Raw genomic sequence first — 144,179 nt, forward strand, 5'->3', positions numbered from 1 at the left:
CCTTATTGGCTCTGCCCTCTCCCCATGCTGTGCCACCAGGGGCAGGGGCTTTTGCTCAGTGGTTCAACCCTTAACCTCCAACAGAACCTTAAAAGTTCCAGTGAGAATGGATAATTATGTAAGGGAAATGTGATTGTCTCAAGAGCCAGCTAATGGATTTTCTTGTCTGTGTATGACTGATGTACTATTTATTTACTCTTAATTCGTCATACAGTTATCCTTAAGGCCTTATCCCCTTCCACCCAGAAAGAAAATAGTTTGGATTTTGGTTTTATTCAACCTGCTGTCTTCAGTAGAGTACAGAAGGGGCCTGGATCCTTGGCAGTGCCACTGCCAGATGCCTCCTCTCTAACTCTTCAAAAACAGCGTTTTGACAAAGAGGACTCAGAACAGGGCATGCCTATCAGGAATGCTTCTGCCCACACAGGACCAAATGGGATGATGTGTTATTTGAACAGTACTGAAGTGCATTCCTCAATGTAGGTTTGCCAGGCTGAGGAGAGGCCCAAGTTGAGAATACAGTAAAGCAAACTCATGAACTGTTTCTAGTCAAAGTCTTATCTCTGGAGAGCAATCTCAGGCAAATCTGAGCTAAGTGTAGACTGTATATGAGTTCTGGTGCCATTTTTGCTCTAGAAGATGCCCCATATTGGAATGTCTTGCTTCAGCATTCAAAATGATAGGAAAATCAGTTTATTCAGATGGTATCCATGTGGAATAACAAAGGTAAGAGCATCTGACGGCTGCAGTCCATGGGGTCGCTAAGAGTCGGACATGACTGAGTGACTTCATTTTGACTTTTCACTTTCATGCACTGGAGAAGGAAATGGCAACCCACTCCAGTGTTCTTGCCTAGAGAATCCTAGGGACGGGGGAGCCTGGTGGGCTGCCATCTATGGGGTCGCACAGAGTTGGACACGACTGAGGTGACTTAGCAGCAGCAGCAAGAGCATCTGATGTAGGTAAGTATAGCCTCTTCAGGATAGTCTCATACAAGTAAAGGACTGGGCTGACGGCAGAGAGAGCAGATATGCTCTGGGCCAAAAAGCAGAGTCAGGATTACTGAGGGACTTGGGCAGGTTCTTAGCCCGATGACTTGAGCCATCCAGTAGTTTTCCCAACAAAGGAAGGGACAGCCTTCGGAGGGAATGAGCGCCCTGTCACTAGATGTGCAAGCACAAACTGAGTGATCTGCTGGGGAGATGGCAAGAGACTTCCTGCCTTGAAGCTGGGCGAGCATGTTCTCAGGAGCCTTTCAGGCCTGTGAGCTTATGGTTTGATAGGTGTTTCTGGCTGAAGGGAGCATCCCAGATCTCCTGAATTCGAACCTAGTGAGGTTTACAGCGTGAGTGTTGGGGTGGATTCTCTTTCCCAACGTTAGCAGAAGGGTGGTTTTGGGCCTAGGTGATCCAACGTGGCAATTCAGCAACAGGCCTCAGCACAGGAGTGCCGTGGAGGGTAGCAGTGTAGGCGTTACCTGAATCGGTCCCGGTGCCTGTGTGAGTGAGATGGAACTGACTTTGGAACTTGGTATGTCTATGGGAATGTGTGTGATCGTGCATGAGACTGTCTGAACTTGAATGTGTATGTCTGGTATGATACAGCTTGGTGTAAATATGTATCTGGCCCTGTTTGTGGCTGTGGTTGAGTGTGATGACATGCGAACACTTGTGTCCTAACAGTCTCACACTCAAGATACAGCAGACACTGCACCACAGACCTGTGGCGACCAGACTACTTCTGTAATCGCCTTAATTACACCTTAGGTTGTGAGACTTTGTGCCCTGCCGTGGATCCTTCATTTCTATGCCACTGCTTCCTGGACCCTGGGAACTATAGGCCTGCCCCAAGTCTAACTTGTAGGCACCTCTAGGAGAGCAGTCTAAGGAGCAATCATTGGCCAGGTGACTAGGTCACACCCAGTGTCCGTCCCGAAGTGCACTCTCCAGAATTCAGCCCCAGTGGCCTTCTCCTCTGCAGCAGGTGCGGAAGACTGCATGCACAAGAATGGAGCAACCCTTTAGGCTGCCTTGACCAGAACTAGCTTGCTTACCCTGTGTCCAGGCTGACCCTGCACCGTCCACAATCCAGTTTTAGAGTCACGTCCCACTGTACTTGCACATGGGACTTTGGTTTACATCCTGGATTAGAAGACCTTGGGAAACTCCATGTAAGCCCTTCCCTCAACTTGTCCCAACTTTGTGGTGATGTCCATCTAAACAAGGAAATCCCCAATCCTCTTCTCCCTTCCATTTGCCATCACAGTGGAAAAGGCTACCCAACAGAGAGAGCCTCAAGGATTCCAAGGTCCTAGAGGCCTCAGCTTTGCACCTGAGCCCTGCTCCCAACACACACACTATTGGACCTGTCCCCCGCCTCCCACACACACACACTTGGCTGGCACACGCACACACGGCTGTGGGCAAGTTAACCTCTCTGAGCCTTAGATTCTGTGCTGCTTCTCTGTTGCATCGACCATTTTGTGTCTTAGTGCTTACCCCAGCTCTGTGGGATTACCGTGTTATCACCTGTGTGACTCAGGCAGGTTTCCCATGGGACTCTTAAGGCTGTGTATCAGCTGGGTTTTTTTTCCCCACAATGGAACGACCTGGCCCAGGCTCCAAAAAGGACTGAGGGCTACCTTGCTCTATGCACTCACTCTTTATTGCTGTTGGACAAAGTGCTGATTCCTGCCTGGCCCAGGAAGGGGAGGTCCTGACCAGCTCCCACTCTCTGTGGCCAGCAAGCAAGGCTGAGCAGAGCTTGGAGACCCAAACCTGTCCCAAGGAGCGGTCAAGGGTGTGGCACCCTTGCGAAGGGTGCAGGGCACAGGCTAGTTGGCACCCATGGCCCCATGCATAGCCCTAGCCTTTCAAGTCACTGGCTGTGGGCTCCTAGTAGAATTCATCCATGAATTCGAGGAAGCGGCCCAACTTAGGCTGGCTCCCACTCAGTGCTGGGCGGGCCTGGGGTGGCGCTGTGGTCCCAAACACTGACCGCAGCGAGCAGCGCACCAGCTGCCGGTAGCGCGCACGGAACTCCTTCAGCAGCTTTTTGGCCTCCAGGAACTGCTTCTGGTTCACCAGCCGCTGTTCTGTCCGCTGGCGCAGGACTGCTCCTGTAGGGAGAAAAGCCAGGAGGGACACTCGGGTCACCTGGGGTCCCACCTATCCCAGAGCAGTAGGGACTGGGTCCAGAGTTCCCCCATAAAGTGGGATGGAGTGGGAAGAGGATGGTAAGGGCCTGAAAATGGTCTTTCCAGCTCAGGCACTAGAAGGCCAGAGGGATCGCCTTCAGAGTCTGTCTCAAGCCGTTGGAAACATGCTGTGTGACTTCAGGCAGCTCTCTGCTGCACTCAGCTCACTTCCTCCATCTGCACACAGGAAGGTCGGGCAGATGCTCTAAAGGGCTCTTCCTGCTCCGACACAAGCCCTCTGCCTTATCCCAGCGGGGGAGCAAACGTCTAGACCTCAGAGCCTGGCTGATGAGGACGGGGGGCCTGAGCCATACCTAGTGGTGCCTCTGTAATGTTCTGGGTGTCCCGCATGCGAATGAGGATGTCATCCAGCAGCTGGGCTCGAGTCTTCCGTCGGGGTGGAACAGGGATCCTCCGGGTCTGACAGGAGGTGAGAGAGCAGAGTGTTAGCACAGGCTCAGACTTTCGTGGCCTCACCTCCTCATTCAGTCACAACGACAGGCAGGGGAGAACTAGGGGCACTAGGGAAAAGCATGGCTCTTGGAGGTCCCAAGTGACAGCCATTTCTGTTCCTTAGGGTCCCCAGGGGCAGTTCACATGCACAGTGAGGTGGAGGCTTACCCGCTTCTCCTTGGGAACATAGTGCTTCTGCAGAGTATCCAGCCTGGGCTTGCTGGAGCGGTACACGAGCGGGTGTTTCAACATGTGCTGCAAGGCCTGTGCATTCTTCTGGATTCCTAGGTCAAAAGGACAAGGTCGAGTCAAGGCACATCCCCCTCCTCCTGGATGCCTCCCCTGACTTCTATGACATTCCCCATGTCATAGCAGCCCTGGGTGAAAGGATGGGGGGGCGCCAAGAAGACCCTTTCTAGCCAAGAAGACACTGTTCCCATATCCTGGTCTGATCGTTGTGGTGCCAGAGGTGCCATCATTCAGTGAATACTTGTATCACTGAACAGGCCCTAATGGAAAAACAGCACGAGAGTGGGGAAAGGCAACCCATTAACCTCGGAGGGTTACACTGCAGAGACTGACACCCACAAGAGCACAGCTGGGCACCAGTGCAAAACACATCAGTCCAAAATAAGGGGTGGGAGAAGACGCTGCCTCCCTTGTCTCAAACCAAACAGGGAGGATTCTGGATGTTCAGTTTAGGGATTACCTGGGCTGGGGGAGGACCTGGGGAATCTGACTAGTCTGGGTGATTATTCATTAAACCCTTCCTGGAGAGACTTCCAACCAAAGCAGTTAGGTCCAGAATGGCTGGAATCTCTGAACAGCTGTGATTCCCTCAAAACCAATGAAGGTCCAGGCCAGGGCTCCTGACAAGTAGGGCTCTAAACCAGGACACTCCCAGGGGCATATGGAAAACAGCACCCTGGCCTGGAAAAGAGTGTTGGCACCAGCCTTGGCTTTGCCCTGATTTGCTCTGGGTCATGGAGAGGGCTCCCTGCCCTAGAGACATTCTCCTCACATACCTTTTGGCTCAACGAAGGTGGGGTCAGGCTTGGCTGTCAGCAGCTCCTCATAGCCATGGTACTTCCTGGGGAAAGAGGCAGATGGGGGCTTCTTCTTTGTCCTCTTTGCCTCTCTGGGTGCTGTGGATGGCAGTCTTTGTTCTTTCTCCTTTATCTCTGAATCATCCCTCCGGAAGATGGAGGAAGATAACCCACTGACCTGTGCCCAAGAAGGAAAAGAAAATGCATTCCGTTAACACCTCTGAGCTCTGTGTGGGCCTCCATGCTGGATCCTGTTTAGGGCAAGAAGCAAGCCTGGGGTGAGAGGAGGCAGACATGAAAACAGACACTGACGATACACTGAGATAAATGCTGTAACAGAGGGGAGCACAAGGGTGCTGGGTGAGCCCACAGAAAGCTCTAAAACAGCCCAGGAGGCCAGGAAGTGTCCTGGAGGGATTGTTACCTTAGCCTGAGCTAAGTCTTGAAGAACCAGGAGAGCCATTCCCAGGCTGGGGTTGGGGAATGGTCTGCAAGTGATGAGAAAGGAGGACTGTGATTTGTCCCCATGGGTGTCCCTACCAGTAACCTTGGATCAGTGGGGGACTGCGAACTCCCAGAACAGGCTTGCAGGCCCTGCCAAGGGTGCTGCTGTCTGGTTTCCAGATCTTCCCTGTGCTTAGTTCTAGCTGCCTTATAGCAGTTCAGCCATCTAAGGGCTGGACAGGAACCCATGGGAGCTGGGAACAGTGGGCGGGAGCAGGTGGGGTGCAGGCACCTGGGTCAAGAAGATGGACTCTGTGCTCTTGGTGTCCTCATCTGACAGGTGGTCTGGGCTGAGGCGGCCAGCAGCATCGCTCCGGTGGGATGTCTCCTCACTATGCACAGTGGAGTCGGAACAAATGGGAGGCAGTGGCACGAAGGTCCGGTGGGGCATGGGAGGGCCCCCCAGGCCCTCGATGGGCATCTCTCGCTCCACAGAAATGGTTTTGGTGGGAGACGGCTCCTTAGTCAGCTCTGCCTCTGACTCCAGCATCTCCTTTGAGGGAGATTTGATCATCATGGATGGGTGAGGGAGAATCATAGGCTGCTTTGGCACCTTGGGAACTTGAGTTTTCACCTGTCATGGGAGAAGGGCTGAATTGGTCTGCTTCCTAGTCAGAATCTCTCCTCCTGGACATAAGCAGCCTAAGGCCAACCAGTATAGCAGTCAAAGCACTGGGGTAGGTCTCATGGGGAGGGGAGGGACAAAAATCACACTTAGTGGGCATCTACGATGTGCCTCGTACATGACATGTTACGTTTTATTTACATCTCAAACTACCCAGTGAATAAATGTCCTCATTTTATAAACAAGAAAACGGGGGCTCAGAGAGGTAAAATGACTTGTCCAAGGTCACAGAGTTATTCAGTGGCAGAGGCTCCGGGCCTCATTCTGGATCCCTGACGCTATCACTCTGCCCTTCAGTAGCCTCATTCCTCTGGTCGAGGTGTCCTGCAGTGCCCATGACTTTCCTCAGGGACCCCTAGGAGGGCCTGGGGGAGAGGGCCCCACATTTTCTGGAAGGTGGCAGCACCAGCCCCTATCAGGGTGCCAGTCCCTGCGCCTTGTACAAAGGCCTATAAGGCAAATCTCTCTCGGGGTTTAGACTCAAGGAGATAATACTTTCCCACTGCACTGCTCAGCTTTCTGAGTTAGCAAAAGCCTGTCACCTCCCCTCCATGCCTCTGCTCATCTGCCAGGAGAGAGCCATGCGCCCAGCTTCCCTCAGCCGGGCTTAGTCCTGCTTCCCCTCCCTAGTTACCCGGTGGATTGCTTATTCTCTGTCAGAAGTCTCTAGTCTACTTACATCTGTAGTGTGACAGGCCATGCAGTGCGGTGGAAAGGTCTCAAGCACACTCTACCTTCTGAGCTCACAAAGCGGGAAACAGTCCCTGCCTGCCTATCTTGCAGAGTTTTCCCAAGTGAGATCTCAATGGTGTGCTCAAATGTGCCTGGTGAGCTAGGGAGTGGGAAGGATGACTATTTTATACAATAAGGTTCTTTTTAAGTATTTCCTTTTTGAAATACGTAAAATCTCAGTGTTTAGATTTGAAGCCTGAGGGACCCAGTGTTTTTTCAGAACCCATGCCTCACAGTGGCCAAAACAAGTGCCATTATTTGCCAGCTGGTGGGGAAGGGGCCACATTGATTCCTCCCTCTCACAGGTTTGTGCTGGAGGAGTGCTGGGGATGCTCTCCCTCTATCCCACCACCACTCTCCTGAGCAAAGACTGGGTAATCTGACTGGCCAGAGGTTGAGAGTCACTGGGTCCTGTATGCTGGACTGCTGAGCAGGCCATGTTATCTTCCATCTGTGTTCTCACACAGAAGCCTCACACCGCTTTCTGGTTCCACGTTGGGTGGGTCCAGGCCTGCTCTGGCAGGTTCTCCATTTTCTCCCTGTCCTGTCCAAGTCTCGTAGGAAGGAGTGCCAGCAGCCTTGGTCTACGTAACTGAGTAAAAGGCTGTACATCCAACCCATCTCTGGGAGCACCTTGGGGACATGCAGGCATCTCCAGCCTGCCTGCAGCCCACACCATACTCTCCGCGTAGCCCGTGCTGGAGGTCAGACAGCATTTACAGAGCACTGATTCGTTTCTCATTTGGCCACTGGTATGTGTGTTTATCCTCCATTAGTTGGAACGATGGTGGTGCCCCTGGACCCCAACACTCCCTTTTAACAAGTAAGTTATTTCACCTCTCTGAGCCTGCTTCCTTGTCTGTGGTGAGGATTATGGGGGAGTGCGTGTGCAAGTTCTCAGCATGGGTGCTCTGTACACAGGAGACAGGATTACGTACTGAGCATCTGGCTCACCCTGATTCCGCCCCTCCCCAGCTGCCTGACGGGAAGGGAGGTAGTAGGACCCTTAGAGGAGGCAGCAGACGGGGGCAAAGATTATGGAAACCCTCTGGATTTCTATTGCTGGTTTTAAATGCTGCTCTGGTCCCCTGAGGGCTCAAGACAAGAGCTTGGCTGTACACAGGCAGACTCTAAAGGGAGGGGCCTAGGGAATATCTTTAACTTCTGGGGTCAGCAATGCCCAGTCCAGCTTTTGGCTGCAGGAAGACAAAGTTCAGGAGGGAGAAGCATTTCACAGAAATTTCTGAAATCCTTTGGATGAAAGAGGGATCTTACTTTATGGCATCCCAGAAGTTAAGTCTGGACCACTAGCTGAGGGGAGGCACCGAGGGGGCGGACCGCTCTCCGCACCAGGAAATGCTTCCCAAGAGTCAGGCAGGAGATGCGTATTCTAGGGCTGGCACAGCCATTCGTGATACCAGGGGTGACGTAACTTGCACTGGTAGGGGGTTTGGGAAGTTAATAATGTATCAATTTCATCTAGTCCTCTCAGCAACTCAGAGGTTTTAGAGCTGAGAAGCTGATGCTCAGAGAGTGGAAATTTTGCCCAAGTTTAGGCAGCTATGAGAAATGATGGCACCAGACTGACATGTGGGTCTTCTGACTGATTTCCCCCCACTTCTCCACAGTGTCTTTTTTGGACCTCAGTTCCTCTGGAAAATTAGGGGATCAGACTCAACGCCCTCCCGTACTCCTCCCTACTCTGATTTTTGGGTCTCTGCCTGTCTTACCTCTCCTGGGTAAATCTGTATGTCATACAGTGAGGGAAGGAGAAGACAACACTGCTGCTACAAACCTAACAGAAGTCTCCCAGGCATTGTGGGTGGGAGTGGCTCTGCTGCCAGGCTGATCTGCAGCATTAAAATAGGCTCCACTCCCTCTGGGCATGGGGGTCCTGCCTCTGAAGCCTTACCTTCCGAGAGTCCTTCCGAGGCATCAAAATATGATGCTTAGCCTTTACTATCTTCCTTCGAATTAAGTGGATTCCCAGCCGCTCCTGGAGGAAGCTTTTTAGCAGTGGTGGGACCCCTGGAGCCATGATGGGAAAATAAGATTATTTTGTTAGCTAGCATTTACTGGGGGCTTCTATGTGCCAGACACCGTTCATGTACATGTATAACCTTACTTAATTCTCACACCAGCCCTAGGAGGTAGAAACCTATATCATGCCTATTTGACAGATGAAGAAACTGAGGCACAGAGAGGTTAAGGAATTTGCCCGAGGCAATGAAGACAGTGTAGAGCAGAGATGAGAATACCCTACTGTCACTCCAGAGACCCAGGATTCTAAACGCCTCCAGCTGCTGCATCTTGGACAGTGGGCTGCTCTAGTGACGCGGCAGCGGCTGCGTTCTGTGTGTTCTGGGAGGGGGAGGGCTCTGCAGTTCGGCTTCACGCTCCTCCCCAGCTGGGAAGTGGGGAGTGAGGTCGCAGCAGACTTATCCCACAGAGCAGAGTGTCATTATGGAGCTCACACAGGATCTAGATAATTCTGTGTTGCATTCCCAGTGCTGCCTTTTTTTTTTTTTTTTGCTGTGTGACTTTGGGTAGCCTGTGATTCTCTCTGATCATCAGTTCCGTCTTCTGTGCATAAGGACAATAATGCCTACTTCTCAGGGCTGCTGTGGGGATGAGTGAGTGTGAGCATGTGCTCAGCAGCGTCTGCTGTTTCTACAGCCGCAGTGCACCATGAAGCTTGTCCACCCATGACACAGCAGAGCAGGGCTTGGCACTGAGGTAGGGATGAGGTTCTCCACATTGCTTCTTGGGGACTGGGTTCAGGGGGCAGGTTTGCGGGTACCATACCTCGTGTATGGGTCACCAGAGGGTTGTTGTGAAAGATGAGCTCACAGAGAGATGGGAAGAGAGCTACTGGCAGGATGGCATCTTCCTTTGCAATCTGTAAGGAATGCAGGAGAGCATCAGATCGACACCACCCCGCAGCTCTGCCCAACTGCTTCCAGGCCCTACAATGCAGGGCTGCATGCCTGCAAGGTCTGGGGTGGGAGTGGGGCTGGGGGAGTGAGGCTGCTGGGGACAGGACTTACTGCTGGGACTGTCTTATCTCTGCAATTTCACCTAGTCTGACCTATTCACAGAGCTAAGAGAGGGCATCCCTGAGATCCGAAGGATGGCAGGAGGCGATGAGTGAATGCAGTGGGGGATGCAGTACGTGTCAAAGAAATCTCTGTATTAATCGAAACATTCCCTCTAGTTTCTGGGCATACAGCTAGACTGTTTCTTCTTGCCTCCTAAGCAGCTAGACGTGGGCCTATGACTCAGTTCTAGCCAATGCCACCTGCGTGGAAGTGATAAATGGGCTACGCCATTTCCAGGTGCAGCCTGGAAATTCAAAACCTCCTGCAGGATCCTCTCCTCACTCATCTATCTTTCCACCAGTTGTGTGCATGCATGCTCAGTCGCTAAGCCGTGTCTGACTCTTTGCGACCCCATGGACTGTAGCCCCCCAGGCTCCTCTGTCCATGGGATTTTCCAGGTGAGAGTACTGGAGTGGGGTGCCATTTCCTGCTCCAGGGGATCTTCCTGACCCAGGGATTGAACCTACGTCTCCTGCATCAGCAGGTGGATTCTTTACCACTGAGCCACCTGACCAGTTGCATAGGATTCAGTAAGTTCTCTTAAGGTCCTATGGGATGACAGAGCTATGGCCAGAAGAGATCTAGGTCTCTGAATAATCACATGAAAGGCCACCTACCAGCCAGGAATATCCACAATGGGTTTTGTAAAAGCAAGAAATACACTTTTGCGTTCACTGACATTTTTAGTTTGTCACAGCAGGTAGTATTACTTCCTCTAATGCAGAGAGGAAACATTCCATACAAAGTAGAATGTGTGAAAGATACCACAGCAAAGAGGAGAAACCCTGTTGGAAGGATTTAAAGAAGGCTGCTGCTGCTAAGTCACTTCAGTGTGACACTTCAGTGTCCGACTCTGTGTGACCCCATAGACTAGTGTGACTAAAAGCAGAGAGAAAGGGTGGTTGGTGCAAAATGAGACTGGAGATGCAAGTATGGGCCGGACCAAAGTTTATTAAAGATGTTGGTCCATAGAGAACCTATTAGATGAATTTTTAGAAATATGAAGACCTAGGCTATTGCTTCAGGAGGGGGATCCAGATGACAGAGTAAAGACATGGAGCTCACCCCCACTCCAAACACATCAAAACTATATCTACACATGGAACAATTTTCATGGAAAACGTTATGGCATCTGGCAGAAGAGCTCCTAAACCACCAAGGCTACAAGAGAGACTCCCACATAATCAGGCAGGATGAGAAGAAAGGCACTTGGTCAGGACCTGTGTCCCTGGGAGGGGACTAAGAGGAAGAGGGAGACAGCGTGGTGGATACTATCCCAGGGAGTGAGTGGGTCAGGACACAGACAGGGTGTCCGGTCCTGGGGTCCTACACAGAAAGGGCAAACCCCGTGGCTGTTTGGAGAAATGCTGGGACAGGCTGGAGAAAGGCTGAAGCCTAGACTGCACTGGTGAGGAGGGTGTGGGTGCTGGCTCACCCCCAGACAGGGCAGGGGGTGGTCTACCCTCGCAGCTGCGGCCATGCCACACTCTCAATCTGAGCTGAGTGAACACCCCAGGCCAGCAGTGGACCTAGGGCAGTCAGGTTCTAGGAAAAGAGTCCATTTAGGGATGCAGAGGTGGTGCGGGGGGCCTGGTGGGCAATGGTGGCCACTGCTGGCACTTACACAGAAGCAGCCCAACTTCCTACAGCTTGAGCAGCGCTTCAGTTCCCACAAGCACAACGCCGAGATTCCCAGTCCCAGCCTAGTGAAGGCTCCAGCCCTGCCCACTCTGTGCTACAATTGTGCACTAGATCTGGGCCGACCATAACGGGGGGAAGATGCAACTTGGACTGCAGCTGAGTAGAACTCAGATGCCTGCACAGGCACAGCGCTGGACCTCTGTAAAGCACAGGAGCCCCTCTTACTTGTGTGCTCCCCTCCTTCAGGGCAAAGGCCCCAGTGTGGGAGAAGGAAAACCACACACACTTAAAGGGAACAGACTCAGCCCGAGTCAGACCCTCAAGGTTTCCACCCCCGCAGCTAGGCAGCAGACCCTGCCCCTTGACAGAGTAGCCTCTGTCTGCTGGGAGCCTCACTCTCTGCTGGAGTGCCAGCTGACCCCACACCAGCCCCACCCTCTATCATAGAGGACAGCACCCCTGAGGAAAGACCGGGCTGGTGTCCACCTCAGACCCAGCCCTCACCTCAAAGACACTGGGGACACCCAGCCAACATATGGTACTCCCACATAAAAAACATCCGTTCCAGACCAGGGATTGGCCAAGATGGTGGAGTAGAAAGACCCTGAGCTCACCTCTTCTCACAGGCACATCAAAATCACAACTATTTACAGAATGACCATTGATGACAAGGACCAGAACCTACCAGAAAAGATACAGAACCAGCCTGCCAAATCCATTAAAACAGAAACAGCAATTTAGGCAAAATGAGGTGAAATAGGAACATGTTCCAGATGAAAGAACAAGGTAAAACTCAGAAGAAAAACTAAGTGGATATAGGCAATCTACCTGAGAAAGAGTTCAGGGTAATGATCATAAGGATGACCAAAGAACTCAGACAAAGAATGCATCCACAGAGGAAAAGCTGGAAGTTTTTAAGCAAAGAATTAGAAAATATAAAGAACAACCAAAGATGAAGAATGCAGTAACTGAAATGAAAAATACACTAGAAGGAACCATTTACTACCATTAACCCCGCAATTCTACTCCTGGATAAATATCTGGGAAAAAAAACACAGTAATTTGAAAAGGTACATTCATCCCAATGTTCACAGCAGTATTATTTACCACAGCCAAGATAGGGAAGCAACCTAAGTGGCTATCAACAGATGAATGGATAAAGAAGACATGATACATAGATATATAGAATTCACTAATACTCAGCCATAAAAAGAAAATCTTGCCATTTGCAGCAACACAGATGGATTTGGAGAGTATTATTCTAAGTGAAATAAGTGCGATGCAGAAAGAAAATACTGTATGATATATCTTATATGTGCAATCTAAAAAATACAGGAAATGAGTGAATAAGAAAGAAGCACACTTATAGATACAGAGAACAAACTAGCAGCGACCAGTAGGGAGAGGGAAGGGAGAAATATAGGTGTAGAGAAGAAAGATGTATAAACCCTTAAGTATGAAATAAGTTATAAGGATATACTGTACAACACAGGGAATATAGGCATTATTTTATAGTAATTCAAATTAAGTACAACCTTTAAAAACTATAAATCACTATATTGCATACCTGTAACATATACTGGGCTGGAAAAAGCACAAGCTGGAATCAAGATTGCTGGGAGAAATATCAATAACCTCAGATATACAGATGATACCACCTTTATGGCAGAAAGTGAAGAGGAACTAAAGAGTCTCTTGATGAAAGTGAAAATGGAGAGTGAAAAAGTTGGCTTAAAGCTCAACATTCAGAAAACGAAGATCATGGCATCTGGTCCCATCACTTCATGGGAAATAGATGGGGAAACAGTGGCTGACTTTATTTTTTGGGGCTCCAAAATCACTGCAGATGGTGACTGCAGCCATGAAATTAAAAGATGCTTACTCCTTGGAAGGAAAGTTATGACCAAGCTAGAGTGCATATTCAAAAGCAGAGACATTACTTTGCCAACAAAGGTCCGTCTAGTCAAGGCTATGGTTTTTCCTGTGGTCATGTATGGATGTGAGAGTTGGACTATGAAGAAGGCTGAGCGCCGAAGAATTGATGCTTTTGAACTGTGGTGTTAGAGAAGACTCTTGAGAGTCCCTTGGACTGCAAGATCCAACCAGTCCATTCTGAAGGAGATCAGCCCTGGGATTTCTTTGGAAGGAATGATGCTGAAGCTGAAACTCCAGTACTTTGGCCACCTCATGCGAAGAGTTGACTCATTGGAAAAGACTCTGATGCTGGGAGGGATTGGGGGCAGGAGGAGAAGGGGACGACAGAGGATGAGATGGCTGGATGGCATCGTTGACTCGATGGATGTGAGTCTGAGTGAACTCCGGGAGTTGGTGATGGACAGGGAGGCCTGGCGTGCTGCGATTCATGGGGTCGCAAAGAGTTGGACACGACTGAGGGACTGATCTGATCTGATTGTAAATTTCCATTTTACTCTCTCCATACATCTCACCCTCTCCCTCCTCTCCCCCGGCCATGTCCATAGGTCTGTTCTCTGTGTCTGTTTCTCCATTGCTGCCCTGAAAATAAATTCATCAGTACCATCTTTCTAGACTTCATATATATGCATCCGTATATGATATTTATATTTCTCTTTCTGACTTACTTCACTCTGTATAACAGGCTCTAGGTTCATCCACCTCATTAGAACTGACTCACACATGTTCCTTTTTATGGCTGAGTAGTATTCCACTGAACATATGTACCACAGTTTCTTTATCCACTCAGCTGTTGAAGGACATCTAGGTTGCTTCCATGTTCTAGCTGTTGTAAATAGTACTTGGGCAGAAGATTTTAATAGACATTTTCCCAAAGATATACAAAAGGCCAAAGGTCACATGAAATATGCTCAACATCACTAAATATTAGAGCAATGCAAATCAAAACCACAATGAAATATCACCTCACATTGTCAGAATGGCTATCATCAAAAAGTCTACTAATAACAAATGTTGGAGAAGATGTGGAGAAAGGGAAACCTTGTACACTGTTGGAGGGAATGTAAATTGGTGGTATTGGCCATAAAGAAAATGAAATAATGCCATTTGCAACTACATGGATGGACCTAGGAAATACGTTTAGTGAAGTAAGTCAGAGGAAGACAAATACTATATAATATCATTTATATTGGAATCTAAAAAATAATAATAACAAAAGTGAATGTATATGCAAAACAGAAAGTCTCACAGATACAGAAAACAAACAAAATTAGGGTTATGGGACTAAGAGATATAAACTATTATATACAAAATAGATAAGCAACAAGGATATACTACATAGCACAGGGAATTATACTCATTATCTTGTAATAACCTATAATGGAATATGATCTGCAAAAATACTGAATCACTATGCTGTACATCTAAAATTAACACAATATTGTAAGTCAACTATACTTCCATAAAAAAATATGAAGACCTAAATTTGACAAGAGTGGGAAATGGATTATTTGTGTGTGGGGAGGAGGGATGTACAGGAGAGAGAAGTATCAAAGATGACAACCAGGGTTTGGCTCAAGTAGCTGAATGGAGTCAACAGCTCAAGTAACTCAGCTATTGACTAAGATACAGAACAGTGGAAGAACATTCAAATTTGAACTGATAAGATCATTAATTCACTTTGGATATGTCTACTTTGGAGATGCCTTTTAGACTTCCAAGTAGAAATTCACGTAGGTCTGGGGTACAATAAGGAGTTAAAAGCCTATGAGGCACTGGTCATAGGCAATGGATATGTGAAGCCAGTCTCAGGAGAAAATACAGAGGAAGAGGAGAAAGAGATTCAGAGTAGGCCTTGAAGGACTCTGACATCTGATCATCTAGACCAGAGGTCAGCAAACTTTTTCTGTCAAAGGCCAGATAATAAATGTTTTAGGCTCTGCAGGCCATTCAACCTCCATTGCAACTACTCAACTTCACTATTGTAGCAACCACAATAACTTTTTATAGAACACTATCCCCTCAAAATTCAGAATATACATTTTTTTTTTCCTAAGTGCACACAGAACATTCACCAACCTAGAATACAGGGTGGACCATAAAATAAGTTTAAATATATTTCAGAAGGATGAAATCTTACAGATTATGTTATCTGACTACAACAGAATTAAATTAGAACTCAGTAAGTATAAGTTATCTAGAAGAGCCCCCATATATTTGGAAGTTAAACCACTCACTTCTAAACAAACCATAGGTCAAAGAAGAAATCACAAAAAATTAAAAATGTTTTAATTGAATGAAAATCAAAACACAAAATTTATTGAATGCAGCTCCAACAGTGCTTAAAGAAGATATTTATAGTTGCTTATATTAAAAAGAAGAAAGGTCTACATCAACGATCTAAAATTATACTACTTAGGAATCTAGGAAAAAGAAGAGTCAATTAAACTCATTGTGAGTAGGAGAGAAATAAAATTATGAGCAAAAATCAATGAAATAGTAAACAGACAATAGAGAGATCCAAAGAAAGCAGTAGCTAGTTATTTTTCTAAGCCAATAAGAGGGTAATTTCTATTTTGGATCAATAAATAGAAAAGACGAAAATTACCAGTTTCAAGAACAATAGGATAATCCATAATATTGATACATCTACGGTCCACTGATTTTTGACAAGGGTGAGCAGACCATTCAGTGGCAGAAGAACAGTCTTTTCAATAAAAGGTGTTGAGAAAACTGCATATCTACATACAAAAGAATGAAGCTGGACCCCTACCTCACACCATATATAAAGATTAGCTCAAAATGGATTAAAGACCTAAATGTTATTACTAAAATTATAACTCTTAGAGGAAAACCACCTGGGGAGTTTGGCTGTACTAACTGCTTGCCTCAGGAGCAATGTAAGCCAGGTTTCTTAAAAGTTGCTGGCATTTCACACCTGAGTAGGGCTCAATTAGTGGGGCTTATAGGAAGTTTTATAAGACATGGAAAAACATGTTAACATAAAACTTGTTAATGAAACACATATTAAATCTATTCCATGGACTTTACATCTGCGGTTCTCTTTGGTTTAAACATGTCTCAAGTCACTCAACCCTCAATCTTCATCTCACTAAGCTCCCTGATTTCCATCTCAGCTTAAACACCACTCTCAAGAGTACCTTCCTTGGTCCCAAATATGAGGTGAGACCTAACCTTCACATACTTCATAGCACTGTGAATGTCTTTGCAACACTGGGCGTGTTTATACTGTGATTATTTGTTCGATCTCAGTCTTCCCTGTAGGTGACAAGCTCTGTAAGGGCAGAGGTCAAATCTCTTCATGCAATTGTATCCCCAGTGCCCAGCACAGAGCCTGGAACATGGTGAGTGGTAAATCAATACCTGTGACTGAATCGAATGACTCCTTTCTCTGCCTGCTTGCCTTCTGTTTCCCCAACCCTGAGAACCCCCACCCTGAGAATTCCTGAACCTGCATTCTGCTGATGCAGGGAATGGGAGGGTTGGCTTTCAGGCCAGAGCAATTCACACCCCACCCTCCCATCTGCTCCTGGGGAAAGAGGTAGAGAAGCCAAGAGTCACCTTGTTGTAGGCCAGGCTAAGGTATCTCAGCTCTGGGAAGGGTGGGGCCAGCGTCTGGTTCCTTGCCTTCAGTGACTTCACAGGAAGAATCTCGAATATGGGCGGAAGTGCACATACCTTATTCGTCTTAGAAGAAAAAGAGTCAAAGTCAAAGCGCCGTGGTGATAAAGAAGTGGACCAACAGACCCTTCCTAGGAAGGGTGGTGGAAAGAATGACCATTCCAGAAGGGCTGGCCCAAAGGAGGCTTCTGGGGTCATAAGGGGGGGATGTCACCAAGGGCCTAGAGTTCTGGCTCCAAGTTCTCTGATGTGACATAGTTAGTTCGTTCTCTTATACCCGAAGTTCCAGTCTCAAGTTCTCTGAAGCCAAAGGATGGCACAGCAGCAGGGCAGACAGCAGAAGCTCCCTGCTCACCTCCCACTTTCTGCCCTATAGTGTTTTATCCTGAACTTGCCCTTCTATACAGTTGGGTTAAGATTTCTCCAGAAAGCAAAAGGGTCGGTGCATGCTCGCATCATTAAGGGGACTCTTCCTGGTGAGGAGACAGAGCAGGAGTGAGCTGAGCCTTGAACTACTGCTCTGATGCACTCATCCAATCCTACAGTGGAGGGTTCTTCATTCCAGGATGAAACAGCAGCTAAGTCCTAGATGACGATCAAGTTGAAAATGGAAGTTGCTGGATTAACTATGCCAAACTCAGTTTACTCACTGATTCCTTGAGTTAGATGGAGCCAAAGGAAGTCACAGGCTCAGATGACTGGCTTCAGATGAACTTGATTCATCTAGGTGCCATTAACTGCTGTGTAATCTTGAGCAAGTCACTTATTTTCACCTGCTCATTCAATGACCGTTTGTGGAGCACCTACTCTGGGCCAAGTATTTTGTTTCTTCCTGGGCTCCACCTTGTACAGCCACAAATGGATGAGTCATGGGTGAGAGTAAAACAAAAACCAGTGATGGTGCTTGGGAACTCTCCTCTCAGGGAAATCGGAATGCAATCTCCCAGAGGCTGGAGGGGAAGGTGGTGGCAGTCTGTTAAGGCATCTCCTCAATTGTGCCATTCCCGATCTGGAGGGAGGCCATGTGAGCCAAAGAAGGTAAGTCAGACTGAAGCACAGAGAAGAAAAAACCAGACAGGCTTGGGAGTTATCTAGCCCTATCCAGGGCCAGGAAGGTCCTGACCTGAGGGCATGACTGGCTCTGCTGGGGTCACAGAGGGCCCTGTCTTAGAGGGGGATGTATTTGATGTTGATAGAGGGGCCACTAAAAGTTCCATCCATTCAAATCACTCTACATTCTCAGATGGCACACAATTGGGACCTGAGCACTAAGCAACCTGCCAATAATCTCTGGCTTCTATGGCCACAAACCCTTCTATCCGTTAGGCACAACTTTATGCAGAGTGACCTGGCTGCTCCTCCCATTCAGACCTGGAGTCTGTATCTCTAATCCTTTGAAACCAGACTGGCTGCTGCACAATAAAGAATTTGTCTGGTCTTTGTCCTGGGTTTTTGGCACTGAGCTTCTAAAACCCTTGGAATCTCTAGAGTGATAGGAATGTCTTTGTTATTCATAACCCCTTGGATCATACCTGAGTTCACACTAATGAGATGACTTAGGATGGGGGCTGGCCATATTATAAAGACAACCATGTGATCAGAGGACTGGGGTTTGAGCCAGCCTGACCTCTGGGGAGGCGAGAGGGGCTAGAGATCAAGTTCAATCATGTAGCTAACGGTTCGATCAATCATGGCTATGCAATGAAACTCCAATGCAAGTCCTGGCCACTGAGGCTCTGGTGAGCTACCTGGCTGGTGAACCCATCAGCTGTGCTGGGAGCGTGTCACACATTCATTCCACAGTGAGAGGGCAAAGAGGTATAGTCAATTTGTAATCAGAAGTATAATGGTCTCCTAAGTTCTGAGTCATTCTAGCAAAGTACTGAACCTGAGGGGATCGTGGCGGCTGTAGAATTTACTGCCATTAAAACAGCCTGGGAACCCCCCACTTGCAAGTAGTGCCTAAAGTGAGGGCAGTCTTGCTGGGGACTCTGCTCTTGTGGGCTCAGGCTAATGCCAGGTGGCTCGCATCAGAGCTGCACTGCAGTATTATACTGGCCTATGACTTGCTTTGACCAACAGAAAATGCCATTGCCTGAATTTCAGAACCTTGCTCTTGGAAGTCTAATGCCACCTTGCTGCAAAGAAGTCCAGGATGGAAAGATAACATAAAGATGACAAGTCCTGCCAGCTGTCTATGAGTCCAGCTCCCAGATAACCTGCTGGCTGCAGGAATGTGCCCTAGCTAAACACCAGTAGAACCACCTAACCAACCCAAATAATTGTGAGAAATAATAAATTGCCATTGTTTGAAGTCAACAACTGTGTTGGCTTGTTAAGTGGCAATAATATAGCAATTGATATAATTTCTCACCCAGTTGTATCTGTGGGGAGGGGATATACTGAGTTGTGACCCAAGGATGCAGGTTGCCTAACTGCATAATGGTACTTCTTACTATAAATGAGTAAGTGAATAAATAGATAAATATTAGTGTGTCAGTCTTCTTGAACTTGTTTAGTGAGCATCTACCCTGAGAAAAAAAGACAGTTTTCTGTGCTGACAAAAATCAAGTGTCTAAGCCTGTGACACCAGGATCAGATCCCAGATGGCAGTGTGTTTGGCCAGGATCACCCTAGCTTTGGGGTGGGGGCTCTTGTTAAGGAACCACTGGGCTTCATCCTAGAGGCGGCCTCAGTTCAATGCCAGCTCGATCACTTGAGGCAGGAATCAGCCCTACTGAGGAACAAGGAAACTGGTCTGTGGGTTGTGTGAGGCCTGGGACCTGTTGACTGAGTCCCCTGCTACATCTTCATAGGCCAGCATAGCGCCTGGCACGTGGTCGGGACTCAGGAAATCCACGTTCAGTGAATGGGCTTCCTCAGTGTTATATACGCAAATGCCTCTCATGGCTCCATCAATTTATTTTTGTTTACTAAAACTAACGTTCTAATGCAAGGACACAAATATAAAGTAGGCATTTCCTACCTCTGAGGTTGAAAATCCAGGATAAGATGAGAACACGACCTCTGAAATATAAGAGAAAAGAATGGAGATTGGTGAGGGTACTAACAGACCCCCAGGACGCCAGGGTCTGCATCTGCCACCCACTGTGTGCAGCAGACTATCTCCCGGAGGGGGTGCTCCTTGGTCCTAAGCTTCAGTGCTAACTAGGAAGAGGAACTAGCTGTGACATACATTGGGTGATACGCCCTTTGTGCTTGGAACAAAATTCAAACTCCTTGGCCAGGCTTTGGAGGTCCTGCCTGATCTCGCCTCTGCCTACTTCTCCAGTCTTATCTCATGCTACCCTGGCCCTCGCTCACTATATATCAGCCACACTGATCTTCTTCCTGACTTTGTACTATGCAAGCTCTTGTAAGCCTCAGAACTACAGGGCAGTCAGTATTGGTCAGAAGGCAAACCAACTATTTTAGAAGAGAAAAATGTATATAAAAGATATTCTGTTGGAGGATTTGAAAATACTATTTGTTATATTAGTAGAAATAGAATGCGTTAAGACAGTGAATTCAGGAGAGACAAGTGAGGAGGAGGCTGCAGAGTGATTTCATTCTCGAAATCATCAAAGAGGAGCCAATAAAGAGCTGAGTTCAACCTAATAAAGCAAAGCATCTGCTGGGTCTGGATCCTATGCAGGGACCACTCACCTTTGCCCTGACTAATGGGACCCCTTCCACATGTTAATGATATTATATTGAGAAGGTTACATTAAAATGAAATAAGCAATAATATGGGTGGAACACCATGTGGCAAGAACAACTCTGATGACAAGGGTCTGAAAGGAATCTGTGCAAGGTTTGTGCAAGGAAAAAAGTAGGAATTAGCTAAAGGATGAGCCATGGTCATAAGTGTGGGTGCTAAGCAGTGATCTTCTGGGGAGAGACAGAGAGCCCCCACATCTAGGAAGATGAACTGAGGTACACTCTATCTGAACTCAGGCCTTGGCCCTTCCCACAGTTATAAGAAAGAACTCCAGAAACCAGAACCTGGGTTCTAAGGTTCAGACTGGGAACCATTCAAGAGATGTACAGTCAGGCACTTCCTAATATTTGAGAAAAATTAGCACCATGAAAGAAAGTTATGAAATATAAAAGAAGAACCAGCATCTGAAAAAAAGAGAGGTCATTTAACCAAAAGAATAAAAACTTTAAATAGAATAATTAATGCCTTCTAAGGAATTCATGGCATCTGGTCCCATCACTTCATGGGAAATAGATGGGGAAACAGTGGAAACAGTGTCAGACTTTATTTTTCTGGGCTCCAAAATCACTGCAGATGGTGACTGCAGCCATGAAATTAAAAGACACTTACTCCTTGGAAGAAAAGTTATGACCAACCTAGATAGCATATTCAAAAGCAGAGACACTACTTTGCCAACAAAGGTCCGTCTACTCAAGGCTATGGTTTTTCCAGTGGTCATGTATGGATGTGAGAGTTGGACTGTGAAGATAGCTGAGTGCTGAAGAATTGATGCTTTTGACTCTTGAGAGTCCTTTGGACTGCAAGGAGATCCAACCAGTCCATTCTGAAGGAGATCAGCCCTGGGTGTTCTTTGGAAGGAATGATGCTGAGGCTGAAACTCCAGTACTTGGGCTATCTTGTGTGAAGAGTTGACTCATTGGAAAAGACTCTGATGCTGGGAGGGATTGGGGGCAAGAGGAGAAGGGGACGACAGAGGATGAGATGGCTGGATGGCATCACTGACTCGATGGACCTGAGTCTGGGTGAACTCTGGGAGTTGGTGATGGCCAGGGAGGCCTGGCGTGCTGCGATTCATGGGGTCGCAAAGAGTCGGACACGACTGAGCGACTGAACTGAACTGAAGGAATTCAAAAGACTATTTCATTTTAAGACAAAATTAGGTCATTATGGAAGAGAAACTGTTACTAATTTTGTGATTTTAAAGTATGATAATCAAATAAAAGTTTCAATAAATGTCTTGTACAGAAGAAAAGGTCCATCTGAGGAGCTAATTCATAAAAGAATGGAATGAAGGATAATAAAAATTTTCCAAGATTAAGGAAACTATCTTGGAAAGAACCAAGTACCTAACAAAATAACAAAAAAGAACCACATACCCAGAAGCACCTTACTCAAATTTCCAAAGGAAAAAAGGGAAATCTTATTCCAGGAAGTAAAAATAGGTTTCCTATAAAGGGATGGGAATCAGATTGGTATCAGACTTCTCATGGCAACAATGGATTTAGAAGGCAATCAAGTAATATCTTCAAAGTTCTCAGGAAAAATTATTTGAAGCCTACAGTTCTCTATTCAGTGAGCTAGCAGTCAAGTATAATGATAAAACAAAGGTAATTTGGGATATTTTATGGGCTGAGAAAAATCTATTATATGCAAACCCTCTTTGAAAGAATCAACTCAAACAGCAAAATGAAAAGCAATACAGCATAGGAAACTATCTTTGTGACCATGAGAAAGGGAGATACTTAAACAAGAACCCAAAGGCATAAGCCATATGATAAAATTGTACCCGTTTGGTGTGATGGACTGAATTGTGTCGTCCCCCATCACCTCCCTAATTCATATGCTGAACTCCTAACTCCCTAGTACCTCAGAATGAGACTGTATTTGGAAACAGCATCTTTAAAAAAGTAACTGAGGTTAATAAGCTCATTAGGATAGACCCTAATTCAATATGAACGTTCTCCTTGTACGAAGAGAAGATTAGGACATAGACAATTCAGACAGAGAGATGACTAAATGAGGATACAGCAAGAAGGCAGCCTTCTATAAGCAAAGAGAGGCTGAAAAAGAAACTAAATCTGCCAACACCTTGATCTTGGACTTCTAGCCTCCAGAACCATGAGAAAATAAATATCTGTGGTTTAAGCCAAACAGTGTGTGGTATTCTGGCAGTCTTAGCAAACTAATATACTTGGGTAAATCAAACTTAAGAATTTCTCTTCAAAATGTCATCTCTACCATCGCAGATGAAATAAACAGTCAAGTGATTACAAAATGAAAGAATAAATTGAAAATATTAAAACTATCAAGGGATACGAAATAGCAATTCATAAAAGTTGAAAACTAAGTAAATGAAGAAATACTTAACATCACCAATATTTATAAAATAGAAATTAAAATAATGAAATATCACTTTATACCCACCAAAATAACAAAACTTAGAACAATTAAAAAGCTTGGAAATATCAAGTGCAGGCAAGGTTGTAAGGAAACAGGAGCTCTGATGTTCTTTAAGTATGAGTGTATATACCAGAGCCAGCATTTTGAAGAACGATCAGGTGGCACTTATTTAAACTATGTATGCATATATTCTGTGATCCAACAAACTCACTCCTAGGTAAATATTCCAGAAAAATTCTGGCCAGGGGTATATGCGAGAAACATACACAAGGTTAGGTGGTGTAGGTGTCCATTAGCAAAGGAATAGATGAATAAAGTGTGGTTAGAGCACAGTGTGGAATATTATGCATTAGATAAAAGGAAGAACTGGATGGGCATATAGCAATAAGAAAAACCTTAAAAAGAGGGCTGAGTGGAAAAAAAAAATTAAGTAACAGAATGGGCTCAACAGCATATTACCATTATGTAAACTAAAAACACATTACACACAAACTAATATATTTTACGAAGATATATCCATATATCCAGGAAAATATATTCAGCACAAAAACAGATACTTACATGAAAATGGGAAATGGTAGGAGGGATTAAGAATGAAGGAGAAAAAATAGGGCAAGGGAAACTTTATAAAGACTAATGATTAAAGTGCTGGGCTTCTCTGGTGGTCCAGTGGTTAAGAATGCACCTTGCAACACAGGGGACACGAGTTCAATCCCTGGTCTGGGAGGATCCCACATGCCTGGAGCAACTAAGCCTGAGTGCCACAACTATTGAGCCCATACTCTGCAGCATGAGAAGCTACCACAATAAGAAGCCCACATGCCACAACTAGAGAAGAGCCCATATGTAGCCATGAAGACCCAGCAATCCCACTACTGGGCATGTACCCTGAGAAAACCATAATTGAAAAAGACACATATATCCCAATGTTCAGGTTTTCCAGTTGGCTCAGTGGTAAAGAATCCATCTGCAAGTGATTAAAGAATTGAACCAAAGGAGATGCAGGTTTGATCCCTGGGTTGGAAGATCCCCAGAAGAAGGAAGTGTCAACCCACTCCTGTATGCTTTGCCTGGGAAATTCTATGGACAAAGAAGCCTGACAAGCTACAGTCCATGGGGTCGCAGTCAGATAAGACTTAGAGACTAAAACAAACACACACACTGCACTATTTACAATAGCCAGGACATAGAAGCAACCTACAGGTCCATCAACAGATGAATGGATAAAACAGTTGTAGTACATATATACAATAGAATATTACTCAGCCATAAAAAGGAACAAGTTTGAGTCAGTTCTAGTGAGAGGTGGATGAACACAGAGCCTGTTACACAGAATAAAGTAAGTCAGAAAGAGAAAAACAAATATCACATATTAACACAGACACATATATATATAATATAGAAAAATATTACTGATGAATCTATTTGCAGGGCAGGAATAGAATGCAGACATACAGAATAGATGTGTTGACTCAAATCAATGTGATACATGAAGAAATGACAATAACCACAAGATCACCTCAATAGATGCAGAAAAAGCATTTGATAAAATTCAACATTCATTCATGATAAAAAAAATAACTCTTGCCAAAGTGGGTACAGAGAGAACATATCTCAACATAATTAAAGCTATTTATGACAAACTACAGCCAACATAATACTCAACTTTGAAAAGCTGAAATCTTTTCAGCTAAAATCTAGAACAAGACAAGGACTCCCACTCTTACCACTTCTATTCAACAGGGTATTGGAAGTCCTAGCCACAGCAATCAGACAAGAAAAAGAAATACAAGGTATCTAAACTGAAAGGGAAGAGGTAAAATTGTCATATATGCAGATAACATTATACTATATATATATAAAACCCTAAAGACTCCACACAAAACTACTAGAGTTGATAAATGAGTTCAGCAGGGTAGTAGGACACAAGATTAACATATAGCAGACTTCCCTGGTGGCTCAGTGGTAAAAATTCCACCTGCCAATGCAGGAGACACAGGTTTGATCTTGATCTGGGAAGCTCCCATATGCCACAGAGCAACTAAGCCCATTCACCACAGCTATTGAGCCTGTGCTCTAGAGTCTGGGAGCCTCAACTATTGAGCCCAGGTGCCGCAACTACTGAAGCCTGAGCACCCTAGAGCCCATGTTCTGCAACAAGAGAAGTCACTGCAATGAGAGCCTGTGCACCACAACTAGAGAATGGCCCCTGCTTGCCAAAACTAGAGAAAAGCTCACGCAGCAATGAAGACCTAGCACAGCCATAAATAAATAAATAAAATTAAAAAAACAATTAACATACAGAAACCACTTGTAGTTCTTTACACTAACAAAGAAATAGAGAAAGTAAAAAAAATTCCTTTTAAAATTGACATCAAAAAGAATAAAATACTTAGGAATAAACCTGACCAAGGAGGTGAAGGACTTATATTGAGAACTGTAAAACATTGATAAAGGAAATGAAGATGATTTAAAGAAATAGTAAGATATACCATAGATTGATCAGAAGAATTAATATTATTAAAATGGCTACACTATCCAAAGTAATCTACAGTTTAATGCAATCAATTTACCCGTGACATTTTTTACAGAACTAGAACATTCCTTTATTTCTCCAAAGAAGACATACAAATGGCCAACAGGCACATGAAAAGATGCTCAACATTGCTAATCATTGGACAAATGCAAATCAAAACTACAATGAAGTATCATCTCACACAGATCAGAAGGACCATCAACGAAAAGTCTACAAATAATAAACGTAGGAGCAGGTGTGGAGAAAAGGGAACCCTTGTGCACTGCTAGTGGCATGTAAATTGGTGAGGCTGCTATGGAAAACAGTATGGAGGTTGTTTAAAAAACTAAAAATAGAGTTACCATATGATTCAGCAACCCCATTCTGGGCATATACCCAGAAAAGATGAAAACACTAATTTCAAAGAAAACATGTAACTCCACCACGTTCAGAGCAGCACTATATATGACAGCCACTACACGGAAGCAACCTAAGTGTCAATCAGTAGATGAATGGATAAAGCAGATGTGATACACACACAATGGAATATTACTCAGCCATAAAAGAGTGAAATAATACCATTTGCAGCAACATGCAAGAGATTATCACACTAAGTGAAGTCATACAGAGAAAGACAGATAGCATATGATATCATTTATATGTAGAACTTAAAAAATAGTACAAATGAACTTATTTATGAAACAGAAAAACTCACACAGAAAACAAACTTATGGTTACCAAAGGGGAAGAAAGAGGAAGCATAATTAGGAGTATGGAATCAACAGATGCATACCACTATATATAAAATAGATAAACAACAAGGATTTACTGTATAGTACAGGGAACTATTTTCAAAATCTTGTAATAAATGACAGTAGAAAAGAATCGAAAAAATATAAACATATACATATAAATGTATAACTGAATCACTCAGCTGTATACCTCAAACTAAAAAGCTTCTGCACAGCAAAGGGAACCATAAACAAAATGAAAGTACAACCTAATGAGGGGGAGAAAATATTTTTAATTACTGTATCTGGACAAGGGATTCCTATACAAAAAGTAATTTTTTAAAAACTCAAAACTCAATAGCAAAAAAATTATCAAAGAGGATATGAATAGATATCCTTCCAAAGAAGACATGCAAATAGACAAGCAAGGAAGGACAAGCAAGCAGGCCCAGGATGGAGAAGAGAGGATGGAAGGAGCCTGAGTCCCTTGAGAATGCCAATGCACCCCAGAATTAACCATCACTGGAAAGCCTTACTTCTAGCCTCTTACTATTTGAGATAAAAAATTAAAAAAAATACACTTATAGCTGGGTTGTAAAAACATCTTGACTGACAGAACAAGTAGGAAGTTACTGAAATATTTCATGTGAGACCACAATCTCCCCAGACCCAGCAGTTGAGAAGCAGGAGCTCCCCAGGGAGCCATAGACTTTGAGAATCAATTCTTAGAAGCTTATTCACACCATGGGTCAAGAGTCTCTTTAAGAAGGGGTATCACTAACCTGTCCGGTCAACATCCTTTTTCATGGGCAGTATAGTATAATCCGGCTGGTCATCTGAGGCCTCATATATCCATGACTTGGACTGCAGCATGGACTGGGGCTGTTTCCGGGAACTCCCCCTGCCTCCAACCCAATCTCCAGACCCATCTCGGAGCTGAACCTGCTGTAGGTACGGGATCCGGAAAATCCTGTTTTGGTCCAGGCTTAACTTCTTCAGTCTTCAATTAAGGAAAGTGAATACAGAATCACAGCAGTAATGATACCTCAGGGGCATTTACCAAGCAACTTTAGGGAACGAACATGGAATCAGTCTTGGACACTTATTCCTCCTCTGTGACCTTGAGCCAATGACTTACCCTCTCTGGGTCTCAATATCCCTACCTCTAAAATGGGGGTAGCATTTATTAACCTTTTGAGGTTCTTGTAAGGATTGACAAAATAAGTAAATAATGTAGTGAACTTTGTGTACTACTTTGTGTACTGAACACAAAATAGTGTTCAGTAAATGGCATTTGAACCCCAAGTAAAATTTCCAGAGATCTAAAACTTAATCATTTAAAGGCCAGCATTTCATTGCTTTAACCAAATATAGTCAGGCCTCCACAATTATGAGTTCTATGTTGGTTGAATCTCTGGATGTATAGAGGGCCATCTATAGATGGAGCTCAGAGTTTAACTTATCTGATTCTCACTCTTTTTTCTTTTATTCCATCTCCTCTCTTAGGGTTAGGATCCCTTTTCTGATAACATCTCATCCTAATCTCCTCTTTGCTGCTTCTAAACCAATCATGCGATCAGAAATATCTTTACCAATGCCCTGCTTTTTTGGCTCAAGCTAAAGCTCAGAGGGGAGATGACTTACCCATGGCCACACAGCTGAGATAAGTGGAGGAACTGGGATTTAAAGCCAGGCCTTTTGGCTTCCAGAGCAGTACTCAAGGTGTGAGCAAGGATAGGGGTTACAGAGGGCCCTGCAGAGAGAGGCTTTTAGCTTTACCTCTTGAGCCCGGCCAGGCTGACAAAACAGTTGGGGTTGGAGAGTTTGTTGTCATCCAGCATTAGTGTCTCCAGCGCTGGGAACCTCAGGATGTACCTCTTGGTGGTCAGCGATGTGACAGATGCCTCCCTGTGTGCACAAAGACCTGCAGTCATGATCAAGCACACGGGACAAGCTCCATCATTCCCAGGAAGAAACAGAGGATAGGGAATCAATCAAGAGACCTAATCAGGGGATTTCTCTCATGGTCTAGTGGTTAAGACTCCAGCCTTCTGAAGCAAGGAGACATGGGTTCAATCCCTGGTCTGAAACCAAGATTTGAAACTTGGTTTCAAGATTTGAAACCAAGTCTGAAACTGTGTGGCGTAGCCCCCTCCCACCAAAAAAAAAGAAGCCTAACCACCTTGGAAATTTCTCTAGTGCCCAAGAATGGTTTCTGCAGACAGAGGTACCAGGAAGTGTAATCCCATCTCCAACTGACCCCTTCCCCAAACCCCACTCACATATCCAATCTTTCGTTTGGAGAAAGGTTGCACATATCCACTGATGGACTCAGCGAGACCAAGTTGGGGCAGGATGGAGAGGCATTAGTAATGTTCATGGAAGATACCAGGGTGGCAAAATTAGGGGAAACATTCTACAGGAAGAACACTGCACAATCTGGGGCCAGGGAAGACTCCCAAGTATGTTGTGTCATCCCAAGAACTGGTAACCACAGAAGCACTTGGAAATAGTGACCCTGGCAGAGGCCAAGTCAGGTAAGATAAGACAGATGAAGGGCACCACTCCTGGCCGCACTGAGGCTCTCCTCTAAATGCCTTTGTAGAGTGCACACATCAGTATGGAACTGAGAAGCCTTTTCTTAAATTCAAATTCTGAGGATTTTCAGAAACACTTGAGAGTGGGATTTAACAGGCTGAGGTCCTAAATCACACACGTGGGGTGGGAAGTGGTGGTATTTGGGTACCACCATCAATGTGACCTCATTTGTGTCACCATGTGGATGAGGCTTAGGTAATTATTTCCAAGCACATGAGAGAGAGATGACTCACGCTGTGTTTTCATGCCTCCCTCCAACCCCATCCTCTCTATACACAAAAACAAACACATAGGGATACCTGGTCACACGCACACATACACATACGTGAATCACAGGCCTACAATAAGAGGACTGGAAAGTAGCCTTTCTCCTGACCCTACTGCATTCCTGACACTGTGTTGTTTTATATCTGTCATCTCAGAGGAGCACTGGGAAGGACAGGTGTGATCTATCTCTTTTTCAGATGAAGAAATTCGAACTTAAGAGTCACTTGCCCAGAATCTCATAGTCAGAAAGTGGTAGAGCTCCAATTCGATTCCAAACCCCAGGCCCTTTCCACTACAGCGCCCACCTCGCACATCACATCTTCAAGCCCTATGTGAATTAAAGGGTGGGGGAGTGGAAGGTAGCTAGCTGCTGGCTGGGTGAGAGAGAGGCTGACAAAGGTAGACAGTGAGTTCAAAAGCCCAAAAGGACTGTTAACAGTTCACCTAAAGGCAGGAATATTTCAAAGGTGAATTTAAAGACAGCATACAGCCAGTTGTGCACTCATTCATTCATTCACACTCAAGAATTTTTTTACACATATTTGTGGAGCCAGGCACAGGGAATACAAGGAGAAAAAGAGCACATTCCCCTCTCAAAGCTCTTATAGTCTCGTGGAGGAGACAGATGCTCAGCACACAGTGAGACCAATACTAGAGCAGAGGCAGGCTCAAAACTTGATGGGAGTCACCCAACTCAGGTTGGGGGAGCCCAGGGAAGGCAATGCTTAAGCTAGACCATGAAGACAGAAAAGGAGAGAGCTCCCTGCTGGTCCAGTGGTTAGGACTGCTGGCTTTCACTGCTGAGGGCCTGGGTTCAATCCCTAGTTGGGGAACTAAAATCCCACAAGCCATGAGGCATGGCCAAAGGAAAAAAAGGAGAGAGAATTTGCTATTTTCTTAAGAACTGTGAGCTAAGGAGAGGAACAGGAAGACAAATCATTGTTTTGTGGCTGCAGCTGTAGTATTTTTAGGAGCTCTGGCTGGTCATGTGCCTCAACATGGGGCTCAGAGAAACACAGGCACGCACCTGTGGACAAACGGGGTGAGTCACTGAGAGGAGCAGGCCTGAGAGCTGACAGATAGAACTTCCGGGGTGCTCCACAATGCTCAGGACTGATACTCAGCATGGCCCCAGGCCTGAGTGTTAGATGCTTCGTTGTTTTTACAGTAAATTCTTCCTTTTTTGTTACTCTAATAGTGATGGATTTCTGTAGATTATAATCATGATAATTCTGACTAAAAGGAGGAAGGGGTCAGATACTGTTTCCAAAAGAGCCCTGGCAAGGTGAGGGGCAAGAGGCTTGAAATCCAAAGACCAGAGACACTCAACAAAGCATGAAGGAAGCCTTTAGCTCCTGGTATTCTTCAGGGTCACAGATCACTCTCTTCCTGATTCACACAGTGAATTTTTAATCTACCTGAAAGCAATTATAGGATGGTGCACAGAAGCTCTGTTGATCTATAGTTAATTGGCCAATCTTTATTTTACTCCAGTGAAATATGAAACAGCTAAGAAGTAAGACTTCAAAAAATTCCTCTTAAGCTCCATAATAAAAAAGCTAGCTCTGACCTGTCTCTTGTGAAAAGTCACACTACTTTGCCTTTTCAAAGTTCAGCTCCAATTATAACATAGAGGAGTTTCATTTTGTCTCTAAAACACATGCCTTGAAATAGGGGGGCCATCAATATGCAGGTGAGGAAGACAAGATGCAAAGCTTCATAGGAAAGCATCAGACTCTCCCGCTGAGCCCTTCCCACAGCAGTTTTGGGAGAAGAGTTCTTTGAAGTGGCAGGAGTCTGTCGTAATGAAGAAACCGAGATTTCCAGCTGTAGTGCTATTTTTATTATAGCTTCTCTTGGCAAAGGGAAGTGATACCATTTAAAATCTGGTAGCTTTAATGGAATTGTTTAGAAGGTAAGAGTCTGCCCCGGTGGTTGGGTTCCCATTCAGGAATGGGAATTCGAGTACCATATTGGAAAAAGCATGGGAGTGGGGATCAGGAGCCCTGGGCTCTGGTTCTGCTGTCACTGCTGCTTTGCTTGTTGTGTCGTTTCTAGATTCAAGCATCTCTGGGCCTAGTTGGTTGTGAGAGGTGAGGAAGAAAAGAATTCAGGCTGATGACCATGTTTCTAGCCTGGACAACTGCACAGCAGATGAAGAGCAGTGCCCATCAATGAGGCCAGAGAAGGAGGAGATGCTGGCATGGGCATGTGTCTGATGAGTTTGATACGATAAGTAGGATACATGGGTGTATAGTTCAGATGACAAAAGTGAAGTAGAGAAATAACGTAAGACTTGGGAAGGGATGAGAACACTAAGAAAGACTAAAGATCAAGAAAAACAGTGGGTTGAGAGTGGACGATGGGGGACCAAGATTTAAGAGATGAGCAGAAAAGGGGAATCGACAAAGCATACTGAGTGTGGACATACGTGTGGGAAGAAAATGACAATTATACTTGTCTGAAGCTGCATTGCTTTCAAAGCATAAATATTTCAGTTGATACTCTGATGTAAACAGGAGTATATTTATTCTCTCTTTCTTATATGTAAAGAAATAGGAAGTACAGGGTGGTGAAGACTTGTCTTACTTCATGTAATAAGACTTTCCACTGGAAACAACTAGAACGATGAATAAAGTATATATATATATATTTTAAAAGACCTATCATTTAGACCTACGGCATGATCCAGCAATCCCACTCCTGGGCATATATCTAGCGAGGACCATACTTTGAAAAGATACACACACCCCTGTTCACTGCAGCACTATTTACAATAGCCAGGACATGGAAGCAACCTAAATGCCCATCAAAGAGGAATGGAAAAAGAAGATGGGGTACATATATACACACAATAGAGTACTGCTGCTGCTGCTGCTGGTGCTAAGTCGCATCAGTCATGTCTGACTCTGTGCGACCCCATAGACAGCAGCCCACCAGGCTCCCCTGTCCCTGGGATTCTCCAGGCAAGAACACTGGAGTGGGTTGCCATTTCCTTCTCCAATGCATGAAAGTGAAAAGTGAAAGTGAAGTCACTCAGTCATGTCTGACTCTTCACGACCCCGTAGACTGTAGCCTACCAGGCTCCTCCGTCCATGGGATTTTCCAGGCAAGAGTACTGGAGTGGGTTGCCATTGCCTTCTCCACAATAGAGTATTACTCAGCCATAAAAAACAATGAAATAGTGCCATTTGCAGCAACATAGATGGACCTAAAGATTGTCATAATGAGTGAAGTAAGTCAGAGAAAGATAAACATTATGTGATATTGCTTATACGTGGAATCTACAAAATGGTACAAATGAACTTATTTATGAAACAGAAATAAGAGTCACAGATGGAGAAAACAAACTTACGGTTACCAGGGAGGAAAGGAGGAGGGAGGGATAAATTGGGAGATTGGGACTGACATACACACTATTATATATAAAACAGATTAACTAATAAGGACCTACAGTATAGCACAGGGGACTCTCTACTCAATACTCTGTAATGACCTATATGGGAAAAGAATCTAAGAAAGAGTAGATATATGTATATGTATAAGTGATTAACTTTTCTGTACACCTGAAATGAACACAACATAAATCAACTATATTCCAATAAAATTTTTTTTAAAAAAACAAATAAAAAGATGTAAGAGATGCAAAGACAGTAAAGTACTGTGCCAAAATCTAAAACTCCAGAGACAGGAATTTCCCTGGAGGTCCAGTGTTAAGATTTCACCTTGCAATGCAGGGGGTGCGGGTTTCATCTCTGGTTAGGGAGCTAAGATCTCATAGGCCTTGCAGCCAGAAAACCAAAACAACAGAAGTAATACTGTAACAAGTTCAATAAAGATTTTTTAAATGGTCCACGTTAAAAAAAAATCTTAAAAAAAATAAAAATAAAACTCCAGAGATAGAAACCAGGCATAAAAAGCTACTTTTGCCATAAGGATATTTGCTGATGTTATTGAAAGAGAAGGTGGGGCATATAATTGGAGGTCCTCACTTGAATCTGGGATCCTAAAAAAAGGTACCCTCAGAACCAGAACTAAGCCCATTCCTCTCATCCCCAAACCACAGGAAAACTCTTGGAGTGAACAGAGAAGGGGAAGGTGGAGGGCAAGCTGGTCTTCCTGAAAAACTCCAGCTGATATTTGTATCACTGGAGTGGTTCATAAAATAGCCAGCTAGTTTATTTAGTTTAAAATGGTTCCATACCAGGCACCTAGGCACCTGGCCAAAATAAATGGAAAGGCTTATGGTCCTGCAGACTAAATACCATGAGCCAACTCTCTCCCAAGTATAAACTATAAAATCCAGACTATATATACATATATATATATATATATATAAAAGACAATCTTCTTTAGGGCATCTGGGAACTAATAAGCTGTGAAAAGTTAGGGCACCAAGATTTGGAAGAAGGAGAAAACTTGAAGGGATTCATGTAACATTTGGGGCCACTTTTCGCCTAGGGCTCTCTGCTGACTCCAGAAGTGGCTGAGAAGCTAAGCAGAGATTCTGACAACCTTGCTAGTCCAGGAGGCCAAAAACTGGAGTCCAGAGTATGTCGCAGAAAGGGAGCCCCAATCAACTGCCCCTGTTTTAAGTTAGGGCAGTGCAGGACTAAATCCAAAGAGGAAGTGTGAACTAGAAAACTGTGATCCTTGCAGGGACTGAAGACTAGCTTCAAACAACTTCAATTTCTGTAAATAAATTAAGCTGATTTGGAGTTATTGGTGACCTATGTAGCCAAAAGAACTCTAGATGTGGTGAGGAAAAAAAGTGATTTGAGTTGCCCACAGCGGGAGTCATGGTTTCTCATTCAGTTCCTGACTATCTACATTTAAATTAAAACTGCTGCTGCTGCTGCTAAGTCGCTTCAGTCGTGTCTGACTCTGTGCGACCCCATAGACGGCAGCCCATCAGGCCCCGCTGTCCCTGGGATTCTCCAGGCAAGAACACTGGAGTGGGTTGCCATTTCCTCCTCCAATGCATGAAAGTGAAAAGTGAAAGTGAAGTTGCTCAGTCATGTCCGACTCTTAGCGACCCCATGGACTGTAGCCTACCAGGCTCCTCCGTCCATGGGAATCAAACTTTAATAAAATGAAATATTCAGCTCCTCAGTCACACTAACCACATTTCAAGTGCTCAATATGACTAGTGGCTACCATATTGGACAATGTGGATATAGAACATTTCCAACAATATAGAGAATGCTAATGAATGCTTTCAAACATAACTAGAAAATATCTGCAAATTGGTGCTAAGTCTGGGGTACGAAAGGCACAATGGTCCATACCAGAAAGTGGGTGAGTGTGACGATTCAAAGGAAGAATGGAAATTTAGCCTGTGAAGGGACCTGGTAAACTCACAAACCTACTTTGTGGTTATCTCCCCAGTTCTTACATCATTAGAAAAGATGCACTAAGCCACTGACAAAATAACCACACTTTTTTTACTGACCAATAACATGAGGGACATTATAATAGGAAGGGCCAAACTGAAGCCCTAGGAATTTTGCTTCCAAAACAGTAAATCAAAGATAATTCCACATCTCTGAGGTAACTGCAGAGATTACTGCAAACACTAAAGACTGGAAAGGTAGAAGGATGATGAGTCCTATAACATCCCTGTTTATTTGACTTGTGCAGAAGACAGGTCTCAAAGAATGACTGTAAATTACTCAATCACATGGTGATTCCAATTTCAGCCACTGTTCCCTATGTGAACTCTTCTTACTGTAGCACATCAACATAGCCCCTAGCACTTGTGATACAGCTACGGATCTTCCAGATGTTACTTTCTCTTTATTAATGAACAAGAACTACCAGAGGCAGTCTGCTTTCACCTGACAGGGACAGCAGTATACCTTTGTTCTCTTCCCTGGGGGCTACATTAACTCTTTAGCTCTATCATAACCTAATCCATGGAAATCCTGATTATTTTGGTATTCCACAGAACACTATGTTGATTAGAGCTAATGGGCAGGAAATTCAAATACTTTAGATGCATCAGTATGGATTGTGCCACAGGATGGAGGTAGATCTTACAAAAATTCAAGAAACTGACACCGTGATGAATGTTCTTGTTGTCCAGGTATCTGGAGCATGTTGGAATATACCTCCAATGTGAAAGACATCTTTCACTGCCTTCTACTAAGAAAAAGTTACAAAGCTTTGTTGGCTTTTTTTTATTTGGGCAGCCACACATAAAACATTTGTGCTGTTCTGATCCATTTACTGAGGCTGCTAGTTTTGTGTGGGAAGAGCAAGGCAAGGCTCTGCAACAGGTCCAATTGCCATGCAAGTTGCTCTCTGGGCATTATGTCATTTACCAAGGGTATCGGGTGTTATGACTCAGCAGGTCCAACTGTGTTCTGTCTAAGGCTGTATAGACAGGGTTACCATATATCCTGGTTTTCAAGGACAGTTTGAATTTTCACCTGTTATCGCCAAATAATTAATAGTGATGCTTTTCCCTCTCAATGATGTTCCTGATTTGCATGATAAATAGAGTGAATGGTCACTCACTCTATGAATAGAGTCTTTTTGAGGCATCAATTACAGAATCATATTTTGAGCAAAGTTATGCTCTGTTCTTCATGTAACTATTTTCCTTTTGAAAGACAGCTTCTAGCTTACTCCTGCATATTGGTAGAGACTGAACACCTGACCATAGGACACTAAGGTGACCACATTTCCTGAGCTGTCCATCATGACCTGAATGTTCAGAACTCCCTCAGCACATGAAAATAACATTGGAGATCAGCTCAAGCAAATCTGGAAAGTTGAATGAATTAACATTGCTTAGATTTCTATGATGCCTACTCCTGCTGAACTGTTTCTTCTCCGTCAACCCATAACTAATGTCCTATGACCACTGGGTGTAGGAGAACAATATGCAACTGGATTTACAAATGATTTTGCATGATATGCTGATAGTAACCAAAACCAGACTGTTGCAGGGTTATAACTCCATACAAAGGTGGCTCTGAAAAGACAAGGGAGGAGAAATCCTCCCAAGAGATAAAACCCAGAACAATAGATCTGACTGTTCATTTTCCTTGGTTGGTGAGATAGCCAAAAGTGCAGGTCTATGCTGATTCATGGGCAGTGGTTTAGCTGATGAGTCAAAGCTTGGAAACCATAATGTAAAACTGCTGATAGGGAGGACTGAGAGAGAATTATGTGAATGGACCTCTCAGAATGAATAGGATGAGAATTATTTGTATCTCGTGTGAATTCTCGCAAAGACTATCCACTTCAGATAAGACTCTCAATGATCACGTGAACAAGATGACCCATTCCATGAATATCAGTTAGATACCCTGCTACTTGCAAAATGGCCTTGGCAGCAGGGAAGAAGGCTATATACTTCCCCTCCACAAAGTTCATTTGGCTACCAGTCCTGTTGAACACCCAACCTGCCAATAACAGAGGCTGATGCTGAGTTGCTAACAGGCACCATTTCTAGGAGGATTAGCCAACCATCCAGTAGAAGGATGACTAGTGTGGACATTTACTTTCATAAAAGGAGCAGTGATTTTTTTTTCTTACTGAAATATGTATGTATTTGAGACATGGATTTTCCCTGCCTAACCACAGTGTTCTGCCAAGCATCACAATCTGTGGATTTGCAGAATGTCTTATTCATTATTTAAATAGAACACATAACATTGCTTTTAACCATGGAACACATTTCATTGCAAAGAAGTACAATAATGGACTCAAGGACATGGAGTTTAATTTTTTGCCATGTACTCCATCACACAGAAGTAGCTGACCTAATAGAATTGTAAAACAGTCTTCTGACAACTTATTTATTCCACTAGCTAGGAGACTACCCACTGTGAGGTTGGATGCTGCCTTACAGGATGGAGTGTCACATAAACTAGCAACTAAAACTAATTCTGTTTTTCTCACATCGGATCATAAGGGCCTAGGAATGAATGAATGAAAATGAAAGCAGCTCCTCTTACAATTTGTTTCTAATTCCTGCAGCTCTGAGTTCTTAAGTTAGAGCTCTGAGTTTCCTTGGGAGGAATACTTTCACAGGGGACACAAAAATAGTTCGACTTAACTGGAAGTTAAGTTTACTACTGGCCTCTTGGGTTCTTTATTCCACTGAACCAACAGGCAGGGAAAGAGGGGTTTATTATATTGGCTAGGTGATTGATACCAATTATCAGAAGTATGATTGCTGCTCTACCTTGAGGGCAAAAAGGAATATCTTTGGAATCCAAAGAATTATCTGGTATTCCTCTTAAAAGTGTCATGTCCATTAGTCAAAGTTGATGGAATTTCTGCAAGACGAACCGAGTTCTGGAGTGGGATGATTGTGACAGTTGCCCAGCAGTGTGAATGTGCTTAATGTTGCTGAACGGTGCACTTAAAATGGTTAAGATAGAAAGGCTTCTGATAGGGAAAGCGGACAGTCTGAGGTAGCCCTTGGAATATGTACAGAAGCAACATAGAAGAGAAAGTAATGGTCATAAACCTGCTCTCTGGAGTCCGATGGATTTGGTTCAAATTCTGCCTCTGCGACTTGGCTTTGTAACTCTGGTTGAGTTATTTAATTTACCTGTGCCTCAATTTCCTCATCTATAAAATGAGGGTGATGATAATAGGACACTTACCTCATAGGGTTGTGAGGATTAAACGAGTTAGTATATATTAAGAGTGTCAGAATAGTATCTGACACATAGTAAGCATTACACATGTATTACTATTATTAAGAAAGAAAGGGCCAGTACATTCTGGCCAGAAGGCACAGCCTCAGCAAATGTGCAGAATGGAAATATGCAAAGCTTATTTAGAGGGTTCATGAAGAGGAATAGTCTGGCAAGAGCAATAGCCACAACTTACGAATGAGCAATCAGAGGAAAGGACAGTGACATGCAGACACCCGTGTCACTCCCTACTGGGGAGGGGTGTGGACTCCCTAGCTGAGGCCTCCCCAACTCTTGGGGCTTTGCTTCTACCGGTACCTTTACTGGGAGCTTTAGTAGGTGGCATTCTCCCGACTTTGAACACTCACAGTCTTTCCTTACAGCCCTTTAGAACTGCTTTGGACTATTTGTTTGGATACTTGTATTCAGGGACTTACTGCTCTGCAACAGCCAAACTGGGTGGCAGAGAGGTGAGGCCGTTGCCTGTGAGGAGCAGGACACGGAGGTGTGGCAGAATCCCCAGGTCACAGATGGCCTCCGCCGTCAGGCTGTTGAAGGAAAGGTCCAGGAACTATGGTGCAAAGTTAGAAGACAGAGAAACAGAAGCACTCCTCGTGACAATCATGCCCATACATGAGGTGGGAGGTGGCTACTTTTTTTTTTTAACTTTCCAGGGGGCCCATCAACCAGACTAAAACCCTCCTGACTCTCTGAATTAACATTCAAGGTCTACAAGAGTTACTTCCCAACCAGTTCCAGCCTTTGCTCCCATATTGCAAGCTTTTGCTTATCTTGTGGTGCTAGCCAAAGTGACTCCTCCCTATTCCTTGCCCCATCCCATCCAGAGATCTTTGCTTGAGCTTTTCACTCAGAAATGCCCTCTATGTATCAAAATCCAAGCCCTAAAAGGCCAGCTCAAAAGCTCCCTCCTTCTGAAAGCTTTTTTCATTCCCAGCCAGATGGACTCTCTCCCTCCTCTGACTTTGAGTGCTTTATCTAGACTGCTTCCAGGGTATTTCTCATAGTCAGCCAGGTAACTGTGATAACGGGATATAAGGCTGAGGACTAGAGATTTTGGTGCATGGATGTGCCAAGCAAGCAGGTCCTGGTGCACAGCGGTAGGCTAAGCTATAAACTCTCTGAGGTGAAGCGCCTTGCCACTGTAATCTAGCACAGGCCCTGGCACAGTAGGTGCACATAAAATAAGCAGCTGAAATGAACTGGCTTATGAGGACAATGACCCAAACTGTCACCTCATCATAAAGCACATTCTAACTAGCCACCGACATTCATGATACAGTTGACTTGGGTTAGGGGGCCAGCCAGGAAACTGAGTTTCTCTCTGCAAACACAAAGGCAATTATGATAAATGGTATCACTCCAGTCTTTGTTTTCTTTCCAGAAGAGCCTCTCCAGATACCTACTTAAGCTCTTTGCTCCCTTCCCTCCCTCTCTGTAATAGGAATGAACCTTTTTTATTTTATTACCTGGTAATCACTAAAGGGATGTTGCCTATAAAATTAAATTATACATAATGGCCCATCTCTGGGAATCCTGCCTCCCAGGTAATGAGCCGTAAGCTGAAATTCTCTGTTTCGCTCACAGGAAAACTCCTGAACAGGCCCACCTCTGAATGACTGCAGGAAGGAAGAAATTAACACTTCCCCTCAGGAGGCTGACTAAACCAGGAAATGTTTGACTTTATTCCTTCCTCTTTTAGTAGAAAAGAAGCCTGAATTCTAACTCAGGCAAGATGGCTCTTTGGGACATTAGTTCACCATCTTCTCGGTTTGCTGGCTTTCTGAATAAATTCACTATTTGGTGCCCCAACAAGTTGTCTCTTGATTTACTGGCCTGTTGTGTGGCGAGCAGTACTTGGTAACACATCCACCAACATACACCCACTGACCCCTACTGAATGGGGCCAGTTTCAGCATCTTACACAGCTGGTGCAGGGGCAAGGCTTCTAGTCTACCGCTTCAGTGAAACACAGTCAATCACATATAAACACAACTGACTCTAGGTCACTGTTGGAGGAGGGCTGGGTTTGGTTTGATTCCACTGCAGCAATTAACTGACACCCCCCGGAGATCTGGCTTTAAGTCCTGACTAACTGTGATATTGGACAAATTACTTAAGCTGAGCTTCCTTACCTATAAAGTAGAAATAATAATGGATTTTTATGAGAAATTGTGTAGGTAAAGCCTTTAGCATAGAGCCTGGAACACAGTAAATGCTTAATGATGCCTGTCATGGTCATCACCATCCCTTCATTCAAGGCCTATATACTGAAGGCTTACTGTGAACCAATCCATGCCCTGCGTGAGCTCACAGCCTAGTCAGGCAGCTAGATACATAATGTGTGTCTGTTAAGTAGCAATGTTACTAGCATAGATGTTTGACCTCTACCAGGGGCTTCAGATGGGCTTCACACAGCAGGTAACACTTAAGCTGTCCTCAGAGACTAGCTGGTATTCACCAAATTGTTGAATCATCAAAAAAGCAAGAGAGTTAAAGAAAAACATCTACTTCTGCTTTATTGACTACCTCAAAGCCTTTGACTGTGTGGATCACAATAAACTGTGGAAAATTCTGAAAGAGATGGGAATACCAGACCACCTGACCTGCCTCCTGAAAAATCTGTATGCAGGTCAAGAAGCAACAGTTAGAACTGGACATGGAACAATGGACTGGTTCCAAATCAGGAAAGGAGTACATCAAAGCTGTATATTGTCACTCTGCTTATTTAACTTATATGCAGAGTACATCATGCAAGTTGCCAGGCTGGATGAAGCACAAGCTGGAATCAAGATTGCCGGGAGAAATATCGATAACCTCAGATACACAGATGACACCACCCTTATGGCAGAAAGCGAAGAAGAATTCAAGAGCCCCTTGATGAAAGTGAAAGAGGAAAGTGAAAAAAGTTGGCTTAAAGCTCAACATTCAAAAAACTAAGGTCATGGCATCCAGCACCATCACTAATAGCAAATAGATGGGAACACAATGGAAACAGTGACAGACTTTGTTTTTTGGGGCTCCAAAATCACTGCAGATGGTGACCGTAGCCATGAAATTAAAAGACGCTTGCTCCTTGGAAGAAAAGTTATGACCAACCTAGACAGCGTATTAAAAAGCAGAGACATTACTTTGCCAACAAAGGTCTGTCTAGTCAAAGCTATGGTTCTTCCAGTAGTCATGTATCGATATGAGACTTGGACTAAAAAGAAAGTTGAGTGCCAAAGAACTGATGCTTTTGAACTGTGGTGTTGGAGAAGACTCTTGAGAATCCCTTGAACTGCAAGGAGATCAAACCAGTCAATCCTAAGGGAAATCAGTCCTGAATATTCATTGGAAGGACTGATGTTGAAGCTGAAATTCCAATACTTTGTGAAGTATTGACTGTATTAACCTGATGCAAAGAACTGACTCACTGGAAAAGACCCTGATGCTGGGAAAGATTGAAGGTAGGAGGAGAAGGGGACAACAGAGGATGAGATGGTGGCAGGGCATCACCAACTCGATGGACATGAGTTTGAGCAAGCTCCAGGAGTTGATGATGGACAGGTAGGCCTGGGATGCTGCAGTCCATGGGGTTGCAAAGAGTCAGACACAACTGAGCAACTGAACTGAATCCTCTTCTTCCAAGGCTCTCTACAGTCTCTTCTGTTTCCTCCTGGGCTCATCTATCACCATATTCTTCTGTGTCTCACTGCATTCCAACCATACTGAGCTGTTCTATCAGTGTTCTAGCTCAGAAATTGGCAAACGAAGACCTGTAAGCCATATCCAGCCTGCTGTCTGTTTCATATGGCCTGTGAGCTAAGAATGCTTTGTATGTTTTTAAATGGATGGGGGAAAAAAACACAATGATATAACATTGTATGAGAATTAAATAAAATTCAAATTTCAGTATCAGGAAGTTTTATGAGAACATAGCCCTGCCCATTTGCTTACATATTGTCTACAGCTGCTTTCCTTCTACAACAGCAGAGTGGACTAGTTATGACAGTTATGACTAGTTACAAGCCTAGGAGCTGCAGAGCCTAAAACAGTCACTGTCTGGCCTCTTACAGAAAAAGTTTGCTGACCCTTGCTCTGGCTGTTTTGGCTATTTAATGTTGGGTCCAAATCTGCTTTCTACAGAAGTAAGGACAGTTCAAAGAAATGAACAGTCTTAGAACCTGCACGGCAAAGAAGTTCACAGCTGGCCCAGAATTTACAGAGAGGGAGACATAAGTTCCACCGAGAGGGTAAGTTATTTGGCCAAGGAGGTTAGGGGAAAGGAGGGGTGGACCAAGATTACAAACAAGGTGTCCTGACTTTTAAGGCAGTTCTCCAGCTGACTCTTTTTCAGACTTGTGAACAGAGAATCAAATCATGACAAAGCTGTTTTTCTAAACTGATTCCTGAAGAGTTCTACTCTGGGTGACAGCCTTTCTGGCAAACAAGGAGAGAAGATTCCTAACTTGGATGTTGCATCTGCTGAGTCACATCAAGTTTCATTACACATTATTCACTGCTATTGGCTGCAAATTCAGGATATCTGACAAGTTTATCCTTTTTCTTAGAGAGCCCTCGCAAACCATAGAGAGAGGGGGAGTAAATGACTGACCAGGAGATTTCCTCTTCTCATTTACATTCTGAATCTTGACTTTGTTCTCTTATGTAAACAAATTCCCTTGGATAGGATTGGTCTGCTGGATAAATAATATTCATCAGTTGCAATCACACTATGAGGCAGGGCCTCCAAAAAGTCAATTAATTATCAACCAGTAAGTCAGCTGTAGGGTCAGTGCCTGTAGTCACGTCCCCTCCTTGTGGGCCCACAGGCACTTGAAGTAGGAGGTTGAAATGGTTGGGGTAAGGAAGGTAGGAGTCTCTGAACAATGTACAACATACAGGAGCTCAATAACTACTTTTTAAAAAGCAAAATAATAAATTAATGGAAACCTGTAAGAAGCTCCCAGGCCTGTAGGTAAAGAAGTGGCTCCCTATATCTCTAGAGCTTCTGGAACCTGTTTCTCTCTGTCTATAATAAACTCTGGTATAACATGTTTTTTAACCTAGCACAAAGCTGCATGAGTTGTTGTAAATTTTCTCTCTCTCTCTCCTTGTTTTATTGGACTTTCAAGAACTTCACTTCCTGGATAAGTATGAGAACCACTCCTGTCAGAAATCATAGTAAAGCACTGTGAGCCTCAATATGACTGGAAACCGTGGAGAAAAGGTACCATTACATTCAGTATAGCATGCTTTAAAAATACAAGGACGTATAATCCACTTCAGGAAGATCACCATCCCAAGCGGTTAAAACACCTTAAAACTTTGGCATGTAACTCTTAAAAGTGCACTCTTGTGGAAGGTTTCTCTCTGGTCAGACCGGGTTAAATGAGGTTTTTATGAAGAATGGCTGTCTCTTGATGTTTGTACATTAAATAATTTAAGTTACCAGTTCTTTGAGGTAAACCCCAAGGATCATGACATGCAGACATTTTGGTGAGGTGTGACTCTGAAGCTTTTCTAGAAGGCCAACATGTAAGGAAGAGCCTGTTACTCAGTGAGTGAGCCTGGCCAGATGCCTGCCCCATGCCTCAATCCAGCTCTGCTGTTCTCTACTCTCTGTGCACGCAGATTCTCAGGTGGTGACAAAAGCTTTGCTTTTTTGTGAAACAAAATAACCCTAAAGTTTTCATAGATGCTGATAGGTGATTAACTTGAAGTATGAGAACATGTATAGAAGATGCATGACTATGGGAAATCTAGGAGAAAGATTTCCAAGAAGAGTGCAATTTTTAAAAATATTTTCAAATACAAAACAGCTGTGGATATACAGATGTCAAGAGTCTGCTATAGAACTTAGAGAGGCCCTGTTTTATTTCACACTCATCCCTGAGTCTATGGCCCATAACCTTACCCAAGCTCATTGGAACCAATCTGGTTGATTCATACCAGGGTGGGTCTCAGGAATAAGTTCACAACACCTCTCATTCAGCTGGGTCAGTCTGCTGTGCCTAGCACTTAACCCCCATGCCTCAACCCTCACTGGATCCAGATCTCCCCTCAAATTCTCTGTCCTAAAATACTCTATTTAAATTCACTCTCCTGTATGGCAAAACCAATAAAATATTGTAAAGTAATTAGCCTCCAATTAAAATAAATAAATTTATATTAAAAAAAATAAACTCACTCTCCTGCACAGACTACTTTGGCATTTGTTTTCCAAGACCATGCATCATGGCCATAGGTATAATGTATTCTCATCCAACTGCCATCACCTCCACCAACCCACTCCCTTATCATCACCACCAACTCCACCACCCTCCCCAGAGGACCACTTGAAGCAAGGTAGCTATAAAGGCCCAGAGAGCTCCTTCCCAAAAATTATGATCAGTAGACTCCTTACACCCATTCCTTACAGGGAAACAAGTGGGCACCAAAATCTCCCTACCTCCAACTTACTTCCAAGGACTTAAAGTCTCCGTATTTCACGTAGACTGTTTTGATGCCGTTAAATGCGAGCTCCAGTTCCTTTAAGACTGGAAACGTGTGAAACGCCTCTAAGGAGGGAAGAGAAAGAGGGAACTGTAACTTGTAAAAGACATAAGAGAAAGATAAAATAGTGGTCATTTACTGGGTTCCCACTGGGTTAGGCCCAGCATTGCGTAAAGTGCTTTACTTACAGGACTCTTAATCTCTAATAACTCTGAAAAAGAGTGATTACTACTTCCATTCCACTGCTGAAGAACCCAAGGCTCAACCAGGTTAAGTGATTTGCTAGAAATAGAATTGCTAAATTGAAAGATCAAGAACTGAATCTAACTCCAAAGCCCATTTTAAAAAATGATCCTTATTATTCCTGATTATAAAAGTAAAAATTTCCACCAAATTTTTTTAAAAAATAGAAAAATAAAAGTTCCTTTTAATCTCAATACCTAGAGATAACTATTCAAAGTTTCACGTATAATACTATAGACTTTTTATGTGTATACTGAAACACATACACACACACTTCTTTCTACAAAAAGGGACTCATACTATACACATTGTACTGTGACTTGCTTTTTTTCCCCCTTAACAATATGATTTAAAGATGTTCTAAGTCAAAATATACAGATCTGCATAATGTTTGAATTATGTTCTACAGTATAGACATACCGTATTTAACCATACCCCTAGGGACAGTGGCTAGATTATCTGAATAAAAGGTTAAGAACACTTCCCCTTCTGCTTGAGAACTGGACCTTGAGTTAACTTTCTAGCCCTCTTCCATTGGCAACCTGAAAAAAATGGTACAGTCACTGTGTTATTAAGCAAAACTGCTGTGGTAAAAATGACCCCAAGTTGCTAAGTCATATCTGGACTAGGAGAAACTAAAAATGAACTATATCTATCTGAAGGGGGCGCCATAACTTTGGGCTTCACTGTGTGTGGGCACTCCTATGATTGGACATCTCCTTTTCAGGAACTCTGGGGGCCTTGTCCATGGAGTGTAACAACAGTTATTTGCTCCTGTGGTGAATAAGGCTTCTAAGCCAGAGTGCTGGCATCAACCCATTGAGAGTGGCCGAAGAGTGGCTCACGGATGGCTACCTCAACAGCTACATGAACTGCTCAGGAACTGCCAGGAGGATTCCACTGAACGTGAAGTGCTGAGGCTGTGCTGCGCTTCATGGGGAATACGTGGGGAATTACCCAGAGCCTTCTAAGTGAACCTGGTGTCAAGTGTAGCCTATGTTGGTTTTGTGAGTTGAAATGTTCTAGAGAGTAAAATAGAAACATGTGCTTTCAGGGTATTTCCAATGAACATCCTTGTTCAAGTGTGTTTCTGTAGAATGAATTTTGGGGAGTGGAACTACTGGACTATGTTAAGAGACATTGCCAAACTACCTTCCAAAGATGTTGCACCAATTTATTTCACTTGAATACGAGAGTACCCATTTCCCTACCAATGCTGGCAAGTCATCAGTCCTTCTCACTTCTGTCCATATTTGATAGGCATAAAATAGTTCTTGTGAGGTTGAGCATCTTTCCATATGCCTGCTGGCCGTTGTTTTCAAACTCAGGCTCCTGAGAGACCACACGGTTTCCTCAAGGACAGGGACTTTGTCACACACTTCTTTAAAAACACCCTTCAAACTCCCTTCACTCAAAACTGAATTCATCCTATTTCTCCCTAAACCTGCCTTTCTTATACTGCTGTCTGTCTCAGTAAATCCCCTTGGTTCTTCTCTTTCTTTACATGCCCCTTAGTTACCACGTCCCTTAGTTACCACGTCTGGTTTGTTTCTACCTCCTCTCTCACTCTTTCTCTCAATCCCCTCTACCCTTGTGGCCACAGCCCCAGTTGAGGCCTCACCTCCCCTCTCCTGGAAAAATGCAACCATCTCCCAGGTTTCCTGGCTCCCATATTACAATCCATGCTCCTCACAGCCACTACTGAGTCTCTATTTCAAAGCCTTCCAAGGTTCTCTTTTGCCTGCAGATTTAAGCCCATGTCACTCAGTGCCCCTGATAATATGGGGCCCCTTGCCCACCTTCCTAGTCTCCATTCTCCTCTGCCTATATCTCTTGCACACACAAAGCTTCTTCAGGGTCCCTGGTCAGGCACTGCTGCCCTCCATCTGTTGTTCTGTTTTCCTGAAATGCCTTCTCACCTTCTAATTTCTGATTCACTCCTATTTGTGTTTTAGATCTCAGCTTACATACTCCTTTTCTCACAAGTATTGCCTTCTGACACTCGAGGCCCAGTTGATTTTCTGATTCCCTCTATTGTTGCACTTAACCGTATCCTGCTATAATTGAGCTCAGAAGAACAGAAAACTGGACACACTGATTTCTAAAAGCCAAACAGTCATACTGTCCTGATACCCAGCAGGGGTCGCTGTGGATTTGCTGAATAAACAAAAAGGCTTTACACTCTTATAGGAGTTCTCAGGGACTTAAAACTTTTTACATACAGTCCCTTGGTATGGGTAGGAGATTGGTTCCAGGACCACCCACCCCTACATACACACCCCCTACCCCAATCCCCAACCTCCACCTCCATCTTGCATCACCACCAAGGACACTGAAATCTGTGGAAGTTCAAGAGCCTTGTATAAAATGATGTAGTATTTGCATATAACCTGCACACAGCCTCCTGTACACATTAAATCATCGCTAGATTACTGATACCGAACATAATATAAATGCTCTGTGCTGTGCTGCGTTGCTCAGTCATGTCCGACTCTGTGATTCCATATGGACCACAGCCCGCCAGGCTCCTCTGTCCATGGGGGTTCTCCAGGCAAGAATACTGGAGTGGGTTGCCATGCCCTCCTCCAGGGCATCTTCTCAATCCACGGATCGAACCCAGGTCTCCTGCATTGCAGGCAGATTCTTTACCAATTGAGCCTCCAAGGAAACATGTTCTGTAAGTGGTTGTAAATATAATATAAATGCTACGTAAATATTTGCCAGTGCATGGCAAACTCAAATTTTACTTTTTGTAACTTCCTGGAATTTTTTTCTAAATTTTTTATATCCCTGTTTGGTTGAATCCATGGATGTGGAAAATATAGACATGGAGGGCTGACTGTACTGATCCTGTCTGAGTCTACAAAGTATCCTGCCTTAGGAAGAAAGGAAGGGGATCATCTCCATTTACAGAGAGAAGCGGTGTTCTGCGTAGGTAGTGCTGGCTCTGGGCTGGAATCCAGGTCTGTGTGTTCTCCCACACTCAGCTCATTGCACTCCAAAAATAGATGTATGGCGTTACAGGTGAACAGACAGGCAACTTCTAACATGAAAGACTGGCAGCCAGGAAGCAGGAGGTGGTTTTCAGGAAGAAAACTTACCTAGAGGAAGCAGGTTTTCTGAGGCATTGATGTAAATCACTGAATTAAAATGCTTGAAATCCTTTTCCTTAGCCTATGAAAGGGCATTTCAAAGAACATAAGATTAGTTCCCTGCCTGGAGGCCTTGCTGAAGCTCCAGGGCTGCTGTCAGAAGGAGCAAAGACTTCAAGGGTTAAGCACAAGAGCATTTACTTGCTGAAGGCAGGAAGGGCTTTTCTGCTTCTTTTATTTTCCTATTATGAAATAATTCAAATAGTCAGCAAAATATGGTAAGTGTTACTCTGAAGGCCCGTGTAACCACTATCCAGCTTTAATAAATCTGAATATTATGCTGTTTCTGCTTCAAATTTCTTTAAAGAAATAAAACACTACAGAGAGTTGATATCCCCGCAACATATCCCTACCCTCCCTCTCATAAAAAACAGCTATCCTGAATTGGTGATTATCCCACATCTCTTTAATACTTGCATTACATGAATGTGTATCCACAAGCCATATATAGTTATTATGTACATGTTTTAAAATTTTATATTAAGTGCCATCATACTGTAGATACCATTCTGCAACCTGCCTTCTTCACTCAACACCACATGTTTGAGATTCACTTGTGTTGAGATACACAGATCTTTTGAGATTTACTTACATTGATACATTTTAATTTCTGTGTGGCATTCTACACGCAATCTCTCTTTATATGCCATGGAAGGCCTACAAATCAAAAATATGTGCTATAATACATATACTGGGGATGGCAGGCCACAAATCTAGCTCCAAGCTACCCATTAGCCAGTGCAAAGAAAGAAACATGACTCATTATATAAGCCACAGAGTCTGTAAGTTAAGAACAAACCAAGACTGCCCTGGAGGTTGAATGATTAAAACTCCACCCTCCCAATGCATGGGGCATGGGTTCGATAGCTGCTCAGGAAAGATCCAGAATGCCATGGTCAAAAAAAAAAAAAAACAGTTATCAGCATCTTGGGAGAACCAATACCATTCCTGGCACTGAAACCTGAGAGAAATTTCTCCTGTAGGCTCTTCTGATGGGAACTCTCTGCACACAATGAATCATACCCCAATAAAATTCTATGCACATTCAAACCACTTCCATAAGGTTATTTATTCCTTTAACTCACCTCACATGGGATAATGGCAATACCAAATCTATAGCAAAAGACAGTGTCTGTGAATGTTGTTTCCACCCAGTGAGTCCCTGTGTGACTCTCCTCCTTCCTATGCCCAGATTCCCAGTTCCCAGAGACTCTGAAAGTTATGATGGTCGGTCAGACAGGAGCCACCTCAGGTGTAGCTCATCACAGTCACATCTCCGGTGGCCAGTCGTACCTTGGAGAACTTCAGGCCGCTCACGTTAATGCTGCAGAGGTCTGATGGATCCTTCACACAGTGGTGCTTCAGCTGCAACACAATGCAAAGAATCAGCATTCAGGGCCCCAGCAAAGCTCATATAATTGGCCAAGACAACAAATGACTCCCTGGTGAGGAGGGCAGCCTGGTACAGTGGAAGAACAGGCTTTGGAGCTGCTCAGAATCAAGCTGCCACCTCGGCTCTCCCATCTCTGTTTCTCATATGTAAGATGTGGGTGGAAACGTGGACTTTATGGCACTCTTAGGAGACTGCATTCCTCTCTGTTCTTTCTCTGTCTTTTCAGAGCTCCACTTCCTCTAACTGGTTCTTAGAGTAAAATCTTTATTTCTGGGGCATTACCAAAATACTTGTCATAACTTTTGTGTTTGCTCATCTATTCATTTATTTGCCAAATATTTATATACTAAGCACTACTTTGGGCCATGTGTCATGCTAAATATATCAAGAAACTTTCTCCTGGGACTTCCCTCGTGGTCCAGTGATTATGACTCTGTATTTCCAATGCAAAGGGTGCAGGTTTGATCCCTGGCTGTGGAACTAAAGAGCCTATATGCCACTTAGGAGAAAGGACTTTCTCCTAATCCTAACTAAACTCTTGGACATAATGGAATATATCTATTCATAAATGAGAAAAATAATGCTAAGAGAGAGAAAATGACTTCCCTAAGGCCCCATAGCCAATAAGTGATGGATCTAAGATTTGAACCCAAATCTGTAATCACTAAACACTGCGCTCTTAGGACTACCATATATTGTCCTTCACAATTAAAAGGTAGATGAAAAATCTCAACTTTGAAGTTGCTATTTCTATTTAACCAAACCTCATTCCTTCTTTCAGTTAATCATTTAGTTGTGCCTTTCATGGTTAGGCATGGAACTGGGAACTTAAAAGACAACAAAGAAAAGCAGAAGTATTTCATGCCTTCATAAAGCTTAAAACTGCATGGAAGCCAATGAGCAAGCAAGTATTTACAAATACGGTAAGTATTTTAAAGGAGAAATTCAAGAAGCCATAGGAGACAGTAATGGGAGATCCTTATCTTAGTGTAGAAGTGAGGAAGTATCTATTTGAGGACTATTTCAGCCAATACCTTAAGTGCTAAGTACGAGCTGGTCCCATGAAAGTGGGTGGCAGGGTTTGTGAATGCTATTCAGGCAAATGAAAGCAAGGTGTTTCTGAGAGGATGAAAAACAGGTAGGTAAGGTTATGGACGCGCTCATTAGATCATGCGGATTCATGGTGGCTCTGCAAAGGATTGTGGATTTTAGCCCACAGTCAATGGAAAGCTGTCAAGAGGTTTTTTGGCAGAGGGCTGATGGCAATTTTACAAAAATTGCTGTATCTGACACACACAGAGGATTAGAAGAAAGAAAAGGGTGGAAAGAAATCACTATACCAGACATTAGCTCATTTCTCTAGAGCCACTTCTCTACTTCTCACTGTGAAAGAACCCAGTTCATTCACATTTCTCTAACTAGATGTATCCTTCAACCCCAGCTCTACAGGCTAAGTCTTGACTTTGTCTAATCCAAGCATGGTGGTTATGGTCCCCTAACCAGTGACTGCTGGGACTTGTGATATATGTTTGGCCAATGAGACGCAGGCTGCTGGGGGTAGGAGGCCAGTTCTGGGAAGCTGTTTATATTTAAAAATCAATGTAAGACAGTGATGTTCCCTTTTCTACCTCTGGATGTTATGCTTTAAATGTGATGACCAGAGTTTCAGCAGTCATCTCAGGATTGTAACAAGTGATCTGAATGTGAATATGTTGCAATGCTGAAAATAAAGGGGAAAAGAAGAGCACTATGGGAAGTGGTTCTGCCCCTTCTCAGTACTGCTGCTTCAATCTTCCACATCCCTAATGAGAAGTGGACCTAATAATCAAAGAAACTCCACAGTATTCTGCAAAAAGCCTATGCTACCCTTTAAGTGAGATACCTCCTTAAAGTTCTCTTTCAACATTTGATCTGTGTAGGAACCATAAGCAGGGTCTGGGAACTAAGTAAGCTGCCAGGGAGTTCTTCTTGGGAAGCTATGAGCATTGGACTGCACATTAATACTGGTTTAAAAATAGGTCTTTCTGTGTAAAGCCACTGAGGCATTGCACAGAATAAATAAAAATTACCATCCCAGTCCTCTTTGTAAAGCCTGAGCCAAACACTAGGTATATCTAGTTGGCATCCTTGGCTTTCAGCCAGATACTAAACCCCAGGGACAAAGGTAGTGGTGTGTGAGGCTCCCGAGTTCCCCTGTTCCTAGAGTCTCCCCAGAGCAGAGTAGAAGCCTTTACACCCTACAATGTGCTGGACTAGTGGTGGTGGTTTAGTTGCATCCAATTCTTGTGACCCTGCGGACTGTAGCCCGCCAGGCTCCTCTGTCCATGGGATTTCCCAGGCAAGAATACTGGAGTGAGTTGCCATTTCTTTCTCCAGGGGATCTTCCTGACCCAGGGATCAAACCCAGGTCTACTGTATTGCAGGCAGTTTCTTTACCAACTGAGCCAGCAGGGTGCTGGAATAGGATTTTTAAATTTACTGTTTACCTTGACCTACTGCTTTGTCTCTCTGGCTCAATGAAGACTTTTTACCTGATAAAATGTAAAGGCACAGGCTTTACAATCAATGGACCAGAGTTTTAATTCTGAGTAGTTCTAATCCAGGGTAAACTAGAGTCCTAATTACTAGCTGAGGAACTTTGGCCAAGGCACATTATTTCTTGGGGCCTCAGTTTTCTCATTTGCACAAGGGCAACAATATAACGGGGATGATAACACCTATCTCACAAAGTGGATGTAAAGAAAGCTTTACATATAAAGAAAGCTCTGGGTCCCTTCAGCATCTTGGCTGTACTCCATTTGCCAAGCCCATTCGAATAGTTTGGGATGGATGGGAGGTAACTGCACCAGAGGGAAGCAGGGCAAGTCCTTGCCACCCCCCCCCACCCCCCCACCAAGACAGTCGTCAGCTGGTGCTGCCAGCCCTTCCAGAATGCATTCACTCTCACCAGAAAAGCCAGGTCCAGCACGTGTCCAGGAGTGTCCGCTTGGTTTTCCTGTCGAGACCCTTTCTTCCCTCCAACCTCAAAAGAAACCTTCTGGCCTTCCTGACCTTCAGCTGTTGTCTCAGCCACATTCTTGGGCTTCTTCTTGAGGCTACCCTTCCGAGCCACTAGCCAGTGTCCTCGGCCTGCTGAAAAGATGAGAACAGTGAAAAGATGAGAACAGGAGTAAACTCTTTCAAAGCCAAAACTAGTGCCCTTCCAGAATGCTTATCTTTAAAGCAAAAATGAAAATTAGCTCCTCATTACCTAATATGCACCAGATACTATGCTACAACTGGGGTTGCAGGGGGCAGGGGAACATCTATATACCTATCTTATTTAATTGGCCTCCAAACCCAATGAAACATGCTACTGCCCCTGTTTTACAGACAAAAAGGCAAAGACTCAAAAGTGTAGAATGACTTGCCCAGTTCTTTCCTCCACATTTTTGCCTTTGAACTCTTTAACAGTTCCTTCATGATTGCAGATAAAGTATTTCCTATTCTGTGAAGGCTTCCCTGACTATCCTCAGTTAAGCGGATCCTTTTTTCCTGGGCCAGCTAGTTACTGCACCATTTGTTATCTCTTGGGTAAAGTCCATTGTATGACACCAACTCAATGGGTTCCATCTTCCTGGACCTTACCCTGAATTCTATCGTTACAAGGCAAAGGTCGTGTTAGGAGCTCAGGATTAAAAAAAATCAAAGGGTTCAGGATGGGGAACACGTGTATACCTGTGGCGGATTCATGTTGATGTATGGCAAAACCAGTACAATATTGTAAAGTAATTAACCTCCAATTAAAATAAATAAATTTATATTAAAAAATAAAAAAAAAATCAAAAAAAATCAAAGGACAGCTGCCATTTTTAAAAGACTCAATAATACATGTCCACTGTAGAAAGAACTAGAAATTGTACACAAGTAAAGAGAATATGAGGTTCACTACTAAGGAGATCCAATGAGTCCATTCTGAAGGAGATGAGCCCTGGGATTTCTTTGGAAGGAATGATGCTAAAGCTGAAACTCCAGTACTTTGGCCACCTCATGCGAAGAGCTGACTCACTGGAAAAGACTCTGATGCTGGGAGGGGTTGGGGGCAGGAGGAGAAGGGGACGACAGTGGATAAGATGGCTGGATGGCATCACAGACTCGATGGATGTGAGTCTGAGTGAACTCCGGGAGATGGTGATGGACAGGGAGGCCTGGCGTGCTGCGATTCAGCGGGTCGCTAAGAGTCGGACACGACTGAGCAACTGAACTGAACTGAACTGAACTAAGCCTATCCAATAAAAATCGTGACAACATCCTAGAATCTGTTCTCTCCTTCATCAGTAATTTATTCATTTAACATTAGGGAAACTGGGTGAAAGCTGTACAGGAACTCTGTTTTATTTTTACAGCTTTTCTGGAAGTCTAAAATTATCCCAAAACGGAAATTTACAGGTGGGGAGAAACCTTCCTATGGACAGATACTGGTCATTGTTCACTCTTCATTGTTCAATATCTATCATTGTTCACTTGTTTATTGCCTGTCTTGCCCTCTAGAACGGAAGCTCCATGAGAATACAGGCTCTGATTTATTCATCTCCATGTTCCCAAGGCCTACACAGAGCTTATCGCACTGAGTGTGGCTGAATGAACCCTGAGCCACAGCCCCCACCCACAATCATCCATTCAGACCTTTTCTGAGCACTGACTTTGTGGCAGGAGTTGGGGCTCTGGAGAAGAATGTGACTGAGGATTCAAAGGTGCTCAATAAATATAAAGAGTGCTGTGAAGCCCAGAGTGGGGAGCTACCAGCCTAGGGGATGATCTGGGTCTTGTATGTTGAAAGCTGACCAGGTGAAGAGGGAAAAACCAAGTAGCCTGGGCAGAGAAAAGGGCACAGAAAGTACTCAGAGGCATGAAAGATTGGGACTGCAAAGAACAGCACAGAGCTGTGGGGACCAGTTTGGTGCCTCTAACCACCGTTTCCCTGCCACATAGCCCACTCCCCCGCCTCAGGTGCTTGCCTTGGCTCACCTGAGTACTGTTGCTAATCCTGGCTCTTGGATGCTGCTTCTGCCCTATGCCTGATGTGAGCCAGTTCCTATTCCCATCTGGGGCCCAACAGCCCGGGCACTCATTTCCCAGGGCTGCCCTCATCTAGCACATGGACCCTTGTCCTATCCCAGCAGTCCAAACTCTTGAACACTCCAGCCTGAGCTGGTGCCAAAACTGCCAGCACACCCAGGAAGGAAAGCCTGGAGTGTGTCAGGAGATGGACATGAAGGAAAAGAGATGAGGCTGAGGAGGTCAGCAGAGTCAGATCTGAACGGTCTGGAGAACCAGAATAAGGAGTTTAGGTTTTAACGTGGTAGGCTTTTAGCAGGAAGAGTATCTGTCCATAGGAAGTTTTCCACCCACCTGTAAATTTTCATTTTGAGATAATTTTAGACTTCCAGAAAAGCTGTAAAAATAACACAGAGTTCCTGTACAGCCTTCACCCAGTTTCCCTAATGTTAACATCGTATATAATCATAATACAATGGCTGAAGCCAAGAAATTAACAATGGCATAATATTAGTAATTAATCTACAGCCTTTATTTGACTTCCATCAGTTTTCTCACTAATGTTCTCTTTCTGTTCCAGGGTCCTATCCAAGATCTCACATTTCATTTAGCTGTCACATCACCTTCGTCTCCCCTAATCCGTGACAGTTCTGCAGTCTTTATTTTTCTTGTGTGATCCTGACACTTTTGAAGAGTACTAATCAATAGTCAATTGCTTTATAAGATGTCTCTCAATTTGAGTTTGTTTTATTTTTCCCCCATAATTTAGACTAAAGGCCTTGCAGTTTGGCAAGAAGTGGTGCTGTGCCCTCCTCAGCACATATCAGAGCACACATGATGCCAATTATATCTTATTACTGGGGATGTTAATTTTGATCACTTAGCCAAGGTGGTGTCAGCTTAGTCACTCTACTAAGAAGTCCCTTTGAAATTAATAAAGACAGCTCAAGACTATACAAATAACCTGTTTTTCATCATACTTTAACACATGAATTCTAGCATCTATGATGGTTAATTTCATGTGTCAACTTGGCTGGGTTGTGGTAAGCAGTTAGTTAATCAAATACTAATCTAGGTGTTTCTGACAATCAGTTGACTTTAGGTACCTGAAACAATCCATGGATAATGTGTGGGCCTCACCCATTCACCTAAGAGACCTTAAAAGCAAAACAACAGGCTTCCCAAGGGAAGAAGAAATTTTGCCTTAAGACTGCAGCATGAGCATGAAAACCTGAGTTTTCAGCCTGCCTGTCCTACAGATTTCAGACTTGCCAGCCTCCACATTTCATAAACCAATTCCTTGAAATACATAATTTATCTATGTGTGTTTGTCCACATATATACACACATGTATGTATATGAAAACAAAACATGCAGGATATACATACAGAGAGACATACACACACATATTCTACTGGTTCTATTTCTCTAAAGAACATTGTAGAGCTTCTTGCTTGTAAAAATTATTATTGTGATGTTTTGATAGTGATTTTCTATTTCCTTCATTCCTTCTACATTTATTAACTAGAATTCTATTGTAAGGAAGAGCTGCTCTTCTCCACCACTTATTTATGTAATCAGAGTTTAATTATATCGTATGAGATCATGACTATATATTAAAACTTATTCTACAGATTACAACCCAATTTTACCTTTATTTATTTTGCTTGCTCATACTGTTCCAGCTTTGCCCACTGGGCATTCCCTCAGGTTGGCACCTATGTCCTTTCAAATTGCCCCCATCATTTTTCTGAACACTGCTTTATTTTCTGGCTCAAAGAGTATTTTTTCCTGACTCAGTCCTAGACACAACTTTTTGCCTGAGAAGCCCTGGCTTCTTTTATTGGAGAATGGTATTTAGAAACCAACATTGAGGTGCCAAGCATCCTTTTGCAACTGAGGTATTATTGCCCTCTGTGGGCCAGGAAATATACATATGTATACTAACACATGAAGATATATACAGCTATATTTATTTCTCTGTCCATCTATGTGTGTGCGAGGGAGTGTGGGCATGAAATAATGAGTTCTTACTGACAGCTCCACAGGAGGATTTTAAACAACTAGGTGGCCACAGAAGGTCCTATGTGAAAAGTAAAATCACCCAAGAGAAGTGGGGAGGACAAACTGAAGGAGAAGGTTCTTCCACTATTCCAGGTACAGAATGACCAGCAAGCCACTCATCCAGGGTAATCTAGGGGTACTTTTCCCTTGCTCTACACTTTCAAAGCAATAAATCCAATCCAGTGAAACCATACTTCTCAGCAGTGTTCCATGTGCAGGACTCTGCTCAGCATTAGGAGGGATGCTTTAAAAACTATTTAGCAGAGTCAAGTTTAAGCCACTTTATTTAGGAGCTAGGCAGAATATGACTATACATCAAACAAGAAACACAGAAAGGAAGATGGCTCACAAGAGAGGACGGGCACTGAGGGCTGGAGTAGCTGGACACAGCTTACTGGAAGGTGTGGGAGACAAGCTGAAGGATGGGAGGAGTCTGGACAACTGGAATGAGGGCTGGAACATTCCAGGCAAATGGTAAAAAACTATGTGAAAAGAGAACAGACTCATGGACATGGGGAGAGGGGAGGAGAGGGTGAGATGTATGGAAAGAGTAACACGGAAACTTACATGACCATATGTAAAATAGATAGCGAAAGAGAATTTGCTGTATGTCTCAGGAAACTCAAACAAGGACTCTGTACCAACCTAGAGGGGTGGGATGGGGAGGGAAATGGGAGGGAGGTTCAAAAGGGAGGGGATATGTATACCTATGGCTGATTCACGTTGAGGTTTGACAGAAAACAACAAAATTCTGTAAAGCAATTATCCTTCAATTAAACAAATTAACAATTTTATTTAAAAAGCTATGTCAAAATAGAACACTATGAAACAGGGAATAAATCAAGGCATGGAGTAGAGCAGAAAGGTAAAGGAACAGCAGTGAGAATTCACTGAACAGATGAGAACACTGTGGTGTACATTAGAAGGTTCCCTGAGAACCTTTGTACACTGTTAGTGGGCATAGAAATTGGTGCAGCCACAGCGGAAAACATTATGGAGGTTCCTCAAAAAATTAAAAATAGCACGACCATATGATCCAGAAATTCCTCTCCTGGGTATATATCCAAAAAGGACAAAGTCACTGGGCGTCCTTAGTAGCTCACTAGTAAAGAACCTACCTCCTAGTGCAGGAGACACCAGTTCGATCCCTGGTCTGGGAGGATCCCACATGCCATGGAGAACCTAAGGCCGTGCACGGTAACTATTGAGTCTGTGTTCTAGAGCCTGGGAACCACGGCTTCTGAGCCCATGCTCTGCAGCTCCTGAAGCCCACATGCCCTAGAACTCACGCTCCATAACAAGAGAAGCTGCTGCAATGAGAAGCTCACACACTACAACAAAGAGCAGCCGCTATGCCCTGCAACTAGAGAAAAGTCCGAGCAGCAACAAAGACCCCGCACAGCCAAAAATAAACAAATAATTTTAAAAAACCAAAGTTACTAATTCAAAAACATACCCCAGTGTTCAAAGCAGCATTATTTGCAGCAGCCAAGACATGGAAACGACCTAAGCGTCCATCAACAGATGAACAGATAAAATCTGTCGGATGTATATACAATGGGGTACTACTTAACCATTAAAAAGAAATTTTGCCATTTGCAACAACATGGATGGACCTTGAGGGCATTATACTAAATGAAATAAGTCAGACAGATAAAGAGAAAAACTGCCCATATAAGATATTGCTTATAGGTAGAATCTAAAGAATACAACAAGCTAGTGAATAAAAAAATTGAAGAAGCAGACTCACAGACATAGAGAACAAACTAGTGGTTCCAAGCGCAGAACAGGGATGGAGGGGCCATGTAGGGGTGGGAGGTACAAACTCCTGGGCGTAAGTTAGGCTCAAGGATGTACTGTACATGGGGAATACAGCCAATATCTTGTAATAACTGTAAATAAAAAGTAATCTTAAAAAATTGTATAAAAATAAGACATTTTAAACATACATAAAAGTGAAAGTGTTAGTTGCTCAGTCATGTCAGACTCTTTGCAAGCCCATGGACTGTAGCCTGCCAGGCTCCTCTGTCCATGGAATTCTCCAGGCAAGAATACTGGAGTGGGTTGCCGTGCCCTTCTCCAGGGGATCTTCCCAACCCAGGGATCAAAGCCAGGTCTCCCACATTGCAGGCAGATTCTTTACCGTTTGAGCTACCTGGTAAGCCCAAATACATACATAAATAGGATAAAAAAAAAAATTAGACTCCCTGAGGCTGCTGGGGGGAAGATGGATTAGAAGGGAAGGGATAGGATGGGGCAGGGAACATTAGTGAATGGGTTGAAGAGGAAGACATGGGTGTTAGAGACATTCTGAAGCAGGTGCTGGGTGTGAGGCAAAGGTTCTGATTTGAGAAGTCACCTGACCTTCCTCTGGTGTCCGAAGCAGGTTTTTAGCTGGAAAGCAGTTGCTCAGGTGAGGCTTCCCATCATCCAGCTTGTAGAGTCCTGCAGAGGCCATGACCCTGAGAGCCAAGCACGGAAAACAAGGAAGTAAGGAGTGAGGAGGGGCAGGGCTGCTCTCACCCCAGCACAGCCTATGAGCCCACCAGGACCACCCCCAACACACACCCTTTCTCTGAGGCTCTACAGGTCCATGCCTTTGTTCTTAATGTTCCTTTGGCCCAAAACAGTTCTTCCATCTTGTTCATCTCGCTGATCTCATGATTTAAGATTAGGCTCCAATGCCACTTCTTTTAGGAAAAGAAATTTCTAATCGAAGATCTAAATTCTTTAAACCCTGAGCTCTTAGAGATTGAGATTTTTCATTAAAGGGATCCAGTAATTCCTAGGAGAAGGCAATGGCAACCCACTCCAGTACTCTTGCCTGGAGAATCCCATGGACGCAGGAGCCTGGTAGGGTGCAGTCCGTGGGGTCGCTAAGAGTCGGACATGACTGAGCGACTTCACTTTCACTTTTCACTTTAATGCATTGGAGAAGGAAATGGCAACCCACTCCTGTATTCTTGCCTGGAGAATCCCAGGGATGGCGGAGCCTGGGGGCCTGCCATCTATGGGGTCGCACAGAGTTGGAAACGACTGAAGTGACTTAGCAGCAGTAGCAGCAGTAATTCCTAAACCTGCTTTGGGATAGCTTTAGACAAATTGGGGTAGCAGAGGTTTAGGAACCTTTAAGCCCCTGGCCAGGGGAAAGGAGACCCTGGAAAGAAGGTAGGACCCTAAGATGGAGGGTCTGGGAAGATTCAGTCCATGGGAAGAGCAGAGTAGAGAGCTGGGATCAGGTGTCCTCAGAAAATATTTCCCAGAAGAGAAACATATGACAAGGAGATGGGTGAACAGGAAGAGGCAACAATTTTACAGACAGGGTCTTAAGTTTGAGGCTAGTTTCTGCCACTGAGTGGAGTGACCCTGGGCAAATCACTTTACCTCTTTGTGCCTCAGATTTCTCAAATATAAATGAGGATTAAACCTGTGCCTCAGAGAACTGTTCTAAGAATTAAATGAGGTAATAGAAAAAAAAAAAAAAGCTTCTTTCTAGACTCAATCCAGATGCCATCCCTTCCATAAAACCTTCATTGAAACTTCCAAAGGTAAATAACTGCTGCTTTAGCTAAACTCTGGCGTGTTTCTTCTGTACATCTTTTGTGGTTGGAACCCCTTATACCTCGTGAGATTACTAACAATCATAAAGGGACTCTTTCAATGGTCTCTGAACCTGAAAGTCTCAAAACAGGTCCAATTCACTGTCTCTCTTCTACTTTTGGAAAGCTCACAGGAAACACTCAGTAAACAAGTGAGTCAAATGAAGGATACAGTGGTCCTCCCAAGGCCCAGAGTTTTTTTAAAACATATTTCTAATCTCCCTAATTAGGCTCTGAGGAAGGACAGCATCTATGATGCTCATCTCTTCACTCCCAGCATCTAACACCTGGCACATAATAGACTCCACCTATGGAATGAATGGGAGAAGGCAATGGCAACCCACTCTAGTACTCCTGCCTGGAAAATCCCATGGACAGAGGAGCGTGGTAGGCTGCAGTCCATAGGGTCGCTAGGAGTCGGACACGACTGAGCGACTTCACTTTCACTTTTCACTTCCATGCAAATGGAAGCAAATGGCAACCCACTCCAGTGTTCTTGCCTGGAGAATCCCAGGGACAGGGAGCCTGGTGGGCTGCCGTCTCTGGGGTCACACAGAGTCGGACACGACTGAAGTGACTTAGCAGCAGCAGCAGCATGGAATGAATGAGTGATCTTGTTATCTCCTCTGGTTCAACACAGGGCACTGTGAATTTCCTGAGCCCTGCCACCCTGCAAAAGGTTGGAGATACTTTCCATGTATTTCCGCGATACCCCCTACTTCTCCTAGTATAATACTTTTCACTTTGTTATAATTTTTATTCCCTTACCAACTTTCCACCTGCTATGGGGCCTATAATACCTATTTACCTATATGATCCCAGAGCCTAGCATAGAGCCTAGACTCATTAAAAATGTGTCAGGAAGATGAAGGGATGAATGGATGACTGGATGGGGAAACACAGTCATGGAGTCAATCTGTCTTTCAGGAAATCCCTCTTGGGACTAACCACAATCTGCTAGAGGGGTAAATGAATGAATGAATGAGTACAGTTACCTGGGAAAGGTCAGAGATGACTGTTGGAGAAAATTTCAATAACTTACAGAATATGTTGACTTTGGTTCTGCATAGTACTTACTTGATCTTTGATCTTGGAAGAGACCTCTTGACTTCTTTTTTATTCTGTTTCTTCCCCTGTTTCTTCACCTATAAAATAGATATTGCACTTCTTCTTAGTCTGTCATTTAGATCTCTTTAACTTTCTCATTAATTATATCCTTCTGTGACACTTTGTTTCAAAATGTGTCTCACCTGAGGCCTAGAAAAATGCCACAGGACTAAAGATTCCAGAAATAGAAAAGAAAACAGAGACATAGACAGGAAAGTGTAAGAAGAAAATAATTTTATGACAATGAGGTGGGGCTCAGTTCAGTTCGGTTGCTCAGTCACGTCCAACTCTTTGCAATCCCATGGACGGCAACACGCGACGCTTCCCTGTCCATTACCAACCCCCGGAGCTTACTCCAACTCATGTCCATTGAGTTGGTGATGGCAAGCAAACATCTCATCCTGTCGTCCCCTACCCCTCCCACCTTCAATCTTTCCCAGCATCAGGGTCTTTCCAAATGAGTCAGTTCTTCACATCAGGTGGCCAAAGTATTCGAATTTCAGCTTCAACATCAGTCCTTCCAAAGAAATCCCAGGGCTGATCTCCTTCAGAATGGACTGGTTGGATCTCCTTGCAGTCCGAGGGACTCTCAGGAGTCTTCTCCAATACCACAGTTCAAAAGCATCAATTCTTCAGTGCTCAGCTTTCTTTATAGTCCAACTCTCACATCCATACATGACTACTGGAAAAACCATAGCTTTGACTAGACAGACCTTTGTTGGCAAAGTGATCTCTCTGTTTTTTAACATGCTGTCTAGGTTGGTCATAACGTTTCTTCCAAGGAGCAAGCATCTTTTAATTTCATGGCTGCAGTCACCATTTGCAGTGATTTTGGAGCCCCCCAAAATAAAATCTCTCACTGTTTCCATTGTTTCTCCATCTATTTGCCATGAAGTGATGGGACCAGATGCCATGATCTTCATTTTCTGAATGTTGAGTTTTAAGCCAACTCCTCTTTCACTTTCAAGAGGCTCTTTAGTTCTTCTTCACTTTCTGCCATAAATACAGGTGGTGTCATCTGCATATCTGAGGTTATTATTGATATTTCTCCCAGCAATCTTGATTCCAGCTTGTACTTCATCCAGTCTGGCATTTCTCATGATGTACTCTGCATATAAGTTAAATAAGCAGTGACAATAAACAGCTTTGACATACTCCTTTTCCTATTTGGAACCAGTCTGTTGTTCCATGTCCAGTTCTAACTGTTGCTTCCTGACTTGCATACACATTTCTCAGGAGGCAGGTAAGGTGGTCTGGTATTCCCATCTCTTGAAGAATTTTCCACAATTTGTTGTGATCCACACAGTCAAAGACTTTGGCATAGTCAATAAAGCAGAAGTAGATGTTTTACTGGAACTCTTGCTTTTTTGATGATCCAATGGATTTTTGCAATTTGATCTCTGATTTCTCTGCCTTTTCTAGATCCAGCTTGAACATATGGAAGTTCATGGTTCACGTACCATTGAAGCCTGGCTTGGAGAATTTTTAGCATTACTTTACTAGTGTGTGAGATGAGTGCAATTGTGTGGTAGTTTGAGCATTCTTTGGCATTGCCTTTCTTTGGGATTGGAATGAAACCTGAGCTCTTCTAGTCCTGTGGTACTGCTCAGTTTTCCAAGTTTGCTGGCATATTGAGTACAGCACTTTCACAGCATCATCTTTTAGGATTTGAAATACCTCAGCTGGAATTCCATCACCTCCACTAACTTTGTTCGTAGTGATGCTTCCTAAGACCCACTTGACTTTGCATTCCAGGATTTCTGGTTCTAGGTGAGTGAGGACACCATCGTGGTTATCTGGCTCATGAAACATCTTTTTTGTACAGTTCTTCTGTGTATTCTTGCCACCTCTTCTTAATATCTTCTGCTTCTGTTAGGTCCATACCATTTCTGTCCCTTATTGTGCCCGTCTTTCCATGAAATATTCCTTGGTATCTCTAATTTTCTTGAAGAGATCTGTAGTCTTTCACATTCTATTATATTCCCCTATTTCTTTGCATTGATCACTGAGGAAGGCTTTCTTATCTCTTCTTGCTATTCTTTGGAACTCTGCATTCAGATGGGTATATCTTTCCTTTTCTCCTTCGCCTTTCACTTCTCCTTTCTCAGCTATTTGTAAGGCCTCCTCAGACAACCATTTTGCCTTTTTGCATTTCTTTTTCTTGGAGATGGTCTTGATCATTGCCTTCTGTACAATGTCACGAACCTCTGTCCATAATTCTTCAGGCACTCTATCAGATCTAATCCCTTGAATCTATTTGTCATTTCCACTGTATAATCATAAGGGATTTGATTTGACCTTGATTTAGGTCATACCAGAATGGTCTAGTGGTTTTCCCTCCTTTCTTCAATTTAAGTCTGAATTTGGCAATAAGGAGTTCATGATCTGAGCCACAGAAGCTTCCAGTCTTGTTTTTGCTGACTGTATAGAGCATCTCCATCTTTGGTTGCAAAGAATATAATCAATCTAATTTCGGTGTTGACCATCTGGTGATGTCCATGTGTAGAGTCATCTTTTGTGTTGTTGGAAGAGGGTGTTTGCTATGATGAGTGCGTTCTCTTGGCAAAACTCTGTTAGCCTTTGCCCTGCTTCATTCTGTACTCCAAGGCCAAATCTGCCTGTTACTCCAGGTATTTCTTGACTTCCTACTTTTGCATTCCAGTCCCCTATAGTGAAAAGGACATCTTTTGGGGGTGTTAGTTCTAGGTCTTGTAGGTCTTCATAAGAACCATTTAATTTCAGCTTCTTCAGCATTACTCGTCAGGGCATAGGCTTGGAACACTGTGATACTGAATGGTTTGCCTTGGAAACGAAGAGAGATCATTCTGTCATTTTTGAGATGGCATCCAAGTACTGCATGTCGGACTCTTTTGTTGACTATGATGGCTACTACATTTCTTGTAAAGGATTCCTGCCCACAGTAGTAGATATAATGGTCATCTGAGTTAAATTCACCCATTCCAGTCCATTTTAGTTCGCTGATTCCTAAAATGTCAATGCTCACTCTTGCCATCTCCTGTTTGACCACTTCCAATTTGCCTTTATTCATGGACCTAACATTCCAGGTTCCTAGGCAATATTGTTCTTTACAGCATCAGACTTTAATTCCATTGCCAGTCACATCCACAACTGGGTGTTATTTTTGCTTTGGCTCCATCTCTATCCTTTGTGGAGTTATTTCTCCACTGATCTCCAGTAACATATTGGGCACCTACCTACCTGTGGAGTTCATCTTTCAGTGTCATATCTTTTTGCCTTTTCATACTGTTCATGGGGTTCTGAAAGGTTGTTGTTGAATCACGCAAATACACCGGGATTCTTGGCCCCCGGAGGAGAAGAATTCAATCCGGAGCCAGAGACGAGGCTTGATCGCTCAGAGCTTTTGTGTAATAACGTTTTATTAAAGTATAAAGGAGATAGAGAAAGCTTCTGACATAGGCATCAGAAGGGGGCAGAAAGAGTACCCCCCTTGTTAGTCTTCAGCTGGATGTTATATAGTCACTAGCAGTCTGTTAATGAAAGAAAGGAATGTCTTAAAATTTAGAATGGCACCAAATGGTTTATCTTGGGCCATAAAATAATTAACTTGAATCTTAAAGAAGGGCAGACCACCATACAAATAGTTTCATTTACATAGATTAGGGGAACAATATCTGAGTATAACATACTGGTTTGTCAAGTAGGTTTTGGGCCCAGAGGCGGAACCGACTTGGAGACAGAGTTTGGGGTAAAGGCGTAGTACATTAGCATAGCTTAAGACAAACATTTCCATAAGAAAAAGGCATTGGTTATCTCTAGGCTCAAGAATAGCTAACTTCAGGAGAAACCAGGGGTCATTATGGCAACACAGTATTTTAAGAGAAACCTCTCTTTAAATTTGTATAGAGAAGGAAAAAAATATTGCTAGTTTGTTTCCTCCTGCCGCTTAAGAGAGATAAAAATGTCTGACACTTGCAGGCTATTTCCTCCATTTGGAGACCCCTGGCCTTCCTGCCTGTTACCCTCTCAGTTCTCAAAGCAATAATACTGAAGTGATTTGCCATTCCCTTTTCCAGTGGATCACATTTTGTCAGAAGTCTCCACCATGACCCATCCGTCTTGGTGGCCCTACATGGCATGGCTCATAGTTTAAATGAGTTACACAAGGCTGTGGTCCATGTGATCAGATTGGTTTGTTTTCCCTGGGGGTAGACAGCTTAAATAGGAAGTGAAAATCAAAAATCAGAAAGGAAAGGATCATTTATACCACCATTTACACAAAATAAACTTATGCATGACAGAAGCAGCAAAGACAAAACTTAAAGACACAATCTGGGAAAAGATATTCACTAAGTATCCTGGAAACTACAGTTTCCTATGAGGAATACAAGGTGAGAAGGTGTAGATTTATGACTAACATGTTAGGAAGGGCACATAACCCCCAGGTTACACTGTCTAGGAAGTAATCCCTAAGAAAAGTACGGCATTTACCTGTGTGATGGAAAAAACACAGACCAAGTTCCAGACTTAGAGGCTGCCTACCTAGTTTCAGCCACCTCTGGTCTCTATCTCAAATGTGAAGCTGCTAATCTCAATCTGATGGTAGTGTCTCTCAGCTCCAAAATGCACACACACAACACAGACTAATGCTTCTCATCTACATTCAGTTCAGTTCAGTTCAGTCACTCAGTCATGTCTGACTCTTTGCGACCCCATGAATCGCAGCACGCCAGGCCTCCCTGTCCATCACCATCTCCCGGAGTTCACTCAGACTCACGTCCATAGAGTCGGTGATGCCATCCAGGCATCTCATCCTCTGTCATCCCCTTCTCCTCCTGCCCCCAATCCCTCCCAGCATCAGAGTCTTTTCCAATGAGTCAACTCTTCACATGAGGTGGCCAAAGTACTGGAGCTTCAGCTTTAGCATCATTCCTTCCAAAGAACACTCAGGGCTGATCTCCTTCAGAATGGACTGGTTGGATCTCCTTGCAGTCCAAGGGCCTCTCAAGAGTCTTCTCCAACACCACAGTTCAAAAGCATCAATTCTTCGGTGCTCAGTTTTCCTCACAGTCCAACTCTCACATCCATACATGACCACTGGAAAGAGCATAGCCTGGACTAGACGGACCTTTGTTGGCAAAGTAATGTCTCTGCTTTTCAGTATGCTATCTAGGTTGGTCATAACTTTCCTTCCAAGGAGTAAGCATCTTTTAATTTCATGGCTGCAGTCACCATCTGCAGTGATTTTGGAGCCCAAAAAAATAAAGTCTGACACTGTTTCCCCATCTATTTCCCATGAAGTGACGGGACCAGATGCCATGATCTTCGTTTTCTGAATGTTGAGCTTTAAGCCAACTTTTTCACTCTCCTCTTTCACTTTCATCTGCATACATTTGCTTTTTTTCCATCCCTCTGGGCTATCACACTTTTGCCCCCCTTCTTTGCCTGACTCATACAAAAAGCTTCCCTGTATATCCTCCTCCTTTGGTTGACCTTTATCTGTGCTACCATCTTACCCCACCTCTTAATGGAGGCACTGTGCCACACTGTATTACAATGGCCTGCTTACCTATGTTTCCCACTCCTCGCACCCCAACCTCAGACTGGGAGCCTCGCACGGCCAGGCCTGGGTCCTAACCACATCTTTATCACCCACACCTCATACAAGATCTGGACCACTGAAGAGGCTCAACTGAGTGCTTACTGAATCAAACAGAACCATGAGCACAATGCTATGGAGTTCTGTATTCTGTCTGCAAAGAAAGGAGGAGGATCAGGAAAGGTTTCACAGAGCAGGTGACATTAGAGCTGGGTCTTGAAACACAAGTTATTAAAAGATAAACATGAAGCTACAGAGGCATCTGACTGGATTGCTTCACAGAGATGAAGAAACTGCATGTAATGTTTCCATGCTGCTGCTACTGCTGCTAAGTTGCTTCAGTCGTGTCTGTCTCTGTGCAACCCCATAGACGGCAGCCCACCAGGCTTCCCTGTCCCTGGGATTCTCCAGGCAAGAACCCTGGAGTGGGTTGCCATTTCCTTCTCCAATGCATGAAAGTGAAAAGTGAAAGTGAAAGTGAAGTCGTGTTGGACTCTAGCAACCCCATGGACTGCAGCCTATCAGGCTCCTCCATCCATGGGATTTTCCAGGCAAAAGTACTGGAGTGGGAATGTTTCCATAGTAAGTACTTAATTTGTTCAATGATTTGGACATTTACATGAGGAATTTCAAGGGCTTCCCTTGAGCTCAGTTGGTAAGAATCTGCCTAAAAAGCAGGAGTCCTGGGTTCAATCCTTAGATTAGGAAGATCCCCTGGAGAAGGAAATGGCAACCTATTCCAGTATTCTTGCCTGGAGAATTCCATGGACAGAGGAGCCTGGCAGGCTACAGTCCATGGGGTCACAAGAGTCAATCACGACTTAGCAACTAAACCACCACGAGGAATTTCTAGGGATTAAAGAAAAATAAAAAATGATGCAATGTAGTAGCTCATAGTGTACTGGGTCCTGTTATATGGTAACTCGGAACAGGTCTTTTCTGATCCCCTAGTATCTCTTAGTACAGCTGCAAGTAAGGTTGGTGCTCAATAAATATTGTGTAAAAAATTTAATAAAAATATACAATATTATTACATCCTAAAACTGTAAATGCAGAGAGGCAAAGGTGATATAGGCTGGGACCTGGGACCCTTTACTAGAGTGCTAGTACCTGGACAAACACCTCTTTGTACAGCAAAAAAAATATTAATACAAATAAAGTAGAAGGGACTAAAAATAACTGCATGCATGCACAGGTAGGGCAAATTATGAACAATAACACACAAAAAGGCCAAAATCCAACTGTCTCTTCTGAGGTGCCAGGAGCAAGAGTAGGATACTGTGCATGATCCCTGCACACAGCACCACAAAGGGTGTGGGCAGACCACAGTAAGCCACTCCCCCACCTCACCCATTTGGCTCCCTACCCGCACCCCATTTAAGGGACCAGCTCACTCGCCACCCCCACCCCTGTTTCTTGCTTTGCTCTCTGCTGCTGCAAGAGGAAAGTGAAAGTCGCTCAGTCGTGTCCGACTGTTTGCGACCCCCATGGACTACACAGTCCGTGGAATTCTCCAGGCCAGAATACTGGAGTGGGTAGCCTTTCCCTTCTCCAGGGGATATTCCCGACCCAGGAATCGAACAGGGGTCTCCTGCAACGCAGGCGGATTCTTTACCAACTGAGCTATCAGGGAAGCCTGCTGCAAGTGGAGTCCCAATAAAATCTTGCCCGAATTCCTTGCCTGGCCTCTTATCAATTTCTATTGATTAGAGTCCAAGGACCCCAGGTGGTAACAAAGGGAGCATGGCACGGGTTTGATGACACAAACACCTGGCTGCTAAACTAGGTTCTGATACATGCTATCTGGCCTTGGTTAATTTCCTTAGTTTCCTCATCTAACTGTTCCGTCAGGGGACTAAATGAGGATGGATACATAGGCACTTAAGACTGAAGACAGCGCCTGGTAGGCAACAGGCACTCAGTGACTGTGAATTCTCTGTATCACGAAAATAAGATGACAGTCACCAGAAAACCAGTAAGTGCAGTAACAAGGCTAAAAAAGGATAAGGACGAGCTCCTATGCCATCCTTGGGAAACACTACATGTGGAGCGGCGGAGACTCTAACCCCTCACGCAAACTAAGTTTCCAGCCGCACCTGCCTCCGGCGTCGCTTCCGCCTCCGAGATGTCCGCGGGGGCGACGCCCCGGTCGGGCGGGATGCGCGCCTCCGAGCCTCCCGGGAATCTCGGAGCCGCTCCACCGTGGCGCCTGCCACTACCTTCTCCACCCCTTAGTAACCGCGACGCGGCGGCCGGCCGAGAAGGCGGCAACCGATGGCTGGAGCTTCTAATTACTACAAGTCCCGGCAAGCCTCGCGGCCACTTCCGCTAGCAACCTCGCGTCAGCCCTCCCCAACTACGGATCCCGATGGACTCCGCGCAGTACGTCACGCCGTCAGTTTCAGCCAATCGGCTTCGGACAAGTTTAGGAGGGGAGGGAAACGCAGAGACAAGCAAGATGGCGGCGGCGGCTTCTCAGGGAGGGAGAGCAGGTGGTGGCGGAGGCAGTAGTGGGGCTGGCGGTGGCTCCGGCTGCGGGACAGGCAGTAGCCGTAGCGGTTTACTGGACAAGGTGAGAAGTCGATTTTGGGGGACAGTCGAGGCCTGGGGAGCGCCAGGGAGGCAGCGAGTCCTTCCCATCTCGCCCCCCTTTTCTTCTGCGGCTTCTCAGAGGGAGTTCTCGTTGGCCCACCGTGGGAACCTTAACTTGCGCTTGTAGCCAGCTCCCTACATATCTCAAACCTGGGCTCTCTCCTCTTGAGGACTTTTTCCTTCTGGAAAGTGTTCCTCCTAAATGCTGGGCACTACAGCTTCTTAAGATAGTTTGATTATTCCCACATTTCAGAGCGGCCATCGCTTTTCCTCGGTGGTGCTGGGGGGCCACTGTTTCATCTGTTTATTTCACGGACAGGGAAGATTGAATCTGGACTAAATGGAAGCAACTCTTCGAAGTTAGTAGTCTCCAAACTCCCCACCACGACCGCCACACTTGCATGCTGCTACCGATTCCAGAGTGCTCTTGGGGTTTTCCTTCCTGAAGTTTCTAGGCGTTTTATCCCGATACCCGAATACTGAACTTCGAGTACCGACTTCTCCTACGGCCTAACTGGAAGTCTTTAAGATTTATCTTTTTTTCTTCTTCTTCTCCTTCTACCCGCCCCCCCCCCCCCCCCCCCCCCCCCCCCCCCGTCCCCCGCACCTCTTCCCCCTCCTTCTCGCCTGCTACCAGGCCAGGTGAATGTGTCCTGGATGAATAGGATGCATAAGCTTGCTACCTGTTCACGGTGACCTCTTTTCCCCTCTCTCCATCCAGTTGTTTTTTTTTTTTTTTTCCTTTTTAAAATGCGGACCTAGGAACAGGGACTTTTTTTTTCTTTTTTGGAACAGGGACTTAAAAAGGAAAATTCTCCTGAGTTGGGCTTTCTTGCACTTTACGTAGCATTTTGAAAGAAACAATTGCGTGGAGATCTGAGTCCTAGTACTGCTTCTGCCTCTAGTTGTGTGACCTTGAAATGTGCTTGTTCTCCCTGTGTCTTATTTCCTTATCTGTAAAATGAATGTATCCTAAGGTTTCTTCCAGTTCTCTCATTGTAGGGTCCTGGGTCAGTTTGATGAGAAATGATAAACTTGGGGTTTTTAACATAGTCAGGATTGTTAACTTTTAATTGAAAACAGCTTTCAGACTTCTGTGTGTTTAACACCTGCTGAGTGCTTAAGAAATGAGTAGGTGATCATATTGAGGGGTTCCTATCCAGATCTTTTTGTTTCTCTTTTTGGGTGTCATTGGTTTTGAATTACATGGGCTTCCCTGGTGGCTCAGAAGGTAAAGAATCTGCGTGCAATGCGGGAGACCTGGGTTTGATCCCTGGGTCGGGAAGATCCCCTGGAGGAGGGCACGGCAACCCCCTCCAGTATTCTTGCCTGGAGAATCGCATGGACAGAGGAGCCTGGCGGGCTACAGTCCATGGGGTCGCAAAAGTTGGACACGAGTTAGCGACTAAGTACAGCACCCTTTTAGGGCTTCTCAGGTGGCACAGTGGTAAAGAATCCTCTTGCCAGTGCAGGAGACACAAGAGGCTCAGGTTCCTGGGTCGGGAAGGTCCTGTGGAGTAGGAAATACTATTCCAGTATTCTTTGCCTGGGAAATCCCATAGATAGATGGGGTTTCCTGCTAAATCCCATAGGCAGGCTACAATCCATGGGGTCACGAAGAGTCAGACGTAACTGAGCACACATACATACATACACGCTTAACCTTTAAGAGATAGGAACATGTTTTGTCCTGTTCCTGTCCAGCAGTTGGGATGGGAAATATGAAAAGCTATATGAAAGTATTGGGGATTGATGGTCACTGGGAATTGTTTTCCTGTTGGGTGAGCACCTCATGGTCTGTGTTCATTCTGTTCCATTGAGTGCTCTTGCTTTTTCCTCCACTTCAAGCAGATATTAAGCATGGACAGTCTGCTAAGGCAGTGATTACTGAAAAGTAACATATGAAGATTAGCAAGTCATTTAATGTCACTGTTTTCCTTTCTTCACCTGAAATATTAGAGTTTGGGGGAGAATCAAAGGAGATGATGCGCATGAATGACCTCTGTAACTTGAGTATCTAATTCAGACATATAATGGCAGAGGAAAAAAATCAAAAATCCTGCTGTCAGAAAATACTCCGTATAGCAGAGTATAAGTCCAAAATACTGAACATAAAAGAATTTGGCATTCACTTGTGCACTTCTTACGAAGTTAAAGTGAGAGAGAGAATGATCCCTGAGATCCATTTGAAAAGGGGTGGGAGCCCTGGTGGAGCTGGGACCTTTCTTTGAGAGACAGATGGCATACCAGGTAAAAATGTCCTTGAACAAAGGTGTGTGGTTGGCGCCTGTTGTTTCTCAGGTACTCTGTTGACCGACTGGAATCAGATAGAGAAGGGCATGGATTGCCTGAAGTAGGAGTAGGGAGCCTGCTGAAGGTTTTTGAGTCTAATTAAGTGGTTTTAGAAGAATCATTCAGATAGTTGGGAGTGGTAGAATTTAAAAGTCTTCCTATAGGCCTCATACCATACTGCTGTATGGGGTTTAATACAAAAAGAAAGACATGTTTGAATTCTAGTGCAGCATGTTGAAAACTATATGGTGTTGGATAAGTTATGTGGTATTACTGAACTTAAATTTCCTTATGTAAACAATGTGGATGCCCATACATAATTGTGGCTTACTGTGAATATTGTCATATAATAAATTGGTATATGGTCTTTGTGAAGGGCTATAAAAACAGAATGACAAGGTGAGGAGAACCCTAACTTGCTAGCAGAGATAGATGAAAGGCTTCACAAAAGAGAACGTTGGCAGAATTAAGCAAGAAGTGAGGGGCCGAGGAGAGAGAAAATAAATCAGGAGCTGTTCAGGTGTTTTTACTTGGAAAACTTGATTTCAGCCTTACATTGAGTTGTTCTTCCTCTGAAGTCTTTAACATTTATTGCACATGGGAATTTAGCTGTCAGTTAATATGACATATTGATTTGTATCCTGCCCCCAATTAGTATGTCAGTTTCCCATGAGAGGTTCTTTGTGGTGATCAACATAGAGTAAGTACTTGAAGCATTGAATTTAGCAAAGAGAAAACATCATATCTGCCACCCCAGTCTTCAGAAACTGCCTTAGAGGATGGTGCTTCTAACTGTCTGAAAACCAGGAAGAGAACATGGAGAAAATGAGGGGCTGTTACTTTACATTTCTTTAATTCAATTTGGGGGGGGGGGTTATTTTATTTCTTGCAGCTGTGGTTTTATTTGCCAAAGAAATGTAATAAAGAGATGCAAATGTGCTTCTAGTTTTCCCTAAACAGATGTGAGTTTCTGCTCCTTTGAAACTGACTTGGAGAACAAAGCAATTCTAGCTTCCTGATCTTAAAAATAGATATGCAAATATAACCTTCCAGCTTCCATCACAGAATAACTTAGATCATTATGATAACTTATTTTGTTCTATGTAGCAGGCTATAAAAAAAATTTTGTTTACTTAATCTGCTTTGGCTGTTAAAATTGACATGTGGTATTAAAGCACCAGGGCTTCCATGGTAGCTCAGACAGTAAAGAATCTGGCTGCACTGTGGGAGACCTGGGTTTGATCCCTGGGTCGGGAAGATCCCCTGGAGGAGGAAATGGCAACACACTCCAGTATTGGCTGGAAAATCCCATGCACAGAGGAGCCTGGTGGGCTACAGTCCACAGGGTCACAAAGAGTTGGACTTGACTGAGTGACTGACACTACTACACTATTAAAGCATGCTTTTCAGAACTGTATCCAAATTTTAATCTCATAGCCAGATTGCTGTCTCCTGGCTGGATTTTTTGGCTATTAAAATTGATGTGTGGTATTAAAATATGCTTTTTAGAAGCTGTACCCAGCCCTTTTAACTTTGTATGTGGATTTCTGTCTCCTGGCTGAACTGTCAACCTGATAGAGCAGAATTTTTATATCTTTGTAGTTGAGAATATAGGTTCTGGTGCCAGGCTGGCTGGCTGGCTTTGAATTCTTGCTCTGCCACTTATCAGAAATGTGTTCTTGGGCAAAATAATAAATCTCTTTGTATCTCAGTTTTCTCATCTGTAAAGTGGGGATAATAATAGTTTTTACCTTAAAAAGTGGTTTCTGGTACATAGTAAACATTGAACGAAACAGATAGCTGCCACTAACTAGCTAGTTTCTCTGGCCTTCCCTTCTTAGATAATATTTTTTGTAACGTGTTATGAAGACTATTTGCATCAGACCCTCTTGGGGCTTTAGTTAAAAATACAAACTTCTGGACCTCATCCCAGAACTGAATCAGGTTCTCTAGGGGTGGGGCCTGGACAGCTGCATGGTTTCACACATAGCTGTTTATTTATTTTTTTCTTTTACATTTTAACAGTTACATCCAGGTTGAGAATGTCTGTCTTAGATGACTTTTTAAATCCCTACTGATTCAGACATTTTAAGATTTTTTTTTTCTTGTTTGGTTTTCAACTATTCTGTTTAATCAGTAGTGATTTCTCTAAAGTGTTTGTATTGAAGAGACCTTGAAGTTCATCTGTTCCAGCCTCCTCATTTTAGAGACATAGATACAGACATTGATACAGTTGGAGAGGGGAAGATGAAGCAATTTATCCAAGACCACACAATCAGTTACAGTTCCAGAATCTGGCTGCCCAGCTCTTAATCCAGTACTCTTACCTTACTTAGCACATTGCCTTTCATACTGGAGCAGACCATGTTCTAGCTAATGTAGTAGTGGAAAGAGCATCTGATGTGAAGTTGGAGGACCTAGGCTGAAACCATGGCTTTGTCACCCACCAGCCATGCATCCTTAGGTCATATATACTCTTCTGCTCTCTTCAGTGGGATCTTTGCTTGCCAAACTTGCACAGGGTAGTATGCCTGTACCCTAACCAAGCTCTGACAGAGCGAACAGTTTTATGGCACTACTGTGATGCCTGTGTTTGTGTTTAAAGAAATAAGATGCAGACTTTTAATTGCATTTTGCAAACCAAACTTTAAAAACATGTCAAAACTCATTATTTTTGATTCATCAAAAAAGTTTTTCATATCAAAGGACATTATCAAGAAAGTGGAAGGACAGTCCACAGCATGAGAGAAGATGTTTGCAAGTCGTATATCTGATAAGGGTCTAGGATCTAGACTATATAAAGTGTCTTATAACTTGATAATAAAAAAGACAAACCAATTTTGAAAAGAATAAAGGATGTGAATTGACGTTTCTTCAAACAATATACATTAATACAAATGGTCAGTAAGCACATGAAAAGATCTCAACACCATTAATTACTAAATGCAAATCAAAACTGCAATGAGAAGCCACTAGGATGGCTATAATAAAAATAACCATTTTTGGTGAGGATATGGAAATATTGGGAGCCTCCTGCATTTCTGATGGAAATGTAAAATGATGAAAAAGTTATAACTCAGCATGTTCCACTCCTAGTTATGAACTCAAGAGAATTGAAAATGTGTCTACACAAAAACTTCGATCATAGCAGCATTATTCACAATAGCTAGGAGGTGGAAGCAAGCCATAAAAGTGTGGTATTTCCATGCGGTGAAGTATTACCTGGCCATAAAAAGGAATGAGACACTGACACAGGACACAATACAGATGAACCTTGAAAATACACTAAGTGAGAAAAGCTAATCACAAAAGGCCACATATTATATGATTCCATAAATGATAAATGTCTGGAATAGGCAGATTCATGCAAGCAGAAAGTAGTGGTTGCCAAGGCTGGGAGTGGGGTCATGGTAATTGGAATAACTTGTTTATGGTTATGGGGTTTCTTTTGGGGATGATGACAGTGTTTGGGAATTAGATATTGATGGTTGTATAATGTGAATAGAATGAAAACCATTGCACATTTTTATATGATGAGTTTTCTGATACATGAATTAGATCTGTTTTTAAAACTCATTCATTTTACAGCGTTCATGGAGTAATCTTTAAAGCATCAAGTTATTTTTTTTTTAACTACTTATCACTGAATAACACAGTGGTATCATAGATGTTACTAACCTCTCACAGCCCAGCTCCCTGTTTTAGGCCTGCACCGTTTCTCTGCTCTGACTTCCATCTTGTCAGATCTCAATAGTGGTTTTTGTTATTACCTGATCTTGAGTATATGACTCATTGATCACTTCTTTCTTGAAATATTTTCTTTGTGTGGCTTTTAGAACACCACTTGCCCTGGTTTTCCTCCTCCATTTATCTGTCTTTATGGTTGTTAGTTTTTTCTTCCTGACCTGTAAGTACTGGCAAGCCCCTGGGCCTGTCTGTGTACACATCCCAAGGAGATACACATTGTCCTGGCTTAAATACTGTCTGTAAGTTAATGACTTCCACATTTATGTTTTCAATATAGACCTCTGCTCTGAGCCCCAGATTTATATGTCTCAGTGCCTACTTGCCATAGCTGGAGCCAGTCTAATTACCTCCGCTTACTTAGCTCCACTTACTTAACCTCCACTTATTTACCTCCACTTACTTACTTCCACTTACTCTGGTGTTGCCACTAATGTTCATGCTCATAATTAACGTGGTAATTTCTAACCTGCAACTTAACTCCAGTGATAACGATAGATAGTAATAAGCCACTATTAAGAAGTAATTTTCTTTGCAGTATTTCTTGGCCATTTTTATTAAAAAGGAAAAAAAAAAGATGGAAATTGAAGATTATGTTACCAGGAGCTATAATATCTCTTTTTGAGATATCTTGGTATTTCTGAATTGTACTCTAAATTAGATGATAGTAAGAGGCTTCAGCTGGAGAAGGCAATGGCACCCCACTACAGTACTCTTGCCTGGCAAATCCCATGGACAAGGGAGCCTGGTGGGCTGAAGTTTATGGGGTCGCTAAGAGTCGGACATGACTGAGCAACTTCCCTTTCACTTTTCACTTTCATGCATTGGAGAAGGAAATGGCAACCCACTCCAGTGTTCTTGCCTGGAGAATCCCAGGGACGGGGGAGCATGATGGGCTGCCGTCCATGGGGTCGCAAAGAGTCGGACAGGACTGAAGTGACTTAGCAGCAGCAGCAGCAAGAGGCTTCAGTAATACGTGAACCGTGAACTTCCAGATGTTCAAGCTGGTTTTAGAAAAGGCAGAGGAACCAGAGATCAAATTGCCAACATCTGCTGGATCATTGAAAAAACAGGAGAGTTCCAGAAAAACATCTTCTTTATTGACTATGCCAAAGCCTTTGACTGTGTGGATCACAATAAAGTGTGGAAAATTCTTCAAGAGATGGGAATACCAGACCACCTGACCTGCCTCTTGAGAAACCTATATGCAGGTCAGGAAGCAACAGTTAGAACGACATGGAACAACAAACTGGTTCCAAATAGGAAAAGGAGTACGTCAAGGCTGTATATTGTCACCCTGCTTATTTAACTTATATGTAGAATACATTGTGAGAAATGCTGGGCTGGAAGAAGCACAAGCTGGAATCAAGATTGCCGGGAGAAATATCAATAACCTCAGATATGCAGATGGTACCACTCTTATGGCAGAAAGTAAAGAGGAACTAAAAAGCCTCTTGAAAATGAAAGAGGAGAGGGAAAAAGTTGGCTTAAAGCTCATTCAGGAAATGAAGATCATGGCATCTGGTCCCATCACTTCATGGGAAATAGATGTGGAAATAGTGTCAGACTTTATTTTTTGGGGCTCCAAAATCACTGCAGATGGTGATTGCAGCCATGAAATTAAAAGACACTTACTCCTTGGAAGGAAAGTTACGACCAACCTAGACAGCATACTGAAAAGCAGAGACATTACTTTGCCAACAAAGGTCCATCTAGTCAAGGCTATGGTTTTTCCAGTAGTCATGTATGGATGTGAGAGTTGGACTGTGAAGAAAGCTGGGCGCTGAAGAATTGATGCTTTTGAACTGTGGTGTTGGAGAAGACTCTTGAGAGGGATCCAACCAGTCCATCCTAAAGGAGATCAGTCCTGGGTGTTCATTGGAAGAACTGATGCTGAAGCTGAAACTCCAGTACTTTGGCCACCTCATGCAAAGATTTGACTCATTGGAAAAGACCCTGATGCTGGGAGGGATTGAGGGCAGGAGGAGAAGGGGACAACAGAGGATGAGATAGCTGGATGACATCACCAACTCGATGGACGTGAGTTTGAGTGAACTCCGGGAGTTGCTGATGGACAGGGAGGCCTGGCATGATGCAATTCATGGGGTCGCAAAGAGTCGGACACGACTGAGCGACTGAACTGAACTGAAGCTTCCTCAAGACAAACATCATTTGCTGCCCAAATTGAACTTTTTTTTTCTTATTTTGAACTTGCTGCTTTGTGATCATTTCGCAAATGTGTACATGTGAGAGGTAGGGGTGTGTTGTTTTCAACTCAAATAGTATCTCAGCTTCTGAGTCTGCCATAAGTTTTCATAATCTTATTATGGTTTAGAAAATTAAGAAATCACTAATAACTGTGGAGCTTAAACATCTCAAACTCAGCATATGCAAATGGGTGTTTCTCATCTTTCCTGCTCAGTTCCTTCTCTTGGAAAACAACATGACTGCTTAGTTATCTAAGCCCAAATTCTAGTTGAGTGGTCACCTCTGTCTTTTCTCTTTCACATTTTTTGTACCTAGTCTGATAGTAAGTCCTGACAGTTGTACCTCATAAATATTCCCTTTTCATCCCCCTGCTGCTGCTCTAATTCAAGTCCTGCATCTAAATCGGGCCCTGTCGGATGAGTTGATCTCCAGTGTTACTACCCTCCAGACCTTTTGCTAATGGCCTCTAAAAATGACTTTTTAAAAAAACACAAATTGGTTGTGTTGTTCACCTGCTTAAAATATTCTCCATTGCTTGTTTCAGAATCAAGTCCCTTAACCTAGTGAATAAGGTCATCTTGGATATGCTGCCTCTGTCATGCGCCACATCTACTACTTCTGTCTTTGCAGCCTGCAGCCACCATGTAATTTGAGAGAGGCCAAAGAAGGGAGGAAAAAGGTTTATTAATATTTCTTCAAGCCAATATTAATAAGTTAATACTATTTCTTCGAGTTCCTTTAAAATCAGAGCAGGGCTCTTCTGTTGACACAATTTATCTCTGGTATCCTCATCTCTTCAGTGTGAATTGAGGAATCCTTTGAGTCTTACTGCCCAGTTGTCAGGCTAAGGAACTTTATGAAGACATCCACTGAGATCTTTATCACTGCATAACTTTACTTCTGTTTTCACTGTACTAAAATTTTTTAATTCAAATTTGCAGTCGAGAATCATAACTGAAGTTGAATTTTTGTAATGTTCTCTAAAAGCCATCAAATGCCTAAATTTTGTGAATGGTTCATCATCAAGGTTTGGTATCAGATATGCTGGCTTGATAAAGTGTTTTGTGTTGATAGTGGCAGGGAAGTGATTTCTTTAAGATAGGACTTTTTGAACCATATTTTCAGCCAAATAGCAGTTGGTTTCAAATGGAGGAAAATGAAAAATTCCAAATATTTTATATCGTATAGGTTTTGTTGGCATATTAAGATTAAAATCTTTTTAAGCTTTTTTTTACTTTATTAACTATAATTTATTAGATAAAAATCGAGATACTTTATGTGACTGTCACTTCAGAGATCTGTTTCCTTTTGTTTTTCATGGCTAATAATTCCTTTCCTTGTATTTTGTGGGAAACAGTGTAAAGTAGTGAAAGAGTACAGTTTTGAAATCATGACAGCTTGATTAGGTCCCAGCTTTACTACTTTCTGGCTTTCACCTTGGGCAAATTTCTTAGACCGATAATGTTATCTGTAAAAAGAGGATGCTATTCAGTTTGGGCTGCTCTAATACAAATACCATAAATTTATTTCTCACAGTTTGAGCCTGGGAAGTCTGAGATCCAGTGCCAGCATGGTTGCATCTGCTGACAGCTTTCTTAACTACTTGCAGACAACCTTCTTGTATCCTCACATAGTGGAAAACAATAGAAGCAAACTCTCATGTCTTTTTCTCGAGGCATTAATCCCTTTCGTGAAGCCCCTTATGACCTAATACTTCTCAAAGGTACCACCTCCTAAAACCATCACATTCTGGTTTAGGATTTCAGTATATCAATTTGGATAGCTGGAGAGGGATGGGGATAATGGACGGAGGCTGGAATAGTAAACCAAGCAAAGAGTAACACATGGTATCTAAGAAAAGGGGGATCAGCCCAAGAGGAGGTTAAGGGAACCCTCAGAGAGGTAGTAAAGGGAGACTCCAGGATGACAGTTACACAGTGGGCCTAGAAAGAAATCCACCTAGACTGAAGCAGGTCAGAAGGCTTCCAGATTCTAGGAAGATGAAATTCACAAAATGCTCAATATGATTGCAAATATTGAGAGGAGATTTAAGAACTGGGGAAGAATTTGAGAATATATTGGTGAGAAATACACTATCTGATTAAAAACAGCCATGAAAACAGTAGTAGCTCCAAGGAAAGCAAAAAGCTGTGCAGAAAAGGAACCCTAATCTATTACATGACAATCTGTGAACAGCATTTATGATCATGTTGTAAACTCCAAATAATGATCTAGCAAAAAATTAAGGTATTATGTAATAACAAATCAGTATTGGTCTACTACAACTATATTCAAGAGATGGTGAAGGAGGAGCAGGAAAAGTAAATGTGAAAGTGGTAGGGGATGAATTGGTTAAATCTCATCTTTCATGGTGGGTGGAAAAGTCAGAAGACTTAATGCTGAACACTGAAAATAATAATATAAACTTTTCCCTAAGATATGGAGGTAGATACCCCAAAAATCAGCCTAAGGAATTGAAATTAGTGTGTGTCTGTGGGGAATGGGAAATGGACAATGTCACGAGTGTCTCAAGGGAGGGAAAGCAGGACTGCTAATTCTTTTTTTTTTTTTAATTTTAATAACTTACAGAACTCTTTAAACCATGTGCGTATATGACCTTGGTACAAATATTAGCTTAGTCAACACTGATTGTTGATTGTGCCCAATATACACGTATCTCTAATACATAGGGAATGAGGGGAAGAGGAATTGTGTGCCAGGTTACCACATCTCCTATTTCTCAGTTGGCAATACTGCCTGTGTATCAGAGCTCCCCGGGATCGCCCTGCTCTGTTACTCAGTAGAAGTACCCACAGGGCCATACTCCTGGGTAAGATTTATTACAGCAAATGAATACAAAGCAAAATCAGCAAAGGGCAAAGGTGAGTAGGATGAAGTCCAGAGGAAATCAAGTGCAGGAGTCGAGAGTCCTCTCCCACTAAATTCCCACGGGTTGTGCTTAATTCCTTTAGCAACAATGTGATGTGATGTGTGTGAAGTGTTGTTTGCCAGGGGATCTCACTAGAGACTCAGTGCCCAAGTTTTTTATTAAGGGGCTGATTAAATAGGCACCCTCTCCCTGGTCCGTGCCAAAATTCCAGACTCCTAGAAGAAAAACAGGTATTTAGCATAAACCACGTTGTTTATACAAGCAGTTTAGGCATAGTGAGCTACTTTTTATCACTTGGGTAAAGTTTTAATATCAGTGAAGGAATCCATTTACCAGTCAGCCTCCCACATGCCAGCCAAGAGCCATCCTTTTACACAGGTTTTTCTAAGGATGGCAACCTAAGATCTATGTTTCTTTTCTACACAGAATTTTCTTGTGATTCATCCTGGGAGGTTCAACATAAAAGAAACCAACCTTTGCTTTGTCTTATTTATTAACTACAAAGGAAGATAATTCACTCTTAGGGTTGAGGAAGAGAAGTGAGGGAAAGAAAATGGTTTCTAAAATACCTTAAATAGCTGTGAAGAGTACATGACGAATATCATACATTTTAGTTGATGGACAGTTTTTGAGAATGATGGAAAATGCCCACCCTCCTGCCTCTTTTCCAGATGTGTCTCTGTGCTACAGCAGAGATGCTATTTGCTCTGACATAGTCTAAGATTTTTCATGTACACCAAATGAATGATGCTCCCGTATCTTCAAAAATCAGTTATAAATTTTCTTGGTAATGTAATTGACTGGAAATGTTCTTGTTCCACTTATTGAAGATCCTTCTAGGTACCAGTGGAATTAGAACTGAGGCTATATTAGAACAGATTGTGATGGCTTCTAATGCATTTTATCCCCCCAAATTGCCAAGAAATTATCCTCTGAATTGTAGTGGCAAGTTTCTTCTCTGTAATGCATTGCAAGTAGTGACGTGTGGCTGAGTTTCTATGAGAATATCATTTTTTTGGAATGAGCCGAAAAAGATTTAATGACTTTCATTCATAAATAATTCAAATTCTGTCATGGATTCTGGCTGTACAGGTTTCCTTCTTTTGCTTGCTGTTACCAAAATGGGATTTACTAAAGTAAGTATAAGCAAGCTATTTAGCTAGATAGCCTGTTAATTTCTTCTTGGTTCGATTTGTGTTTTTAAAATTAGGTGTCATGTTTGATTTGTAGGCTGGCAGGCTGTTAGAATCTTATTACAGCATGCTGCCGGTAGTAATTTCTCAAAGAAAATTCTTGTTTTTATGAGACACAAAGGGGAGAAGCCTTGATTTGAGTTTTAATCACTTGAAGTATGACTGTTTTAGCTCATGCATTTTCTCCCAACAGACTTCACAGTAGTTTTTCTTTTCTGTTTAATAGCATGTAGAATTACAAAATTAAGTTTGATGAATTATATTTCTGTGTTCCTTTAAAATCTCATGTTTTACAGATATTTATTCCATCTCTTTATTTCTCGTCCGCAGTATCTCTGAACTTGTGCTCAATCAGAGAGTTAATATTAAGATTTCTTCTCTGTCCTTCAGTAAAATCTATACTAAAGCCAAATGAATTTTGGATTGTCTGCTGGTTTGTAATTTTTATTACATATATTTGTTCACTTGATCTGAAAAAATTGAGTTGGGCATATAATCTATAAAAAAGGCAGGTTTATCAGATTATTTCTGTACCCTGTTTCACTTAACCTACATTCACATAATCACTTGATTTGAGAAAAAAAAAATTTATAGAATCTCTTCACATGATTAACAGTGAAAGAGGTACACATTGAAAAGTCTCATTCCCACCCATGTCCCTTAGCCTTTTCGGGATATCTGGGTGTACCATAGTTTGTTTAACCAGTCTGGTGTAAGTGAGCACTTGAGTTATATTTTTACAGTTGCAAATGTGCTGCAGTGAATAACCTTGTATATTATTTAATGTCTATGCATATAAGGAAAAATTCCCACAAGTGAGAAGTTGAATCCAAGATGCTAAGTTATCTTCTGTAGGTGTTACACCTTTTTGAACTTCTACCAGCAGTGTGTGTGAGAGAATCATTTGCCTTTAATTAGCACAGTATTTGGGAACCTTTATAAACCTATACCGGAGAAGGCAATGGCACCCCAGTCCAGTACTCTTGCCTGGAAAATCCCATGGACGGAGGAGCCTGATAGGCTGCAGTCCATGGGGTTGCTGAGAGTCAGACACGACTGAGCGACTTCACTTTCACTTTTCACTTTCATGCATTGGAGAAGGAAATGGCAACCCACTCCAGTGCTCTTGCCTGGAGAATCCCAGGGACAGAGGAGCCTGGTGGGCTGCCGTCTATGGGGTCGCACAGAGTCAGACACGACTGAAATGACTTAGCAGCAGCAGCAGCAGCATAAACCTATACAGATGAGGGAAATTGAAGCAGGCTTTGTCCAAAGTCACATACCTCACTGGTGATAGGACTCAATTTTTAATTCAAAATGTTCTTTCCAAAAGACAACACTGAATCTGCTGTTTTCTTACTTAAGACGTGCAGGTAAAATGTAAAATGTCGGGAGACAAAAATGTATTAAAGAAGACCATTCTTTTGTTAGTGTCTGGATGGATATTGTCTTGAGTTTTGTAGTTGCAGAGTGGTAGGATGAACAAATGCAATTCCTTTCTATTCCCATATTTGGGTAAAATGGGGATGGGATATTTGAGTTCCCACTACAGTCTCTACAACCCGTGTCAGTGTTCTACCCTTGTAGATTTGACTTTTCAGCGTGGAGACTGGCAACATCATATGATTACCAGCTGATTCTAGTGACCTAGTTTCCTTCAAATTCATTTTCAAGTGTTTTGTTGTTTAGCTGTCCAACATCAGGAGAGAGAATAAATGTTATGTATACTTGAGGATGCTCTTAAGGAAGTAGTTCACTTTACTTTTAGTAAGATGCCATGTCTTTTAATGCACAACTTGTCAATTTGTTTTACAGTGGAAGATTGACGATAAGCCTGTAAAAATTGACAAATGGGATGGATCAGCTGTGAAAAATTCTTTGGATGATTCTGCCAAAAAGGTACTTTCTTGGGGGCAGAGGTGAGGGGGAGTGTCTTTTAGTTCGTGTACAACTGATGGCACATCTCTTGCAAGATTTTTTCTTTCTGTGCGTTGGAATGACTTTAGTTTTCAGTATTAGGAATTGAGACAGAAAGCATTTTCTGAACCTTGCTGTATATATAGGGGAGCATGTGTTAAAATATAATTATTACTTACCTCAAATTTCTCTTCAAGTTCTTTAATTTTTGGATTCCAGAAAACTAGTAATCTGTTGTTTTTGAGATTAATTGCCTAGAGGCAAGAGGGTTGAGGGAATATAGGACGGGCATGCATGATTGATTATGTCTCTATTTTAAAAGGGAAAAGAAAATTTTAGCTTCAGTCTAAAGAAGAAGATAAGGATTTAAAAAAATGTGTCAGAAGTTGATGAGCTTTTTCTCTGTGATTTTTGTAAACACATTTAGTCTTTTTTTTTTTTTTGCTCTGAGTGGCAAAATCCTGATTGCAGAGAACTACTTGGTCATTTAAATGATTATCATAACTTTCATCATGGAAATTAAGAAGAAAAGCAGGTACAAGGAGGGAAGTAGTCCTACTAGCTTGGTTCCTTGTTCTTCTCACTAGGTACTTCTGGAAAAGTACAAGTATGTGGAGAATTTTGGTCTAATTGATGGTCGCCTCATCATCTGTACCATCTCCTGTTTCTTCGCCATCGTGGCTTTGATTTGGGATTATATGCATCCCTTCCCAGAGTCCAAACCTGTTCTGGCCTTGTGTGTTATATCATATCCTTTAAGCTCAGGTTTGTTTTCTACTGACAGTTTTTTTTTAAGTCTCTACTGATATTCTTCTCTGCTTCCTACAAAAAAAAAAACAGACTTTCACTTTGGGGCCTGCTGATGTTAGGATTTAACATTATGAAATGTGAGCATCTGTAAATTTGTTATAATTATTGATATTTTAGATTCAATATGTTATTTTATTTTTAATTCTGTCAGTTACTAATGTAGAGGTTATAATCTAAGTGTGAGCACCTAGTAGCAAAACACACAGCCAGGCTTCCCTGACCTTCATTATCTCCTGGAGTTTGTTCAGACTAATGTCAGTTGAGTTGGTGATGCCATCCAGCCATCTCATCCTCTGTGTACAAACTGATCTCAAATCATAGTCCCAGAATTTGCACCTTGACTCTTTTCAGCATCACACAAACCAACCTATTAGGAACTTTTTCACAATTAAGGCAGTTCAAAAGAATATGCCATGGGTTCTAGAGACAGTTCCCAAAGGAGTTCCAAAGAGGTTTGAACAATGACAGCAACCTTATTATAATTATATGGCCTCCCAAGAAACTGCCTTGATGGAATTTCTTTTGTTTGGTTATACTTGTTTAAAACAAAACAGGATCTTGCCATTTTTATAATCATACCATTTTTATACATAATAGTAATGAGTACCATTATTAATGTCTTCTGTGTGCTATACTCTAAAATGTATATATCAGATCAGATCAGTCGCTCAGTCATGTCCGACTCTTTGCGACCCCATGAATCGCAGCACGCCAGGCCTCCCTGTCCATCACCAACTCCCGGAGTTCACCCAGACTCATGTCCATCGAGTCAGTGATGCCATCCAGCCATCTCATCCTCTGTCGTCCCCTTCTCTTGCCCCCAATCTCGCCCAGCACCAGAGTCTTTTCCAGTGAGTCAACTCTTCACATGAGGTGGCCAAAGTACTGGAGTTTCAGCATCAGCTTCGTTTCTTCCAAAGAAATCCTAGGGCTGATCTCGTTCAGAATGGACTGGTTGAATCTCCTTGCAGTCCAAGGGACTCTCAAGAGTCTTCTCCAACACCACAGTTCAAAAGCATCAATTCTTCTGTGCTCAGCTTTCTTCACAGTCCAATTCTCACATCCATACATGACCACTGGAAAAACCATAGCCTTGACTAGACGGACCTTTGCTGGCAAAGTAATGTCTCTGCTTTTGAATATGCTATCTAGGTTGGTCATAACTTTCCTTCCAAGGAGTAAGCATCTTTTAATTTCATGGCTGCAGTCACCATCTGCAGTGATTCCAAAATGTATATATAGCATCACTAAATCTAATGACAATTCTAAAAAGTCTGTTTAATTGCTATTTTAGAGGTAACAGTGTTAAGCCTTGGAGTAAGGAGTAATTTGTCGAGGTTACATTGGTTAAGAACTAGAATTCAAATTTAGGACTCCTTTACTCCAAAGCTCATTCACTTTGCACTATTTAAATGACATATGTACACAGAGTTCTTATGCCAGTTTCTGGCACACAGGAACCCAAATATGGTAGCTAGTACTGTCAAAAACTTGAGTTTAATAATAAGCCTACGTGTATGTACGAAGTAATTGTTCTTACAGTAAGCTAAACTATTGTGATCGCCCAGCTAGCTTACTTAGTAGAGCATGAGACTCTTTAGTAAACTGCTTTAAAGTTAGTTTCTCTTTCTTTTAATCACCCTTGAAATTGGTTATGTGGTCAAGTCCACTGTGGTTATTTGTTTTTTATTGTATGGAGAAATGAACACAAGTCTTGACAAACCGGGTAATAGAGGATCTTCTTATATATGTTGTCCTCGAACAGGAGAGAGAGAGCTGGTTTATGCCCTCTACCTTTTTCCTTTCTAAATTAAAATTTCAGTGTTTTTACAGCAAGACAAAACTGTGTTCTTTAGAACTATTATGGAAGTTTTTGTAGCCCTTGCTTGTCAGTTTGTGTTATTTCTCTTTTGTGTGTATGTTGTGTATTTTCCCCTTAACTTTATCTGCACCTATTTTGTGATGATGGGGATCCTGACCATTTATACTTCGTATAAGGAGAAGAGCATTTTTCTCGTGGCTCACAGGAAAGATCCTACAGGCATGGATCCTGATGATATCTGGCAACTCTCGTCCAGTCTCAAAAGGTATGACTATCCTCACAGATTCCTAAATCCTGAGGTTGGGTTTTTTCTGGGTGTTTAGTCATTATCAACAGACTATTATATGTCTACTCTTTGCAGATCAGAGTGCTAGTCATATAAAGTGAAGAAAGGATTATGAATGGACTAGAAGATTTTTCCTGTTGCACTTCTGAGATTGTATTATCACAGAAGTGCTCTGAGGATAAATTGTGAGAGAAAGTAACTTTGGTGGGAGAATGAAGAACAATTCTGTTTCCTTGTGGCCAATAAATGGAGCCAATTAGAGGGCAGAACTGTAAACTATATATAAAACTATAAAGGCCAGAGGTATGAAGTCAGCTGTCTTTGAAGAACCACCTTAGCTTCTATGTCTTCTGTGATCCTGACTGCAGTCTGTGCAATCAGAAATCTCTGAAGCAATGCACTGAGCAACTCAGAGAAGCACAATTCAGTCTGTTTCTGACTAGTGATAGGTGTAACTTTGTGCAGCTGACACCTCAGGTCTTCTAAGTATCCAGAACTGGGTTCAAATTCCAGCTCACCTCTAGCTGTGTGACTTTTGGTATATTGGGTAAACTAGTTGAGCCTTAGTAGGGTAAAAATGACTTGTAGGGTTGTTGTGAGGTTGCCAGCTGGTATACATAGTTGACTTTTGAACAACAGGAATTTGAACTGCATGGGTCCACTTATATATGGAGTTTTTTCCTTTCAGTAGTAAATACTGAAGTACTGCATGATCTATTATTGGTTGAATCCACAGATTTGGAACTGTGGATACAGAGGAACCATCTATATAGAGGAGTAACTATAAGTTATATGTGGATTTTCGACTGCACAGAGGGTCAGCAACCTTAACACTGCCCCCTTATTGTTCAGCTTTACACCAAGCATTATGAAAGCAAGTATCTATTGAGCATTTACTACGTACTGAGTATTGTGCCAACCGCGTTGTCTCATTTAAACCTTAGAATAACCCATTTTAAAGATAAGAACACAGGCTCAAAGGGTTTAATTAATTTTTCCATGGTTATAGAGCCCAGAAGTGAATTTAGCCCATGCTTGAACTCATGCTCTCAGTCACCATCCTGAAAACACATGGTAGTGTTCCTAGTACATAGTAGGCTCTCCAGTTACTCACATATATGAAGGTAAGTTAGCATCAATGCCATACAGCCTCTCATTACCAGCCTGTGGAGATGCCTGTGAGGAGGAGCTGGGCTTCATTCTAATGTTGCACCAGAGTTCTTATCTTCTGGCAGGACTCATAGCTGCCATTTTGGTCTCAGCTGTCATAAATCTATACTCTGTATCAGAGCACTAAAGCAGAATTGCAGAATTCTAGACCCAAGCAACATCCTAATTTCATTATATACATTCTGACTTAAATATTTTTTTAACAGCCTTATTGAAATACGGTTTCCACACCATAAAGTAGTTCAGTGGTTTCTTACGTTTTTAAGAATGTTTGCAATCATCACCACAGTCAACTTTAAAACATTTTTATTCTTGCCAAAAGAAACTCTGTACCCTATATATAACAGTCCTTTCCCTGTCCCCTCATTCTCCTAAACCTTAAGTAACCACTAATCTGCTCTCTGTCTCTATATATGTCCCTCTTTTGGATATTTCATACAGATGGAATCACACAATATGTGATCTTTTGTAACTGGCTTCTTTCACTTGGCATAATATTTTCAAGGTTCAAACATGTTATCAATATTTTATTCCTTTTTGTGCCAAATAATATTCCATTGCACGGATATACTACATTTTTCTTAATCCACTTACTAGTTGAGGGCCATTTGAGTTGTTTCCACCTTATGGCTGTTAAGAATAATGCTGCTATAGACATTTATGTATAAGTTTTTGTGTGGACAAACATTTTAATTTCTCATATACCTACGAGAAGAATTGCTGTGTTGTATGGTAACTCTTTGCTTGAGGAACTGCCAGACTCTTTTCCAAAACAGCTGCACCATTTTACAGTCCCGCTAGCAGTATATGAGTGTTCTGATTTTTTTTTTTTTCACATTCACTGCTGACTTTTACCAACTGCCACATTGTTGGTGCCTTTGGAGAGGAAATATGCCACCTTGTTCATTCTCCTTGTAGTTAAATACAGACTCACTTCTCTTTGCTTGGAGATGGCTCCTGGTTCTTTGGCACTCTCTTTAACAGCTCCTTTCAGAAGGCTTAATCGATGATTTCAGTATCTCAGTAGATGACTGTTCCAGGATGCTGGTCTCTTAGTTTTACTTTCTCTCCTCTGAGTATTTTGTTTTCTGCAGTGTCTTAAATACTTACTTCCTTTGAGACATACGCTAGATCTTGGTATTATTGATAACTGATTTCATTTTTTAAATATCTCACTCTCTGACCACTGCTTTATATTTTTCTAGTTTGTCTCCTTCTTGTTCTCTTGCCCCAACAGTTCTTCAGCCCCAGTGGCATCCATAATCCTCGGAGCCCACCATCTTTTCCCTGGCCCTCTTCTCTCCATTGTCTCACTTGCTCCTAACCTAGCTTTTAGCTTCCATGGCATTTCTATATTCCAGTTACTCTCTCACTGTCCTTGAGGGTCTTTCCTGCCTTCTCTGTTCTCAAACCTCTTGCTCTCCTCCCGACTTCACTCTCAGCTTCCTTTGTTTCTGGGGAGAGAGCAGCAGCCGGGAGTCTCCCATCTTTATCCACTTGCAGCACTCATCACACTCTGCCTTCTTCCTCAGTTCCTATCTGAAGCCTCCTCTCCATTCATCCACTTGATTCTGTCCCTTCTTGATTACTTGGTGTTTCCCTGTCTGCTGGGTCATTTTTTCCTGGCATACAAATAAGTTGTAATTTGTTCCAACTGAAAAAGTTGTTTTTCTTTTCCCTTATCCTCCTCACACGGTCTTCTCATTTCTCTATTCCTTTTGTTGTCTTCTCCCATTATCTCTTGGATTTGCTTTTCTTCAGTTCTCTTTCCTCATCCTATTTGACCTGTCACATTTGACACAGTGAATAATTCTCTCCTTGTTATACTTTTTTTAAAAACTAGACTTCTAGGATACCATAATCTTATAATTCTTATCTTTTTGTGTCTGTTCCTCAGTGTCCTCTGTGATTTCTTATTCCCTTTCTCTAAATTTGAAATGCCACTAGTGCCTATTCCTAGTATCTCTTTTCTGTCTGTATTCACTCACTAGGTGTAATCCTAGCCAGACTTCCAGGACTTTAAATACCATTTGTAATAATGAAGATTTCTAAATCTGTGTTTTCATCCTAGACCTCTTCTCCAAACTCCAGTTATGTCCCAGCTTTCTATTTGACATTGGGTCCTAATAAGCATCTCAGAATGAACATATCCAAAACCTAACTCTGCTATCCCTCATCTAAACCTGCTTTTCCTCGTTTTCCTCATCTCAGTAAAGGGCAACTCCATCCTTCTAGTTACTCAGGTCAGGACTCTGGAATCATTTTGTCTCCTCTGTCTCTCGGTCCTTTGAATAGGTTGTCAGCGAATTCTGTCAGCTCTACTTTCTAATTATATTCATTCTGACCACTTAATATCTCCACCTTGGCCATCATCTCTCAATTAGGTGACTGTAATCATGTCCTAATGGACCTCTGCAGCTGTTCTCCCTGCCCATAGTCTATTTCCAATACAGTGGGCAGAATGATCTTTTTAAAACATAAGGCAGATCAACTCAATCCTCAGCTCAAAATCCTCTCACACAGAGAAAAGCTAAAATCCTAGGCATAGCTTAGAAGTCCGTACTTACATAGCTGCACCCTCCACACATTTGCGGACACACCATAGCCTGTGGCTCTCATCTTCTCCCTCTGTTTTGTTTGCGTTGGCCTCCTTTCTGTTGTTCAGACATTCTGGGCATGTGCTTGCCTCAGGGCCTTTGCATTTACTGTATTCTGCCTGGAATACACTTTGTCCAGATAGCTTGTTCTTTCACCTTCTTTTAGGCTATGCTCAAACATCTGCCTAGTGACAACTTTCCATATTTAAAAGAACATTATAATTTTTATTTTATTGTTTGTTCCCTCACACACACTAAAAGTCTCAAAAGACAGGGATTTGTCTGTTGTATTCATTGATGTATATCCTTAGTATCCAATACTGCCTAGTCCTGAATACTGGTTGGTCCTGAATAAATATTTGTTGAATTAATGAGTAACTATTTTTTAAAATAAATTAGATTGTGTCCTGCCATCAGAGCCATGGAACTGGGCTCAAAAGTCCAAAAATTACTGTGATATCACATAGAAGCAGTTGAGCAGGGCTTGAAAAAATTTTTTGAGGTGTTGAAAGTATTCAAGGACCTTTTCTCCTATCTATCCAGGTTGAAAGTAACTGGCTAGACAACAATTTATCGAGCTATGATTTTTTTTTTGAGCACTGGTTAATGATAGGCACTGTTATAACAGTGATCCTGTAAAGTGGGTGGGACTTTCCCTCTTTTAAATATGCAGGAAAAAATCTGAGGCTCAAGCGTCTGCTTCCTCTAAAGGTGATATCAACCTGACAATCCACTGAATATGCCCTAATTAAATGGAGACAGAAACAGGTAGGGATGGCGGGGGAGGAACATTGGCCTGCCAGGGGTTAATGTCATAAACCCTCTTGAATGAATTGAGATAGTAAAGGCCTTCAAGATACCTTAAGGTGTAGCTAAAAGGGATCTCTGGAATTCATGGAGTAAAAGATACTGCTGGCCTGGGATCAGGGCAGAACCTGAAGCTAGGTTGATTACAGGAAGCAGGGACCCAGCAGCCTGGAATTGGGGAACATCTGTGAAAGTAAGGGTTCTTCTTTATTCATCATGATTTGATTACCTAGCAAATGCCAAGCTAAGAATAGAAAACAAGACAAAATCTTTCCCCTCAAAAATCCCTGAAACTAGTAAAGAACACACGTAGGTGATTATCATTTCAATAGATAATTTCATTGACAGCACAGGAGCCTATCATTAGACCTAGTAGATGATGGGCACTCAGTATTTGGGTTGACTGATGGATGGTGTATGTATGACAAAGGCAAGACATCTAACTCCATTTGGGAAGGTTTTCCCAGAAAGGTTTATGCCCAAGTATAGTATTAAGAAATGGGACCTAATCAGGTAAGACTGGAGAGTAGTGTCTGCTGGCAATACCCTTGTACCATAACAGCAAAGTAAAGGGCAGAAGTGAGAGAAGATAGTCCATGTGATTTAGCAGTCTATGACAAGGTAAAGAAGGCACATAGTACTTAAATCAAGGGGGACATAGCAGCACCTACAAATCAGATTTTTTATCCTGAACGTCCCCTAATTTTTTTTTTTTTTTTTTTTTGGAAAAGATAATGCTGTATGTTCCCTACATCACCAGTAGCCTGCTCAGTGCTATTCTTCAAAAACTCTTGGTGCTCTGTTGTTACTGGCTGAATGTCTGTGTTTGGTTTTTGGTTTGTCATCTTTTCTTAGGTTCGATGATAAATACACTCTGAAACTGACCTTCATCAGTGGAAGAACGAAGCAGCAACGGGAAGCTGAGTTCACCAAGTCCATTGCTAAGTTTTTTGACCACAGCGGGACTCTGGTCATGGACGCATATGAGCCTGAGATATCTAGACTCCACGACAGTCTTGCCACAGAAAGAAAAATAAAATAGCTGCTTCTAAAAGCAGCCATCTTTTGGCTGAATCTTGCCGAATTAAGGGGTGAGGGAGAAAGAAACAGAGAACTTAATATGGATAAAGTAAGAAATGTTAAAAATGTCCCTGTTTTGTCTTGAAATTTTAGCCCATTCTGGATAAATAGAAACTTCTAGCTCAGATATGAGAAGTTGTAGCTCTGATATCTAGCTATAGCCTCTTTGGTCTGCTGATTGCATCGTTTTGATTTGCTTTTCTGGAAAAGCATTTTTGCTAAAAGCCGTACAGACTTCCTCCTTCATACCTAGCAGTACTTGATATAGTATAGCTTTGTGCCATGCAGCATTTGAAGACTCAATTTTTAAAATTGTTAACCTGTTGCTGACCTTTTTATGTTAATTCCTGTTTCAACAGCTGTTTCCCCTAATTCAGGATACAACTTCTTGTGTATGACAGTTTCCCTTCACACACCATTTTTGTGGGTGTGTATATATCTGACTTGGGGAGAATTGGGGGAAAAAACAGAGCTTTTTAATTTGTTTAAGAGAGACTTTCTGCCTGTTACGTTTTGTGCTTTTAACCAATTAAAGAAGCCAGTGGCATTTTTAGTTTTATGTTGTCTATGTTTTCCACTAGTATATCCCTGTTGATTTGTTTGTGCCCTTTATTAACTGCCATTTTCTAAAATTTTTTTCAATAAAAGGAAAGAAGATCTGAAAAATGGAGTCATGGTCTTGATGGAAGGAACAGAGCAGTACCTGTTGACAGTGGTACTACATAGGTTTCCTCTGTTTCTGTTCAGTCAGAGGCCCCTGAGAACCTGGAGGTGAGGAACTGCTCGCTGTCCAGTGGTGACAGTGATGCCACTCAGCACTTACTCTGAGCCGGGTAGTAGTCCACGTTCCGTACGTGTGTCTTGCTCCCAGCTGCCCTTAGAAAGTAGGTGTTTTTATTATCCGCATTTTATAGGAGAGGAAACTGAGACACAAAAAGTGGTTAATTTGTGTCCACACAGCTAACAATAGAGCTGGGATTTAAACCTGTTGTGTCTGGCTCCAGAGTTGTGAGCAGCATCGTTTCTAGTATTTTCCCACTAGGGTCAGAGAAGAACTGGGAGTTGCCCAGATCCTGTGACCTATAGGAATATTGTCCTTCTCACCTTGTAAGTACAGTTCCAGCTGAGCCTAGTACCTAATACTATAATCAGTTTATAAGAAACCCCAGTTATCACATCTTCCTCTTTGACTTGGGAATGTTGCCCTATTTAGCTCACACAGTAGAAGATTGTGGCTCAGAAGGTAAAGCGTCTGCCTACAATGTGGGAGACCCTGGTTCGATTCCTGGGTCAGGAAGATCCTCTGGAGAAGGAAATGGCCACCTACTCCAGTACTCTTGCCTGGAAAATCCCATGGACAGAGGAGCCCAGTAGGCTATAGTCCATGGGGTCACAAAGAGCGACACGACTGAGCGACTTCACTTCAGTAGAAGATTGTGGGTATCACTAGATAGGAAGTTGAAGCCTTGGATTCTGTATTTCCATGAACCTTGGGGTAGGCCTTTTAATTCTCTCCTAGTTTCTTCTCCCCACCTCCCAAATGGTAATTCTGTTCTGTCAGCCACTTGAAGCTTTCAAAAGTGTAATCAGATAATCATATTTTTATAATGAAGGAGTTACTGTTAGGGAATAATGCTCTCCATGATGATTCCTTGGAATTCTTTCATACCAGCTGTACCATTTTCTTTACATATATGGACATGTATTTTCTTTTCTTTTCTTTTTTTTTTTACAAAAATTGAATTACATTGTGTTTTTTTAAACTTGATATTTCTTAGGTACTTTTCCTGTCAGTATACATGGGTCAAATGCATTTTTAATAGTTGCATAATATTCCATGGTAGAAATGGTTTTAATTTAACTCTGATATTTCCTTATTGGTATGTTTGTTTTCTTCTTGTTTTTCACTATCCCAAGGGAGAAGTCAATTTGGGAGAAGGGGAGAAAAAGAGATATCCTTGAGTGATAGGCAAGAGACCTGGGTTTTCCCCTGTATTTTAATTTATGACCTTGGGAAAATCTCATTTCTTCTCTAGGACTAAAAGAACCCTTCAAAGGAACTTTCAGACAGTGTACCCTTTGAGATTATGAAGGTTCCTTATTGCCTAGAGATGCCTATATATAAAACATTTTTTTTATTTCGAAGAATATGAATGCTGTTATCCCTTAAATCTGCCGTTAAACCCTACTTTGAGATTTCTTAGGCTGTGTAGATGTGTTAAGGTGTTCCCCTGACTCCGTAACCAGTTGAGACAGTATTGGTTTAATAAATAAAGAAATGGGTTAGCAGCCTAGCCATGCATCCTGGATGCACCCCTTCCCCTCATCTATCCAGTTGTGGTGTTCTAGGATAAGACTGCTAAGAAGAGTGGGGAGAGAGCTGTGTTTTTCATTATTTGTAAATTTGAGCTGCTAACATATATTTGGCAATTGGTGTTTCATATATTTTTAGAAACAGTCTTTTTGCTTCAGAACAGCCTTAGGGAATGAAAGAAAATGTGAAAGTTCCTTGGACTACCCACAGTTGTATTTTTCTCTGGGTCCAAGTTCCTACTCAATTTAGAGCTTTCTAACACCAACTCTCTTATCTTATCACCACCCCTGGCTACCCTTGACCCAAACCTTATCTCCCTGATGAAAGTTATAATATCTGGGGAAGCTTCTACTAATAATGAAAAGTGAAAGTCCCTCGGTCTTGTTCGACTCTTCGCGACCCCATAGACTATACAGTCCATGGAATTTTCCAGGCCAGAATACTAGAGTGGGTAGCAGTTCCCTTCTCCAGGGAATCTTCCCAACCCAGGGAACAAACCCAGGTCTCCCACATTGCAGGCGAATTCTTTACCAGCTAAGCCACCAGGGAAGCCCAGGAATACTGGAGTGGGTAGCCTATCCCATTTCCAGCAGATCTTCCTGACCCAGGAATTGAACCTGGGTCTCCTGCATTGCAGGTGGCTTTGCCAGCTGAGCTACCAGGGAAGCTCTGTTAATAATATCACAATATTTTTTTTTATAAAATGTGCCCTGTCCCCACAGACAGCCTCTAATGTTATTACTTAACAATCCAGCCTGAAAGCACATTTGCTCAGGTGACTCCTCTGCTATCCACAGATACTTCAAGAATTAGCCTTTTTTTATATGCCATAGAACTTTTATGACAGTCTGGTGTTCTCTGTGACCCCCTTCTCAGAATGTTTTGAATATACTATTGCCTGCTAATGAAGATTGGGGAGGTGGTTGTAGGCTCCTAGTACTGGGGAGTAGGTATAAAGACAGTTGCTCAGAAGGTGTGCGTTGGTGCTCACTTTTCTCTGAGCAGGAGGATTTCTGACTAATCTGGCAATCAGCTTCAGATTTGCCCCATTGTAACCACGAACACTAACATTCTTCCCCGGTGAGCAGCAGATTTCTCTTCTTTTCAGACAGCAGTTACAGAGACATACATCTACAAAAGAGTGAAAGGGAAATTCCCTACTTCTGTGAACAAAAACCAGGTGAATTGTTAGAAACCTTGGTTTGCTTGGGTGAGGAGGGATGGCAGGTGTTAGATTGTCTTGCAGCCAGCTCCCTCCTGCTGCTTATCATGCCACCCTTAGATCCATTCGGAGACAACAGTAAAACTCTCCAAATTTTTTGCAGTGGATCTTGGCTGCTGTAAGGGAGCTTTGGCTCTTTGGGGGAGATTTCCCTGTGACTGACAAACGGCTCTGGGAAACAGTTGATTAATATTGAATGGTATTCATTATCCAGGCTCTTAGTGCCCTGGATTTTGTGTATAATGCTGGGGAATGAGTGTTGGGAGAGGCAATTGGCCACAAGCCGTGAGCCCATCCCTGCAAGTTCTTCGTGTAAGTGCAAAGACCCTGGCCACTTCTGGGCCAAATCTCAGTGTTCTCTTGGATGTGAGCAGCCTAGGGAGAGGAGGTAATATCTCTTTCCTGGAGCCGGTTTGCTTACTGTTCACTAAAAGTGTTGACTCCCCCCAAGCTCAGGGTTCTTTTCTTATGACACAATCCACTGCACATGTGGGCACCCATCTAGGCCTACCTGTGTCCCCTTTTGTTGGGGAAGGGGAATGGGGAACTAGCACAAACCTGTCCATTGCTGTTTGCTGCATTATAAGTAATAAAGTTCTTTGTCCCTGATCCAGAAGTCGCATGTCATCTGCCAGCCTTCATGAAAAAAGTAGGTTAACTTGTTTGCAAGTAGGATAAAATTTGAAACCCTTCATGGGCTACTCTTGATAGTTTGGTATCCTGACAAAGGATGGGATCCTGACAAAGTCTTTCCAGTAGAGTCATGGGCCAGGTGATATGAGAGGATAACTGGGGGCCTGGTAGCAACTGCTGCCATGTGCGGAGGGGAGTAAGGGCCTCTAGTTGTCCTACATGTTAATGAATGTTTTGAGGCTAAGCAACAAGAGGTGAGATTGAAACACACTGTCTGACTGGTTGTAGCTCAATTCTCAGAGCAGGAGAATGAAAAGATGTTTTGACAATGAGGCAAGCAAGTCTGTGGCCCCAGTTGAAGGCAGTATGGCTGACTGATGAGTAATGGTTTCCCCAAAGCTGAAATAAGTGGTGTCAGAAATAAGGATATAAAGCTTTTTAAGTGGACCCAAAATATTCAATATTAGGAGTTTGTTGAGTCCAGGCAGATAACCACTGAAGCAAAAATAAATTCATGATCCATTCCCTCTCACTCCCTTTCCTGCTTTAAGGAAAGACTTTCTGTATGCTGGGGGATCTTTGAGGAGGAGAAGGATTACCTTTTTATAGCTCTGTTGAATATAAACATCTAAGTCACCGTCCTACTTCACCCCATGGGGACAGGGAGCCCTGGGTACAGAATAGTCAAAAGTGCCGAGAAACTGGCAGAAATCCACAGTGATGTGCAGTGGGTGGGGAGGGCAAAAAACCAAACCAGGGACTGCACTTTCACTTTCAGGGTCTTCAGTTCATTTCAGCTCAGTCATGTCTGACTCTCTGCGACCCCATGAACCGTAGCACGCCAGGCCTCCCTGTTCATCACCAACTCCTGGAGTCCACCCAAACCCATTTCCATTGAGTCAGTGATGCCATCCAACCATCTCATCCTCTGTTGTCCCCTTCTCCTGCCCTCAATCTTTCGCAGCATCAGGGTCTTCCAATGAGGCAGCTCTTCGCATCAGGTGGCCAAAGTATTGGGAGTTTCAGCTACAACATCAGTCCTTCCAATGAATACCCAGGACTGATTTCCTTTAGGATGGACTGGTTGGATCTCCTTGCAGTCCAAGGGACTCTCAAGAGTCTTCTCCAACACCACAGTTCAAAAGCACCAATTCTTCTGTGCTCAGCTTTCTTTATCAGGGTCTTAGGTGGTCCAATCTCCTAATCTTGATGAGTCTCCTTGGTCCCTTTGTTCTTGCTACAGGTGGTTTCCTGGCTGTTTCACCTTTAATTAATAACAGTTCTGCTGTTTGGAACTCAGGCCATGGAGGCTGGAGTATTATTTATAAGAAATGGGGGACAAAAAGACCTCCATGCCTAGAAGCCATATAGGGCCCTGCTCAGCATCAGAAGTACTCAGAGGATCAGGCATAGAGGTGTACTCAGGGCTAATACTGATTTCAGCAATGTAATAAGGACACACAGAGGATCGTAAGACTGCAGGCTGAGTCTGAAAAAGTTCTTGCATAGGCTTTCTTATGCCCACTCCCTCTCATGAAGGATCACACTAAGCACACTTTACCCAGCATCACAAAAGCAGCATGCGAGCCTAGTCTCTGTCTAGAGAACCTACCCATTAGAAACTCGGCACCCACAGTTTTTATTGGGGGCAGGTTACCTGGGCGCACTCTGCCTGGCATGTTTCAAAATTCCAGACTCTCAGAAGGAAAGCCGGTATTTAGCATAAACCATACTGCGTTCAAACAGTTTGTGCATGGTGTACATTCATTAATTAGACTCTTACTATAGGAAGAGCTGTCCTTTCTTCCCTATTTATTCAATTGTGCACATCTACAAGGACACGTGGGCTTTTAACTTGTTCAGCGGTTGTAATCTAGGAGTTACTCAAAATATATGCACCCGCACACACACACATATATATATAACACATATAAATACAATTTTTATTTTCCTAAGGGTCGGTTGCCCAATGCTCTGGACCGCTGGACCTTTTAGTGGCATCCCCTTTGAGATCCGGAACTTTCTCGCTCGACTCTCAAGTTGTCTAGGGAAGTTTTAGGCGGTGATGCCTATCAACAGACCGGCAACCAATAGGGGAGGGCGTGGGGAAAACGGACTGAAGACGGAGGTGGGCGGGGTGGAAGGTTGAGGGTCGCAGCCAGGGAGCCGTGTGGCAGTTGGAGACAACTTGGGCCTGAGTTGGAGCGGGTGGTGTCGGGTGCTAAGAGAGGGAGGGGCAAGTTCCAAGCCACCGCTGGGCCGGAACTGGGGGCCTGATAGAGGAGGAATGAACCAGATTGGACCGCTAAGGGACTGGGCGGGGCTGACTCCTGGCCGCAGCCAACTGCCGGTCGCAACCGCCGGCAGTTGGCGTTTTCCGAGCTTCTTGGACTTCCTTTCCTACCAGCTGTTCTCGGCTTCCCTAGTCTGTCAGCCCCGCCGCCAGCCTCTCGAAGTCTCTGTCGCCGTGTTTCTTCACTTTTCGTGGTTTGTGTCAGCGTGCGCAGTTTCTCGCCTGTCCCCGTCTCCCCGGGTTTGATCATTCTCCAGGGCTTCAGTGTCCGAGACGTGCTTGACCCAGCGCTTAAATCAGCCCGAGAGAGATGGAGAAGCCGGGGTTCCGCGCAGGTGAGTGTGGCTGGAAGACTGGAGGGCTTCCCACAACGTGAGGCGAAATGACTGTGCTGACAGGTTCGGCAGCACTCTTTGGGTTTAGGAAATCCAGTCTATTGGGTCAGAGACACCCCAGTGGGCTAATCTCTCAGACACAGCCAGAAGGTATTCTTGGCTAGCTTTGTTTTTGTTTTCCTTCGACTGAAGCCTAACTTGTTTTGAGATGGAAGGGAACTGAGACTGGGAAAACTGTTCTTAATGGAGAGGGTCTACAGGCTTCATAGAGCCCAGAACTAAAACTAATATGAGTCCTGGGCCTTGGTCCAGGTTTTGTTACTGACTCATTTAGTGGCCTTAGAGGAGTTTATTTCCCTCTCTGGGTCTGAGAATCCCATTGTGTACCATTAGAGGAGTTTGGACCATAGGATCTTCAAAGACCTAACATATGATGAGTGCTCCTTAAATATTAGTTGTTAGGCGTGAATAAAATAGGGAGGTCTCCCTTGGGGTTCACTGGAGGCTGCTTGCTGCACTAGATTAATTGGAGTCTGTGGAATTACATTGTTCTTCAGGCTTGAGAAATAGGTGGCATTATCTCCCTTGCAAGTGAGGAAACTGAGGCTCAGTGGCAAATTGGATATGCTGCTGCTGCTGCTAAGTCGCTTCAGTCGTGTCCGACTCTGTGTGACCCCATACACGGCAGCCCGCCAGGCTTCCCGTCCCTGGGATTCTCCAGGCAAGAACACTGGAGTGGGTTGCCATTTCCGTCTCCAATGCATGAACGTGAAAAGTGAAAGTGAGGTCGCTCAGTCGTGTCCGACTCGAGCGACCCCATAGACTGCAGCCTACCAGGCTCCTCCGTCCATGGGATTTTCTAGGCAAAAGTACTGGAGTGGGGTGCCATTGCCTTCTCCGTTGGATTTGCTAGTAAGTGTCAAAGCCAAGTCAGTCTTAAAGTCCATGTTACACTATACTTCCCAATAAGAGAGCAGGGAAATCTTGATTGAAAGGTGATTATGTGGAGCAATGAGGTCTCTGCTGAAATGAACAACTCCAGTCAGTTCAGTCGTTCAGTCGTGTCCCATTCTTTGCGACCCCATGGACTGGCAGCAGGCAAGGCTTTCCTGTCCATCACCAACCCCCGGAGTTTGGTCAAACTCATGTCCATCAAGTTGGTGACGCCATCCAACCATCTCATCCTCTGTCGTCCCCTTCTCCTCCCGCCTTCAATCTTTTCCAGCATCAGGGTCTTTTCCAATGAGTCAGTTCTTCGCATCAGGTGGCCAAAGTATTGGAATTTCAGCTTCAGCATCAGTCCTTCCAATGAATATTCAGGACTGATTTCCTTTAGGATTGACTGGTTGGATCTCCTTGCAGTCCAAGGGACTCTCAGAAGTCTTCTCCAACACATAGTTCAAAGCACAGTTCAAAAGCAAAAGAACTGTATCTGATTTTTCTCTGTCCCTAGCTCCTGGCACGTGGTTTGTGTGAAATAGTTTGGGTATTGATGCCACCACAGCCTCCATGTGTGTTACCATTGCCATCAACATGATCAGCATAGTTAGTAAGCAGTGATAGGGACTCTAATCGTTACAGTGATAGCAAAACCATAAATGAAATTGTGAAGACTTCTGAATTTATACTTTTACTTACATAGTGCCTTAAAGCTTATGAAGCAATTTTGAGTGGTTCTTCATTCAGTCATCTTAGGTAAGTATTATTTCATCCACATTTTATAAGCAAGGAATCCAAGGTCTGGGTTAAGTGACTAGTGCAAGGTCACACAGTAAGAACTTGTGCTTCTCCTTACGAGTTCTGTCCACTCCCTGTCCCTTTCTTTTTTCCTGGTCCTCCCTGCCCATGCCTATGCTTGTTCTGTGCTTTATTCTTGTCACCCAGACACATTCTGTTTTGATGTTGACCAATAATTTTATGTTGGCTGATGATTAATAGTGTTGATATTAACTCAGGCTGATGATTAATAGTGTTGATATTAACTCATATCCTTACAAGAATTTAAAATATGACCTCTCCCAGAGGGGCAGAGGGGTTTAAATACTTTAAAGAAGGGTAGTTGTAATTGTGGTGGTTGTCTTTATCCTCTAGGAGTAACACTAGAATATGTAGTGATTGACAGTCCAAAAATAACAGCTGTCATATATTGAGCTCATTACTGTGTCATGGGCCCTGTAACAGCCATTTACACTTTTTACCTCAATTCTTTCAGCCATTCTGCTGAATTTTATAAACGAGGGTCCAGCAGTTAAATTACATGCCCAAGTTCATGTAGTCCTGGCTTGGCCCAAACCTTATTTTCTAAACCTTTACACAGCCTGACCCTCTGGCAGGAGAGCCTGAATTAAGAGAGGTGTGCTCAAGTATGGTGTGAGGAAGACAGTTGAGAACCCAGAATTGGAGTGAGGGGAAGTTTTTCTTCTGGACTTAGGAGGCCACCTCCCCATCCTTTTGGATAGTGAGCTGTGATTCTTCTCACTTGAGGTTAGAAACCAGTGAAATGAATTATTCACATGCTGAGTGAATTCACATGCTAAATAAATCACTCATATGCTGTGAATGACAAACTTGTCTTGACTGACACTAGGAACCTGTAGCCCAAAGCAGTGCAACTTTCCCCTTCAGTTCATTGTCCAGAAGGCTACCTGAAAGAGTGGTCTGAAATATGTACTTGATTTTGGCATTCATCTGCCAAAACCTGTTGAGTGGCTCCCTACCCATGGGATAAACAGCTTAATACGGTATCGAAGCCTCCCAGGATTTGCCCTTGCCCGACCCCTTCAGTGGCATCTTCGTTCACAGCTTTTGCGCTCCACTGTAGTCATACTGGATTACTCTGAGTCCCCACAGCTCACAGTGTGCTTCTGTGATCTTGAGGCTTTTCATATCCATTCCCTCCCCTCTTCTCCTTTTTACTCTTCAGTTGGCTAACCCACTGTTCAGCCTTTAAGATCCAACTCACCCATTCATTCAAACATTCAACGAACATTTGTCAAGCCTGTGAATTACCAGGCAGGGTTTTAGGTTTAGAGATGTAGCAGTGAATAAAACAGACATGTACATGCCCTTTATGGAACTTCTATTCTGTAGGGCATATTAATTAAGTATAACATATGGGTGATGGTAGGTGGCATGGAGAACAGAGCAGGGAAGGGGGATAGAGAGGGACAAGGGAGTTGTCAGGGACGGCCTCACTGATTGGACGATGTCTGAGTAGAGCTGAAGAAGGTGAGGAAGTAAGGTATCTGAATGCCTCAGGCCCGGAGCATAAGGATATGAAACAGGGCATCACTTGACTTATTTATTAGCTTTTCAAAACTCCACTGCTGCCTTGATCTGGACAGTTGCTTTTTTTCTGTTTTCCTGCACACTCTTGTGTTGACCTCTTAAAGTAGAAATTACTACATGATATTGTAATTGTCAATGTATATATATATGTCTGTTCCCCTCACCTGGATGTGGGCAGGGACCTCTGATCCCTTTCTGTCTCCTCAGCACCTACCTGATGGCCTGAATTCCAATGGGCACTCAGAAATATTTATTAAATAAATGAAGAAGGCCTTGTGGGTCTCATTCTTACAGCCTGATTATTTTTACAAATGATTTGGAAGACAAGGCTTGGACAACAAATGTTGAGAGGAAAAATAATTCTAAGCTTGATTCTATCTGTCTGGCTTCCCCTTGTGGGCCTCTGAGAAGTTGAATACCTGAGAAATGTACCTAGAGATTTCCATTTTAAGCATTATAGCAAGCCAGCTAACCTGTAAAGTAAATGATGGATAAGTATAACAAAGCCTTTTATAGTTGAATTTCCAAGAAAGTAAGAGAAATCCCCAGGGGCCTAAAAAACCAAGAGTAAACTGAAAACTGGAGAAGTTAGCCCCTTTATGTGACCTCAGCTGCCCTAGATGTTTGCTGGTCTCGCTTACCTCAAAGCTTGGGCTTTAATATACCTGCTATTACAGTGAAGGAAACCATAGGCCCACCTGTGTTAGACTCTGGTTGGAACTGAGATCCTTGCATGAAGCCAGATACCTTGAAAATCTATATCCTCTGATTGAGTGGAGTAGGAAAAAGAAATCTTACTACTGACAGAGATGACAAAGAAGATTGCTTCTTATTCTAGGCTCCAAGAGAAGGGAAAAGTTTGCCTGGAGAATTCTGAACCAGAGGCATTCTCTCGTATGGATTTGGGTTTATATTTATATTGCCTGAATTGCCTAAAAACTCCAAGCCAGGAAATTGACTATTAGGAACCATCCGGGCTGGTAATACCTCTGAATGCTTGGCAGAAGCACATACAGAATCTCTCTGGAGAGACACTTGACACAGGCTACACAGGATTCCCACAGAGCCTGGAATATAGACTTGTTATATGAGAATGCATATTGCTTGCTTTGTGCTATTGAGATCATGATGTTACTTTTGTATATAAAAAATAAATGTTTGGGTACATCTTTGCCTCCTAGTGACCTCCATAAGTGAAATGATAGGGCAGAACTTGTGTCCCAGCGAGCCTTTGGATGTGGACACACACTGAGCTCCCTCCTATCCTTGCAGAGGTCATGGAAGAAGTGACATCATGCTCCTTCAGCAGCCCTCTGTTCCAGCAGGAGGACAAGAGAGGGGTCACCTACCGGATCCCAGCCCTGATCTACGTGCCCCCTGCCCACACTTTCCTGGCCTTTGCAGAGAAGCGCTCCTCGAGCAAGGATGAGGATGCTCTCCACCTGGTGCTGAGGCGAGGATTAAGGACTGGGCAATCAGTACAGGTGACTCCTTATCCCAGATCTGAGCCTGGGTCTCATTTTCTGCATTGCTCAGAGCATGTCACAGTCTGTGCCCTTTTCATCAGTGCAGGAAAAGCCTTGTGTCTGAGCTGAGGAGGGGGAGAAAAGGCAGTAAAAGCAATGCTTGCCCTTATTGAATATGTACTGTTTGCCAGAGGCACATGGAAATTCACAGCCACTCTGTGACATAGGAACTGTTGTCAGTCACATTTTACAGATGAGGATACTGAGGCTCAGAGTGATTGCTATTTGCTCAGGGTCAAACAGCTATAAAAAAGCAGTAAAAGCAAGCTTCAAACCCAGTCTCTGAATAGAGGCCTCCATGATTTGTGTATTCAGTTCAACCAACATGTGGTGTGCTTTTCATTCACATTCTCTTTTATTCTCATAAGTCACTGAAAACAGTAAGCATTGTTAGTCCAGTTTTGCTGATGAGGCATCCTGGTGCTCCAACAGGTAGGTAGCTTGTTCAGGACCACAGCTAGCGAAAGACACAGGGGAGGAAAACAACATCTGTATTCTCCCCCCTCTTCCCTTTGCTTGTCTTCCTCCATGCTTTATGTGCTGCTACTGCTGCTGCTGCTAAGTCGCTTCAGTCGTGTCTGACTCTCTGCGACCCCATAGATGGCAGCCCACCAGGCTCCCCCGTCCCTGGGATTCTCCAGGCAAGAACACTGGAGTGGGTTGCCATTTCCTTCTCCAATGCATGAAAGTGAAAAGTGAAAGTGAAGTCGCTCAGTCGTGTCTGACTCTTAGCGACCCCATGGACTGTAGCCCGCCAGGCTCCTCCATCCATGGGATTTTCCAGGCAAGAGTACTGGAGTGGGGTGCCATTGCCTTCTCCGTGCTTTATGTGAGGTACATATTTTTATCCCCATTTTATAAGAAGTAAAGTGACTTGCCTTAGGCACATACTTAATAAATGGAGAACTGGGGTTAGTGCCCTTGTCCATAGATAGCGCATTTTTACTGTGTTTTTAATGGGTGAGAGAATAGTTACTGCCCTTGAGGCTGTGAACTACAGGGTTAGTTTAGAACCCAATTTTGTTATTGTTGACTTTTATCTCTCAGAGATGGCTGAAGTGAGGATCAAGTGAGACAGTGAATTTGAAAAATACACACATAATCATACATACATACATTTTTTATGAGTTATTTTAATCTGCTTAACCTGTCCTGCTTTTTCTGCTCTCAGAAATCTCACCTTTAAAACTTCATGTCCTTAGGGATGCTTTGCTTTGCTGTTATAGTGCAAATGCTGTTCTGCTGAAGGTGGACCTTACAAGCAAGCCCTGGCTGCTTTTAATGCCTTACTCACATTTCCCCTTGGGGAAGTTTTTTACTTTAGGGACTTTCCATCCCCTGCTCTTACACCTTATCATGTGTCTTTCTTATGGCCTCCCAGGGTTGAACCTCTGCTTATATCACTGGTGTCTTTCAGCCCAACTTGGAGTTCTAGCTCTTTTGTTTCCTCCAGGACAGGCAGTACCTGTGGTTTATGTTGCTCTACTTTTTGCCACAGACAGTTGGGCAGTTAAGTTTTTTTTATCAGACCATACCTGTTACATAACCTCACTATCCAGTAGTTACATCCAGTCACAAATGTGTCCACTTTAACTCATTCTCTCTCCACTTTATTTTATTCACATTCATTCTCTCCTTTACTTAATTGTAGAATCTTAAAATGGGAAGAATTATCAGCCCAGCTTCTTTCCCAGTATAGAAATCTTGTGTATTCCATTGGTTGCTACTAATAGCTTAGTGGTTAAGAGCATGGCTTTGGAGTCAGGCAAGACTTATCATTTATTGACTGTGATCATGAATACTTGAATCTTCTGTTTCATTGTCTGTGAAATATAATTAATAACAGCAGTTCCATAGTAGGAACTCAACATTAGTCATCTTCTATTAAGGATCTACTTACACAACTCCTCAAATGAGAAACTTAATCATGTGGCAACTGTTAACTTATTTTTTGAAATGAGATCCTCTGTACTTGTCTGTAATTGCCTGTTGTTGTTATGCCTTATGGGGAAGTCCATCTGTACATTATAAAGTCCCTTTTGTGGAGAAGTGCTCTTTGATGTATCTGAAAGCAGTATCCACACCCTCCAGGTCTTCTATCTTTTAGCAGCTCCTTAGGCCACAGTCTTGATTTCTGGTCCTTTGAAAACTGTGATTACAGTCCTTGGGACCTGTGTGGAAGATCAGTGTCTTTTTGCAAAGTATGGTACTCATAACTGAACTTATGACCCCAAGGATAGATTGACCAGCTCAGCAGTGAAGTGGCTGTCCCATCTGGTATCCTTTTAATGCAGCCTACAGTAAAAAAAAAGTAGCATTTATTTTTTGATAGCTGCTTAAATGTTAAATAGATGGTCAGCTAAACCCTTCAAAAACTTTTCGGATTTTTTTGTTCTTTTAAAAACATTTTAAATTATGGTAATATGCACCTAATGTAATACTTTCCATCATAATCATTTTTTATTTGGCCGTACAGGGTCTTAGTTGTGGCAGGTGGCATCTTTAGTTGCAACATGCGAACTACTAGTTGTGGTACATGGGATCTAGTTCCCTGACCAGGGATCAAACCCAGGACCCCTGCTTTGGGAGCTAGGAGTCTTGGCCACTGGACCACCAGGGAAATCTCTCTGTCATAACCATTTTAAGAATACATTGCGATATTTTTAACTGTATTACATTATTGGTCTCTAGAATTTATTCATTAGTGCATAACTGTAACTGTATACTCACTGAACAACAACTAATTTCCCCCTCCCCAACCCCCTAGAGATTAATACTGTACTTTGTGAGTTTGTTTACTTTAGACGTTTCATGTAAGTGGAATCAAGCAATATTTTGTCTTTCTGTGATTGGCTTATTTCACAGGATAATATCCTCAAGGTTCATCCATGTTGTAGAATATGTCAGAATTTCTTTTTAAAGGCTGAATAATAATCTATTGTATGTTAATTTATTATTTCATTTATCCAGTTTGTTTAGCCATTCATCCCTTTTATTTTATCCACTCATCGGCTGGTGGACACTTGGGTTGCTCCCACCTTTTGGTTATTGTGAATAATGCTGCTATGGAACAAGGAGGTGCATATAAATGTCTCTTCAAGACTGTTTTTTCTATTATTTTTTGTACAGACCTAGAAGTTGAATTGCTGAGTTATGTGGTTGTTGTTGTTCAGTCACTCAGTTGTGTACAACTCTTTGTGACCCCATGGACTGCTGCATGCCAGGCTTCCCTGTCCTTCACTATCTCCTAGAGTTTGCTCAAACTCATGTCCATTGAGTTGATGATGCCATCCATTCATCTCATCCTCTGTCACCCCCTTCTCCTCCAGCCTTCAGTCTTTCTCAGCATCAGGGTCTTTTCCAGTGAGTTGGCTGTTTGCATCAGGTGGGCAAAGTATTGGAGCTTCAGCATCAGTCCTTCCAATGGATATTTAGGATTGATTTCCTTTAGGATTGACTGGTTTGATCTCCTTGCTACCCAAGGGACTCTCAAGTGTTTTCTCTAGCACCACAGTTCAAAAGCATCAGTTTCTCAGTGCTCAGCCTTCTTTATGTTCCAACTCTGACATCTGTATATGACTATTGGAAAAACCATAGCTTTGACTAAACAGACAATCCTTATCCATCAAAGGGCAGACAGAATGAAAACCACAGTCACAGAAAACTAATCAAACTGATCACATGGATCACAGCCTTGTCTAACTCAATGAAACTATGAGCCATGCCATGTAGGGCCACCCAAGATGGATGGGTCGTGGTGGAGAGTTCTGACAAAATGTGGTCCACTGGAGAAGGAAATGGCAAACCACTTCAGTATTCTTGCCTTGAGAACCCTATGAACAATATGAAAAGGCAAAAAGATATGACACTGAAAGACGAACTCCCCAGGTCAGTAGCTGCCCAATATGCTATTGGAGAAGAGTAGAGAAATAACTCCAGAAAGAATGAAGAGGCTGAGCCAAAGCAAAAGCAATGCCCAGTTGTGGACGTGACTGGTGATGGAAATAAAGTCTGATGCTGTAAAGAACAGTATTGCATAGGAACCTGGAATGTTAGGTCCATGAATCAAGGTAAATTGGAAGATGGTCAAACAGGAGATAGCAAGAATGAATGTTGACATTTTAGGAATCAGTGAACTAAAATGGACTGGAATGGGCAAATTTAACTCAGATGACCATTATATCTACCAGTGTGGGCAAGAATCCCTTCGAGGAAATGGAGTAGCCCTCAGAGTCACAAAAGAGTCCGAAATGCATTACTTGGGTGCAGTCTCAAAAATGACAGAATGATCTCTGTTTGTTTCCAAGGCAAACCATTCAGTATCACAGTAATCCAAGTCTGTGCCCTCACCACTAATGCCGAAGAAGCTGAAGTTGAATGGTTCTATGAAGACCTACAAGACCTTCTAGAACTAACACCCAAAAAAGATACCCTTTCCATCATAGGGGACTGGAATGCAAAAGTAAAGATACAATCAAGAGATATCTGGAGTAACAGGCAAGTTTGACCTTGGAGTACAAGATGAAGCAGGGCAAAGACTAACAGAGTTTTGCCAAGAGAACACACTGGTCATAAACACCCTCTGCCAACAACATAAGAGATGACTCTACATCTCTTGTAGAGATGGACATCACCAGATGGTCAATACTGAAATCAGATTGATTATATTCTTTGCAGCCAAAGATGGAGAAGCTCTATACAGTCAGCAAAAACAAGAACAGGACTGACTGTGGCATAGATCATGAACTCCTTATTGCCAAATTTAGACTTAAGGAAAGTAGGGTAAGTCACTAGATCATTCAGGTATGACCTAAATCAAATCCCTTATGATTATACAGTGGAAGTGACAAATAGATTCAAGGGATTAGATCTGATAAAGTGCCTGAAGAACTATGGATGGAGTTCGAGACATTGTACAGGAGGCAGTGATCACGACCATCCCCAAGAAAAAGAAATGCAAAAAGGCAAATGGTTGTCTGAGGAGGCCTTACAAATAGCTGAGAAAGGAGAAGTGAAAGGCAAAGGAGAAGAGGAAAGATATACCCATCTGAATGCAGAGGTCCAAAGAATAGCAAGGAAAGATAAGAAAGCCTTCCTCAGCGATCAGTGCAAAGAAATAGAGGAAAACAATAGAATGGGAAAGACTACAGATCTCTTCAAGAAAATTAGAGATACCAAGGGAGCATTTCATGCAAAGATGGGCACAATAAAGGACAGAAATGGTATGGACCTAACAGAAGCAGAAGATGTTAAGAAAAGGTGACAAGAATACACAGAAGAACTATACAAAAAAGATCTTCATGACCCAGATAACCCCGATGGTGTGATAACTCACCTAGAGCTAGACAACTTGGAATGCGAAGTCAAGTGGGCCTTACGAAGAATCACTACAAAGCTGGTGGAGGTGATGGAATTCCAGCTAAGGTATTTCAAATCCTAAAAGATGATGCTGTGAAAGTGCTGCACTCAATATGCCAGCAAATTTGGAAAACTCAGCAGTGGCCACAGGACTGGAAAAGGTCAGTTTTCATTCCAATCCCAAAGAAAGGCAATGCTAAGGAATGTTCAAACTACCACAAATTGCCCTCATCTCACACACTAGCAAAGTACTGCTCAAGATTCTCCAAGCCAGGCATCAACAGTATGTGAACCATGAACTTCCAGGTGTTCAAGCTGGATCTAGAAAAGGCAGAGGAACCAGAGATCAAATTGCCAACATCCGTTGGATCATCAAAAAATCAAGAGAATGCCAGAAAAACATCTACTTCTGCTTTATTGATTACGCCAAAGCCTTTGTGTACATCACAACAAGCTGTGGAAAATTCTTCAAGAGATGGGAATACCAGACCACCTTACCTGCCTCCTGTGGGTCAAGAAGCAACAGTTAGAACCGGACATGGAAGGACAGACTGGTTTCAGATTGAGAAAGGAGTACGTCACGGCTGTATATTGTCACCCTACTTATTTAACTTATATGCAGAGTACATCATGCGAAGTGCCAGGCTGGATGAAGCACAAGCTGGAATCAGGATTGCCGGGAGAAATATCAATTTCAGATACACAGATGATACCACCCTTATGGCAGAAAGTGAAGAGGAACTAAAGAGCCTCTTGATGAAAATGAGAGAGGAGAGTGAAAAAGCTGGCTTCAAGCTCAGCATTCAAAAAACTAAGATCATGGCATCTGGTCCTCCCATCACTTCATGGCAAATAGATGGGAAACAATGGAAACAGTGACAGACTTTATTTTCTTGGAATCACTACAGATGGTGACTGAAGCATTGAAATTAAGAGGTGTTTGCTCCTTGCACAGAGGAGCATAGAAGAAAAGCTATGACAAACCAAGACAGCCTATTAAAAAGCAGAGACATTACTTTGCTGATGTATGGTTTTTCTAGTAGTTACTGTATGGATGTGAGAGCTGGACCATAAGGAAGGCTGAGCAGTGAAGAATTGATGCTTTTGAACTATGGTGTTGGAGAAGACTCTTGAGAGTCTCTTGGACTGCAAGGAGATCAAACTAGTCAATTCTAAAGGAAATCAGTCCTGAATATTCATTGGAACGACTGATGCTGAAGCTGAAACTCAATACTTTGGCCACCTGATATGAAGATCTGACTCACTGGAAAAGACCCTGATGCTGGAAAAGATGGAAGATAGGAGGAGGGGGCAACAGAGGATGAGATGGTTGGATGGCATCACTGACTCGATAGACGAGTTTGAGCAAGGTCTGTGAGTTGGTAATGGACAGGGAAGCCTGGCATGCTACAGTCCGTGGGATTGCAAAGAGTTGGATACGACTGAGTGACTGAACCGAACTAAACTGAGAAGTACTAATGCTTTTGAACTGAACTGAGAAGTACTAATGCTTTTAATGAGCCTCATGTCTTCCTATGAGTCTTTCACTCCTGCTTTCTCCCTTCCCCTCATCTAGTGGGAACCCCTGAAGTCCCTGATGAAAGCCACATTACCTGGACACCGGACCATGAACCCCTGTCCTGTGTGGGAGCGGAAGAGTGGCTACGTGTACCTGTTCTTCATCTGTGTGCAAGGCCATGTCACCGAGCGTCAACAGATTATGTCAGGCAGGAACGCTGCACGCCTCTGCTTCATATGCAGCCAGGATGCTGGCTATTCATGGAGTGATGTGAGGGACCTCACTGAGGAGGTTATTGGCCCAGAGGTGACACGCTGGGCCACTTTTGCTGTGGGGCCAGGTCATGGCATCCAGCTGCAGTCGGGGAGGCTCATCATCCCTGCATACGCCTACTACATCCCTTTCTGGTTCTTTTGCTTTCGGCTGCCATATAGAGCTAGGCCTCATTCCCTGATGATCTATAGCGATGATCTAGGAGCCACATGGCACCATGGCAGGCTTATCAAGCCCATGGTGACAGTGGAATGTGAAGTGGCAGAGGTGATCGGGAAGGCCGGCCACCCTGTGCTGTATTGCAGTGCCCGGACACCAAACAGGCGCCGGGCAGAGGCCCTCAGCACTGACCATGGTGAATGCTTTCAGAAACCAGTCCTGAGCCATCAGCTCTGTGAGCCCCCTCATGGCTGCCAAGGCAGTGTGGTGAGTTTCTGTCCCCTGGAGATCCCAGGTGGATGCCAGGATCTTGCTGGCAAAGATGCACCTGCCATTCAGCAGAGTCCTCTGCTGTGCAGCTCAGTGAGTCCAGAGCCGGAAGCTGGAACCCTGTCAGAATCATGGCTCTTGTACTCACACCCAACCAACAAGAAACGGAGGGTCGACCTAGGCATCTACCTCAACCAGAGCCCCTTGGAGGCTGCCTGCTGGTCCCGCCCCTGGATCTTGCACTGCGGGCCCTGTGGGTACTCTGATTTGGCTGCTCTGGAGAATGAGGGCTTGTTTGGGTGTTTGTTTGAATGCGGGACCAAGCAGGAGTGTGAGCAGATTGCCTTCCGCCTGTTTACAGACCAAGAGATCCTGAGCCACGTGCAAGGGGACTGCTCCACCCCTGGTATGAACTCTGAGCCAAGTAAAAAGTAATTCGCTTAGGACCCAACTTTGCATAGAAGGCTACCGTAGAAGGCAATCACAGCCAGGACAGTGGAGGCCAGGATACCAGAGGTTACTAAGTCTGCAGAGAAACAAAACACCTAATATTTTGCTCCCTACCTGTTTTCACTTCTCATTCTCCAGAGAACAAAATGAACATCTTGCCATAGCTACTGCATTCGAAAGAGCACTGAACGGTGAGCTGAGAGACTATGATGTCATCTTGGCTCTTCCACTGGCTTGCTTTGGGACCTTGGACATGTCACCTGTATTCTCTGGGCCTCAGGTCTCCATCTGTAAAAGGAGAGGATCGGGTCTCTGATTTCTCTATTTCCCATCCCTAGGAAAGGCAGTGTGCCTGCATGATCCCTGATCAGCAAGTCCTGGCTGTATGTAGGACTCTTATCTCAAAGGCAGGCTCAGCTTTTCAAATGACTTGCCACTCATCCAAGTATGAGGTTACAAGCAGGTGTCATAGCACAAAGGAAGATGTAGGTAGCCTGTTTTGTTTTTAATAACAAAAGCACTTATATCCTTCTGATCATGCGCGAAGCTCTACAGACTCACTGTTCTAGAGGAATCAGGCCAAGCAGCAGAATTATAGGTCACTTACTTTCTCCGGCTTTGCAGCTCTGCTCAACCTTTCCTTCCTTGTCCAGAAAGCATTACCTCTGAAGGAGAAAATGAGATGCTCAATGTCAGTGATCTTCAATAATGGTACTTAATGTTTCTGATGGCATGACTCCTATGAGAGATGAACTTGAAGTTCTCATAATAAAAAATTTATTAGGATAGTTATTGATGAGAAATGAACATGGGTTAGGACTTCAAAGCATCGGACAAAACTTTCCGCTATTGCTGCTCTCAAGGAGTTCACAGTTTAGGGGGCTAGAAGAGGGATAAAATTGAAGAAAATAAATGTAGCTGGGGGATAGTTTATAGATGTTGGGCTCTAAGTGGGAGTGATAGTAGCTGCTGCTGATATCATTTTAATTGTATCTTAATTGTGCCTGGAGTCATCTGCCCCAGAACTTGTCCAAGCTGCTGTTTGTTTTTCTCAGAATGTTGTCTTCACTCAGCCTTCTTTAATGGAGACAGTCGTCACCATTCAGAAGGTCTCTGGACGCAAAAACCTCTGAATCAAGCGTATTTGTTCGGACCTACTGAAATTTGGACCATCTCTACTATTAGTGAAGTGTAGAGATGCTTCTTTATCTAATAGATTTGGGACAAACTTTGACGTTGCTGGTTCTCAGATGATAGCAGATGGTTGCTCTTATTTTAGATCATTTCCTCCATAAGCCTTTTACTGTGACAGATACTCTTATCGTGAGAGATACCTTTTTTGTCCCTATTTTTGGAGGATAATGCCTTAAACAGGCAGCAGGTAAATATATTTGGTGCTGAGTAATGACCCTGGAGAGTAAGTCGTTCTCATGGAACACAGCCTAGAAAGTTGGGGGATGCAGTTGTACCAGTCAGATGACAAAGAGTCCTATAGGATGAAAGTAGAGATTAACTTCACCTACTTTAGCATATGGGTTAAGCCCAGGGCTTAGAGGGGCTTTTAAAAATCCCCTTAACCTCTCATACATTTGCTGAAGTTAATACACAGTTATGATCATTCACTCACTCATTTATACATTTATCTAAATGTTTCCATAATTGAGTACCTGTGCATAATGTGAGGTACTTTATAATTGCCAGTCCCTGCTTGAAAATTGCTTGTGGCTCCTCATTGCCTACTAAAGGGTGTTTACATTTAGCCTGGCATGTAGGACCTTCAGTTGTTGGTTGAAATAATGAACACTCCTCTCTTCTTCTCTATATGAAGCTGCTGTCAGAGAAGACCTCGGTCGCTTTGGCAAGTGGCAGGGGTTTCGATTTCAGAGTGGGCAGCGTCGGTAGTACAGGGAGGAACTGGGGAGGGGAGGATTGAAAGGGCAGCCCCTCCTGACTGTAGAAACTCCTTGTTCAGCAAAGCTTTCCTGAGCACCATACCCCAAATTGACAGGAGTAGAGAAGATGGCTAGATTCTAAAACCAGAGTTAAAGGATGGAGAAAATAAGAATACAAGGTTCTTTGGGACCACCCAAGAAGGGAGTCAAGGAAGGGAGCTCAGCCACATGCCAGGGTGGACCCCAGATGCCCAGTCCTCTTGGGAAGTCTCATCCATCTTTAAAGTGCCTTCCCCTTTCTCCTTCCCCTTGGCTTCAGGTTTGCATCTCTTCAGTGACTAGCAATGAAATTCTTCAATAGGTGAAGGGGGTCTGGGCATATTTCAGTAATATCAGGAAAAGAGGGTTGGGCACAGGGGTAATCCACAATGAGGATTAGAGAACAGAACAGAGGGGTGATGGCAGTTGTGAAGGAAAAGCACAGCAGGGAGGAGTCCTGACACCTTTAGGAAGGGGGAGAAAGGGGTACACACAGGAAGCCCAGGCTGGAGAGATGGTATAGGTGGTGGCTGCTGTGAAGAAGAAACGGCAACAGGCCAGAGCTGTTCCACAAAATGTGTGGGAGGGAAAGAGGCCTGCACAGGTGGAGCTGCAGACAAGTTCCAACCCAACCCTGCAACTTGAAGCTTGTCTCTGTGCCAGGTGACCATCCAGAACAGCTGTAGTGTCAGTTACCCAAGGTCTTGAGGGCCCTGGGACCTATACCATGATACCTGTCTCCTAACTGAACCGATTTGAGCCACAGTTGGGTTGGGAGAATGGGAAAGATAGAGCAGGTGAAGGCAGCTGTAAAGAAAAGAGAAAAGCAGACTAGGTGCCATGAAGAGAGGACTGGCTAGGCTGTGATCTTTGGCCTGAGAGGCTCTCCCCCATCCTTGGCCCCTCGGGATTGACCCATTGAGCACAGATGACCCACCACCGGAACTGCAGGAAGGTGCAGTAGGCCCCTCTGTCTGCTGGTGTACACCCAGACTAGCCTCCCACTTGCTCAGCCTGCCAGTCCTGCTCACGCTCCCTGCCTCCTGCTTTATTCAGTCTAGGCTCCTAACCTTTACCTTCTGTGTGTGTGTGTTAGTCGCTCAGTCACGTTTGACTCTTTGTGACCCCAGAGACTATAACCTACAAGTCTCCTCTGTCTGTGGAATTCTCCAGGCAGGAATACTGGAGTGGGTTGCCATTCCCTTCTCCAGGGGATCTTTCCAACCCAGGGATCTAACCCAGGTCTCCTGCCTTGCAAGCAGATTGTTGACTGTCTCAGCTACAAGGGAAGCCCTAACCTTTACCTTGGGCCCTTGTTATTTGGACCTGTTTCTCCTGGTCACCAGTCTCCCCTCATATATCCACAGGATATCATGCAGCCACATCCACAGATAAACAACCTTACCCCCTCCCTGTTGGGTAGCCCAAGGGACGCATGGCAGTCGGCCCACAGCTGCACAGCCCCCAGCCCAAGGCAGTAGGATCCATTCCTTCCACGTTGGCCAACTGAGGCTGTTCAGTCTTCTCTAAGAAGCTGTGAGTTTTCCCCACTGTATCATCCAGCAGCTATCATGTCATCCTTCCTGCGCTGCCAGAGCACACTGCATGGGCCTCTCTTTGGTCCTTAGCACAGGCTGCCCATAGGCCTCTGCCAGGCTGTGAATGCCTTGAGGACCAAGTTTGCTTCTATCTGCATCCTTTTTACCTTGAATCATGACTTATTTTTGTGATATATTGCTAGCATATTCTGAATTCCCTGATGGTAAGGACTGTGTCTGATTCCTCGCTTTATCCTCTGCACCCAGCACAGGGCCTGGCACAGAATAGGCAGCAGTAAAGTTGTGCTGAATGAACAAAGGAGTCAAAGACTCTTGGCCTTCTGGAGCTAATTGAGAGGCCAGGGCACGTTTCCCCACAGGAGGAGCATGTTGTGTCCCTCTGTGGCTGATGTGCTCAGCCTGCTGAACACGTACCCTAAATGAATCTCTGTAGGGGCTGCACCCAGGCCAGTCACAGCCCTTCCTTGGAATGAGCTGCTCTCTGGCTTGAGCATGTTCCTACCTGGATGTCACAGCATCCCAGCCCAAGTCTAAAGCCAAGCCTTGACTAGGGGTTCGTATTTCACTGGCATTTCCCCTTTGTCCCTGATTGGATTTTCTATAACTGTCACTCCTCCAGGGAGACTCTGGGGCTCGGTGTTTTCCAGTGTGCCTTGCTCTGTGTTACCACACGCCAGGAATGCTCTCTGTACTGTTTAAGAACTGCCGTGACTCTTTGAAACAAGGAAGACGAATAAAGAGCTTAATTCTGAGGGCTACTGTTTTTGACTTTTGTTGTATTAAGGTGATTATCATCCTAATACATCTATCTAGTTTGTAGCCAACTTCTCTCAAAAACTGGGTTTTGAGGCACTTTCTTGCATTCTGTAAGAACTTTTACTTTCAGAAATCCTTACTAATAATAATCCTTTGCACTTTCACACATTGTCCTTTGAACATAGTTACCTACTGAGGAAAGCAGGGCAGAGATTAATATAACTGTTTGGTTGTGTATTACATGCCAGCTATTAAGTGTAGGAACTGGGGTGTACCAAATCAGCCCTGTCTGACACCAGCCCCATTGCTGTAATTACACGTCTTTTTCTATTTTGAAAGTAACCTTGAGGTTATTCTCAAATTGCTGCTGGAGAGGCCACAAATATTTAGTGAAGTGGGGTGACAGCTTTAACTTATGATTTTTACTTGACTGTTCCATTGAAATGGTCATTGAAATGGTCATTGCACTGGCTGAATTTCACCAGATATTTCTATATGTCAATCTGCTTTCTTAAATTGGTGGTTGGAAAACTTTTAAATGGACCTTTCATCATATAGTCATATAAAGATGAAAGAATAAATGAAGTTCAGAGAACTTCTAATTTACTTCTTGAAGTTGAATTACAAAAATTGTTTATATAGTCATTTGAAAAATCTGGTGATCTGTTTAATTTTTGTGTGTTCTGTAAGATTGCTTAATGTCTGAAGGACCACTGGGCTTGAGAGGAACGTGCACTACTGTATAAACTTTAGTGCTCAATTTATTAAACTCTTATTCAGTAAAACATTGCAAACCTCTTGAATATTTAAACAATGGCAAATTTGATTAAACTGGCTTAAACATAAATGCCAGTTACAAATTTAGTATAGTTGATCCTTTTTGGATATTTCAAATAGTAGATAAAGCATAAATCCAAACAGTATAAAATGTATCCTTATACCAAAACAGCACAAAAGAGCTGATGCCATGGTTTTAATTTTGTTCCATATTGTTATTATGCCTTTTGGGAATTCTAACTTTCAAACCTCTCTAGAGTTTAGTAACTATAAGATTTTTTTCTCTCTACCTGCCTAGGGATTTAGTAATAAATAGCAGATCCAAAGGAAAACAAATACCATTTCGGATAAGCTCTTTCTACTGGAAGCACTGAACTGGGAGGTTGGAGGCTTGGAAATAGACAGCCACCTTCCCCTTCTTGGCCAGTGGACAGTGTGGCAGAAGACTAAAAGAATCGGAGCCAGGCAGCAATAGTCCTGATGATATCCACTAGGGTCCTTCCTGTTACAGGAACCTATAACCCCCAAAAGTTGTTTGATTTTTATTTTATTTTTTAAGCTAGTTAGGGTTAGATGTATACAGCTTGCAACCTAAACACTGCCTACCCATACTCACAGAAAATTTGATTAATTGGTACCACAATCTGTTAGTCACTCCCTGGAGCAGAACTATAAGCCATAAGAAATTAACTTTCAATATAGTCTGCCAAAGTTTGATCAACAGTATTACTGAAAGGGTACCTTACTCAGACTTTGGAATAAATGGAGAAAAGACTGGACTAGGAGGAGTCTGGAGTTCAGGGTCTTTGAGTTGACACTGACTTGATGGGTGTTTTGGTGTCAGCCACAGGCCCTCTCTGGGACATTTGTATTCAGCTACAGCAGGAACATGCTCCCAGCCCTGCCACTCACTTGAGAGTTGTGCGGATCTGATGAGGTAGTGAATCCTCAGAAGGGTTTGGGAAATGGTGCCATTTCCTGTAAATAAGAGAAAATCCTTTTTCCATTGTTCTTCATAGGCAACACTGGACAGTAGAATGCTGAAAATGAGGGTGATGGGTGGAAGGGAGGGGAGGAAGTCAGGGCCCACTGAGGAGGGACTCTTAAGGCTGGATGGCCAACTTGCCTCATCACCATCACATCCTTAGTGAACCACAGGCCTCGTGATTTTGCCCAACCTTCTGACTTTGCCCTAGACTTTTGCTCCCTTACTTAAGAATGTCCCAGTCTCTATAGAGAAGAGGGAAATCTCAACCTCAAGTAGGAAGGGACTTGGTCTGAGTCATTGCTGGTCTCTGTGCCCACCATAGGATTAGGCATAGCACCGTAGAGGAAAGATGTGAGGGGAGTAACACAAAGTACCTACTATGTGTTTTTAGTTACACATACATTTTCATTTAATTCAACAATTACATGATACAGTCCAATGTCTCACACCTGTAAGTGATGAAGTCAGACCTGATTCTAAGCCTATATTGCTGTCATATGGCAAATAAGAGGCAGAACAGTGGGTGATGCTAACCTTGTAGGTTAATGTGAGGCAGAGATGGTGCCTCTTAAGTCCCTGGAACATGGTGAGCATTAAGCAGCTAGTGAGAGCCTGGTGGTGATGATCCCTGTAGTAACAAGATGTCTAGAGTGGCCTCTCAAACCAAAGGTCCTCTGTTTCAACCAGGAGAAGTGTATTTGTTTCTCTCCTTGGGAGCCTGGGTCTAGCTGGAAATTACTTTCCAGTACACTCAACTTTCAGAGCAGCTGCCTTCCAAGACCCAGAGTCATCCTAAACATAGATTTTGTTGTCATCAACTAGGAATAGAATCAGAAATGAGAGCATATGTTCCCTTGATGACTAAACATAGAACTTGATAGCAGGTGAAGCTGACTTAGTGCCAGGTGAGGTCAGGGGCCTATGGGCAAGTCTCTGATTGAGCCACAAGTTGGAGATAGCAATACTGCCTCTGCCTTTCCCTGCTGTGGGCCAGTCCCTGGGGCTGTACAGTGCCAGGTGTGAGCTCATTGCACAATGTGGTTGGACCTCCATACATGGTCTCATCCTCACAACAACCAGGGAGGCAAGACATTGTCTCCTACCCACAGGCAGGGAAACGGAGCCTTGTAAACATTGAATAACCTGGGCAGTTAGCTTAAGTATAATTTCTTAACCCGAGTAGCACTGCGTTATAGTACTTAGCTCTTCATCTATTACTTATCTATCTCACACTCACACTCTCACCAGCTCCATGGGTGTGGGGAACTGAGACTGTCAGTGTCACTGCACGATTGCACTCATCTCACACGCTAGCAAAGTAATGCTCAAAATTCTCCAAGCCAGGCTTCAACAGTACGTGAACCATAAACTTCCATATGTTCAAGCTGGATTTAGAAAAGGCAGAGGAACCAGAGATCAGATTGCCAACATCTGTTGGATCATAGAAAAAGCAAGAGAGTTCCAGAAAAACATCTGCTTTATTGATTACACCAAAGCCTTTGACTGCATGGACCACAACAAACTGTGGAAAGTTCAAGAGATGGGAATACCAGGCCACCTGACCTGCCTCCTGAGAAATCTGTATGCATGTCAAGAAGCAACAGTTAGAACTGGACATGGAATAACAGACTTGTTCCAAATTGGGAAAGGAGTACATCAAGGCTGTATATTGTCACCCTGCTTATTTAACTTATATGCAGAGTATATCATGCGAAATGCCAGTCTGGGTGAAGCACAAACTGGAATCAAGAGTGCCAGGAGATGTATCAATAACCTCAGATACACAGATGACACCACCCTTATGGCAGAAAGCAAAGAACTGAAGAGCCTCTTGATGAAAGTGAAAGAAGAGTGAAAAAGTTGGCTTAAAACTCAACATCCAGAAAACTAAGATCATGGCATCCAGTCCTATCACTTCATGGTAAATAGATGGGGAAACAATGGAAACAGTGACAGACTAATTTTTGGGGCTCCAAAATCACTGCAGATGGTGACTGTAGCCATGAGATAAAAGACGCTTGCTCCTTAGAAGAAAAGCTATGTCCAACCTAGACAGCATATTAAAAAGCAGAGACATTTACTTTGCCAACAAAGGTCCATCTAGTCAAAGCTATGGTTTTTCCAGTAGTCATGTATGGATGTGAGATTTGGACTATAAAGAAAGTTGAGTGTCGAAGAATTGATGTTTTTGAACTGTGGTGTTGGAGAAGACTCTTGAGATTCCCTTGGACTGCAAGGAGATCCAACCAGTCAATCCTAAAGGAAATCAGTCCTGAATATTCATTGGAAGGACTGATGCTGAAGCTGAAACCCCAATACTTTGGTCACTTAATGCAAAGATCTGATTCATTGGAAAAGATCCTGATGCTAGGAAAGATTGAAGGCAGGAGGAGAAGGGGAGGACAGAGGATGAGATGGTTGGATGGCATCACCGACTCAATGGACATGAGTTTGAACAAGCTCTGGGTGTTGGTGATAGGGAAGCCTGGTGTGCTGCAGTCCATGGGGTCGCAAAGAGTGGGACACAACTGAGTGACTTCACTGGACTGAACTGAACTGAGTGCTACTGTTCATGTAATACCCATCAGTCAGACAGCAATCCAAGTCTGTATTGGTCTGAACTGTCATGTTCTGCCCTTGCTGGTCCCACTGTTTTTGGCCATAAGGCAAAGGTCCTCCTTAGTGTTTCCTGTTACCACTCTTTAACTCCCTTTCCTCAGGGGCCTCAGATCCAGATTTCTTTGGGGTCAAGACAGAAAATGGTCAGGAAGCAGCAGCACCCATCTGCTACTCTATGTGCCTGGCTTAAAAGCTCACATTCCTATTACTGAAGCTGAATAGTGGTTCTAGGCCATTGACTTCATGTAAAGTCCGAGCCCTATGGACAGATATGAACTTTGAGTGGAAGGTACCATGCTTATTTGTTCCTTATATGATTCTATCCCCAGCATAGTAGGTACTCAATAAATACTCATTGAATGAGTGAATTAATGACCATTCCAGTTTCAATTACTTAGAGAAATAGAGATTCTCCAAAATTGGGAACTCAAAGAGGGAGCTTAGGCAGGATAAGACACTCATGCCTTTCCTGACCTCATGCCTTTGGTTGAGATTTCATGGCATCCAAGTGATCCAGAGGATGATCCCTGGTAGCTCAAATTAAAGTGAACCCTGGATTCAGGGAGGTGCCATTAAATGGCTCTTGGGCTATAGCTGAGGAACACCTTCTTTGCCATTCCAGCAAGCCAGGTTCATGCCATGTTCTGTGCTGTTATTTCCCTAAAGCCTGATCTAACAGTGCATCCTCACTTTCACTGGGTTGTTGACACTGAAGAATTGTTGGTTTAAGACATTTGACCTGAAGCCTTGAAAGTGGAAAGCCAGTCTTCCAAAGGCCAGCAGAGTGGTGGCAGCAGGAATCAGTGAGAAGACTTAAAAGGGAAGCTGAATCTTGGGCTTCAGTCGCTTTCCATCCTTTATGTGAAGATTCTCTTATGCAGAAGAGTAATACTTTCTTACAACTCTGTGGAGAAATTAACTGACAACACGGCGTCAGTCAGGCTCTCTTGCCCCACTCTCTCACGCCCTCATACCTTATATTCTGTAAACAATGATATTGCTGACCTTGGTAGCACTGGGCCTGCACACCCACTTGGCCATGGACCACTCTTGTCTGTCTTAGTATATCAGTAGTTTTTGAAGACTCCCTGCAGCTGCTGCTGCTGCCTGGAGAGAATAAATATATCTTCACCCAGCAAGTAGGGGAGCCTGAGGCTCCAATGGAAGGAGGAAGCCAGTGGCCACCACAGAGCATGTGGTACCTGGTGGCCATGGTCCTCTCAGCATGGGCCCCGATGGAAGACTGGGATGCGGTGAATGGGTCACCAGATAATATTGAAAAGACATTTAGGCGGTGAGCTCTCCCTTGCCAGGTAAACCAGCATATGTGTACTGCTGCTAACATTGTGAGGTGGATTTTATTGACTGCTTTGAAGGCGAACATGGAGAATGCTCTTCCTGATGCTGTGTGAGTGCACAAGAGTATTGAAAAAGCCTTACAAGCGGCGAGCTCTCGCTTGCAGGATAAAGCAGCATGCATGGCCACTGACACCATGGGGTGGATTTTGTTGACTGCCTTGAAGGTGAACATGGAGAATGCTTTCTGTGATGCTGCGCGAGTGCACAGAGTATTGTAAAGGCATTACAAGTGGCAAACTTTTGCTTGCTGGATAAAGCGGTGCGCAGTACCGCTGACACTATGGAGTGGATTTTATTGGCTGTGTTTGGCACTCTGTGATGCTGCACGAGTGTGCAAACTGCAGAGATATACAGAGGAACTAGAGCAACAGGTACTGATGCTAGAACAGGAGCTGCATGACCTTGGGGACTATGATGTCTCAGACTATGAGATTACAGAATGTCAGGCAACTCATGCAGGGTGTACCTCATCTAACACACAGTCTGACGAAACGGATCAATGCTGCCATCTACACAGTATGGATGAAAGCGGGAGAGTTCCTGGGTATCGTGAGTAAATAGCATACTTACGCCTAGTTAACCCAAGCGGTGAGAGAATGGGGCATGAGACAGGCGATGTTTAGCCTAAATGCCCAGAGCCCAGATGATGAGCATTTTGCCGGCTGTATGTGAGACGCTGGTTTAACCAATGCTTTGCCCACCTCTTTTGGGTCCCTGCCTGCTATACTTACACCCCATGTGGGGTGACCCATCTGGCTAGCTTGAGAAACACAAAGGGGCAGTGGCAGGCTAAAGGGGTTAGGACTGTGAAAACCCCGAAGGGCAGCCGAGCTGGCAAAGGCCCCACCTGGGTGACACAGATGCAAATGTGGGCTGATTCACTAGCAGCAGGACTTGACAGAAATAAAATTGATAAGCAACCTAATGGTGTACTCCTAGAGCTATGGAAGCAATCGAGACTAGAGCAGCAGTTTACTAAATGTGAAAAGCGCCCATAGCATGAGGTACGGGCAGTTCAGATAGAGGACTTTATGCCAACTGGAGATGTCTCTGCTGATGCTCTGTTCTGAATAGGGCTCAAGCCAAGGTACCCACCCAGAGAACCCAAGTGGGGACCAAAGACTCCATGTGGAACTTGCAATTCACTGGTCACTGACCAGTGTACAAAGAGTAATGGTTGACATTGGTGCTGAATGCAGCCTGGTACATGGCAAACCAGAAAAGTTAAATGGCCACAGTGCATATATTGAGGGCTATGGTGGCCAAAACATTGAAGTAAAGGCTGTGTCCTTGCCATTGGAAATTGGGTGACTTTCTGTGCAAGTGTACACTGTGTACATGTCCCCATTTCCAGAATATATTTTGGGGGTAGATGTCTTGAAAGGTCTTGTGTTGCGGATATCTGTGGGAGAATTCCATCTCCAAGTGCGTGTTGTGAAGGCAGTCATGAGGGGATATGCAAAGCATCCCCCATAGGTGTTGCTGAAACCCTGAAGGGCAGTGGCTGTGAGACAATATTGTCTATCAGGTGGCCACAAAGAAATAGGTACCACCATTGCTGAGCTGGCAAAAGTGGACATTATACATCCTGCACAGAGCCCATTCAACTCCCTGTGTGGCTTGTAGGGAAGCCTGATGGCTCTTGGTGGATGACTGTGGACTACAGGGAACTGAATAAAGTGGTACCGCCTATGCATACCACTGTGCCATCGATCCACGACTTGATGGACCAGTTAACTACAGCACTGGGCACTTATCACTATGTGGTGGACTTAGCTCATGCTTTTTTCTCCAATAGCTATAGCTGCTGAGTGTCAAGACCAGTTTGCATTTACTTGGGAAGGGTGTCTGTGGACGTTCCAGGTCCTTCCCCAAGGATATCTGCATAGCCAAACAATCTCATGGGCCGGTTGCAAGAGATTTAGAAGCATGGAACTGCCCTGCATCAGTGAAACTGTTTCATTATATTGATGATGTGCTACTAATCTCTGATTCTTTTGCAGATGTAAAAAGCTGTGTCCTATTATATAGACCGTATACTATGAAGGCTGTGTCCTATGATGTAGACAGTGTACTGTAAAGGTTGTATCCTCAGATTTTAAAAAGTGTAACCTAATGAGGTGACGGCTTGGCTACACTGATGCCTACATCATGCAGGGACAAAAACCATGTGAGCAATTGTCAAAGGGTAGGATCTTCCTATTTCTTGGAGAGAAATAGCAGGTGCCTGCCATGATTGTCCCATATGTGCCCGGGAAGCTCTTCACCCCCACAGGCTGGCAGCCACCATTGGACAGGTGGTGAGGGGGAAAGTTCCTTTGACTCAATGGCAAGTGGACTTTGTAGGGCCTCTGCCATTATCAGAGAATGCCAGCTCCACTTTAACAGCTGTAGATACAGCTACAGGTTTTCTGTTTGTCTGGCCATGCAAGGCTGCTGTACAGGTACCAACACTGTACACTTAAGGCGCTTGACTACCTGACAGCCATGTATGGCCATCCTCTGATTATAGAGAGTGGCCAGGGTACCCATTTCACCAGAAAGGAAGTCCGGGACTGGGTACAGAGACTGGGAATTCAATGGGTATTTCATGTCCCATATCACCCACAGGCAAAGGTCCATCTAGTCAAAGCTATGGTTTTCCCAATAGTCCTATATGGATGTGAGAGTTGGACTATAAAGAAAGCTAAGGACTGAAAAATTGATGTTTTTGAGCTGTTGTGTTGGAGAAGACTCCTGAAAGTTCCTTGCACTGAAAGAAGATCAAACCAGTCAATCCTAAGGGAAATCAGTCCTGAATATTCATTGGAAGGACTGATGCTGAAGCTAAAGCTGCAGTACTTTGGCCACCTGATATGAAGACTCACTGGAAAAGAACTGATGCTGGGAAAGATTGAAAGCAGGAAGAGAAAGGGATGACAGAGGATGAAATGGTTGGATAGCATCACCATCTTGATGGACATGAGTTTGAGCAAGCTCCAGGAGTTGGTGATGGACAGGGAAACCTGGCGTGCTGCAGTCCATGGGGTCGCAAAGAGTCAGACACGACTGAGTGACTGAACTGAACTGACTGACTGATGATCACCCAGAGGCAGTGGGTATGACTGAATGATATAATGGTTTGTTAAAACAAGGCTTACAGCTCTCTATTGATCCCAACTCCTAGAAGGAGTGGACCTGACGCCTATGGGGGGGCGTTTACGGGTTCTCAATTAAAAATCATGCAAGGGTGGAGTCGCCCCTGTGGAGGCTCTTCTGCATCGTGCTGCTGCGCCGATACAACTGGAGGTGGCAACAACAGATATTCTCCTAAAGCCTGGCTACGGAACCCACGGTAATATCCTGTTGTCAGTCCCAACGGAGATTGCACAAGGACAGACAGTGGACTGGACTTGGCTATGGAAGATAAAGGCACCCCACATGCGGTGGGTAATTCTCCTAGCCCCATGGGGGCAGGGGCTGCAACAGGACTTTCAGGTTGTACCCTGGGTGACAAGCACATAGTCCCCTCGTGTGCATGTCACCTGGCCAGGACCACAGGGAGCTGCTTCAGTGTTGAAAGGTGCATTTGTACACTCCCTGTGGTCTATCATGAGTTCCTGTTCTGCTCTGTGTGGAACCACAGGATGTGAGAAGTCCATGACATGCATGCCTTACTGGAGACTAGCTGCAGGAGTGGTGGGCCAGCCTGTCCAGTACCTGGCACTGGGTTTTGCTCTGTACTGGATGTGTAGCCTGCGCTCCAGTGGTTTGTTGTAGCCTCCACTGTTGTGGAATGTGGATGCAAGCGGCGGCGATGTGTGCCAGAAAAAAGCCGCAGAGGGCCGAGTCTTTGTAAACAGTGGGACAGAAGACCCTGAGGCAGGTGGATTGTGGAGAAATTAACTGACAACACGGCGTCAGTCAGGCTCTCTTGCCCCACTCTCTCACGGCCTCATACCTTATGTTCTGTAAACAACGATATTGCTGACCTTGGTAGCACTGGGCCTGCACACCCACTTGGCCATGGACCACTCTTGTCTGTCTTAGTATATCAGTAGTTTTTGAAGACTTCCTGCAGCTGCTGCTGCTGCCCAGAGAGAATAAAGATGTCTATAGTCCCCACAGCTCCTCGAGTCTTTTTCCAGCTTCCCTGGTCGTGCCTTACCTATCCTGGGTTCAGTGAACAGTGTGGGCGGCAAGACAAACTCTCAGGAGGATACGATAGGGCTTGGGGTAGGGTTCCATATTTGCTCCCCAGGCCAGTGAGTCGCGCAGTGCTTCAGGAGTTGGAGATGGAGGGCAGAAGCCTCATCAGACCTCTCTGAGCCAGATGGGGCCTGACAAAGTGTCTGCAGCTGCAGACATACTTACAATACCTGCTGGGGAGCTGAGGCTGGTCCTGTCAGCTAGGGGCAGATGGGTTTTAGGGTCAGGAGCCCAGGTAAATCCTGTCTCTGGGCAGCCTTGCTGCTTTTGGTGTATCATACAAAAGTGCCTCTCTGAGAAGCAAATGGGGCCTGCAATCCAGTCCATGGACCTGTCAGGCTGCCACTGCCCAGAGGGTGCAACTGTTTCTAATTAGTACAGGTGGGCCTGGGAAATCCTGGGTTTGGGTGTCTGAGAATGGCCTGAGCATGGCTGCCTGAGAGCTCTGGGCTGGGGAATCCATGCCTGGCTCCTCTGGTGGATGTTGGGGCCGAGAGCTGGCTCTCCTTGCCATGCCTGAGAAGGGTTGACCTGGGCCTGGGATACACTTGCCTTGTATCTGAATATGGGGCACTCAATTCCTATTCTGGGGCTTACCCTTGCTCTGAGTCTGGTTAGGACAAGATCCAGGTATATCAAACCTTTACTGAGTGGCCTGCCCAAGAGGTACATTAGCGCAGTTTAGTTTGATGCTCACCATAGCCTTGCAAGTCTGGCATCATTATGCCACATTTTAGATGAGAACAAGTGAGAATCAAAGGGTAGCAGTGACTTGCCCAAGGTCATACAGTTAAAGTCAAGCCTGGATCTACTCCTGGGACTCCCAGACCAGAATTTTGACTGTTGCTCCATGGCATTGCCAACACTGACCAGCAGGTGGCAATCTCCCCTAACTCCCCACTGAGCACAGACAACCTGGAATCTTAAACAGCACTGCCTGGTGGTGGTGACCTAGCAGCAGTCTCGGCCAGTCTCAAAACTGTCCTGGGGCATCACTCATTAACTCTGTTTCCCCAAGGAAAAACAGATGCCCTGAGAAGGGCGGTGGCTTTCCAGAGGAGGGAGTTTTGGGTGTACATGAGCAAAAGATCTGCTTCACTCCTGTTTGAGACTGGTGGGCCTACACAACTGTCATCAGTTGAGAGATGATGGGCATGGTTTTCTTGGAACAGCGTTCTTTCCCCTCTGCCCCCTCTGTTGCTAAGACAACATATAAACATCATTCATAGATGATGGTTGAGTTTTCCTTTGACTCTGTCAGAGGCCCCACGCATGACCTCTTCTATGGATGGTGTCACCCTTATGTGATCTGAGGTCATCTGAACAGTCCATGGATCCCTCCTCCCCTGTTGTAACCTGTGTGTTCTTTGTGTGGAGCCTGGGAATTGCTGTGGTCTCCTTCCATGCCTGTCTGTGGCCAAGAAGAACTGGGAGGGAGTCCTTTGAGTCCTTCCTGGAATTTGGCTCTGTGTTCCTTTCATCACTGCCAGCTAGGATGGATGCCCTCAGTCTTCTAATCTTGGCCCCACTGACTGTGGATAGGCGAGGGGAAGGAAGGCTGCGTGCTTAGGGGGATGATGGTTAGAAGGGGATGGGGAGGAGGAGGGGCAGCCACCAATGAGAAATGAAAGCTGACAGGAAAGATGGGGGGTGGGGAGCAGCTCTCTGCGTCAGAAAGGCAAATGACCTGAGTCCCAATGTCCTATGCACAGTAATGGCCATGAAAATAGCTGCAGATTTGCCTGCATTTGTGTGACCAAGATTTATTGTGCCAGCAACTCCGGTAATTGGATGATGAAAGCACTGCAGCTGGGACTGTTGGCTGGAGATTAATTATTAGGGAGGAGGGGGAGTGGCCTGGATGATGCCTGGCTGTGGAGCCTGTAGCCCACTGAAAGAGCAGGTGGGGGGGACCTCAGAAATCCAGTGGCCCCCTCCCCACTCAACCGAGACCCAGGGCCACAGCCGTTCCAGAGCAGAGCAGAGGGAGAGCTCTTTTCTGGGTGAAGCTGATTCTGGGGAAAACAGGCAGCTATGCAGGAGGTGCCTGGACCTGGACTCAGGAGGCCAGAGAGCAAATCCCACCTTGGTCTCTTACTGGTTATGTAGCCTTGAGAAGGACTTCGTATCTCTGAGCCTCAGTTTCTCTAGCTGTAAAAGGGGGACAATGATGTTGACTTTGCTAGGAAATTGTGAAGTTCTAAGGAGATTCCTGGGCCTTATATAGACTTGGCACCCACTCTGGGGGAACTTATTCTCACCCCACTGCTCAGATCTGGCCCTTATCCCCCACCTGTATCCTGCAAGCCCCTTCGTCCTCTCCCTAGAGCCCTAAAGTTTGATGCCCAGTCACTGCAGGTGCTCTCTGCATGAATACCAAGGTCCCCAGTGGGATGGGGGGGCCTCAAAAGGGACAAGGGGTTGAGGGAGCCTAAGAAGAGGCCCTGAGGGGAAGGCAGACTGGGGAGCCAATCAGTCCTGAGTGCAACCGTCCCTCTCAGCCAGGAAGGCCTCTTGCTGGCATCGGACTCTGCTCAGCAGGACTCTGGACTTTAAGGAGCAACAGGGTCTGAGGATAAGAGCCAGGGATGAAGAGAATGGGTCCCGGCTTCCCGGGGGCTAAGAAAGGAGGAGGAGTGGGCTCTGGAGAAGGAAGTTGCCTGGATCCTAATTCCAGCTCTGCCACCTAGCCAGCCAATAATGGACTTTCAAAAGTCATTTCCCACCTCAACTTTAGTCTTCCCATGTGGAAAATGGGGATATATTGATACGTTATTTGGATTTCTTTAGCTGCAAAGAACAGAAAAATGCTTGAACTTATTCAGAAAAAGAGGAGTTGGAGAAGAAGGAAGCCCTGGGGCCTGGAATCAGACCCAGACCTTGGGAGGGACAGAGCTACTAGGGGACCGTGCCTCTCCCCACCTCCCTTCCCATGAGTCTCTGCTGCTATCTGCTACCTCCACTACTCCTAAGGCTAAGCCCACCCCTCTCCTCTCTGCCCACAGCTTCTCCTTCCTCAGAGGCCCTGCTTTCCCATGACCTTTGTTTCCACGTGACCTCTCAAGGCTACAAGTAAACTCCATGTTCCCTCCCGCTGGGCTCCATTGCTATCTTCACTTGGCACTGGATTCTCCCTACCCTTCGCAATTCATGTGCATGACAGAGGGGATCTGACTGTCCCTGCTCATCTGTCCTGCCCAACCTTGCCAATGACTGCAGAACTGTTCATGGTCTGCACGTGATCTGAGGTCATGTGGCCCTCCTAGATCTGCGGGAGGGATGGGTGCCTGGGCCGACAGGCTTCCAATGGATGAGGACTGGGGGTCTGATGCACTCAGGTGTGTAAAGTATTGCACCTTGCACCTGGTGTACTAAAAGTGCTCAGAAGTTTGACTGAATGACAATCAGAAATCCTCCTGTCACACCACAGACCTTTCTCCTGGCCCCTTCCTTTTGCTTTCACTTTCCTGGAGACCTCTAGCCTCAGACCCCCTGGCCCCTGCAGCTCTTCTTGGCCTCTCTTCCTCTCCTGGTCAGGCTGGACCTGGGATGGGGTGATTGTTCGATCCAGACCCTCTGCAGCACCCAGCACTCATCATCCTGCACCCCAGCAAACCTCACACATAAAGCTCCAACCCCAACTCTGTTCTCCCTCTCAGCAGACCTCCTGTCCGGGTCTATGCCCTGGGAAGGTGGAAGGTGATCAATGTAAGTTGTTACCATTCTCTGAACACCTCCAAGTGCCTGGCCCTGTGCTTATGAATTCATCACAATCCTTCTTGAGATGGAGCCCTATCCAGGTGAAAACACCAAGGTTTGGCTGGTATGATGAGGTACACCCAGTCTGTCTAACTCCAAATCCTTAGCCCAAGAGCAGAGCTGCTGCTGTGAGCTCTATCATCTTTCCTTCCTTCCAAGTGGAGTTTCCACAGGCCACACCCATCTCTCCCCACTTCTATCTTACAAGATGAGTTAGCTAATAGCTAGTTTGTGTTGACCACTAACAGCTATCTTTTATGAGGCTCTTAATATGTGCCAGGCATTGTTCTAAGCACTTGGCATGTTGCAACTCATTTGATCTTCATAGTAACTTTATCAGACAGGAATTGTTAGTATCCCCATTTTGGAAACAAGGAACTGACACTTCTGCCTTCGGTTAAATAACTTGAAAAATGTCAAGCCATCCTGATGATGCATGCTTCAAAACCAGACCATCTACCTGTAGACCCTGAGCTTAACCACTGTGCTGTATAACCACAGAGCTGTCCATCCTCTGGTTCAAGATCCTGGAGCCCATTTTCTGTCCACTTCCTCTAAGAACTGATTCCATAAATCACTCCTCCCCTGACTCCTTAGCATTCAATGTGTTTGTGACTTTCCTGTCTCAAAAATATCCTCCATTCCATGTTACTCTGTAGCTACTCCTATTTCTTTCTTCATTACAGCGGCACAACCCATTTTCTTGAAAGAGTTTCTCCACTTGCTGTCTGTCTGTACCTCCTCATCCCTCTTTACACTAGCTTCCACCTCTCCCACTCCATCAAACTGCCCTAAGCATATGGAGATTTTACCCCTACCTTTCCAGAGGAAAAAAAAAACTATCCCCGTCAACAGCCTGAAAAACCCTATCAGTCAAACATGAAATCAGCTACATAAAATCCGCTACATAAATGGCAAAACATGTTACAGTTGTAATAGTTCTCCAACAAATTTTTCATCAAAATTAGAAGAGCAAAGGCACATGCTGAGTACTTTGGTACAACCCAGTTGATGATGCCCCTTGAGTCAAAATCTTTTCTATCCAGCTGGAGTTTTGCTTTTCTGACCACATGCACTATAATATTATGCCCAGTCAACATGTCACTCAAGTGTAAAGCAACAACCCAAATGTCTTTAACGGCAGCAACACTTGTACTATTCTAGTTTCCTTGCTACACATAGTTCTCTTCTTTACTCTTTTAACATTCAGCTATGGTGGGCTATGGCTTCTTCCTTGATAACTACAATTTTATTAGAAAGTGGGATCAAGAGTCTCCTTTTCTTCTTGGAGGGTTCTCATTTATCATACTTCTCTAACAGTTTTCATGCATTTCTCAACCTTTCTCACTCCTTCAATCTTCTTTTTTCTTCTGTTCACATATCTCCTCTACCTCCCTTCCTAACAATGCTCCTTTCCTCGTCTGACTCAGGATTTCTGGGAGAGGTTGGTTAGGATGCACTAGTGTACCAGGGGTCACCAAATGTTCTCAGGGCCAAGGGTAGGGTGTGCACAGGCCCCTCCTATCATTTGGTAACACTGTGCCCATGAAGACTATTTTGCAAGGTTCAAAATGTCTGCTCTCTGCGGCTCCCTAAACCCAGTTTTAGCTTTCACCTTGCTAACTAGTTGGCAACATCAGGAGTCACTTACTCTTTGCCTTCCTTAAGTAATTCTGTTGCTCCTGGGCTGACCTCATTTTGCACCACTTTGATTCCCTATATGTCCTCCTGCTGCTCATCCTCTAGGGGTTGGAATTCTCCAAAGTTCCTGTCTCAATCTTCCATTTGCTATACAGTTCCCTATAATGACCTAGCCTACTCAAACAACTGACCATCTATTTGTCGACAATTCCCAAATCTCTGTTCCCTGGGTAGAACTTGACTCCACATCCAGATATCCAACTGACCTCTACTCCAACCACCAAACCCCATCTCTTATGGCAGAAAAAGAAGCAGAACTGAAGAGCCTCTTGATGAAAGTGAAAGAGGAAAGTGAAAAAGTTAGCTTAAAGCTCAACATTCAGAAAACTAACATCATGGCATCCGGTCCCATCACTTCATGGCAAAAAGACAGGGAAACAGTGGCTGACTTAATATTTTTGGGCTCCAAAATCACTGCAGATGGTGACTGTAGCCATGAAATTAAAAGATGCTTAAAAAAAAAAAAAATAAATAAAAAAAAAAAATAAAAGATGCTTACTCCTTGGAAGAAAAGTTATGACCAACCTAGACAGTATATTAAAAAGCAGAGACATTACTTGACCAACAAATGTCCATCTAGTCAAGGCTATGGTTTTTCCAGTAGTCATGTATGGATGTGAGAGTTGGACTATAAAGAAAGCTGAACGCAGAAGAATTGATGCTTTTGAACTGTGGTGTTGGAGAAGACTCTTGAGAGTCCCTTGCACTGAAAGGAGATCAAACCAGTCAGTCCTAAAGGAAATCAGTCCTGAATATTCATTGGAAGGACTGATGCTGAAGCTGAAACTCTAGTACTTTGGCCACCTGATGTGAAGAACTGACTCGCTGGAAAAGACCCTGATGCTGGGAAAGATTGAAGGCAGGAGGAGAAGGGGATGACAGAGGATGAGATGGTTGAATGGCATCACTGACTCAATGGACATGAGTTTGGGTAAACTCCAGGGGTCGGTGATAGACAGGGAGGCCTGGTGTGCTGCGGTCCATGGGGTCACAAAGAGTTGGACACGACTGAGCGACTGAACTGAACTGAACTGAAACCCCATCCACTGTGCCCAAACCAGCTCCTCCCATGCTCCCTCTATTCACCTAGCTTCCTTGGCCAGAAACCTGCACATCTTTCTCAAATCTCTGTCCTTAGTTTCCCACATCTAAACAATCAAAAAGTCAAATGGATTCTATGCCCTGTTAGCCTCTGTGGAAGCTGTGCCTTCCTTTTTAGGAAGCAGAACACAGTGGCAAGAGCATGGCCTTTAGGGTTGGGCAGACCTGGGTCAAAATCCTGTCTTTGTTACTTATTGGCTATGTGACTTCAGGCAACTCTCTCTTAATTTACCCAAGGTTTAATTTCCTTATCTACAAAATGGGAATAATAGCCTACTTTGGAGAGTTGTGAGGATTAGAAACAATGATGTAAATACCTAGCGCTGTGCTTGTCCCATGGTAACACTTAATGGCAGTATTCATCATAACGATGATAATTATTATTTCTGGCTTCTCTGTTATTGCTCTAATCTAGGACATCATCTTCTCTCTCCTGGACCATTGCATCAGTCTCCTCACTGAACTCTCTGCCTTCATTCTCCATTACCACCCTCTGAAATCTGCTTTTCACAGTTGTTGGGGAGATTTTTCTAAAATGCAAATCTGATCTTGCCTACTTAAAACTCTTCTCTCTCCTGTCCCACCTACCTTTTGCTTCACCCACTCTCACGGGTCTCTAAGCATCACTGTGTTCTGCTGGGTTTCATTCAAGCAGGTACCTCTGCCTCTGCCTGAACATCTTCTTTCTCCCCCTCCCCTCACTCCTTTCTGGCAGATCCTCACCCTTCGCACCATTGCCAGTGTCTGCCACCCCTCCATGGATGTCTGTTTATTTGGAGTTCAACTACAAGCTCCTTGAGGGTAGGGAGCAGCTCTGATGTTTCTTTGTGGCCCCTGTCTGCCAGCACAGGGCTTTGTGTAGAGAAGGAACAAACAGAATATCGGTAGAGACTTGCCCAAGGTCCCAGAATGGTTCAGCAGCAAGGCCAAGGCTTAAACCTAGGCCCCTTGTCTTCCTACCCAGGGCTCTTTCTTCTAGGCACGTCATTTTGCCTCAGCAGAGAGAATAGCCCAGGGCTGACAGCTTGGGATGGGGGATCTCCCCCTGGGAGGACAGCAGGCTATCCAAGGCCACCACACACCCATCTCAGTGCTGCACCCGACTGTGGGGGAAGGATAAAATTATCCACTGCCCACGCCCTCTATCTCCCCATCCGACATGACTGGAGATAAAAAATGAGTGACACAAAATCCAATCTTCCTCGGTGCAGAGGCTGGCGGGAGAGCGGCGGGGGTGGGACTGGCAGCCCTAGCAGCCCCTCCTCGCCAAGCACATCTCATATTTATTGGCTCATAATTGAAGGCAGCCTGGAGACGTCCCCACTCCGGCCCCGGCAAGACAGATGGGAGCACCGTGACGGCTGGGGATGGAGTCAGGGCACAGACTTCCTCACAGGTCTGCAGCCATGGAGGCGGCACACAGCAGGGGAAGCAGCTAGTTGGCTGCTGCCCTGGCCCCAGGGGTCTGACCCAGGCCCGAGGTCTTGCTTCTGCCATCCACTTCTGATGATCTTGGGTCAGATTCTTCCTTCTCCAGGCCCAGGGTTTCAGGCTTCTGGGTTTTATTACCAGGGTATGCGAGAGCTATTCTGGGATTTGGGAAGATCTGGGCTACTACCTTGCTGTGTGGCTTTAGGTGGTTCTCTTTGCCTCTGAGCTATGTGCTTTCTCCTTGTAAAAGACTGAGGGGGTTGAGTTGGACTATAGGCAGCCTTTAAGTATCAGCACTGGAAGACTTCCTGTTGTAGGAAGGCAAAAAAAAACAAAAAAAACAAAAAACAAAAAACTGCTGAAATGCTGCCAAATATGAAGAAGCTACTCTTGTCCCGGATGCTCCACATGCCTGGGCCTGGCTTGGTGTCTGAGGACCGAGGAGACTGCAGAGTCTAGTTTCACCTCTGTAATTTGTGTCGCTGTGGGAGAGGGGCTGGGGCTGGCTGCCAGGCACCTGGGTTCTGACCAGTGTCCCCACCCTCCTGCTGCTCCTGACCTGGGCCAGGGCTTTGACGTCTTCAGGTTTCAGATTCCCCACCTGGAAGATTTCTGTTCATGCTTTGGGTGGCATTTGGGGCCCCAAGCCCAGAGCCAGTCAGAGCCATTTCATCAGCCCCCCTCCTAAGTGTCCCCCACATCCATCCATCCCCCACTCCATTAGGGCCACTGCTTTCATCCTGATGCCCATCTTTTCCTCCAAGACCAGTGCGGTGGCTTCTTCACTGGTTTCCCAGCCTCTGCTACCCCCTCCCCACGCTCCAGTCAGAGTGACCATCCTAAAGCATATGTCTGGCCACACCTGCCCCTCCCTGTGGTGAACCCTCCCTCCGTTCCCGGCTGTGCTCAGTTGAGCTCCTCGGCTTGGCACAGAAGACCCGGTGTGAGCAGGCCCTGCCTTGTCCTCCTGTTCCCCAGCAGTCTGCCCTCCCAAGCTGCACGCCTCACTCCCCTTTTCCATGCCTTTACTCAAGCTGCTCTCCAAGGCCTTCCCCCTACCCTCTCATTAACTCTAACACCAGGCCTGGACCTTCCCAAACTGGCTGCCCAGAGACCCTGGGGCCCTAAAGGCAGCACTGGGTGGGGTCAGTGTTGTGCCCAGGCCCCTTCTCTAGCCCTTCTAGAAGCTTCTGGAGATCCAAACTGCCTGGGGTGCCTGCTCTGTGGAGCCCCCACAGTCTCAGGTGGGAATGATGCTGCCTGTTCTTTCTCTTGCTGCTGATAACCAGAGAATGTCTGAGCCACGGGGGCCCAGAGGTGATCTCCTATAATCCCTCATTTTACAGATGGAGAAACCGAGGTCCAGAGGGGATGGTGGCCGCCTAGCAAGTCAGTGCAGAGCCAGGGTTGGGGCTCCTCCTGCACCTGCTGTCCGGGGTGAGGGCATGGGCTGGAGTCAGACTGCGGAAGGGACAAGACACTCCAGAGGCATAGGCAGGAGGGGCAACCAGCTTATCCCACCTCGCAGGGTAAGAGAGCCTAGCAGGATGGACTCAGGGAGGGGCAGATGCTTCTACTGGTTGAGCTTACACCCTCATGGCTGGTTTGGTTCTGTCAGGGTTTGCAGTTCTCTGAACTTTACCTGACTGAGGTACAGGGTGGGGTAGGATTTGCCCAGTTGCCCCAGAATGTTAGGAATTCAAGGTCCCAGGTCCCCATCCAGGAGCCTGCCCAGCATACCACATTCCACGCTGTGACATGAGGTGATGAGCCGGGGACTTGCACAGAAGTTTTGCAGAGACAGACAGGAGCGTCTGCTGAGTAGGGCTTGTACTCAGTGAAGTGGGATGGACATAGCCTGCCCTGCAGGAGCACAAAGTCCAGAAAGAGGACCACAGGTAAGTCACTGCTTTGGACAAAAGGCTATTTTATGCAGGCTCAAAGTGATGTCAAATTAGATGGCACTATTAGGGAACTTTTCCAAGTGTCAGGTTACTAGTTTCCTGGATGTAATTTCATAGGAGGAACATGGTCAAAATGGAAGCGTGTCAATCTAACAGCTGAAGCAGCCTACTCAAGATGCAGAATCAAGGTACGTGCATAGCTTGTCTGTCAGTGATATCATAAACCCTGTGTTCATTCTATTCATTATTTAATGACAGAACACTGTGAATTAATTAGTCTCAGTCCCAGGTTTGGGGAATCCACGGTCTGGAACTAATTTCCCTTTAGTTTTTATAGTTTTCACATTTCCTTCTTTAACTCCCTTAGGGTTTATTTGGGCATATGGTATAAGATAAAGCTCTAAAATGATCTTTCCCCCAATTGAACTGGGTACATGTGAATTGTAATCTTAGAGATTCACAAAGGTCATGAACACAGTGGAGGCTTGGAGGAGTCCTGCAGTCAGGAAATTTTTATGTATTATTTTCTGTTTCACTATAGAATCTGTTAAAAAAAAACTTCTATGAACACAATGCAGAGCATCACTTTGGAGTAAAGGAGTTGGCAGAGCAGAACTGAGACAGAGGCCTCCTTGCCTCGGCTTCTACTTGTCTGTGGACCTGGGGTCTGGCCAGGAGGAGTGAGATGCAAGTGACCAGCTCTGCTTCCAGGCCCGCAGTCCTAAAAGCTCTGCCAGGAGCCACAAACCGTGGGTGCCTCAGGGAGGGTGAGGTGGCCTGTTTGACATTTGCCTAAGATTTACAGAGGACTGTTTGCCCCAGGGCTTGAAGGATGAGCAGAAGTGTGTGATGGAAATGCCTCTGTGAGGGCAAGACTTCGGCAGTGACACCCTGCCAGGGCAGTGGCACAGACCATGCCTCCGGAACCATGGGACAGCTAGAGCAATTTGAGCAGAGACACCAAAATTAACTGCCCACGGGGAAGCCAGGTGAGAACACAAGTGCCTATAATGTGGGCAAAGATGGGGATGGGTGTCAGCCAGAACAGATGCAGGGAAGGAACTCAGCAGTCATTTTCCAAGTTCCAGGTCTGCCTTGGTGCAGCGGGGTCTCCTGGGGCCTCATTACACCAGTCAGCACAGAGCACATACATGACCCCCTCCCAAGGCCTCTCCTTCCTTGGGGAGTCTGCAGAGTTCCTTTCCTGTCTGGAACAAGTAACAGGGGAGTTGGGGTGGAGTGAGATGAGGATGTGGGGACCCGGATTTCTAGGAATTAATAAGTGCCCTTCTATGAGATTCGGTTCCCCTCTGGAGGCCAATTAGGGCATCTGGAAGCTTGGGAGGTGGGGAGAAGGGAGGTAGGAGTGTATGTATGCTTGAGGCAGGCCCATCCATCCTGTGTCCTGAGATCTGAGGGCAGAGTAGACCTCAGGGGTACCCTGTTCACTTACAAGAAAAGTGCAAGTGTGAAGATAATCACAGAACTGTTTTCATCATCTAAGAACAGAACTTCAGTGTTGTACTATAAGAAGTATAGTATTGCCCCCACCTCCATAACATTGTCCTATAGTGAGCGCTCGTTAGGGGCCAGGCCCTAGGCTAGCCTAGGTTCGTTCATGATCTTCCAGCAATGCACAGTGGTTCCAGTTTTCCCACACCCTTGCCAACACTTGTTTTTGTTTGTTTGTTTGATAATAGCTTTCTGATGGGTGAACTGGTATTTCTTTAATTTGTATTTCCCTGAGTGTGTGCACACATGTGCACATGCACACACACAATAATTAGTGACATTGAGCATTGTTTCATGGACTTTAGGCCAATTGTATATCTTCTTTGGAGAAATGTCTGTCAAGTCTTTTTTAAATTTTCAAAAATTTTTAAATTAAAAAAAAATTTTTAACTTAAAAATTTTTTTAATTTAAATTGGATTTTAAATTTTTTTAATTAAAAAAATCCATTTTTAAATTGGATTGTTTGAAGTTTTTATTGTTGTTGTTACAGTTGAGCTTTGCAAATATTTTTCTCTTATTTGGGGGGTTGTCTTTTTACTTCTTTGGATAGTACCCTCTGATGAAGAAAAGATTTTCATTTTGATATAGCCCAATTTTTTCTTCTGTTGCCATATTCAAACAATCATTGCCAAATCCAGTGTCATGGAGTTTTCCTTTATGTTTTGTTCTAAGAGTTTTATACTTTTAGCTCTTACATTTAGGTCTTTGGGATAGGCAGTTTTTAATCTTAATTAATTTAGTGAACAACTATTGAACACTCACTGCTTGATGGATCCTGGACCAAGTGCTTGAGGATACAATGAACAACACAACTCTTAGGTCAGGTATGTGATAGACAAGGTGTTGGAGCTTCAGAGAAATGAACTAAACTGTCCAGTCACATGACTAGTAAGTGCCGCAACCATGACCACTTAGGTCCCATGACTTCAATTCTATAGTCCTGTGCTATGTCCCTCCCACACGTCCTACAGCTCCTGAATGCCCAGAAACCAAGACCATAATCCACAGTGAGGCACCCGGACTCTCTATTGGGCTAGTCCCCATTTCCAGCCTCATCTCTCCCCAGCCACCTAACTTAGGTGCCCCTCCCTTGAGCCAGTGAGTAGGTCTCAGTCCAGTGCCCCATGTTCTCTGTTTCTCTCTTCTTCTTTGCCTCAAACTACTTACAATCAAAAGGCCTAGCTGACAACCCACCGGCTCCAGGAAGATTCTCCTAACCTCTCAGCCCTCACATATCTCTTCCCTTCCATTTCCAAAGAATGCAAAGGCTCACTATTATACAGCTCAAGATTATATTTCTTTGTATCCCATTAAAAGCTTTCTAATACCTGAATCAGTATAAGACTTGGAGTCAGAGAAAACTGAACTTGAATCCTCTTTCTGCTACTGTATAAAGTCATATCTCTCTCAAAACTTTTCTCTTTTATAAAATGGGGACAGAGATGCCCACATGGCTGCTTTGTTGTGAGATTTAGAAACAAGACCTAACTCCCCTGACACAGTGCAGAGCCCAGAGCAAGTGCTCGGTGATATTGACTGAGGGTTCTCTCTCCTGTCCCTCCTCCCTTCCCCCATCCATTCTCCCCTTCCCCCTGTGACCCAAGGGTGAGTCTGCTCTTCTCACCTGGATAATGGGTGTGGCGCCCTCCTGTGACTCAGGTTCTCTCCCTCTCAGAGCAGTCAGTGCTGCAAGAAAATCCCCCTGTGCTCTTCCCCTCCCCAGCCCAGGGTTGTTATTCTTCTAGAGAAAGAAATGAGGCCCATAATGGGAAAGTGATTTACTTAAAGTCACCCTTAGTAGCTGGGTCTGCCACTCCTGTATCTGATGTTTTATTTATTTATGTATTTTGGGGATTGTTTATTTCATTAATAACTCTATATAAACTACAAGTATTTGTTTCTTGTTGTCTGTGTTCTCACTTGAATACAGGCTGCATGAGGATCAGAATTCTGTCTAGTTCGTCTCTCTGTTTCCTATGCCTAGCTTACAGTGTTTTCTTCATAAATGCTAATTGAACAAACAAAAGTTATCAATTTGAATGAAATAAAAGGTAGTGGGGAGTAGTTAGTTCAGAAAGTCCATTGAAGGCAACCCTTTTTAAGAATATTGAGACCCCTGAATCTATAAGCAACTTTTAACATCCCAGGGGGTCAGATTCAGATGTCTTTAAAGGCATCTTGGTCCAAGTCTCTCATCTTCCAGAGAGAGTACTGAGGCTCAGAGAAGGGTCAGGACTTGGTGAGGACACATTGCAAAGTTGGGACAAAGCTTAACTGGAACCCTGGTCTCCAGTTAAGCTTAGGCATGTTTCCCTCCCCAGTTCCGCCCCGCCCCAACACACACTGGGTTCTGCCCCAGGGGTAGGTTGTTTACCTCAGGAATGTGAGAAGAAAGGCTGAGGGGAGGGCTTTGCTCTCCAAGTGCCTTGTTCTCATCGCTGACTGCTTCCTGAGCTCCCTGTGTTGAGCTCCCTCTCTGAGGAGGCCTCTGTAGCCCCAAATGCAGGCCGAGCTCTGTGCCACCCTCCCAGCGTGGAGAGGGGATAGACAGAAGATAAGGTTCCAGAGCAATAGACTCATACCATAGAACCCCACCCTCCCTCTGTCCAGATAGGGATATTGAGGCCAAGAGGGGGCCAGGGACTTGTTCAAGATCATACAAGCGAGCTCCATGCACTGGCTCAGCTGTCCAGTCTTCTGCAGAGGACTCCCTGGTGAGATGATCCTGGCCCTCTGCCCTGGTTACCCAGCATGGCCACAGGCTCTATGGTGAGGGATCCACCACCCACTCACAGTGAGACACATGCTGGCCATCCCCTGCTTGGTTCACTTACACAATGGAGAGAATCATCTCTCTCACACAGGCATGTTGTGAAAATCAGATGAAACAACATGTCCAGAAAATTCTTCAGAAAACTCTGTGATGTTGTGAACTTGAGTCTCTTTAACCCCAAATCCTCACCCATCTTAACTGATCTTCAGCATCACCCAGAAATCTTAGTGTCAGCTCACTCTCCCATTCTCTACTCCACTATTTGCTACTTCAAATCTTCACTCTCCTCAACTCAAATCTCTCTCATCTTTCACCCCTACTTCTCCTTGCCCACTTCCCTTCTCCTCCTACTCCCCACATCCTCCTCCACTTTCTTTGAATTCTTCTATTTCTCTTCACGTCCTTCTTTCTCCTTCCTCCTCATCCTTCTCTCCACCTTCTGCTCAAGATTATCCTTTGTATTCTTGGTTCTCTACATTTATATTTAAATTTTAGAATCAGTTTGTTAATTTCCGCACATACATGCACAAAACTCTGCTTGGATTTTTCTTAAAATTTCATTGTACGTATACATCAGTTTGGGAAATTTTGACATTTTTACAACATTAAGCATATCCCTCTATTTATTTAGGTCTTTTAAATTTCTCTCAATAGTGTATTGAACTTCCCATGCAGAGGTCTTAACACATGTAGTGAGTTGGGATGGGATATTGAATTAGTACTAGCTTAATATCTCTAGCATTTGAGATGGTCATTATAAGGACCATGAAGTTAGTCAGTTGTTGCTAAAGTAACATTGTGTGTGTGTGAGAGTGGGTGGGTGTGTAATCTCACTCTGTCTGTTTCTTCCCATCTTTGGTTTCCTTTTTCATGAAACATCCTTTTTTATGAACTTGATGATGATGAATTCTTTTAGCTTTTGTTTGTCAGGAAACATCTTTCATTTTTAAAGAATACTTTCACTTTAGGGTATAGAATTTTTGGTTGACAATTATTTTCTATCATCACTTTGAAAATATTATTACATTGTCTTCTATTTCCATTGCTTCTGTTGAAAAATCTATTCTCAGTGTAGAAAGGTTGTTCCTTGAAGGGAATTTGTCTTTTTTCTCTGGCTGCCTTAAGAATTTGTATTGGTCTTTGGTGGTGGCTCAGATGGTAAAGAATTTGCCTGCAATGCAGAAGACCCAGAATTGATCCATGGGTCAGGAAGCTCCCCTGGAGAAAGGAATGGTTACCTACTTCAGTATTCTTTCCTGGAGAATTCCCAGACAGAGGAGCTTGGTGGGCTACAGTCCATGGGGTTACAAAGAATCAGACACAACTGAGCAACTGACACTTTAGTTTTCACTTTAGTTTCTAACAACTTTACTATGATAAACTTGTTTATCTCAGTCAGGGTTTGTAGGTTCAGTCAGTTTAAAAAAATTCTTTGTCATTAGATCTTCATATATTGCTTCTTCCCCATTATCTCCCTCCATTGCCTCTGAGGGTCCCTGCTAGACTTTCTTTCTTCATTCCATAAATCCCTTATACTCTCTTCTGTATTTATCATGCTTTTGTTGCCTCATGCCTAATTCTGCATATTTTATTCCAACATGTTCCAGGTCATTTTTTTTGATTCAGCAGTCTAATTTGCTGTAAAATTCATCCATTGAATTTTAATTTCAGTTATATTTTTCAGTATTTTTCAATTTTAAATTATTATCTGGTTTTTAATCATAGTTTCCTATTGAAATTCTCCATATCTCCAAGTGGGTTTGGAAAAATATCTAATATTAAATATTAAATATTTTTTCCTCTTTATTCTTTCCTTCCTAATTCTGGGCAATTTTTTCAAAGTAGTCCTCCAATTTCCTAATGGTTTCTCAGTTATATCTATTCTTTTGTTAACTTCATAGATTGTTGTTGTTTTAGTCCCTAAGTCATGTCTGACTTTTGCCACGCTATGGACTGTAGCCTGCCAGGCTCTTTTGCCCATGGGATTTCCCAGGCAAGAATATTGGAGTGGGTTGGCATTTCCTTCCCCAGGGGATCTTCCCAACCCAGGAATTGAACCTATGTCTCCTCTTGGGAACGCAGATTCTTTACCACTGAGCCACCAGGAAAACCCAATTTCATAGATAGTATTCTTTATTTCCACTGTTATACTTTCCATCTTTACTATTTCTGTATGGATCTTTTCTATTTCTTTGATTGTGTTATACATTGCTAACCTCTTACTTTGTCGTTATACATATATTTAATAAGCTAACTATAATTCCTGGTCTCTCTTCTTCAATATTTCTGATATTGTTGAAATATGTTACCCAGGATATTGTTTTTCCTTTAAAAGGTTGTGCACTTCATATGCCTTGTTATTTTAGTCTACTAATTCATTTTCCCCTGTTGGTGTTGGTTTAGCACTATCAGGAAGGCAAGACCCAAATTCTGTCAGTCCCAACTAGCTTAGGATGTACAGAGCAGCTGAGCCTCCAAAAAACCATGATCAATCCCTCCCTCCCCAACAAGACAGTCCTCAGGAGGTCAAGTAACCCCCTTTCCCCACAGGTAGAAGCAGTATTAAAGTCAGATTGTAATTAGACTATAATTACTTAGTTTTGTGTTTGAGGAGAGGAACAATGACCAGGCAAATGCCTGAGTCAGTTAGTCACACCTCTGTTTCTCAGTTCCTCACAAGTGCTTCTATACTGCCCTGATTTTGCTGAGGCTACTTGGAACAGACTTCTGAGTTGTTTCTGGTATGGGGAGCAAGCACTTTCTGTCCCAAGACAACAACGGGAAGCAGTCAAAGCAGAACTCCAATAGTTCCCCTTTTGTTTTCTCCTCCTCCAACCTCTCAAGGCTGCCTCCTGCCCCAAACTAAAACTTATGCCCTCCAATATACCAGTTCTAAAAAGGCCCCATCACATCACAGTTTTCTCAGCATCCTGGTGTTTTTCCTCTTTGGTTCCTTGAGGTTGAGATTGTGGGAGGAAGCCAGCAGTTGTACTAGTTCAATAACTGGGTCAGAACCTCTTTATTAATTTTCAAAATGAAGCTTCTTTTATTTTTTATTATTATACAAGTCCCACTAAAAATAAAAATAATTCCCTGTGCTATATAGTAAATTCTTATTGTTTATCTATTTTTATGTATAATAGTTTGTATCTGTTAATCCCATACTCCTAATTTATTCCTTCCCATATTCAATATCTTATAATAACCTATAGTGGAAAATAATCTGAATATATATATATATATATATATATATATATATATATGCTGCTGCTAAGTCACTTCAGTCATGTCCGACTCTGTGCGACCCCATAGACGGCAGCCCACCAAGCTCCCCTGTCCCTGGGATTCTCCAGGCAAGAACACTGGAGTGAGTTGCCATTTTCTTCTCCAATGCATGAGAGTGAAAAGTGAAAGTGAAGTCGCTTAGTCGTGTCCGACTCTTAGCGACCCCATGGACTGCAGCCTACCAGGCTCCTCCATCCATGGGATTTTCCAGGCAAGAGTACTGGAGTGGGGTGCCATTGCCTTCTCCGATATATATATATACACACATATAAATAAATAGTTAAATTTTAGTTTAATTTGATAGAAGAAAAAGGAACTGAAAAGAAACTGAAGAAACCAATGAAGGTCAGATAAATGTATATTATATCAAGAGATATTAGTTTCTAAAAACAAAACAATGATTAAAAAACAAAAAGGTTATAAAAAACATTAAGAGATTGGAGTCATTTTTATATTCTCATTTCAATTTTAGAAGATATTAACTTTGAACATTTGTTTGTACTTCCTTTGGATCCTCAGAAATGGTAATAATTAATTTTAGTTTGTCAAGGTTTATAACATTAATTTCTATTTTGTAGTTATAATCCCCAGAGTTCTTGAGTCTTAGTTCTGCTTAGTTTAAGTAGATTATTTAGTACTCACTGCTATCATTTTATCATGCTTCTCTATTTTAGAATTCTTTACTTGACTCATCTCTTTGTTGTCTGGATTTCTTTATGAAGTAGGTTTTTAATGAAGAGCTCATAGACACCATACGTCCTGAATTCCTTCATGTCTCAAAATATTTGCAGGTTGCCTTTGGGCTTGAATGACTTCAGAAACATCCTTCCACTCTTTGGGACATTGCATGATGCTGAGGAGAAATACAAGAATTATGTTTTCTCCCTAAGTGCTCAAAATATATTTCCTTTACCCTTAGAGTTTGATAACTTAATCAAGATACGTGTAGGTATCAATCTTCCTTCACCAAGTTTCCTTGAAATATATTGGACAGTTTAGTGCTTCAAAATTAGTTCTTTATTTCATTGAACTTTCCTGTCATTTTCCTTGGTATGCTCTTT

At 43.8% G+C, this 144,179-nt stretch overlaps 3 protein-coding genes across 5 annotated transcripts; 2 read left to right on the forward strand and 1 right to left on the reverse strand.

The window, feature by feature from the left end:
- Positions 1-2,650: 2,650 nt before the first annotated feature.
- Positions 2,651-68,770, reverse strand: XRRA1 (X-ray radiation resistance associated 1). Of its 2 annotated transcripts, none has more exons than XM_055549088.1 (19): positions 68,523-68,770; positions 60,819-60,886; positions 58,507-58,604; positions 51,989-52,170; positions 48,942-49,013; positions 47,598-47,670; positions 44,221-44,318; positions 38,196-38,329; positions 28,016-28,144; positions 27,019-27,236; positions 19,856-19,896; positions 16,810-16,935; positions 9,362-9,455; positions 8,469-8,584; positions 5,432-5,773; positions 4,675-4,873; positions 3,818-3,933; positions 3,511-3,616; positions 2,651-3,118 (listed from the first exon to the last, which is right to left on the reverse strand). In XM_055549088.1, exons 3-19 carry the CDS (start codon positions 58,598-58,600, stop codon positions 2,895-2,897), a joined length of 2,364 nt encoding a protein of 787 aa, XP_055405063.1. In that variant the 5' UTR covers positions 58,601-58,604; positions 60,819-60,886; positions 68,523-68,770; the 3' UTR covers positions 2,651-2,894. The 2 variants fall into 2 exon arrangements, with proteins under 2 accessions (XP_055405063.1, XP_055405062.1); XM_055549087.1 differs by having other exon boundaries at positions 51,989-52,173; positions 68,523-68,767.
- SPCS2 (signal peptidase complex subunit 2) lies at positions 58,007-92,500 on the forward strand. 2 transcript variants are annotated; one of them, XM_055549092.1, is made up of 6 exons: positions 58,007-58,010; positions 68,878-68,998; positions 83,161-83,244; positions 83,850-84,009; positions 86,024-86,159; positions 91,610-92,500. In XM_055549092.1, exons 2-6 carry the CDS (start codon positions 68,885-68,887, stop codon positions 91,794-91,796), a joined length of 681 nt encoding a protein of 226 aa, XP_055405067.1. In that variant the 5' UTR covers positions 58,007-58,010; positions 68,878-68,884; the 3' UTR covers positions 91,797-92,500. The 2 variants fall into 2 exon arrangements, with proteins under 2 accessions (XP_055405067.1, XP_055405066.1); XM_055549091.1 differs by lacking the exon at positions 58,007-58,010 and having other exon boundaries at positions 68,780-68,998.
- A 5,657-nt stretch (positions 92,501-98,157) lies between these two features.
- NEU3 (neuraminidase 3) lies at positions 98,158-116,505 on the forward strand. Its single transcript, XM_055549090.1, has 3 exons — positions 98,158-98,631; positions 103,192-103,403; positions 110,380-116,505. The coding sequence occupies exons 1-3, from the start codon at positions 98,607-98,609 to the stop codon at positions 111,457-111,459; spliced, it is 1,317 nt and encodes a 438-aa protein (XP_055405065.1). The 5' UTR covers positions 98,158-98,606; the 3' UTR covers positions 111,460-116,505.
- Positions 116,506-144,179: the final 27,674 nt, after the last annotated feature.

This window comes from Bubalus kerabau, chromosome 15 (genome assembly GCF_029407905.1).
Source record: "Bubalus kerabau isolate K-KA32 ecotype Philippines breed swamp buffalo chromosome 15, PCC_UOA_SB_1v2, whole genome shotgun sequence".
Lineage (NCBI taxonomy): Eukaryota > Metazoa > Chordata > Mammalia > Artiodactyla > Bovidae > Bubalus > Bubalus kerabau.

Coding starts and splice junctions, on each gene's coding strand:
- XRRA1 (XM_055549087.1), bottom strand. CDS start 58,600: ATGGCCTCTGCAGGACTCTACAAGCTGGATGATGGGAAGCCTCACCTG. Junction 3,934..4,674: donor CACCTTCGTTGAGCCAAAAG/GTATGTGAGGAG, acceptor CTTTTGACCTAG/GAATCCAGAAGAATGCACAG. Junction 3,617..3,817: donor ATGTTCCCAAGGAGAAGCGG/GTAAGCCTCCAC, acceptor ACCTCCTGTCAG/ACCCGGAGGATCCCTGTTCC.
- SPCS2 (XM_055549091.1), top strand. CDS start 68,795: ATGGACTCCGCGCAGTACGTCACGCCGTCAGTTTCAGCCAATCGGCTT. Junction 68,999..83,160: donor GTAGCGGTTTACTGGACAAG/GTGAGAAGTCGA, acceptor TTTGTTTTACAG/TGGAAGATTGACGATAAGCC. Junction 84,010..86,023: donor TCTGGCCTTGTGTGTTATAT/CATATCCTTTAA, acceptor ACTTTATCTGCA/CCTATTTTGTGATGATGGGG.
- NEU3 (XM_055549090.1), top strand. CDS start 98,607: ATGGAGAAGCCGGGGTTCCGCGCAG. Junction 98,632..103,191: donor GAAGCCGGGGTTCCGCGCAG/GTGAGTGTGGCT, acceptor CTATCCTTGCAG/AGGTCATGGAAGAAGTGACA. Junction 103,404..110,379: donor GGACTGGGCAATCAGTACAG/GTGACTCCTTAT, acceptor CCCCTCATCTAG/TGGGAACCCCTGAAGTCCCT.